Here is a 137,952-nt window from a genome sequence, read left to right on the forward strand (position 1 = left end):
CTGCTGAACAGGAGAACTTGTTATTAAGGTAACTCCAAAAACAAGAGAGGGGAGGGAGGGCTTTAATCCCCAATTTTTATATCCCAGACGCATTCACCTCCTTTTGTCCTTCAGTGACGCATGTGTGGCCCAAGCTCTTATAATACTCAGTTTGTGGCTGCTAATACTTTTCTAGGTTATTTTGTAAGTGGGTAAGTTATTCTTTGCTTGCCTGTCAGCTCTTCCTTTAGCCCCTTTCAACACGATAGCATCAATTCAATTCATTTTTATTTTATTTAGATAGGGCCAAATCACAACAACAGTCCACTAAATGTGCTTTATACTGTAAGGTAAAGACCCTACAATAACAAAGTAGTACAATAACAATGAACAAGTACTTGGTGACAGTGGGAAGGAAAAACTCCCTTCAAACAGGAAGAAACATCTGGCAAATCCAGGCTCAGGGAGGGGCAGCCATCTGCTGCGACCAGTTGGGCGTGAAGGGTTGGAGATTGATTATCAATATTAGTTCTTGTGATCATTGCTCGCTGCTGTTTACTGTCAGTTCATCAATAAATTAGTTTAATGCAGCACTGATGTCACACTGCACAACTTTTGACCAGGCCTACAGGGCAGGCTGGGTAGAACGCTAACAATGCATTCATTAATAAAAAGCAGTTGACACAGGTAGTTTACTGTAACAATGGCCGTCTATCAAGACCAGCGAAAATTTGCAGGTCTAAAACAAATGTAGCGAATGCAGTTGGCAAGGGAGTAAAATATTTTGCTTTGAAATACCTTTGTACAATTTCCTATTAGGATTAGAATTTGAAATGAGAGTACAACTCTCATGCAAAAGATGTACTGTGCAGCTTTCTGTTGGTCAGCACCATCAACCCACAAGTTAATGAAAACTTCCACACTTTGCACTGAATTACTTTTCCCTATGCAGCAGTTTTAATACCGTATAGATTATTGCAGTATGTTAAGCCAGTACTGACTGTAAAAAAAAAAAAAGCACTAATAAATGAACTCTTTTTTAAGCCTGCAGACTACCTGTGTCCTTCTGCTCTGGCATTTTTTTGTCTGGCTGACTCGTCTGATGAGGAATGTCAGACATGACTGCCTCCTGAACCCACTCATCTGTGGCCCTGACCCTATCAACCATGACACAGCCAGCTCAAACAAATTCCCTCCTTTATATCAGGTTTATTTGGCTGTTACAATGAGCAATGGGGGAGGTGGGGGGTTTGTTGGTTGCTTTTTTGTTTGCCAACTGTTTCCACCGTCCTACGAATTGTTCCGCTGGCTGCTTTCGCAGAGCTGGATGAGCTTTCAAAGATTTGCCAGCAAGAGGTTGCATGGAGGGTTCACATTTCCACATTTCTGCCTTGCTGGATTAAGCCAATTGGGTCTGATAATGTACGTCCAGCGAACACTGACCTGTTTCTCAACTCTGTCCTAAACAACACAATCTGCCAGGAAACAGGAACATATAAGGGGGGGATCCTGCATAGCATCACCAAACACAAATATATGTATTTGTATTCCTTTGAATCCCTTTTAAATATGACTTTGTTTGAATTTGACTCCTTCAAAGACAATAATCACAAAATCATCAGCCTGGGTTGGATGTACACACACACACACACACACACACACACACACACACACACACACACACACACACACACACACACACACACACACACACACACTTTGTGAACAGTGAAATGTGTGCAGTGTGCACGGGGAAACCAATCACGTCTATCAAGGTAACTTATTATGACTCACAGTCTTACTGTGCCTGAACTTTGTTGTTACAGAAAAGATTCATCGCAGCCCCATTTTTGTTTTCTCTCACATATTTACTCTGAAGGTCTTTCTCCTTAGACTGACAGAGAAAAGGATAAGAGGAGGGGGAAAAGTGTAGAAGAGGAAAGGATGAAAAGAAATAGATTAAGAGAGAAAGGCTATGTAAATTTATATATATATATATATATATTTATATATAAAAAGCATAATATCAGTTATCGCTACAAAGGGCCATGGTCTGGAGTTTCACAGTCTTTCATGTACAACAGGCGCAGTAACAGTACCGACTCTTGGTCTCTCTGCTGTGATGACACCTGCCGCTCGGCACTGTGGGAACACAAGGAAAGCAGAGTCCACCCTGTAATGTGTTCGCGACATGCGTGCGCACGTGTGTGTGTGTGTGCGTGTGTTAAGTGTGTAGGTGACACATTTTAATGCTCTGATGACTTATTAAATCCTGTTCCATGCCTTCAATCTGGCCTCGGGTTACAGTCACGTGATCGTGAAGGCAGCACGGGGCTCCACAGCATGAGGGGAAAAATATTCCCTCAGAGCCCCTTATCTATGCGCTCAGCTGGCCTAGGTGTTTCTTCTCGTGTCCGACTTAGAACCTGCAGTATTACTGCAGTATTAGGTTCTCCTTTTACACCTCCATCCATAACGTGCCCAAACTACTTGCAGTGCAGCTGATGCCGGCAAAAAACTGTCTCAGGTATACGCTGATATTCATATCCTTTACTCTCACAAGATTGTCACGTGGCCCTCTCCCTCTCAGGTTTTCCTACTTTAAACACCCCCCGGCTTTTTTCTTCCTTGTTCTCTATCCAAAAATGCCCTCACAATCTGTCTTTGTTAGTGGGATGCTGTCTGCTGTCAACTGTGTTTACGCTTCTGCCAAATGCTTCTCATTTTTAGTGCAGTCTGATCACTTAAAAAGCATCTTAATTCGTTGAATTAATAGAGGTGGATGAAGCACTTTAGAAGACAAGATTTACATGATAACAGTGGCTGCTGCTGCTAATATATCTTACATGAAAAAAAAACAAGCAAATAGGCTTTGAGAATCCCTTAGAAGATTTGGCCTATTTGCCAGATTTAAGGGGATTTATTTTTATGTTTGAGTCATGTAACCCAGATAGATTCTTACAGCTGGTTGTGCCGGGTTTCTTTTTTTCAGCTGGAGCTTGAGTACAGTTAGTGATCTGATCGAGACTAGCTTCTCGTGGCAGTGCCTCGCGGGCGACAGCAAGGTGTTTGTTCTTTGCGCTCTTTTTGTGGCAGTTTTAGGACTTTTTAAATCCCAGAGCTCTGTAAACTCTAACACGATGAGAGGTCTAAACTCTTACATTTGGTCCACTTTGTAAAAATGTCTGGGCATGTCTCATCTTTGCACACTCAGAAAAAAGGAACACACACACAAAGTCTAAATTAAATTAGTCATTTTGTCTGCTTCCAGCGTGATCATCCTCACCACGGCTACATTAGAACACGGTTGGGTTTTTTTTTTGGTTTTTTTTGCACTATTTATTAATTCTTTTAGAGGAATAGTTCAACAGTTTGTTGCCTGGCAACCTAATGTGAAGTCTGACATATACCCCCCCACTTAAAACCACAGGATGTCCTTTTTACTCTTAGGTTTCTTTTTTTCCAGAATAAATAAAGTAGATGTAACATCTTAATTAGTGATGTTTTGAGGTCCCTGAAGGCAATTTCATTATTGTTCGATTGCACAGAACTGGGCTAATGGTTCCCCCTCCTGTTTCTAACATTCATTCCATATATTTATTTATTTTTTAGGCTAGGTTAATTATCTGCTGCCTCTAGCATTAAATTTAACACAGAGACATGTAGAGGTGGCATCAGTCTTCTCATATACCACATAGCATGTTGTCTAAAATGTTTTTTAAATGTGCAATTTAATGTTTTTTGAAAACTTAAAGATGTTTCCTGTGTGTGCATGGATTACATTGGTCTTTTTGATGTAGCTGCCATTACTAAAAGTCAAAAGTGTCACGTAAAAGAGCATTTTCAAACCTATTTAATTTTGATGCCAGTTAAATTCACTGGCATCAATAATTAAAAACCCAACTGTGTGGTAACTCTGCGTGTCCGTGTATTTCTGAATGTGTGCATTTTCATCATGCAGATGCTTCGTCCCGGCCTCCCTGTCCCTCCCCTGGGTCAGCTGTCATCACGCAGACGAGATCAGAACAAAATAAAACCAGTGCCACAGCATCCGCTCTCTGTTCTGGAGTTTCTTGTGGAAAAGGGAGACCTTCAGCCGCACAGCTCAAGGAGGTGCGTGTGAAAAGCCACAGTACAAAGCCTTCATGTCTGCAGTCCAAAGCCCAGGGCCCTCATCGTGTGTGTCTGCTGGAAAGCCCTCGGGAGATTTGGGTGTGAATCACGAGGAAGTGTTTTTTCTTCCAAACCCTTCAGTACTTTGCTGGACAGGTGAGCACACCTCTTGTCACGAGGTTTATGGGTAATTGCTGTATTTCTCATTACCCGTGATGCTTCAGTGCCTACAGCTGATCCCTTATATTGCTTCTCAGGTTTGGTTTGTTAAACCAATCCATTTTTTTAAATCAGCAGTTTCCCATCTGAGAGCAGTCGCACTGTAATTCTCCAATATCGGTATCATTATGGAGTAGATATTAGCTGTGAGACAACATTCTAATATCACCACAAGTGTAAAGACATCCCTGCTCTGTAGGCTCTTTGTTAGTATGGTTACAGATGCCACCTACTCGGGGGCCGTCCTTTTGACAGCAAAGGTCTTTTAGAGAGATTTCGTCGTGAACTTTGTTTGTGAAACAAGGACCACTCGGACATAGTAAACCAACGACCCTCGACTTCTACACACAAACACACGTGAAGATCTGCACGTTTGAACATCTCAAGAGCTGGTACTGTATCTCCACTCAGAGATTACTCGTGTCACCACTCCACATGCATCCTGTTCCTCTCTTTTTATTTCTTCTTGTCTTTCTCTCTCACACTGTCACCTCTGTCTTGCTGTTGGTCACAAAGTAGGGCTGTGTGGGGAGGAAGTGTTGGCTGTGGCTGTGGCCTCTAGTGCTGTGGAGCTGGTTCGGTTCCAGGATGGTACACTGAGGCCTCTTGTGCCCGTAGGTCTTCCTCCGGCCCACCGTCTCAGTCCCGTCCCAGCCCTTCAGCCCCAGCCCCATCGCATGTGAGGACGCAATTGTATTGGAACTGTACGCCAGTGGGCGGCCCATTGTAGCTGAGCCGTGGCCAATGACAGTCTCAGCAGCCCTGGAGATGCCCAGGGATGTGCCACCTGGCATGGTCCCCGCCATGTGTGCCAGGGAGGTAGCCCCTAGTCCTGGTGGCTTGCTACTGTGGCTGTGAAGATGAGTGTGAGAGCTGTGAGAGCTGTGGGCAGTGTGACCATGGCTGACTTTGGGTTTCTGGCCGTTTGGCTTGTGTCCCCCTCCTCCTCCAGCGGCTATGTGCCGTTCTGTCGGCAGGGTTGAGACAGAGGAGATGCTGGGCATCTCGGTGACATAAGTGGCCACTGGCTCTGGAGTCAGTGGACCCAAAGAAGTCATAGGAGTCATGGAGGTCATTGGGGTGAGCGAGGTCATGGGTGTCATTGAAGTCATTGGGGTCATGACGTGGTTAATAGGGTTGGCGCTCATAGGGTTTGAAGCCATGGGGTTGGTGGTCATCTGAGGAGTCACTGATGACATGTTGCCCATGGACGCCATGGATGGTCGGGAGTTGCCCATGGGCTGCAGAGGAAGTCCTTTTGCTGGCATCTCTACCATCAGGCGACGCTTGTTGTACAGTTCGCCGTTGTACTTGGCAGCTAAAGGAGAAGAAGAGAAAGAGTAAGAGAAGCAATGAAACACTAAGTGGGCACAAAAAACTGCTACAGAGCAGAGCTTAAATCTTGAATTAAACGATATATACTTTCTTAAATTTGGCCATTTGCCACCATGGAAGATTTTTTTTATTGAATGAATCAAAAAATAACACTTTCAGCAGTTTGCTGATCAGCCATAAGATAACACATCACTATGAGCACACACAGACAGAAAGCAGAAATATAGATATTGCATCAGTTTTAACACCCACAGTATAAGAAGGTCATATAACAAACCCCTATACTTTGTTAGTCAGCCTCACCTAACTGACCAAGCAGAGTGTCAGGACCACTGCTAACGCCTGCAAGTTAGAAGCCCGTGCTGCTACTGGAGGAGTGAAATCAAAAGAAAAGCCTAGAATCTCTCCTCCAGCTCGCCTCTTCCTCCCTTTTAAAGCCAAGAAAACATCCAATTTTTGCATGGTGGGAAGGAGTTCAACATGAGAAAGAAGGAAGAAATTTTGGGAGAAAGTTGTGAGGCTAATAACTAGGCATGACATGGGTGATTTTTTTCTAACTCGGTGCAAGTTTATTACAGTTATGTCATAAGATTAAGGAAAGATTTCAATCAGACCTCAGTGCACGCTCAACTAGTGGATTTTTGAGAATGCCTAAGTTGTAGACATTTATTTTTGCATTCAGTATTTTTAAACAAGTCAAAAATGTTTTGAAAAGTATTTGGTTATCTGCCTTTACACGTGTGTACACACATATGAACTTGAGAGACATCCATTCTTAATCCATCCATAGTTTTCAGTCATGTGACCGACTAACTAACCAGGCCAGCAAAACATTACAGCATCATGATGGACAATAGTAGACAGTCCCTGGTACTGCAAGACAAAAGTGTACTACAAGACTAGTTGGATCATCTATCCATGGAGGAAAAGCAAAGATATGAAGAGAAACTATGAATGTTGGTGACTTGTGATCCGTATTTTGCTCCGACAGCTTAATTTAAATCCCTAAAAATGGCGATGTCTCGCCAAAGCTCCAGTTCAGTGACATCTATGTATCTTGTAGAAAATTGCTCACCTTCCACTGCTGCCAGGATGAAGACGTTTAAAGTATGGACAGCTACATGTATTTTTGATCTTGATGGGTAAACAATCTTATTGTGTGGGAGGTAACGAACATGAAATTATTCATCATTAAAGCAAAGGTAAGTGCTACAAAGCTAGCTTAAACGAACTACCAGATGCAAATTTTATATTTTAAAGTATACATTTTTCACATTAATGTCGTAACATAACATAACAGTAAAGTTGACAGAGTGTTTTCCAAATTCAGGCAAATCATCATCACAGTGCAGTCAGAGAGGTGCAGTTCTCCTGGCAACCAATCGGTTTGCCAGACGCAGAAGTATTATTTCTCCCTCCAGAGAACATGTCTTCTATACTTTGTATAGAAGAATTGTTGAATTGTTTGTCAAAAGTATGAACAAAAAGTCAACCAAAACATAGAATGTGTCTGTTTCCTGACTTACAGACTCCTCTATCTGTTGCATCTTCTATATCTGTGTGTGTGTATCCGTGTGTGTTTCTTCAGCCTTGGAGCAGTCAGCGTTAATGGCTCACATTTATTCCTCTCTCTGTCAGTCAGTGTCACCAAGCTACAGTCTCTCTTATCACTGCGAAATGTGACCCTTTTTTTTTGTCAGATTCACTTTCACAGTTGAGTCATTACTCTTCAGTCCCTTGTTGCCGCTACGTCCTTGAAGATAAAGTTAACACACTCAGTGAGTTTGCTTTACCGCTGTAACTATAAATCTAGTTTATCGCTGTGCAAACGCTGAAGAGAAATAACTAACGCGGGCCTGCGAGCGGATAGCAAGCGCAGGCGTGGGGGTTTGTAGGTAAGGGTGGGAGTGGTGGGAGACCACAGCCTCACTAGCTGAGTCGCTGTGAGACTGCCGCTGGGGATCAAACTTGCTCAGGCGACAGGTGAATCAATCCGGCAGTAGTCAGCTCGATGGTACATGCATCCAGCCGTGTACGTACATGCTGAGCCTACGCAGCGTGGGCTCAGCATGCCTCTGCATGAGAAAAGCAGTGTCCTGCAGAGACTCGCACACATTATACATCAGGGGGAAAAACCGAGAACTGCTTCGTGAAGTCCCACAGTGCCAGCAACATAAAAACCTTATTAGGTTTAGACCAGTATATCAATCTGCTTTTTGTTAGGCAATTAGGTCGTCTACTGCCAATTTACTGGGGGGATTATTAGTTCTTGAAGTCTCTAAAACGTTTTCAAATTTCCAATGGTTTACCCAAATTTGAAGACCTTTTTTTAGTATTCACTATAAGTGGGTGGATCCTGCTGTCACAGTGCTGCCATCCTAAACAAAAAACATCCATTAGTCTGGGTTTAAATGGAGTTTTCTGTCTGTGAGGTTTATTTTTTTCCCACTCCAGAAACTCTTTGTAACTGTGCAATGGTGTTAGACTGCTTTCTCCTTCAAAATAACACCGTGTTCCATGCATCACTGAGACGCAATCAACACCTGTGCTTTCTATTAGCTACTATCTCTGCCGCGGAAAAACAGTACTATCTCCCAAAGTGACTAAGGGTTGGTAATTGTAGTGCATGACTAAAGCTGGCGATGCAAATTACGTGTGCCTCATTATAAAATCCGAGAGATTATGGAATCTGAAATACCTCAGCAGCTAATGGATGGATTTCAATCAAATTTTGATCATGATTTATTCATGGTATCCAAAAGAAGCCAAATGACTTTTTCCTTAGTGATGCTAGGCGGTTGACATTTTAATATCTTGAGTACTCGAGTAAGACTGAATATCTACTGTGGTCATTTCATTTGTTATATGAAAACATAATTGTATGATTATTATTAGGTTCTTATTAAATGTATTCTACATCACAGTATATTAAAGCCGGCATCTTAGCATATAACTGGCACTTGCAACATGGATGTGTCTCAAGTGTCCTCATTAAAATGAATGTGCATGTGGAGTGCGGCTGCAACAATCAGCTAAAAAAATACAAGAAAAAACAAAGGAGGGTATAATCTGCTTCAAAATCAGCGCTTAACGTAGCTGCGCGTTTGCATGGACAAAAAGGCAAAAGAAAGAAAGACACACAAGACAAATAACTAAATGTTAATGCTTTTAGATGTTCTGTTGATTTCTGTCCACTTATGTGCAAGTCTAAAAAAAATGATAATAATAAAACAAGCCCTAATTACCTAGGATTTACTGTGCTTACTGCATTTGGAAAATTGACTTATTAGCCAGCATGTAAGAACAAGAGAATCTTCTTGGATGTAGGACAGTCATTAACTACAGCAGAGCATTTGTACAATAGAAGTGGGCCATAATTGGTCATTTGTACTCAGGCTGAGTTGCAGGCCTGCATCCAGGGATCGTTCTTGGTTGCTTTTTGCCTTGTTTGCTGTTAGAACTCAATAAAGTGACCTTATAGAGATGCACAGAGGGACAGTGGAGATGGCTATTGATTGACAGGTGAGGGCCTTCTCAACTGGATCATCGGCCATTAAAATGGCAGAAGCAATTAAAGAACAAGAGGAAAGGCTGTTATGGGGGATGCTGGGAAAGTAGTGCTTAAGACCTAGTTCCATTTCCAGTTAGTGAGCACACCAGAACATGTATCAGAGGAGAATAATTTAGCTATTCAGATTTCTTTTGCTGACATTTATTTCCTATCTCTAGCTTGGATGCAACTAGGATAGCTCAGTAGGTAGCGTGGTGGCCCCATGATCGGAATGATCGGAAGGTCGGGGATTCGACTCCACTGAACGGCTACCCTGAGGTACCCCTGAGCAAGGTACCGTCCCTGCACACTGCTCCCCGGGCGCTGCACTGGTGGCTGCCCACTGCTTCACTGGGTGAATGGGTTAAATGCAGAGGAACTATTTCCCTATGGGGACTAACAAGCTCACTTTACACTTTACTAGTTTGTGGACCACTCACCATCTTGGTGTTTGAAGGGGTCAGATTTAGATTAGATTGATTAACCTCCGTGTATTTTAATATCAAGGTTATGCTGACTGATTTACTTTTAGGGCCAGCTGTGTGTCCACTTTAGCAAAAACAGTGTTTGTCATTTCTGCCGTTTTGTGTTTCAGCCTTCGAGATTGCCACTTGCACATTTTCTTTTTGTCTCTGTTATTCCCCCTCACATGCATTTTTCATAGCTTGTGTGTCAATTTCCCATCACTGAACTCAAGGTAATGGCATTTTGCCTCCTGGAATCCTGGGTGCCTGTGTGTACAGGTTTCCAATCATTTCATAGGTGAATCTTTGAATACCACTTGGAAAATGGAAAACTGTCAGTCAACCATGAGCCTGAAGGGAAGAGACCTCCGTTCAATTATAGAAATGGAATCAAATATGAGCCCCTGTAAAGGAGGATCAAGATTAACAGCCCAATGGTTCTTTAAGGAGCGATATGGAGCTTGATGAATTGAGGGTGGGGTGGAGTCAGGGTGAAGAAGAGATAATGGGAAAGAAAGACAAAAGAAGCAAAAAGCAAAGATGAGATAAAAATGCAGAGGGCAGGAGATGGCTGATAAAGGGACTGATATAAAGAAGAAAACGGAGTTCATGGGAAAATGGGAGCGGTGGGAGGGACGAGTACGACGGCTACAGAAAGGTACTGGAGGAGGGTGTGAGTGAAGAAAAGTAAAGAGGCTTGTAAAAACCCAAATAAAATAAAAGTGCTTATTGTTAATGAACCTCATGAGTAGTTTTGTACATTTTATCACATTAACTTAAATGATGAAACTTTATGTTACCTCCAGACAATTTGAGAGCCATGCTGCACAGCTTTTCATATTGATTTTATGGCCCACAGGCTGTCACTGCTTTCAGACCGTGTCAGTACATTAAAAAAGTCAACTTGCTGAGAGTTAATACTTCCTTAGAAAAACAATTCACCATAGAGATCATAAAATCAATGAAGTTATAGTTGGAAACCTAAACAGGAAAAGTGTGAAGTTTTCTTGTACATGCCAACAATAAAAAAGGATTACATACCCCAACTTTCAAATCAAAAAAAGTTACAGTATAGTAAAGCAGTGTATCATCTCTCAATCACAGGAAAACAACTGCTTCTGTTCCAAGAAAAAAAGAAAAAAAATGATCCCCAACTGCTGGCGGATGTCATTACGACTAACTGTGGGCAGAGTTATTTCCTTTGGCTGAACAGAGCTGGCTGGAAGTTTTGTAAAGCGTGCCAGTGTGTGCTGGTTGGCCAGTCTTGTTTATTAGTGCTGGAGTCGTATTAGCCTTTGGGTGATGACATTTCATTTTGCAAAGCTAATTCTGTCAAATCCAAAATGCACCCAGATCCGTGCTTTCATTAAAGATAAAAAGCCAGAGAATCCTGCTGAGTTCTGCATTGTGTTTCTTATAAAACACCGCGTAACTGCCTCCTATCTTCTACAACAAGTTTGACACTGAACGCTGATGTTTGTGTCAACCTTTTCTGTTTGTAGTTAAAGTTCTCTGCCGTGATATACTGGAATGGGATATAGTGAATGGGCTAATGTGGACTGGTTCTTATATAATGCATACAACATTCACACAAATTCATGCAGTGGTTTCTGTCTAGCATTCACATCCCAACTTGGGGTTCAGTATTTTGCGCAAGTATACTTCACCATGCGGACTGGAGCAGATTGAAGCACCGCTCTTCCGATTAGTGGACGACCTGCTCTACCTCCTCAACTACAGCCACCCATCTCCACCCTGGACAGGTTTCCAAGTCCTTAATAGGACTAAAAAGGCAACCATTCATGGTCATAGTCACCCCGCACTCAGTTCAGAGTAACCAGTCAACCTAATATGTATGTCTTTGGAATTTGGAAGGAAGCATGAGGATTTGGACCCCTGCACAAATAGGGTAAACATGCAACTTCCACACAGAAAACCTGGCTGATGAGAGGTTTAAACCCAGAACCTTTACTGAACATGTAGCACATATAGTTTTAATACTTTTTAAAAAAGACTTTTAAAAAACGTCATCAGGACCTTTCAGTTTGTAAAATGATTTATTTATTAATTTTGACATCTGTAATAGTTTATATGTGACAAGATTTCTGTGTTACCACAAAAAGCTGCAGAAGACAGGAATATTAAGACACTCCGGCCGAAACGAGCAGGAATAACAACAAGTATCGCATTGATTACATCAGGAACAGCATGAATATGGGGGCTAGGATGAAGGTGGGTTACAAAGCAGCTTGCAGATGTGAAATGGCTGTAGATTTGTAGTTACAGCGGCAAAGCGGCAGAGGATAGACAAAGTAACTTATATTGTGTATCCTCTGTTTAATTCAATTCAGTTTTATTTATATTTTGGCGTTATTTATTTTTAATGTCAAATCAAAACAGCAGTTGCCTGAAGGCGCTTTATATTTTAAGGTAGAGACCATGCAAGACCTTTATTAGATTTGCCAACTGGATGTGTATTAAATGAATCATAAATTGATTTGGACTTGCAATAGATTCATAAAATGCTACATTTTTGTAGAAACTCCCCCCATCAGAACCACTTTTGTCTACCAGTTCTGGCAGCTGGGGATTAAACGGGCAAGGCCTCTGCCCCTGATCGATGCCTGATCCACATAGTACTAGACCTCTATAGCCCACCCTGCGGCTAGTGGGGATAGAACTGGGCAGATCCATATGACTCATTTAAGGTGAGCCCAGCACTATAGCGCCATGGACTAATGGCCCCTTTTAAAAAGTAAGCATATATGCTGCACTGACAGCTAGGGTTCGCAAATGGACCACAATTTGTGCACCTGCTCTTGGGCTTTACATATACTATATGCGCTGGTTGAACGTGGTGAGGCTATATTGGTCACACGGTAAATGACTACAGCGAAAGCTTGCTTTGTTCAGCAAACCATTCTTGCACAGTTGGAAACAATGGGTATCAAAGCACAGTGACACCAACAGACACTTGCTATCAGCTCAAAGCAGTCTGGCCTTTCTCCTCTGACTTCTAGCATCAACAAGCCCAGAGAACTGCTGCTCACTGGATATTTTCTCTTTTGCAGACCATTCCCTAAAGATTCAAGTAGATCAGCAGGCTCTGAACGAGTCAGACCAGCCTCTCTGGTAGGAATAATTCTTAATGGAGAAAACAAAATAAAATTTACTATTCACAATACAAATGCTTGGGTATTGGTCATCTCTTAATGTTGGACTTACAGGATATAGATGCAGGCTGAATGTCTTTAGGCCGCTTTTTTTTTTTTTTTACATTTATTTTTAACATTTCCAAGGAAACAGTTTTAAAACCAGTTTTTTTAGTTTGTATTCTTATAGCATAAATTTCCATAACACTGCTAGAATTCTCTTGTACCTGCCTCATCTGTTTTCCCAACAGATAGAGATTTCGTTCATTTCCCACAATGCCGCGCACAATCCCCAGAGCATGTGTTGCATCCATCTGTTGGGTTTGTGTGCAGTAAGACGAAGGAAAAAACTTTTTGAGAAACAGTGGGTTTGTATGCTGCACTCAAACTGCAGCACAGTTTGCGGTTGCAGTGCACGGATGTGTTCAGGGGAAATTGGCTTGTCTGATGAATTTTTATTCCTCGTTGAATATTGGCACGAAATTTTGAGTTAAGAAAGAATGGTTGGATTCTCGCAGACTGACACCAAGATGTTTTCTGCTGGCGTTTTAGATAACTGAACAATTTCCTGCAATCAAACACAACTGTGGCTGTGCTGAAAATATCTAGGCATTCTCTGATGTCTATATTCGGCCACTTCTCTGGGAATTATAAAAATAGACCATCAAACAAAAAAGTTGCCAAGTTCAGGACTCAGGCATGACAGTATTAACCACTATTTTCACTCCTGTGCTTTTATTGGTGTAATCCTTTAAGCTTAAAAATGATGCGTTCATTTACCGCTTGGTATTCATTGCTCATTCAAGTCTTTCTCAGTTGTCAATTTCGCTGGCAGTTACATATACTGCTACCATAATAATGACACGTCTTCTTCTTGCTTCAGGGGCACAAAGTATTACTCAGCACAAACAAGCAGGATAATCTATTACTGTAACATGTCTGGAGATGAGTCAGGGCCACAGTAGTGTAGGGAATACCACTGACAATACAGGATGCATTTGTCATCACAATCAGTTTTACTTTGTGCTGCTGGACATGCTGGACAGATAGGCTTTTCAAAAAAAAGAACAAAACACGATCTATCCGGTCATTTTTCAAATAAAAGGGAGCGAATGCAGACAAATAGCATCCCGTAGCTGTTTATACAGACATTTGTAGATTGTATCTGTCGTGAGTGGGCTGAATTCTGAATCTAGTGAAGGCAGAGTACCTGTCTAGCATAAACAAGCTGACAAACGCTCGCTGGAAGCACTTGCGTGTCGGCCTCGAATGAATTCAGATTATGAAATAGCAATGTGACTGCCAAAGAACGTATGGTGATGAGGCAACTTTAGATCAGCTGCTACAGCCGCTGACTCACTGGATTTGGTTGCATGCGTGAAAGTGTATCCACTGTCATTTAAAATATAAAATGCTGATATTAAACACGGCCAGCATCAGGAGAAGGTCATCTTAAAGTGAGGGGGAGGGAAACTGATTTTAGACAATGGGGAGGCTGCCCGAAGCCCTCTAAAAGGTAAATAAGGATTATTTTGAACTGGGAACTTAAACTGTGAGGATGTTCCCATCTTGTAGAGTCCAACAAGGAACACGTGGAATAGAAGATGACTATATTTATTCCCCTTTAAGTTCTAAACTTTTGCAGAGCCTATGACATTACTGTACCTGTGTGAGTGGCTCACATCATTGGTGGTGTTGTGCTAAACATGGATTTTTTTGCACAACACCACTAAGGATGTGAGCCACTGTTTTTATGTGATATTTTTGTATAATACGTTTGCTTAAACTGGTAAATCTATAGGCTACATTTCCTCTTGTCCATTGTAATAGCTTTGGAATTCTAAATCCAGGAATTTGCTGAGATTTTTCAGTCCCTACATTGATGCTATGATTATTATTCCTTATACTAAGGTGCCGATTGTTATTCTGTCACTGATAAATTCAAAAACAGTGGCGAAAAAGTTGCTGGATATGCACAGAAGGCATTAACAACACTGAACTGATCAGTCACAGTAGTTGCGGACTGACCTGAAGTGTAGTTACATTTCTAGGGAGGTGCACGGCATACGATTTCAAAAGAAATTTGAGGTTGCGGCGTAGCTATGGTGTAAATTTCCCATTAAATAAATCCCCAGTAAGCAGGAGAAAAATATTTATGTATAAGCCGTTTATGTCTTACACCACATCCAGGTTAGCGATGCAGTGAAAAAACCACTGTCAATTATGTGTGCAGTGTGCTTGCTGTTGTTTAGAGCCTTCCCAGAGTAAAAAAAACCACCTGGTGCTATTTGAGTTTGTGTTTCAGGGGCTCAAAAAGCATTCAGTAAACTATACTACAAAAAAAGTCACTTATAGGAGCCTAGGTTTTCCTTTTTCTTGAAATTCACTGCCAACTTGGGATGAATCACGATGACTCCACTAACAAGGCAGGCCCAGCCTTAGGTTTCACTGCTAATCTACACACTGCTATAGTCGTAAGAGTTACCAACAGAACAACATCAGGCTTACTGCCTACCACAAACTGTAAAAATATTCTCCTTCATCTAAACTCCCCTCCACTAAAAAAAAAAAGAAACTTGGCAGTCACTCACCTACAGCCTTCAGAGAGGCGTACTTGTTGAGATCCTTGTTCTGCTGTTGCTGCTGCTGCTGTTGGTGGAGCTGTTGCTGTTGCTGGTGCTGTTCATAGACGTGAGACAGCTGGCCGAGGGCAGGGTAAGGGTGCTGCTGGCCCATGTTTGAAGCCGGTCCCACGTTGTTGTTAATCTGGCCACCCTCTGTGAACAGGGACATGAGACAGCGCAAGGTTACAATAACATTTAAAGCTCCAGTCCAGCACCAGAGGAGCCCTCGCTGGTCAAATGATTGGTGAAACTCTCATTCACATTTTCCAGAATCTACTTACATAACCTAATTTCTTTTTTTAAATTATTATTTTTTAATACATGATTTCTTGGCTGAGATATTTTGTGCCTTGCTCTCAACTAATATACACTCATTTCTATCTTTTGGGATTTTACCAGTAGATTTCCATGACACGCTCTTACATTTATGTCACCATTACAACTGAAATATTCCTCCTGGAATAAAAAATGTCTTTATTAGTCCAGAGATTTTCTTTGCACATCTGATGAATTAGTCTAAATCTGCCAGTTGGACTGTGCTACTTCTCTCAGAGGTCCTTTATGTAGCCTCACTCATCATGATTCAGAACTGTCTGTCTCAGAACTGCTTTAATGTTCTTAAACACCCTTGTTCAATGTCTTGAACAAGGGTGTCAAATATGAGGCTCGGGGCCCAGAATGGGCCCAGCACAGGTTCAAGTCTGGCCCCCTGGAGAGATTTGGAAAATGTGAATGAGGGTCTAAGTTTGGGCTTTAAAATGCATTTTAATACATTTCGCAGCTTTGCCTGATAAAGACCTCCCCCATCGCCATTCATGCTAGCTCAAAGAAGTCTGCAATAGATAAACAATGGATGACAGAAAAGTTGCTGTTTTTCCCTATCTGCTACATAAATGTCTCCTTTTTACAACGGGTCCACAAGATTAAAAAGGAACAAAAAAAAGGAGAGTGTTTGTGAATTTATCAAAATGTTCTGTTTTATAACAACAAGACAGTCTGGCCAATGAGCTACCAGAACTTTCTCTGTAAGTTTACACATATATTTCTTACAGCTTAAGCCCAAAAAGTTGTGAAGTCACATTTCTTTCATTTACTACAGCACCATTTCCTGATTTTGACTATAGGCTTGAAAGACTGTTGGACTATAGGATTGAAAGTTTTTCAGTGAGTGCAAAGTTACTTAAAGGAAATATATCAAGCATTTATTGGTACCTTTAGACTTTTTTTTATCATAAAAAGAGCTTTTTCTGTTTTCATATCATTTGACTGTATTTCAAATGCCAACCCTCCAGAATCATTTGATCACATGTACTCCAGCATATTCTCTAAATCAGCAGAGATTTACCAACTGGTGCTCACCAGGTGGTTGCTAACCAGTCTCTACACCTTCGTGACTGCAGCCTGAGTCACATCAATAACACATTCTTTTCTTTTTAGATTTCTGAGTGATTTTATTACATGTAAATGAGCTGAAATCACAGCACAACTGTTGTCCTTCGAAAGCAACAGGCATCAGTTCTAATGGGATGCTTTTGCAGCCAACAGAACAGCATTTTTTGTTCTTTGTTTATAACACAGACATTTTAGAGTTATAGTTAGCAGAAGTGGGTCTAGCTAAGGAATATCGACTGTGGAGCCGCATCTGGATTTGCTCAGTGTTAGTTAGAGTGTGCTAAACTAAGCATTAGGCGGGTTTTATATCAGTTTGCTAGACTGCGTCATAGATGGACTGGACAAGTGACAAACTTTGACATGGGGCTATTAGACTCAGCTCACTTTGCTATTTCATTACGAAAGAAAACAAAGGAAAACAAAGGTGGGCAGATTAATGCTACCATGTTTATAGTGGTAAACATGGTAGCAAACTTGGAAAACCCTTTAAAACTACATAATGAACCCACAGTAAGTGCATAGTATATTTGTTCTTCTCAAGTTTTAAGTGAGCCTCATGAGCTAATGATGACCTACTTTACTTCCTAAGAGACATATTTTATATAAAGGCCAGACGACATCCCAAGGTCTGACATGCACATGCTCCAAAATCAGTGCCCTCCTCAGTCAAGCTAGTACAATTATTACCAGAATATTTAACATGGGCACGGCTGTTCCTATTTTCAATACAAAATTAATTAGACTTAATTTTACTTATAGTTATCAAATGACTTCAGTTGTATCCAGCTGAGGTAGCTCAGTCACTTTTATGGACCAGCCTGGACCCCTGGGGCCCGTCCATAATGCAGAGGGTGAATACAGATAAGTAATGGAAGAAAAATTCAGTAAATTTCCTAAAACATGGGAAGAAACTTTTAAAGTACAATAAGAGGATTTCAAAGAGGTTCATGAAAGAACAAATTCTCAGTTAAAGTCAGTTTAAAAAACAAATATAAAGAGATTATTTTAACAAATACAGGGATTAAGAGGAGGGTTAATCACACGGTTTATAGCTTGATGTAAAAATGTAGTTTTGTTGTTTTGGTTTATTTATATTGTTTTTTTGTGTGTATTATATGTGTGTCTATAGTTATACATGTATATTATCTGATTGTATATCAACGAACATTGATTGTAAATTACTGAATAGTCTTAAGGGGCATAGAATCAAATAAGCAAACTTCATCCTACTCTTTTCCAGCATGTAAACTGTGTTGAATACAGAGAAAGTCATTGTATGTCGATGTTTTTAAGGCTTTTTTATGTTTAGTCATTCGCTCAATTGCATATTATTATTTTAAGTGTTTCAAATTTCAACCATTTATCCATTATTTTCAGCCAACTACATATCCCTTATATTTAGTCGGCCAAATTAAACATTTATCCATTACCTTTAATTAGCTTCAATTTAACAATTTGTCTGGTTACTTTCAGTTAAGTATGACTCACTAATCTCTTCAGAAATCCTGGGGCAACTTTTAGCACTTCATCTCGCTATTGCTATATTGCACAGAAGCATGTGACTGCATTTCCCTTATTTATTTATTTATTGCTTAATGCTTATGGTGTAGGAAGTAGCAGATGTCTTATATTAATTACAGGCTAACTGTAATGTCTTCCTCTAATTAAATAAGTGATAATTAGATTTCAGAAGATGTGCAGTGGGTTGAGAAATGGGCAACTGCTCTACCAGAGCTGCACAGTCTGACTTTAAACTGCAGCCGAATGTTAAAACACAATGTGGGAATTGTTCTCTCGCTGCACTGAGCCTGACAGATAATTGCAAATTCCTGTTACTGAAGTCAAAGGTATACTTACTAAGTGAATACATTCTCTTAAAAGCCCCAATGCTGTCACTTGATAATTTGAGAAGGAAAGTAAACGTTACGAGACAAGAGAGCAAGAGTGAGGAATTAGAGTGGAAAAAGTGAAATGCGGAAAATGGAGAGGATACGTGAGGAGAAAAGAGAGAAAACGTCTCAAACGATGCTGACAGAGATATGAGGATGGTTTGTAAATATCGAAAGAAGCTAGACAAAAAAAGGAAATCATTAAGGTAAAAAATACAGGGCAAACAGACAAGGAAAACATGGATATTGTCATGGTCCTGGGCCATATTGGCCCAGTATTCTTAGTTTTCGTGTGTTTTGTATTTATGCCTTGGTTCCTAGGTTGTTCTGTTAAGATGTTCCTTATTTGATTACCCCCTGTGTGCCCCTCTATGTATCTGTGAGCCCTCGTTTCCCCTCCTTGTGTTTTATTCCATGTTTTCCCCAGGCGGTTATGTCCGTGCTCTCCTTGTGCTCTCTCTCCTCCTGTCTGAACCTCTGTGTACTTCCTGTTTTACTTTGACAGTCTCTCGTCAGTAAGCGTCATGTTGTGTTCACTCCTGCCGTGTCTCGTTACGATTATCTGTGTCAGCTGTGTTCCCCGTGTGTTCCCACTTCCCTCGTTAACCCTCTGTGTCCGCGTCTCCCGCAGTTCAGTGTCGTGTTCTCCCTCATGACTGTGCGCCCCTCCGTGTGTTTCCTCGTGAGTCAGTTCCTTTGGAACTTCCCAGTTTAGTTTCATATTATTTTGTATCGCCTTTATCTTCTGTCAGCAATAAAGCTATATTTTGTGTTCAGTCCTGTTTTCCCGTGAGTTTGCGTTTCGGTCCTCATCCTGCCTGCACACAGCCTAATCATGACAGATATTCCCAAGTCCCCCTCTCGCTTTTCTTTTAGCACCTCTTAAAGGTGTTCATACAGATGGCAAACTGAGGTGGGGAAACTGTGAAGCCTCAGCCCGACAACATCGATTTCCTCGAGTCATTTTCTCCCTGTTTCATCTCGTCGCCGAGGTTTCGAGTCACAGGGTGAGCTCAAAGTCCTTAAAATCTGCACAGCTCAATTGTCAAAGCGAAGCAAGTTCTCTTCTTACTAATTAAACACTTAAGCCCTGGCGCAGGCTCAAACCGCACGCACTCTTAACAGACACTGTGACTGACAAGGTACGGCGAGAGTGGAGACAATTAAAAAGAGCATCAAAGTGAGAGCCAGTGTGAGGCGTTGTAGAAAAGACTGAGACACGAGATTCCTTGATGTGATGAAATGTCCCACGGTGTTGTGTGAAATGAAACATGGACCCACATCCTAGTTTGGATAGATAACAGCGGCCTGGAAAATGCAAGGTTGAGTCATTTTCTGAGAAATTTATTGGACTTGCCAAATACACAGATGACGATGATGCGCTTGTCGGTTAAATACTTTGGGATTTACTGTAACGGTTTGGCAATGCGGGTTCACTTAAGGCGAGATGACTTTCACTGCAAAAAGTGAGGCTGTGTTGGGCGGGAGGGGTAAACTGTGAGGAAGAGAAGGAGAGAGACAACCATGACTAAGGAAGAAACAGCAGCGAAGAACTGAGTTATGATCCCGAAGCGCTCGCTCTCTCTCTCTCAAGATAAAAGCTGGTAGGCTGTTTTATTTTTCATGTGAGGCCAAAATGGCTGGGGTCAACAATTTTCTCATTTCATAATGGATTTTGTCTAGCTGAGGAGCACATTTGTAAAATTCAATACCCCATCAAAGCACAGGTGCACCTACCCTCTGCCATGAGCTCATTCAGCTCCATGAAACAGTCATGCCCTTCTAAAATTGTGATTGTATGTAAACGCTTTGGTTTACTCAAATTTAATTTTTATTTATATATGCTGCCATTTAACAACATCTGCCTCAAGTGGCTTTATATTGTAAGATAAAGACCTTAAAATATTACAAAGAGAACCCGAACCCTCAGACAATCCCCTATAAGCAAGCACTTGGCAACAGTGTGGAAGAAGAACTCCCTTTTAACAGGAACCAGAACAGGGAGGTGCAGCCATCTGCCACAAACGGCTGGAGGATGAGGGGAAAGGATGAAAATTCAGAGCACGCAGGACAAAACACAAAGTAAGGGAGAGAGCAGACATTCAGTAGTGTCTCTCTCTGAAGTGCTTAGTGCATCATGGAAAATGCCGTGGCATAACTTATGGCCCCAGTATATCTGCAGCATTGGTTGCTTCACGTGCTGCCAGTAACGCCATCACACATGCACATCAGAGCAGGCCGATATGACCAAAAATATCTATCACGATATACATTTGAAAATGTGCGATAACGATATAACTGATGATATAATTGACACTAGACAACATATTTTACAACTCCACAACTTTATTAGTGCAAAAAAAAAAACCCCATCAATGTATTTTCCCTTAAACAAGCAGCTGTTTTTCATGTGCATTAAAGTTATATAAAAATGTAACAGTGCAAATGCAAATTCCTTGCTGACAGTTTAACCAAAAGGCATTTCCAGTGGAAAATGGCCGACACATCCTCAGCATAACCATGTATAATATCCACAAAACTTAAAAAGACGTTATACACACACAATACGGTAATATTATGTTGAAGCACCGTACGTATCACTCCGCGAGGCTCCCGCCTACGATAGCCGTAATGCTCCGACAATCCATCAAGCAGTGCGAGTTCGTAGCTTAGCAAAGTTGTACTGAAACATTTGACAGATTTTCAAGCGCCGTGTACCACATAAAATCGTTTCGAGGTCAGTAAACACAACCAGAATTCATACATAAGGCACACGGGATTATGAGGGGCACTGTTGATTTTCAGAAAAATCAAAGGACGGTAATAACGACGGCCCGCTAGCATGCTCTACCAAAAATAGTGCTTTGTTGTGTATCTGATGGACGAAAGCCAAACCAGTTCCACACCACTGAAGTTGCAGCACTTTTACAAACCAATTCTGGTTCATCCGTTTCATTCAACGACCCGCTTTCACCCTTCTCATTCTGCGTTGCCGCCATGCTTTTTCCGCCATGTGTGTATGAAAACAAAGGCACTGCGCATGCGCGTTTTACCCATATTCTATCGCGATATTTCATTTTCTTATCGTTGCCCAACATTATACCGGTATTACCGTGAACGGTATGATATGGCCCAGCCCTAATGCACATCCATTCATGCTCGCTGTTATGGCTCAGGTAGCTGCTGAAGTAACAATAGGTGTTGCACTGTTATAGTAAGTGAAGAAGTCAAAGCTGGAAATAAAGCTTTGACATCTTTTCAAAGTGTTGAAAAATCTTCCTCTGTATAATCTGTGTCTCTCTGCTTCTTTACTGATATATCCTTAAAGTGGTGGTAAACTATTATTAGTGACTTCATCTCAGCTCAAGCCAGGTGACAAAAATTGAGAGGCGCACAGCTGAGAAACACCGGCAGGCACGGTGAAGTCACTTTAATGTCAAGGTACCATTCGCAAAGCATCATGTGGTGGGTATAAAAAGCTTTAAGGGATGATTCACAATCACGTGATCCAGCCTTAACTACAAGCTTCATCAAAATGTAAATTTTAAGCTTGAGCTTAAAAGTAAGAGTGGGTGTCTCTCTCTTCATACCTAACTGGGAGTTGGTTCCACAGCCTCCCATTTTACTTTTGGAAATTCTTGCAACCGCAAGTAACCTGGGAGTCTGAGAGGAAATTGGGATAATAGTAGCATTAATTAATCTCCCTATCGCCGTTTGTGGGGTTAATCCAAGGAAGGAACAGGTCTTATCGTGAGTTTGCATGACTGCACATATGATTAATTGTTGTTACTTTCAGTTGAACTGTGGCAGCAACAACAGCATCATTCACCATATTTTTTTATTAATTTGGGAACTGACGCTTGCAGAAGTAATTATTAATAGTTCCTATTTGCTGTGTACAAACTAAAGGAGTGACAGCAGGATTAACTTGACAGAGCTCTTTAAAACAGGATGATTCTCTAGCATTTCCACTGCCATCCCATAAAGTCTTTTAAGAGAAATTAAACCTGTCTCCAAACCAGGCTCAGGGATGGAAACTTGCATCAGGATTTCATCATTATGACTGTTTACTTACAAGAAAATGTCTGCCTTTATAGGGAGCAACCTTGCCTCATTCAAGAAAATGAATAAATAAACATTATCTATTAGTGCTGCTGTGATAGATCCCATTATTATTCTCCCCTAGTTTACTGTGAACCAGCATGCATCACAATCAAACCCTCTCATCTTTATGATCTTAGTGAAAAAGAACACACACATGAACTTCAGAAACAAACGAGGCACCCAGGTGACACCACACCGTGAGCCCATTCACCAGGATGACTGACAGCTGTCACCGGGATGTCTGTCAGGATGATAAAAGGGGATGCAGTGGGAGTCTGGTGGTGTGGTCACAGTGCTTCACCAAGCTGATCCAAAGCAAACTGATTCTCAGAGGTCACGACAGACTTTTACTACCAGTGACAGCCAGTTTTCTTTCCTCTCCCCTGCTGCTCAGAGATTTACCAAATGCTACAGCAACCAAAACATACAAAGAAATGAGAATAAATCAGATGCAGTTGGGAATCAATAGTGTAAATTAGGAAAAAATCTTGCAGTATTTTTACTGAATCGACTCACAACTATTTGGAAAATTCAGTGAGTCTTGAAAAAGATAGATATATGAAAAATTGATGTTAAAGTTCCCTCAAGCACAAATAGAGGATATTAGAGATTACGAAAAAGGCCAGGAGAAAAAGTATGTTTATCTAAGAGCAGAAAGATTAGAATGATGGTGGTGCCAGTGGAAGAAAACTATTTTATACCCATTTTACCAAGGGGGTAAACTGGTAAATTGCATGTGCATGTAGCAGACGTGGTCACAGTTGATTGCAAAATCTGCAGTTTGAGTGCAATTAGTAGGAAATCCAGAGGACATGCTGAATAAACTGCAACCACAATCAATGACCTTTTAATGAGTTAACAGCCCGTTATTTGACCAATTTATACAGTGAAAATGGAAGATTCGAGAGGGCTTTTATGCTTTAAATGGTTACATTTTAACTACATTTTACTTTTAAAAGAAAAAGTAGGTCTTTTTATTTGGACTAAAATAGCAGACTGCGATTTAGTCTCGAACCTACCTTTTACTTTTACACTGGGAAATGAATTATTGTACAATTGGCAAGTCTTCCCACTGTCATGATGCAAATAAATAAATAACTAAAAACCCTCTGTGGTGTCTGAAGTAGCCAATTTGGATGCTAATGAAAGTATTTATTGTTGACTTTGGACATAATCCTGTATGGGGATGTAATCCTCTCCCGGAGCTTTTACTCTAGTAACAATAACAGAAAACATATGCTTCCCTATTCATTTCACTGGTGTTCTGTTGTAGGTGGCTCGCTATTGACCAAAAGAACACAGAAATGCCTTGCTGCTGCCATGTGCTACTACCCTGTGTGTGTGAGGAAAAGAAAAGGTTAGTGAAATATATCTTTCTGTAAAACGCTGTCTAAAAAATCATATGTGGAATGAAAGCATACACTGGAGCCATGAATCACGTAAGGTATTTGCTGCTGTGCTTTTGACCTTTTTTAAATTAAATTTTTGAATATTTTACACTTGTGTTTTCCTTCAAACGCCCCTTTTTATAACCATAGATAAAGGCCTGCTTTCTGCCAGCGTACATGAAGATGAATTTAGCTACACTTTGGGGGTGTCAGTAGAAGAGATATCTAGCACTGTTTTGTTATTTAGCAATAATTAATCACATTTATTGAAAACAATGCTAAGACCAAGAGCTTTTCTTAGCCCTAAGCAAGTATTTTTTGAAACCTATATTCAAGCAGCAACCTTCAGCACCAAAGTGTCGCCAAAAAGCTAGCTTCAAGTGGCCTTGAGGTTAGCTTAATCTAAGGTAGCTGTTACCAAAATGGCCTCTATAGCAAATTTCTCCTTTTGTAACAACTTTACCATTTGGATTTTTACTAATGCATAAGTTACGTCTGTGTAAGTCACTAAACTGAAACTCTCTACCATGTTTGTGGTGTTGGTGCTTGTTGAAGCATATTTAATAATAATAATAAGAATAATACAATCTGTCATTATGTTTGATTTGTGCTTCACATTTGTAGAATAAATACAACTTAATAGATATTAGTTAGTATTTAATTTGGCCAACACTTATTAGGATATATCTGTGTTATGCAGTGTATTATTATTTTACGTTTCCAACTTGCTAACTAAGCTTACTAGTGTTTACAAATGACCTAGCACCCTACCCTGTAGTTAAAAAACAAAACCAAAAGAACCACAACAAACATGGCCCCACCCAGAAGGCTGGATGATGTCACTGTTTCTACATCCATCTTTCATATACAGTCTTAATCTCACCTAAAAGCAAGTGAGAAATAAGTAAGCAGCATGTTAGATGGAAAACTTTAAAATAAATAAATAAAAATAACTGTTCCCGGGAGATAGGTCAACACAAGCTTCCAGGATTAAAGTAAGGTAAGTCAATGCCTTCTCCACTCCACCTATCTGCTTTCCCCCCTTTTGAACTGAAAATACATGAATGTAAGAAACACAGGTAAGAAACAAAAAAAATCCAATACCATCCTGCTGGAGGACTTGCTGGGATTAGCGCAGGGGGCTGAAAAAGTTTGCTGCAAGCTGTGTTCAGTCGATGTTGTGCCAGTTTTGAGGGAAAGTGCAGAAATTCTTTTGAAAGAGCTGTTGATGCAGGCAGCCCACAGCGCCGACTTATAATTGAATCCAACAGGTAGCCTGCATTGTTTCCAACGGCAGGTGTTCCATATCACAGCCAGTTGTTGTATAGGTCAGTTTTCACGACTCTCCTCAGACCTCTGCGAGTTTGACGAGATTGATGTCTGACTGTGCAAGATTACAGACCAATATAAAATATTTATTGCTTCTGCTGTTTTTCTCTCCCCACAAACACTATGGCTTCTTGCAAATCTACTGTAACAAGGTCTGTCTGTAAATTAGCTTAAGGTTGAATCATTCTTACGTCACATCAATCACTGACAGTCAGAAAGGGATTTTATTTACACGAAGGTGTCACAGAGGGCCCGCTTAAGCGCTTGCGCGGGAGGGGGGTGCGATTGCGTTTGGTTTGAAATGTATGCCACCATTTGAGCCTTTCATTTTGGCATTAAAGAAGTTGACATTTACATGAATTTACACTGCAGGGCGAAGGCGCAGGAGCTGTCAGGATTACAGTGAGTGTGACTGCGCTGATGAGACAGCATGTGGATGATGATGATGAGCTTATGACCACCAGGTAACAGACAGTGCAGTCAGCAGTGCACGACAGCGAGCGCGCACGGCGATTTCAAAGCTGCCTTCTCTCTCTCTCTTTCTCTCTCTCCCTCGCAGGAAGCCAGACATCCAGCATGGAGCTGTGAGGCAATCCTCCCGGGGCGCAAACGGTATCTGAGCTTTCCCAGACGAGAATGTATTCTTTTCTTCTACACATTGAAGGAGGGGAAATAAGAGCACACACATCGGGTTGCGTCCCTTGATGTGTGCTGTACAGCTGTGCGTGCGCAAGGGAAAGGAAGGGTTTAAAAAAATGATAAAGACAGACACGGATATCAATAAAGAGCCATAGCACATGTATGTAGGAGTGTTTCTATCTATCTCATGCTTGGCCTGGCTCGGCTCCATCGCTACTGGTTGTACAGTGTAATTTCACCGCCTGTTTGATTCGGCACTAAAAAAAAGTGTAAGCAGCTGACTCATCTATTATTCCGTCTTTCTCCTCGCTCTGCAAGTGGATAAACCCTCTTCTTTGCTTCGGCTCGAGCCTCTGCTTCTCTGTTGTTACTCATCTTTCTCCATCTCTGGCTTGCCCCTCTTTCTCTCTCTCTATCTCTTGTCATGGCAACAACATTCTCTCGCGTAGTATTTGCTCTCCAGCACACGCCGAGTTCGCATTGTCCCGCAGTCACCCGCGCCCACATATCAACAGGCAGGCCGGCTGTACAGTACTGAAAAAAAAGGAAAAAAGTCATTGTTATGCAACCTATGTTGTGCTGCCTGCTGCTCTGTTGGTCTGTCTGTTCATCTCTCTCTCTGCTGATTCTTCACGTGTCTTGTTTGCCTCCTATGAGTTTGTTCTAGGTCACATGCTAGTAGCTTTGTAAGGCACAGTCACAATAAATAAATAAATTTTTTAAAAAGCACAGGTTTTATTGAAAGACATGCTCCGGTTTGGCAAACAGTCAATTTTATGATTCATGGCAGGATAAAGCACTTTCAATGTTGACAGAAAAAGTCTACACTGACAATGGAAAAACCTGTGTAAATAGAGCCTGAAAATGAAAGATGAGACATGTGCAGTTATCCAAAGCTGCTGCTGCCTGTGTTGCTTTGTGAAACTGAGACCTAGTGCTGTGCAATGCTGCAAATTTTATTTACCACAAAATCACTGTGATTTGTTACTTTCCACAATAATATAAATTATAAATAACTCCTTTTAGCTTTTCATGTATTTTGAAACTATGTGTTTTGGAGACCTGAATGTAAATGTGCCTGTCTAAAGCACTTTGGGTCCACTTTTGTTTAAACATGCATTAGGTTATAAATAAAATAGACGTGACAGTCAACACTATTTTTGCAAATGCATGTTTGAAAAAAAAAGATTCAACACAATTAATTGGGTGACACACTGAACTTATCGCTCCAATCAGAACAGCACTGATCCGATGCCAATACTGGTATTGGTATCGATACTATGGATATTTGGATTGATCTAACATGTGACATAAGGATGATGTGAAAATTGTGCCATACGCTTCCCTATAAACTGGGAAAAAAAGAAAAGTCTCCTTTATCATTTGTTAGGAGTTCTTGCCTTGTCAGAGATCATCCACGCGGAGCGTGCACACACATCCTCGCATTTAAGTGAGAGAGTGTGTGTGGGGTCCTCAGTGTTTCTCTGCATATGCATATTTAGTCACACTGAAAATGGTAAGCAGGTTATGTGTGAGACTGCGAGAGCTTCCGCTTTATTCGCCCTGCTGTCTGTTTACAGCGCATGAGAAGCTGCATCTGTCTTGACCTCATCCCTCCGGGCCCATATCTCTCGCCTGCAGCATGGAGGACAGCGAGGATCACAGAGCAAGCAGGGGCCTCTCTATACGACTGCTGAGCTCATGGGAATTTCACTGGAAGCCGGCTGTAAAATCCCCCCTTTTGAATGGCGGGCGGTAAGGTGAGGGCTCGAGCGAGGGAAGTTTTTACGCCCTGAGGTGAATGGGTCAGGCCCTCGTGATTGGTGGCCACGGGGGGAGGAAAACCATCAGATGCTCGCGATAATACCGCATAAACATTAAAGTTCACTAGAAGAGTCAGACAGCTAGAGAAGAACAGATGTCCGAGCCTCCATGGGTCTTGCTACCTGCTGGTGCTGTCAGCAGTGGGGAGGCGAGTTTGATGTGTAAGGGCCAGAAAGCTCACAGAAAGAAACTATTTTGACACTGATGCTTAGACTTTGTGCTGCTGCCAGAGCCAAGCAAACAGCACACAGTTTTTAGAGGTGTTTCAAAAGTCAAGGAGTGAGTAGTAAAAGCTACAGGTATTTCAGGGGTAATTATAGAGTAGGAAAGGTATACATAGAAAGACTGCAAACAGTTAGCTAAAAGTAATGCATAAGTGTATGAAAATAGATAGGTGAGTAAAATCTTATTTATTAGTTACTTAGCACTAAAGGCAGGTATTTATGTCTGTGAGATTGTTTCTCATGTAAATATACTTGGACAAAAGTACTGGGCCACCTACACGTTACACCCTACAGGAGCTGGTCCGTCACAAAAACCCATGCCATGAAGCTCACGGCGCACGGTTTTTGTGCTGATGTTAATGCTAGACGAGGTCTGGAACTGTGCAGTTGTTGAGCCAGCAGAGCGTAGGACACTTTTACACACTTATGCACATCAGTGCTTGCAATCCAATGCTACTTCCTGGCTGGTGGATGAGTGGTACAATGAGTGGTTGTAGTTGACTGTGCAATAAACTACTATTGGTTCATAAACATTAATTAATAGTAGTTTTTTTTCAATGTTAAATTGCTAAATATTTTAAAGATTCAATTCAGCTTAAACTCTTTTCAAATAAACATATCTGGAACTTGTCTGGTTGCACTGACCAAGGGTTACTTGAGATTTCAGAACCTCCACTTTTCAGACTTCAGGACTGTGAAAACTCCTGTTGCAACACGATAAAAGAATGTTACAGTAGAAGCATGTCACTGCATCAGCAGTCATTCATTTGCCCAGAAACAATGCCTTTAGGACTTGGGCGTGCATTGTCATGAATAATATATATCATGTAGCTTTGCCTGAAGGCTGCTGTACAAAATTCAGTGCACAACACTCTGTCGAGCAACATGTCAGACCCCTCAGCCTTATATATGGCCTTGTTTTCCAAACATTGTTCATCTCATTATCATCACCATATGCTGCTAGCTTTGTCTTTGCTCATTAGAGAACTGCTATTTAGGAAGAGATGATGAGGGAGAACTCAGGAAGGGAGCACGACGGAGAGAGGTGCCGTCATGAAATCCTTATGAGATCCAGAGAAATATGCAAGCCGACTCCAATTCCGAAGCTGAGCACATACCTCAGAGTAAATCCCGTGAGAACTGACCATTAAACAGATAAGAGTGTGATGCAGAGAAACACTATTATTAAAAAGTCTGTCATGGGAAATGGTGGAGGGAAATGATAGCAGAGGGAATAGCTTATCTACCCTAATTGTTCCTCCCTGAGCCTTTGAAAGCACAATGACTTCCCCTGCACCCTTTTATGATTAGAGCTTTCCGTCATACCTCCCTTATTTTGAAGAGCTATCGATTTCTATTGTTCCTTTTCTCTCTGCCTCTTTTCTGTTGGTGGAACATTTGCAGTAAGATTCAACCACTGTCTGCCTATTGTCTTGTCTTGTCTTGTCAAAGCACAATGCATTGACTGCAGTCTCACAGGACATTGTTACAGAAAGTCACTGAATCTATAGTAAGATGTCACTCTGATAGCTGCTTATCTCAGTCCACTTGAGTTGTGTTTTAAAGGTTATCTGTGCGGGAGCTAATCCCACACAGATTATCCAGCAATTCAAATAATGGCCATCGCTGTCCCGTGAGACATTTTCACTACGCATTCAGGCTGATGCGGCCAGTCGTTTGTACCGGCATGTTACCGCCACAGACTTCACTGCATACTTAAAGAAATCGGAATCGTGACGTCTACTTTGGACAGAAGTGAGCAAATGAAATGCAAAATAACACATCCAGATTAAAAAGATCATCTTATCAGATGCTTAAAACCACAAGGCCTCTGCAACCGCTGGGTGCTGACAGATGTCTGGGAGAACACCGGGTCGAAAACAAAAGGGAAAAAAAATTGTTTGGAATATAAAGAAGCTGCAGAGTACTGCCTAATAACTGCAATTTCATATCAGCAAGAACTCAAACAGTACATTAGCTTTGTGTAGACAGTTACAGTTTAATAAGCTTTAATTAGTATGACAGGCAACCCCAGTAGGATCTTCCGGTGTAGTATTTCTCCTGAAACAACTGTTGGTCCTAATGTCGTGTTGCAGTCATTCAGTCATGCTCATGCATGCTTAAGTTTTAGTGGCACAACAATTTCTGGCCCCTGTTGCAGCCCCCTTCAATGACCGATTGGGGGTGAGGGGAGGGAGACGGGGCAAAAGGCAAACTGTGGAAGAGACCAAGAGATCCAAAGTGGTGTATAGTGTATGATGGTGTGAAGAAACACTCACTGCATCATGAGAAGTGATGCAGGCTTACTTGTGGTTCCTGAGGTATTTAATAGTAGATTGGGAGGCAGAGCCTTCAGCTTTCTGTCCCTTTATTTGTGGAACCAGCTCCCAGTTTGGATTCATGATGCAGACATCCTCTCTACTTTAAAGATTAGGCTTAAAACTTTCTTTTTCTATAAAGCTTATTATCAGGGCAGGATCAAGTGACTCTGAACCCTCCCTTACTAACACTGCAACAGGCCTAGTCTGCTGGGTACTTCTCATGATGCAGTGAGTGTTTCTTCACACCATCATACACTATACACCACTTTGGATCTCTTGGTCTCTTCCACAGTTTGCCTTTTGCCCCGTCTCCCTCCCCTCACCCCCAATCGGTCATTGCAGAGGGCTGCCACTCCCTGAGCCTGGTCGTGCAGGAGGTTTCTTCCTGTTAAAAGGGAGTTTTTCCTGCCTACTGTCACTATGTGCTTGCTCACACGGGATTGTCTGCGTTTTGGCATTTTCTCTGTATTATTATAGCATCTTTACCTTACAGTATAATATTGAATTGAACAGAATGTCAATAAATTCTGTATGGTGAGGCATACAGACCTTGAGCTGTGAAATCAGAGGGGAAAAATATTGGTGTGGTGGATTCAAACAATCAATTTAGTGCTAACAGGTAAAACAAATTTAACCCGAAAACAGTCTGTCATTTTTTTCTGTCTTATTTTTTCCCACATGGTTCCTCACCTCCTGAAAGGCTATCAAAGAAAAAACATTTTTTACTTGTTTTTTGTTAGAGTTCAGGTTTTTGTCACACGAGCCTCGGGCAGTCATCTTCTGTGGCTCCAGGCTGGGTGTTCCTCCCTGTGACAGGGCTCATCAGTCACCAGGCCACAGACGGAGAGAGGGAGACAGGCTCTTGTTGTAAACAAAGGAATAAATACCTGCTCCACTAAAGCACATGATTGACAAAAGGCAGCCCTTATTCATCATGATGACGGAGCACCACTCAAGGAAATGGAGCATCCACAATGACATCTTTTGTTTTCTCGATGATTTTCTGTCTTTCACTGAAAAGTGTTCCATTTCTAAATCTTCCCTGATTCTTTCTGATGTTTTTGCCAAATAGAGGTCAGCCTTTAAAAACTTCTTGTGTCCTTTGTGTTTGACTTCTTCTAACTTCTTTCTATTCTTCCCCCGTGATTCTCCTTTTTCAAGCACTCTGAGTCTTTCTTGCCTTCCTGATTGGCAGTGCCACCTTGACTTACTGGGGTCATACCGTTCACCCCCCTCATGCGGTGTTATGAGTCAGCAGTGGGGCTGCCGCTCTATCAACTGAGGGCAACACGCTGTTAGAGACAAAGCAAGACAGAGTCAGACAGATCGGGAGGGAGGCAATGGAAGATGGTGATGATAATGATGTGCGTCTCCATGGGGGGCTGACACTCCGACAACATGTCAGCAGTGCCGACCCAGAACCTACCGAGAGAGAGACAGACATGACACTGCTTTCCAACAGTTGCTCGGAAGGATCTGTCAAGCAGCTGTGGTATTTATGTTGACAAAAGTAAATTAAAAGATATGCGATTAAACTGAAGGAATGTGATATTTAGCTGGGATTAGTTTTATAATTGTAGCAAAAGCCCAGTGTGCAGTATTGTACTGCGGAGCCTTTGGTTACAGCAGAATTAAAGGGCAGTTCATTGATTTTTACACATGAAGTTCAGTTCGCTTGTCATAAGGAGTAAGATTCAGGCTTTGACTTTCCAAAGTTTGGAAAAAATAACCCTGATGCTGATCCTGAGGCTTCTCTTGAGACTAAAGAGCCAGATTTACTAAGTAAGGCTAATAAGCATGAGGCGGCCACAATCCATACAGAGAAAGGCAATCGGGAATCAGTAGGGAAATCAATGGTGCTATAAGAAGAACAGATAATGAAATTGGTATCAATAGATTCTTACAAGTACCTTTGCATGCACAGCTTGTTATTTGCAGTCTGACAATAACAATACAGTATGAGCATAGATTTTCAGGATATGTTTCTGAGGCAGCTGAAGGAGAATCCATTTTTTCTTATGCTGGAGCAAAATCTCTAATGTGACACTGAAGGACCGAGGTGGTTGCATGGGGTCCAGGAGGTGGGGGCAACCTTCAATGAAGGAATCCAGGTAGCTGGGATTACAGGATTCATCTAAAGAAGAGGTGCTTTACTGCAAACACATCGATCACGTGACCCTGGAATGTATTTGTAACGGTTGTGCGTCGAAGAATAGAAAACTTTATTTATTTACCAATAGATTCTGACTATTCAGTTGTTTACAAATTTACTGTTGCTGTGCAACCACACCATTTCAATTTAAAAGAGCGCCTGATGTTTTTTCTGCATGCCGTGTGATGCTTGTATATTTGTTAAAGTCAAAGGAAAGACTGACTCCTGAATGACATTGTTGGTATATATGATATTTTTCAATATGTTAGCTAACATGTACAATTAAAGAAAAGGAAAAATATACATGAAAGTTGATTACTGTAGGGTGCAATAATCTGCCAGCCAAACTGAGACTTTTTAATAAGCCCCATGCTGATCTCCTGCCTTTTGCCCCCGTATCAGGGGGTGTTGGGGCTTAAGAGGTTAAGTTCTCTGGATTTTATATTTGTTTGTTTTTGGATGAATTCAGATTCAGGTTAGTTTATTTGTACCTGTAGGTAGATTTGAGCTTCAGTAACTGAGTCATCCATCCAAGTTCAAACTGCAAAACCACTCACTGTAACTGATGACACGGAAATACTTGCTCAGTAATAAGAAAATAATGACATCTTGTGGCTTATTTACACCTTCAACACTTCCCATGTTCACCGTGCACATGTAATAAAGTTGTGTCTGCGGTATTTCAGCATCTAGCTAGCCAGAAGAGAAGTGAGCATAAACAAAGTGAGCAGGGTTTTTTGCTTTTTTAAGTAGCAGGTAATTTCAAATCCAACTTTTTAAATAGCTCAACAAATATGATCAGCCGAACAAACTCATTGTCATAGAATGTGTCTGCTAGCTAATGTAAAGCTGCTGTATTTCCCAGGAGTAGAAAAAAAGATTAATGTCCGACACTCAGAGATGGACAAAAATGTAAGAAAGACAGGACATGATAGGAAGAGGAGAGATTATTTTCAAAGGTAAGGACCGCTGTGTTTAAAACGAACATTAGATCTATGTTGTGAGCTATTTCTCAAACGTTTGACAAGAACTTGATTCTGTGTGATTAATATAGTTTCACTGTCAACTTGTTGTCCTCAAAAAAGGCAAGGTTTTAGTAAAGTGGCTACCAGAAACATTTCAACCCACAGCCTAGAAGGAAAACTCCTGCAAATACATATGCAGCTATAAAACAAATCTACGCCTTTCCACCACTAATACTTCACTACACATCTTGATCCCCACGCATAGGAAACCTGACCTTAAATTCTCTCTGAAACCTAAAAAGTACAATCTGTGAAACTTTGAGAAAAGCTGACATTATGGAGGCAAGGAAGGTCTGACAAAAAACACATCCATCTGTGCTGTGGTGAGGTCTTTGGTTTTCACTAAGGTTTAATTTCTCTCATTGTCAAATTAGACAGGAAAACACATCACTAGAATATATTCAAAACAGAAAGAAAAGCCTCTAAAACACCCTGAATAACGGCAGTAAGATCTATGTTAAAGCTTTTGCAATCATGAAGGCCTTAATCTAGACATATTAATTGTTGTTAGGCTGGTAGCTGATTCGTGATACTTTCCTCACCTTAACACTTAATCCTGCAAACAGAAAGGAACCGAGGTTTTGCAAGCTGACAATGTTTAATTAAGTGTAACCTCTGAAATTTCAGCCCCCCTCCTCCTGCGGTCTCTGACCCAAAGTCTGTTCCACTGGCTCTGCTAAAGAGAAGCTTTATGTTTAAAAGCTTTAGTCTGCTGCACCTGGCCCTTGGGCTGAATCCCTGGCAGATTTAAGCATCAGAGCACAGCTGTGTGGGACTTTTCTTGGCCTGCGAAGACAAGGCAGAGGAGAGGGCAGCTTTCCTCTCACAGAGCAGATTTCCTGCAGCGAGCAGCAGTGGGATGAGAAAAGCATGACAGTAATTGTTTGACTCAAACAAAAAAAAGGACTGCACACAGTCTAATCCATCCCAGAGTGATATTAGCAAGTGTTTCTTTGATTTTTTTGCTCAACAAATAAAGTAAAGACATCAAGGACAAAAAATAACGCTTGAAAATCATAATCTACAGATATAATGTGTCTTGTGATCGCAGACTCAGAACTTTATGGCCTTCGGAAGTTTCCAAAAAGCTTTTTCATGTTTTGCATGTGTTCTGCAAAAAAAAAAAAGCCACAAGACAACGTATGAATAATGGAGCGAATCAAGGCGAGGGTGCATAATAGCCTTTCATCTCATGGCCCTTTCCCGCACTAGCTAAAAACACAAATTTTTGCCGTCTGTTCTGCTCTCCGGGGGCAATGTGACAGGGGGCTCTTCCACTTCGCCGTGGCTGCGATATGTTGTGGTTTGTGCGTGCACTTGGCTGCGTAGTCGAAGCGTAATTTCCTTAAAGTCACTGTGAATGGATGCTGCAGTGTTCATGTAGCATTAGTTTAGCAAAAGAATTAAAAAAGGGCTGCTGCAGGGCCAGATTGAGAGCCTCGGTGTTTACAGTGATCTCTTCTCTATCGCTGCCTCTGTGTTGTGGCCATATGCCTGTCTGATATCAGCACATGGTAGGCAACACACTCTTACCCATGCGCCTGTTTATTTGTGTACCTGTTTATCTGTCTTCTCTTTCACTGCGAAGAGAGCCTCCTCCTCCTCCTCCTCTCACAGTCCTCTGCTCTCTCGGTCCATCTGTTGTCAGAAGCATCCTGAGTATTTATCTGCCCGTCTCTGCTTCTTTTTTGTGTCTTAGCAGCTCAAACAGAGAGGGAACGAGTCAGCATGCTTTCCTCTACACTTGTGTACTTACCAGGGCATCTGATACCTTTCTCCTCACAGTTATTAAAGATGTCACATTTACGAAGTGAGGAATATTGTTTCAGGAAGCTTGGAGTGGTCCTGAGGGATCTCCCTGCTCCGAGGGAGGATATTAGCCCACAAGTGAGTCCCACATTTCACCGCAGGACCCGTCTCCTCATCCACAAAGATGCCACGGTGACATTCTGCTATTGGCAACACAAACTAAAAGCAGAGCTTATCGATGGCCTGCGCCGAAGAAGTCAAACCAAGCACGACATCCACACTTCCTCAGAGAGCCAAGCGAAAACGGAGAGGCGAGAGAAAAAGTAGGTTACTGAAGGAAGACCGGCTGCCTCGCTCCATTTGTAAGCAAGGGAACACAAGCATTGGCAGGGTGCAAAGTGTACTCTGTGTGTGTGTGTGCGTCATTGTGTTTTGTCAGCGTATAAATGTGCCTGTGTGTCACTGTGTCTTTGTGTAAGAACTGTACAAAGAAAAGCAGAAATAGCAGCGTATATTGATGGGTGCAGCTAGACGTAGTGTAAGCGTGCACATGCTATTGCACATCTGCTCCAGCGAATGAGCGCTCTTTTGTCACACGGGTGTTTGCACTCGCGAGTGTCCATTTATGCAACAGTTTAAAGCGGATTTTTCCGCGTGAATGCCTTCGCGCTTCTATGTGCCTTTATTTCATGCACAAGGATCCGCTGAATGCCATGTGATGCCATTCATGCAAGGGTATGTGCAAGGCAATGATCCTGCAGAGTGGCAGTGTAACTGTCGGCTCTTCTCCACCGCTCTGTGCCTTGGCAACAGGGAGCGTGAGGGAACCGGTGCGAGCAGACAAAGACACTTCCATCTGCCTGACGAATGCTGCAGAGCAGGAAGGCAGGCAGGCAAGAGATGGATTCTGTGTAACAGCATGGGGGTTATAATTGGGTCATAAGGAAATCCCCATATGGGTGACCCACCCCTCCTCAAATGCAGCCCCCTATCCTGCTAGGCAATGCCTGAACTGCCAGAGGGCCTTCAAAACTAGCCCTGAGGCATGTAAGGGACAATCACTTTCATGGGGAGATTGCACATTCCAACAAGTAACACACACGTACAGCTAGATTTATATTTCCATGAAGCACAGGCAGGCACAAGTAGCTTTCTTGCTGCTGGTTTATTTGAAGGCGTCTCTAAAAATCCACAAAAACTAAAGGCACAGCATTGACAAAATGTAGACTATGCTAACATGAAACAGCATGCACAGCAAGCAAAAAACAACATTCTATGGTAGTAAATTCATTGTTGGCTGCAAGCTACAAAATAATATTATAGAATAGTCTTTGAGTTTGCAGAGGTTTTCATTAACAATTCAAATCTACTTAAAGTCTTTTGCAATCAGCTTAAATGTCTCAACTAATAGCACATTAAAAGCACGTAAGACGCCTGTGCATAGGGTGGCAGTTGTTGCTTAGCAGTCTTAATCAAATAAAATGCAGTCCAGCAAGCTTTGCAAGTAAATTCTGACTTCCAATATAAATAATGCATGAATAACAAATACAGCTTAAAGTGGTAATAGGCAAGTTTTTTGCTTTATCTCATCATTAGGAAGCACTATAACTATAACTGTAGAATAAGGGCGCCATCTATGTTGAGATCGGGACCTTTTTGCCTCACACTCTGCTTGGTGCTGGGTCCACTTTCCAGTGAAACAAATGGTCAGGACTGAGATACCAAACCCTCACTGGACAGTGTTTTTATTTCTCTCGGTGGCTATTTGGATCTCCTGCAGGTGTGATATATCACGGAGGATAAGCTCATAACAGGTGTAACACTAAAATCAACAAATATAACCAGCTAGAGGAGGCAGAAAGCCTCTTCCACTGATGCAGAGAAGGTTCACAAAATGATATTTAGTTGCCATTATTTCTTTCAGATCAATAAGTAACAAACACTGTCTACTTACAGCTGAGTCACGGTAAAGTAAAGTCGCACTAAAGGTTTTCTGGTAAGAGACAACCGGTCCTCAAACCACTACCATCTTACTTGGATTGACTGCAATAACTCTTAAAGAGAATTGAAAATTGATATACACTCAGACTTCCAACACCCTGCAATCAATCTGAGTTCGTATTCGCTGATGAGTGCAACTGCAACGCTTCTTTTTGCAATTCAGAACTCAACTGGTTGTATTCTGATTGTATTCGTATGTAAAAGGATGCTTGTATAACACCTATTGCAGGTAAAGTGCCGTCCTGCAGCAACTAAATCACCATTTGTGGAGGAATTTCTGAATTTTCTGGCTTTTTCTGGCTGAATTGTAAGTATTACATGTGAATGTAGATGACAATAGGTTTGTAGCAGTCGGCAACAGGTTTGTGATTTTTGCCCGTTTGTCACAGTTAATCGTCATGTTATCATAAACAGATTCCACATAATTGCCAAACTGACCTGCAAACTGAAACTCCAATTCTTTGCTATTTTATTGCTGTCTTGATGCATCAAAGTCACTTTAAAGGCTGCAACTAACAGCAAGTGGTCACATACCTGGTCCCTGTCTTTGAAACACACATTTCAAATCAACAAGAATGCAAGCTTGTTATGCATAGTCGCAGTAATTTGTCTCCAAACTGACTTCCAGTAGTTACATCATGTTGCTGGACATTTAAGTTCTCGATCAGTTATTTGCTGTAAGAATTCAGTCTAGTGAACGTTGGAAATGGCAAAGTGCAACAGGCTTGTTGATTCTTCCATCTTTGAAATAGTTTGACTTTTTAAGTGCAACTGATTTGTTGATATACTGACATAAGAATGGTGTGAACAAGAATACTGCAGCTTGTGGTTCAGAGGATCAAATGAGAACAGCAATATGAATCCTGCAAAGCAACAGAAAACTTCAACCAGACACTCACCATTCACTCGCATGCAGATTTAAAGTACCTCTATCCTGTATATGTCTGGCTGGCATAATCTTTCACTTTGTCTCTCACTTCTGTTATTTCCTATGCATTCAGACACACTACAGCACGCGCACACACACACACACACATTCTCGTCTCCACCCACAGCCTCGTTCTCATGTCTTTCCAAATGAACTAAATCTAAACTGGTTAATTATGAGATTCATCGCTGTTAGCACCTGTTAGGTAATTAATGCCAATCACTGCCTTCTGGGGAGGAAAATTATCCTCCATAAAAACATGGTTTAGCTAGCTTCACTCTGTCTTTCTCTCTCTCCCCCCTCTCTCTGGCTTCCATCTTCCTTTCTCTCTCCCCTGCTTATTACCTCCATCAACTTGTGTGCCCTGTGCCTGCTGTTACTAAATCATCCCAGAAAAATAAATAAGCGCCGCTATAAACAAATGTTGCCGCAGTGGCCACGCTCGTGGATAAAGCAGTCGAGGAATTCCATCAAACACAGATGGGTAGACAGTGTGGGAGTGTGGACGTGGTGATGGAGAAACCTGAGATGTTCATTGGCAAATGCAATCAGAAAAGATAAATAATTCATGACAGAGCTGATGCTGAGATGGTAATGGTGGTAGCCAGACTAGTGGTTGGAAAAGCAGGCCTGTAGTCTCCGGACTGTATATTGATATTCAAACCAATAGTATTCTATAAAACTTTAAAACATGCTGCAAATTTAATCATAAGGCAACCACTTGGTATGAAAACCTCCACTCTTGGGTTGCTCCGGCTGTACAGCCAGAGCCAATGAAGGAGGCTTCAGTATGTCTTTGAGCTTCTTTTTAGAACTATTGCATATGTGGCAGGCTGCAGATGTGTACTGCGCAGCATGTTTTTTAAGATAATTACGACTGTCATTGCAAACAGCTATTAATTTGAGTCCAGTTTTATTTATATAGCAGCAAGTCATAATGTACACGGGCAGCTCTGATAGGCCGTCCCCTGCATTTTGCTTTGTTTCTTTTTCTTATTTTTGTGGACTGCCTCACAACCTATTTGTTTGTAAGGTTTATAACAACACTAAAATGTATACAGTGAAAGAAAAATTGTAAATTATAGCTGCAGCCAACTAGCTAATTGAGCTAATATTAGCTGAGCTGTTTGCCTGCTCTGGCTGATTTGCTTATAAATGACAGTCATAATTGATCTTTAATGGAATTTGTGGTACAAGACTGCAGTTTAAGCTAACAGGTGCCACGGCATGGTTCTTAGAGCTTATCACATACATGTAATGACAAAGATGATATTTTTAATTTTTATGTTACAAAAGATGAAGCTAGGATGAGTTATGGTTAGCTAGTTATGGTTACATATGGCTGGGTTTAATTTCCCCAATCTTATGAAATAAACATAAAAACAATTTGACGGTTTTCCATTTGGTTATTTTTGATTACATTTTGAAGAGCTTTTTTAGACTAAAGTTATGTGGATGAAAGATTGAAGTGCTAAGTTATTAGCTAAACCCATCATGCTAGGTTAGCAAGCTACAGTAAAAAACTGTAGGGGCAAACATATATGCTAATTGGTGCAAATAATGGACTGATAATATACTAAAATCTACTGATATTGACACCCTTTTGGAAACAGCCAAGAGTGCCACCTAGAGAAACTGTACTCTTTAAGACTATGACATTGGCTTCATTTTTCAGCTCCGAAGATTGCTCCTTAGCCTAACCGAGACTGGCTTCCAAACAGTGGGGACAGAATCAACTATAAATGAGGTTGTAGCATTTTTATTACTTTTGCATGTTTTCTTTTGCTTGTCAGTAGAGACAGATGATTCAGTCTTAAGTAATTAGCTCACAAGCTATGGCTTTATTTATTTATTTTATTTATTCGAGCACATACAACAAGCTCATTGCTCTGTTTCAGCAAGTCCTCCAACTAAACAATCATATTGTTTGTTGGGCCATTGGGACTACAGTTTAGAGCACCAAACCTAATTAGTTAGGGAGAGGAAAAACATCGTGTTTTGGATTAAATTGAGATATTTTTATGACATTACACCCATATTACAGACTCAATTTTCTTACTGGGGGACAGTTTAAACCTAAATCTAAAGCTGAGAACCACAAGATCACGTTTTATATGCACTTGTTCTCACAGTTGCTTAGTTTGTTGATGTTAAAAACTAGCTAAAGGTCATAATAATTCTTGTAGAAATGGCCAAAGAGATAAATAAATAAATGTAAAAAGCAATGTAATTTAGCAAAGTACCAGGAAATAGATACTCTGGGTCAAGGGAGGCCCTCATACATAAATCTAATTTGTTGTGAGGGCACTGTTGCATGGAATGACTTATACATCATTTATGGCTTTCTTCTTGATCTTATAGCATGGTAGGGCCCTGTGAAACAATCTACACAATCAGAGAGGGGGAGAGGATGAGAAAGGAAGAAGTATGATATGAGGAAAGAGGAAGTAGCTGGTGGCGGGAATGTATTGAGGGAGCAGATTAAAATCGATACAAACATACAGCTGGAGTCCGTGACTCAGGTACAGCTAGATGAAATTCAATACGATGCTGAAACAACATGACGCACAGACAGGCAGAAGAGTCTAGGTCCACCCAAACTACAAAGAGCGTAAAGCCGCACTAACACACCCAGCATTCACGTGTGCCCTTTGACAACAAAAAGAGAAAATGGGAAAAATCAGAGACCTTCCGACAAGGATGTAAGTTGGACTTGAGGGACAAAATGACAACTTAAGACTGCATAAAGAGTCGAATTGGGTTTTATAAGAAGCTAAGAATGGCCTTTCTTTCAGTACTTTTTAGTGTTTCCATCTTGTGACGATTGGCTAATTTCTACATTTGTCTTCAGGTAACACCACTTTCCGTGATAACAACTTAATTTGACTTGCAATCGCAGATAATAAAGCTTGTTTTCTTGAATCAATAACAAATTATTCAGTTATCACATGAAAACAAAAGGTTGTTACTTTTTGTTTTTCTGTTTCTCCATCATCGTGTATCGTGCGTGAAATCTAAGTTATTAGTGGTGATTCACACATGAGGTTGAATCATTACTAATTCACTTTAACAGAGATGCCAGTATGCATGTCTCCTCGCCAAGATTGCTTTTTCTTCTCACCTTAGTAACATTTCACTAATGCATGAAAACAAAGCTGTACCAACTTTTACTGTGAGAGTAGATTAATTGAACGATATTCTACTACTTTTATTAATTAAATCAAATGCCACTCTGTCACTGCTTCCGATACTTCCGTGATTTGCAAAGAAACCTCTGGGTGCTTTTATCCATTTTTCTTATTGCCTTATTTTTGTATTATTTTAACTACTGTCAGATAATAATAAAAGGTGCTTTTTAAAGGTTGCATGTGTCCTTTCTGATCACAGAAAAAGTATTCATGTGTGGCACCGATGGCAATGATTTAAAGGTAGGAATTTTGGAAGGATTTGGGACAAACATTCTTGGTTAAACTTTCTTCTAGTCTTAACACATTTGCCTTAATTGCGCTTGCACAACTTTTCCGTACAATGGTAAATTATTACCAACATTTCAGGTGTAACCACTTTAAGTTTTCCTTCTAAATAATGCGGTTAGATAATCTAGGCTCGCGCCATATCCACAAATGTTATCACAGTATCTCCATTGAAAGTTAATGCAAGAATATTAGCTTTCTAAATTGAGTTTCTCTATATTTCTTACGTAAAGTCCTTTTGGTATGCAGGTTTCATAGTTAATATTTCGCATCTCTAGCCATGCAAAAGCTGCTGGGCAATTTTATGAATTCTTTTATTAATCTGGGATTTCGGTTGAAGTCAAGAATGGCTGCACTTGCAGTTTTTTTAATGCCTTTACCTTGAGATAAGTAAGCATGTTTTCTAATGAAATTGGGTTAATTTATTTAGACTTGTTTTCTTGAGGTAACAATCCCACAGGCTTATCGCATTGAATTCCCCTGCAACCAAGTTGCAACCACTGATGATGCAAGTAACAGGGGCTATTGCTGAATGATATTACATTAAAATGTATATTACTGGGTAATAAGATACAGAAACTGGGGGCAATAATGTAGAAATAAAGCTCAGGCACATGTGATACAATAGTATAGCAATATATTAATAACAAAATGATAACTTGCTAGCAGTAAAATCATATATCTGTGCATTAGTATGTTTAGAGACTGATTTGTGGTATTAACATGATGTTAAGTTGATATTGGTTGATGCTTTAACATGTTGTGACATTGTTACTATATGATAATGATGGAATTAATTCAATCCCTTGCGTTGTCAGGTTTGCAAAATGAAAAACTACCTGCTTCTATCCATCCAGCCGTTCGCTTCCGCTTATCCTTTTCAGGGACGCGGGGGGCACTGGAGCCTATCCCAGCGGTCACAGGGTGAGAGGTGGGGTACACCCTGGACAGGTCGCCAGTCTGTCACAGGGCTAACACACAGAGACAAACAACCATTCACACTCACATTCACACCTATGGGCAATTTAGATTAATTAATTAACCTATCCCCACTAACTGCATGTCTTTGGAATGTGGGAGGAAGCCGGAGTACCCGGGAAGAACCCACACAAACACGAACATGCAAACTCCACACAGAAAGACCCTGGCCTGATGGTGGAATTGAACTCACCATCAGAACTCACTGTGCGGCAACAGTGCTAACCACCATGCCACCGTGCTAAATAAGGTAAGGACTCGGCAGGAAGTTTGTTCTGTCCATCTGTTTGTAGCGTTTTAAGTGGGAGAAATGTTTTGTCACTTGCATGAGAGATGAAAAGTTAAGGAATCAGGTTTGCAAGATGGATGTTCAATGAAAGCGCTATGTTCAGATGGACAGAATCAACTTTTGGGGAACCAGCAATCAGGATTGCAACATGCAAAACTACCAATAAAGCAAATTTCATAAATGGGACCAACGGCCTCCCAAAAATTTCCGAAATGATATAAGTTTCTGTAACTGTCCCTCAGAGTTAAGAGTTTTTATTTGATACAAAATTGTTACATTTTAAGACCCTCCTTCCTGTCCCTGTATCACTAATAGGAAAGTCTTTGCTGTTTTCTCCTAATGTTATAGAGGCTGTAAAAGTCAAAGCTGGATTGACTTGATATTAGGGCTGCCACGATTAGTCGACTAGTCACGATTACGTCGACTATCAAAATTGTCGACGATTAATTTAATAGTTGACACATCATTTGAAGCTCTTTAAGATCCCGAAAGACACAAGAATAAGTAGTAGGATTTAAGAGTGTAATAACGGACTGAAACAGAAGATGGCAGCACTGCATGTACAAGGATGCCAGCTGCTGTTAAACCCTGAAGAAGAAGAAGCAGTGTCCGGTATCGTAACTGTGTCCAAATTTATGAACTGCATCCTCCTGTGCACTTATTTGTAGGCCGATTACATTACAGCAACACCACAAAGACTGTCCAAATTCGAAGACTCTGACAAATGCGGCCGATAAATGCGCCCTTTTCCCCCCAGATTTGAAGGGTGGGTCGCTTCGAGGCCCAACCTATCCCAGAATTCATAGCGCGGCCCTGCTTAGTTTCCAACAATGGCGGCAGCTAGTTAGTTTTAATGTTACTCTTATTATTCTTTCTGGGTCACAAAATAAACGTTTAACATATTTTCAGGCGAGAATGTAGCTGTGTAAACCTCAAATATCTGCTCAGTTTATGAAGACACCACATATTTTCAAAAGCGCTCCGACGTTTTCAGAGACGTCAAGTAGACAACTGATTATCAGAAGTGTGAGATGCTGGAGAATATACTCCGGTGTCCTGTTATATTTTAGATAGCAAGGAGCAGACGGCTGCGTTTATTAAACTCCACCGAAACAATCTGCAAATTTCATTAAAATTTTATAAACTATCATCTTGTCTTTATTTTTAGTAAGCATATACCTTAAACACTTAAAGCTGTAAGCTAATGATAGTTATATAAGAGCAAAAATAATCGGTGACTAGTCGACTATCAAAATAATCGTTTGTGGCAGCCCTATTTGATATGTATGCATGCAAAGAAAGATATTGTCCTTTTGCAAAATGCAAACTGTGACAACTCACAATTACAACTTGTATTTATTCAATAAAGGATAGTCCTGCTCTGTTTACCCTTTTTCTTTCCACACCTCTCAAAGTAGATTATTTCTCCTTATTTCAAAAGTATTTATAAAGTGGTATAGTTATTTTTCCAAGTAAACAAGATTTCCTTGGGTTGCTAACTTCACTCTTCTTTTCAAGGAGACCTTTTCAAAATTTGATGATCTCAAATAATTCACTCAAAGCTCTCAAAGTCATCCCCCCAGGCAAAAGGTGTACCCTGGTAACATTGTATGTAGTCAGCAATAGTGTAAATTTCCTTCATCAGAAGGTCATGTTATATTATGATAGCAGCAGCACAGAATAAGAAACTTTGTTTTTTACTTTTAGCCATCCTAATTTACTAAACCTTCCTGACTGTGACAATTATAACAGATGTCAGAATGTAACAGTAAAAAAGCACCAAATTAATCACATTAGAAATAATGTTTGCATTTTTATGTGATGGCTACTTTAGCACTTGGTGATTATAACTTCGAAAGCCCCTGAACAAAGTTCATTTTGTATAGTTTTAAAGAGTTCATATGCAGGAAAACACTGTATTTTCTAGTTTGCCAGTTTGCTGGGATAGGCTCCAGCTCCCCCGCGACCCTGAAAGGGTACGCAGAAGAGGATGGATGGATGGATGGATAGTATGCCTATTTCAAAAGGTTGCTAAGTAACCAATGGATGCCCCCCCTCCACCCAACACTTCAGCTATTACTTCTGACAGAAAATTAACCCCTATGTGTTACCAATATGATTGTTATTATCACAGTTTTCTCACTGACCACCAGTGAGGGAGCCCTCAACATCTACCTGCAAGCTATAAAAGTCTGATAAACCCTTTGCAGTGACATCAATACTGTTTGTTCACACTTGACATGAAACCAAATGGCCAATGCGAAAGCAAATGGGGACTTCGACCAATTCAGGAGTAAATGAATGTCAAAACGCCGAAGCCACATTGCCACAACAGAGAAATGTTACCATTGTGTTCTTGGACGTGAAGTGCAGTAGGGAGCTTTGTCTGAATCCTATCTGCTCTGTGTCTTTCCACTTTCATACCAGGCAAGGCTTAAAAAGATCGATGGTCTCAGATATAGATTTCCTCACACGTCAGCTGTCAACTACAGTCTTGCTGTCTTTTTTTACCACATTCATTCTTTTCTCATCTTTGCTTCTGCTCTTGCATTCTTCTCCTCTCGTTTTTGTTCTGTTACTTTATTTGTCTCTTTCTGCTCAGTCTTTCGCACTTGTGCAGGCTCTGCATATCAGAAAAAGAGGAAAGAAAGCACTTTCAGATCCCCTCTGCTTCCATTTCCCAAGATTCCTTGGGAGGACTGATTCAATCGCTGCCTGTTGGTGAGGTTGACAGTGACATCTAAGGTGCGTCTCCCTCTAGATTCCTCTCCTTTATGCTTCTGTCACATCCCTCCACTCACTGCAGAACTTTGTGCAATTTCCATTTCTGTATAGTAAAAAAAGTACCTTTCTTGTGAAATTGGAGATAATTATCCTATGTGGAAAGACATAGGTTGTCAGGCAGACACTCAAGGAAAGTATTGCATTTGCATGCAGTTCATTTCTACTCATTCAGGTGTGTTGACCCAGGGTGGTATCTAAAACCTGCACTCGAGGCCTGGAGTTGACTACCCCTGAGCTAGTTCATCCAGTCAAGCCAGACCACATCAGCTGACATCTCTACACATTCAAGTCACTAATCTCATACAAGGCTACATCATTACAGCTGTTCATCCAGTCCATCGTTGCTGCTACATCTGCAAGCTGCTGTGCAACCCACCTCATCCCAGCTCCTCATCATCATACTGTTTTTAAGTCAATTCCCCTTCCACACCTAAACAATAATGAGTTATTTAGCTGTATTTAACTATACTGTGGTTGAAATAAGAGTGTTTTTTTAAGATGCATGCAGACCAACACAGGATAGGTACATCATACTGCAAGCATTTTCTTGGGAAGCTTGAATATCCAATTTTATAGCACTCTAAAATATTCTTTTAATGCCGAAGTGCTGCAATCCAGCATAACAGTTAATGCTTTTTCCTCTTCGAGGATAAACTTTTAGTTGATTGAAAGCCTTAGTAGTAGTATAATGCATTCAATCAGTGTGCTCTCCTTGACTCTTTTCTGTGACACTGAGGTAATTCTGACTGTGTTTCTCCAACAGCGCCAGTCTGGGCAAAATAAATAAAGACAACATCTGACCTTTTTCTGAAAGAAAAAGCTTCTAAAAACAGTTTCATCTCCAGGTTTAAGTCCTTCAAGGAAGGAGAGCTGTTGTTCAGCTGTGGACTCCAATATTTCACAAGACAAAAAAACACTGATGTGGTGTAACAATCGGAACATATTTATCAGGGGTTGCCAACGCTGATGGATATACCGTAAAGTGGTTCAGACATCGACAAACCTCTGCCGCTCTCTGGTAGAATTTTTTGTAGAAAATACACACAGAAGCAACACCAGGAGTAGAAAAGAAACTTGTTTCTACAACCAGCTACTGCCATAAGAGACAAGTAATGCCAAAAGAAAAGGCAACAGTGGCCAGAAGCCGAGCGAGGCTGAGAGCAGGGCGATTGCGGCGATCAGAAGGGTAGAAAACAAAACTCCTTCTCTGTTTTTGTGAGGCGTTCCAGGCTGGTAATTTGCAAGCAGGCAGACAGGCACAGGATCTGTCGGACTGAGAGCCCAGCATCGTGACGCATTTTGCCCAGCCACATGTCCCCTATCCATGGGCCAGTGCCCAGCAGGATGGGTGGGGGGTGGTGGGGGCTGTAAGCTTGTCCATGAGTTTGTGTGTGTTACTGTTTTTTGTGTGTCCATATGTGTGTATGAGGATGGGAGGGTTTACAGCGTGAAGTTTGCCAATGTGGCCTAACCTCCTTGGGCTAGGTTGGTGAGCGAGCCAGACCATACTGATGCCTGCGGGCGAAAGAGAGAGACAGAGGTAGAGCTAGCTTCCCTGAGACCGCAACCCTGAGTTTGAATGGTGTTTTTGGATGGTGGGGGCCACAAATGTGCTATCAGCAAGAGCCTTCCCTGCCTGTGACGCTGGTGGCATCAGTCAGCCAGCCAAGCAAATGTGCTGCCTGCCCCTGGGCCATGTGAAAACTCAGGCATGTGAAACTGAGGCCTGGAACAGAATTATTGTGTGTGTGTGTGGAGGCTCTACGTGTGTGGGCGCCTTTTGGTTTCCATATGCATGTGTGTATATAAGAAAGAAAAAAGAGCCTCCGGTACTTTGGGGACATGTAAAGTGATCTGCTGCTTTGGCCGGTTCATGGAAACAGACTGTTCTCTTTCAAAGCCAAGACTTTCATGGTACGTACACAGAAAGAAGTGAATGGCCAGTTCCTACAATACTGTAAATATTCTCTGACATACTTCAGTGGTACCAACCTTTTTTTTTAATTTGTATTTTTTCAGATGAACCACACTAAACTTCCTTTTAAGAGTACTCTGACTGCACTAATTATAATCATAACCAAGCCATAATCAAGATTTTAAATTCAGTGATCTTTTAATTACTTCAAGTTTAACATGTCCTTTTGCCTAACTGAATAACTCTGCATAAGTTAGCGATCAGAAGGTTCTACAAATCTGTTGATAAATGTAAAATCCATTCCTGAATCACAGTTTGGCCAAGATTTATAAAATACAACCCAAAATAAGCGAATGAGCCAATAAACTCAGTGTTTACAAACTGAAACCCATATTCCCAAGGACCTCAACAGGACTGCACATCTATGGTGGTGGATTTCAGATGGAATGCAGGTTCTTCTTAACTTCTGCATTGTTTTCATTTTTCCAGCCCTGAAGCTACATCTATGTTTTATGTCTGTGGTCAGAACAGGAGTCTGCAATGTTGGTGAGAGTTTAGGTAGATCTAAAACTATCAACAGCGCTCAAAGTGGTCCAGAGGTGCAGAATGAAGACTCGTGTTTTCTGTTTTAGGCCATGTCCACACTAATACATTTTCGTTTAAAAAAAAATCTTTTTCTCTCAGTTTTGGCCTTACGTCCACACCCAGATGACGTTTTTGGTCAAGGAAAACGTAGCTTTTTGGAAAATGCTCTCCAAAGCGGATACATTTGAAAACGGCGTTTTTGCGCCGCAGTGTGGACAGCGTAACCGCAGGCTTTTGGAAACAGTGACGCATTTTTTTAACAGCCCTATTAAAGATTAATATCAGCTTGTACACGCTCCACATACAGGGGCATCATTTCCAGGGGGGTTAGGGGGGCTATGACCCCCCCAATAATCAGACCCAGCCAATGTAACCCCCTCAATAAAATTATGAATTATCTTGCATAAACAGGCTGTTGATTTTCTTTACTTGTTTCAGGTATTACCAGCAAAATAGTTGCATGTTTAATCATTATTTAGACTGAGATCTTGGACACCCCCCCCCCCCCCCCCCAATGGTCAGCACAAAGTCACACCCATGTCCACATAGCTTTTCTTTAAAGTCTTTAATTCTCACTCGCTTTTGCAACTTTGTACTTTTCTGTTACTAGAAGCAACAACTCCACCTCATTGTCAGTCCATTTAAAAAACTCGCTGCTTTTTCTCGACATTTTGCCCCGTTTCAAAGAGCCGGAAAGTAAATAATCGGCAGACAGAAATGACGCAGGTTGAATAGTCTTACGTTTCAGGCATGCGCAATACAGGAACTTAAGCGTTTTCAGTCGTTTCAGTGTGGATGAACAACTGTTCGGAAATGACTGAAAACGATAGTGTGGACACGGAGCGTTTTTAGACAAGAACGCTGTTTTCAAATTTATCCGGGCTAGTGTGTTTGTCGCACTAGCCCGGATTTGTCTGAAATGTGTTTGTCGCATTTTTCTAAAACCACAACATGAAATAAAGAAAACGAGCATGACTCGCTGCCGAGCCGTGAAAACACACGAACTTAAGTAAAGCTGCAGTACTTATACTTTAGTAAAGAATGTCTATACTTTTGCCACCTCTGATCACACCTCGTATGAGCGAAATGACGTATGTTTCAATGGTGGCACGTCTAACGAGACAGCGTAGAGACAAAACAGGCATCAATCAATCCTGAGACTTTGAACAAGGAGATCTGAATTTAAATTTGTGTAAGGATGCTGATTTGAAAACACAGTTCTCTCTTATTTATTTGGATTATTTCTTGTGGGGTTTAGGTTAGGTTAGCTTTTTTCTTTTATTAAATATATTTTCTTTCATTGTTTTGTTTTTTTTGCAATAAAGAAGATTAGAGCTCTATTGTTTTTACTACAACAGTAGCAACAGTGGTAGAAACTGTAGACTAAGAAAAACGATGAAAATGGCAGCAGATTACAGAGGATTTTACTCAGCGTAACACAGTTAACATGTTGGAGGGGGGGAGCTAAACAGACTTGTAATTCCACCATGTGGTACAGCTTGCTTCACAGTAAATCTGACAGACCTTAAGCTTGTTATTTTTACAAAGAACAGAGCGATCTTCTCAGTAGCTTCACTGCTTGCAGTCGAGATACACGCACTGATTAAAGCATCCCTTCCAAGTTAAAAAAAAAAGCAGTTTGGAAACTGTTTACACCTATCCTATCCTGATGAATAATTAACTCAAATCAATCCAACTGAAAATAATCCTAATATTTGCAAAAGGTTTGTCTGATTCATTCGAAGAGTTGATTGGGAAGAGTCAGTGTAGCAGTTAATTAGAAACCAGCGAAAACCACCTGTTCAAACAGGCAGCCTGGAAGCCTGTCTGAATATCCCACGGCCGCCCGCGAGTGCTGTATCATCACAGACAGTCTTGTGTAAATGAGAGAGAAATAGATGGATGGACGCAATATCCCTCATCGCACTCGCTGCTGGGCCGAAGCTGACCACAGGTTATGACATACAGCGCCACATGCAAATACAGGACGTGTGACGAACACGCGAGTGAGCGCAGACATGAACATGCGCGCACCCGCAAACCCACAGGCGCAGACATAATTACCTGTCAAATGCAAGATGTGACTTCCTGAGAGTAAATGAACTGATTAATATTCGCAAAGAGGGATGGGTTTTGGAGGGTGGTGGGTGTTAGGCTGATTAGACGTTAAGATATTCTCCATCCCTCGCTCCATTTTTAAATTTGCTTTTTATTATATCACACCACAATGAACAGGGATGGGTGGCATGAATTAAAACACTCTCACTGCCTATCAAAACGTTGCTTTTGCTTTCTTCTCTCTGCAGAACGAGCGCTCGCTCCAATTACCGTCTCCAAAAGAAGCTTGTGCTCGGTAAAGAGAAGTGTGATACAGCTTAGGGTTAACCGGCTACTTCTTTAGGATTTCATAAAAGAAGTTAAAAATACACTTTCTTCTCTGCATTGCATATCTTCTCAGTTTCTAAAACCTTTTCTGCCTTTATTCTCCTTCCAGCCCCAGTCTCCCTCCTCAGTCAGTGTTGACACCTTTTTGTCTGGCCTCCCTCTGAGTCAGTGTCTACTGTTTGGTCGATGCTTGCCGCCTTTGAGACACCCCACCACCCCCAAGTCCTAATAAGCAGAAGTCTAATGGTGTCCCAGGGCTGCTGAGGGGCCTCACATTAAGATAATTAGGCAGCGAGAGGGTGCAGGAATGAGGCCCTGGAGAGGAAGAGGAGGAGACACTTGTGCACTTTCTGAGAATCTGAGCTCTCTCTGCTTCTGGTTTGTTGGTCTCTGTAACCTTATTAAACCCCATAGCAAGGCTGCAAATGAGGTTTTCAAACCACCTAAATCACACTTAATGCAAGGTATCATGAAGAGGCTTGTCTTATGTGACAGCCAGCAAAAGAGGAGCTGTGCCAAAGATTGCAGACATTTGTGCCTTATCATTTCTCTATGAGTCATCCATAAACCCGAGTGGCAAACGGCACACATGAGTGATGAATCCAAATGGGCCTGAAGATGCAGCTCTGCTGATTACCATGTGACACAGCATTAGGGTTTGACTAGCTAATTTGATTTCTTCAAACGTGTTGAAATTTATAGCGCTAAAGAGGACAAAAATAGCTAAATGCAAAAAATCACACAGGGCATGTTTGTCCTCACAGGTAGGTGACTCAGATGTAAACAGATGTTGCCAAGCTTTAATTTCCTGGGTAGAAACAACTGTCAGCACAGTGACAGCTGCTTACGCTAAAGAGACAGGATGATATCGGGAATCTCAGATCTATGTACTAAATATAAAACTAAAGCTAGGAGACAGTTAGCAGCTTGGCCCAGAGAGTAAAGAATCCACTACAACCAAAGCTTGTTAAACAATACTTTTATATATATAAAATATACTTAATTTTAGCAACACAAAAATGAAATAGCTTATTTGTGCACTATAATTTGTGGTTGACTGCAGAAGGATAGAGCACGCACATAGCTACCTAGCGATACCTAGCTAATTAGCAATAGCATATTTTGTAAAAATGTAGCTTGCTCCTTTTTTAAAAGTTGTTTGGTTTGTTTGTGTGTTTGTTTTTTGTTGCTTTTGAGATTTTTTTATGAATTTAATTAAGTTATAAATTCATAAAAGGTTAGTTTAATGTTCACAGAAAGAGTTATCCATCCATCCTTTTTCTGCTGCTCACACAGGTCTGGATCCCTCTCCTCAGCCAGCTGAGAGATATAATCTCTCTCCAGCGTGTTCTGATTCTGTCCCAAGGCTTCCTCTGGGTGGGACATGCTCATAACAGCTCACCCAGGAGGTGCCCCTGACGGCCAGAACGTAGGTCGACCGCTCTTCACCTCAACAGACAGGTACAGCATCCTTATACTTAAACTCCTCCACTTTGGACCTTGTTCTTAGAGTGGCCATTCCACTCTTTTCTGACTGAGAACCATGGCCTCAGACTTGGAGGTGCTAATTCTCATTCCAAGCAACACACTTGGTCAAAAACTACCTCAGTGCGAGTTAGAAGTCCTCACTCGGTGAAGCTGACTAGACCACTTCATCCATGAAGGATTCACCAAATCTGACACCCTCCACAGCTCAGTTCCTACCATAAAAATAGAATCAGTGACAAAGTTCAGCCCCTGTGATGTCCAACACCTCCAACACATTGCAGACTCCTTTTTTGGAAACAGAAAAACAAGTCCATCTTCAAACTGAAATAAGTTAAAAAGCATATTGCCAAAAAAAAATAGGTAACTTCTTATTTAATTGTACGTATAAAAATATCCTCTAAACTTGCTTCTGCGAGTATGACAGAGCAAAGTCAAGTTAAAAATGGGACAATTTTTTACTCAGTGGTTTGGATCAAAGAGAACTAACTGCAGATGTAGTGGAAGCTTTCCTGTCACTCCAGCCGGCTATGAGCCTAAAAGACAAACTCGGGGATGGAACCTCGACTGCGCTTTTCCCGCCTGTTTGAACACAAGGACAGAAGCTGAGCTTCAAACGGAGCCCAAGCTGGAGTGACGCCTCACAGATAACTACCTACAGCTCTGTCATTTTCTCTTTCACAGCCTCTCTTTGCTTGTTTCTACGGCCCGCACGTAGGTTCACTAGCTGAGGCTCTGCTTTCGGATCTGGCACTCTGCAATCAGATGTGACATGCTGAAGGCTCGGATGACAGCTGCGAAGACAAGGTCACACAGTCACCTACTTTTAACGAAGGATACGTACGACTCCTCTTGACAGACTTGTGCAGCACTTGAAAAACACATTTACGTGCTGCCTGCATACACACTGTACGCCTGCGCGCACCTTCATTCACTCACACACAAACTCGTACACACACTCACAGTCACAACGCGGAGCCGGAGCATTTTGCAGATGGGGGTCTTTTCTCGTGCCTGTGCAATCTCAGAAGCAATTACCTATTAAAATTTCATCCTTCATCCTTCCAGAATGTTTAGGAAAAGATTATAACTACTGGGAAGGTAATTAAGCCAGCAAATGGGGAGCTGCATTGTGAATACTGAGAGATATGTATGTTGTGTTTGTGTGTGAGTGTGTGCTTTATCTTAATAATACCAACAGTGATGCCCACCTAAAGCTCTTGAGTGTGTTATCCCAAATGACAAGAGAAAGAAGTCACAAGGATCGCTGCTGTTTTACGGTAAAACTTCACAACTAACGTCTTCATTAAGTGGAACAGCAAAGGTCGCAACTATGTCAAATGTAGACAACATGGCCAGTAGAAAGCTCTGTCATTCATCAGTGATCTTTGCCTTTGTACGTCTGGATGTTGCCACTGAGATCATTTGACTCGTCGCACGCTCAATCATCCAGGTAAGGAAATCTGTTCATGTAGACAGCAGGATTTCATGTTCAGTAGGAGGAAACACAACATAAAGATGAATAGGTCCCTTTTTATGGTTTTCTCCTCTTTCTTGTCCTTACTTTCCCCTCTTTTTTCCTCATCCCTCCCCTCTTTGTCTCTTTGATGCTACAAGAGGAGCCTTTTAAGGATTCAAACAAAGTCTCCATTTTTTTTTTTTTTTTTTTTGCGGGGGGATGAAAAAAAAGTCAACAAACCTGCCCATCTGGGTAATTTATAGGTTGGTGGGTTCTGGTTCAAGAAGCAACCTCAATCTCCATTTTTAATATGCAGGATTGGGGGTGGACATAATAAACAGAAACCCCGGACTTGTGTGTTGCTGATTGATTCTGGGTGTTTCACACTTGTGTGGGATATTCCTCAAATAGACTGAACCTTATAAATGATACAGCAGTGGCGGTCATCAATGATTCCTTCACAGACAACTGGCATTCTGGCTGTCACACAGGAAAAAGGAATTTCTCTTCTGTTAAATAAACAAAGGAGACCTGCCAGACCAGGTTCAATCATGCCATTAATAGGGCAATCTGGCCATAAGCTATAATCAATAAGTGCTTTTGCACTAAAATAGATTTTCCAGCACAATCTTTCGCTATATTTGAGCAGACTCGCTTCATGTGCACAGAGTGCATGACAGTCCCTTTAACCCGAGTACTTATCTTTACATTGCAATTACCACTGTCTTCAGTCTTCCTCTTCTTCTTCTCCTTCTTCCCTCCATCTGTCCTTCACATTCACAGTGACACTTGTAATGATAAATCGCCTTGCCCTTTTTCAATCTATTTATCTTCTGTTAATCATTTAAATAAGAATAACACGTTGAGTAAATCCATACCTAATTCACCTCCATTCCTGCAACCCTAATAAATCGACTGCAATGCTTATGGAAGTTTGAGGGAGGGGTCCGTAAACCAATCAGGTGGTTGTCGTGTGTAGGGGGGGGGGGGGGGGGTCCTGGCAGATCGTGGAGGTTAATAACATTCCACATGATTACCCACAAGCCAGAGGATTAGAAGGTTAAGGGGAGCGGGTTCCACATTGCAAATAATAATCGCTATTTCACAGCCGTGTCCTCCTGGCCACTTAGGTGATAGGCCACCCAGCTATCTCTTCTCTCCCACAGTGTGGACAGGGAGAAAAAAAAGGACTCCAGTGGACCCTGACACCTACTGAAAGTGTTATTCATCTCTTTTCATGGAAGCCCTTTTAGGACTCCCACCTCCCTCCCCCGAAAAACGACCCTTTTCTTTTTAAATAAAGAAATCAATGCAACCTTCTTTTTTTTTTAATTCTTTCTCCACACATTTTTCTATGAGATGTGTTCTCATCACGATGTTGATGGCATCTGTGGGTGTAGCGCTTCACGCTGAGTGGGGTTATGTCACCCTGTCGTTGCAGGATTGCGCATTTATCTCATTCTCCCAAACAGATGCAGGCATTCGCACCCCCTGACCGCTGCCTTTGATGCGGACGTCCTGATTCATTAGCAGTCATTTGTAACTGTGACGTGTCACGCGTTTAAAGATGTAAAGAGAAAGGAGTGAATTAGGAATGTATGGATACTGCTGTCTCTGTGTTCAATAATAATCAAGCACCCTTTTATCTTAAACAACTCATAGTACCGCATCACCCCAATAGATCTCCTCTCTCTCAGTGTGCTGGTTTACTTAGAGTATTAGAAAGTAGAACGGGAGGCAGGCCTCTCTTATGTGGGACCAGCTTCCAGAACCCAAACTGGGAGTTGTGGAACCAGCTCCCAGCTTGGGTTCGGGAACTAGACACCCTCTCCACTTTTAAGATTGGACTTGAAACTACTGTCTTTTTTGATAAAGCTTCTAGTTACGGCTGACTCGATTGACTCTGCACCCTCTCTTAGTCCTGCTGCAACAGGTTTAGGCTGCTAGAGGAGGCTCTTTTTTTACTTTTGTAAAAACTTTAGAAATCAAGTGTAAATGTCAAATTTGATGGAATAAATTGTCTTTCTGGACTCACAAAAGTATGGAGATGCACGCAAATGCACAAAAAGGCAAGGCTTCTGGATGTGTGAGGATTTCAGCTTCCAGTCAGTTATAATGCTACAAGGTGCCATTCGCGTATAACTAGATAATAAGAATGAGGCAGAGGGAACTCTGTGTCACTCTGTGTCTCTGTGCTGAATACCAGACTAGATTTGTTACTTTGTTTTGGCATAAAAAGGTGACGCAATTTTTAAGTGAGCCCAAATGCTGTGTGCTGTCCCTGTATGTGTTATATGTCATCTACTGTACTCTCTGCCCTGCATGCATTTATGTACGAATGTGCGGGTTTTGTGCACATTCATCTCTTTGGTCTTCGATGTTCTAAAAGCAAATAAGCTTGATACTGTAGCAGCCCACGGGACACAGAAGAAATAGATGGCATTCATACGCTTTGTATTATACCCTCCCTACACACACACACACACACACACATATGTAAACAGACAACCACCACCACTACTTCCTCTTACACACACACTCCCACTTGCCTCTTTCTCTCATTATATCATGTGGGCATGAACCAAAATAAAACGGTGAATAACGGCTGAAAAGACAGGGAGGTATTCTCTTTCTAGGCTGTTATGAAATGGATGGATATCTGGCCAGTGTGAGATAAAACAAAAGCCAGTGCTGTCATTTGAAACAAAAACAAAAAAAACACAGAACAAGCCCTGCAGGGATGTGCGTTTTCTCTCAACGTTTATGGTCGTGTCTTTTTCTTTTTTCTTTTTTTTAAAAATGGATTTTCCGACTCTGCACCATCGGCCAGATACGAGGCTGCTTTCAAGGCTGCGACGACTCACTTGATCCCAAACTCTCACATCCTTCCATCACTCCGAATGACTTCGCAGAGGCTCTCTGACACCAACCGGCATCCACTCAATCTCGCTTTAAATAAGCAGCTTTTTAAAAAAAAAAAAAAAAAAATGCATTTGCTGACACGCATACGCACTCCACCCACGCCTCCATATGCTGCTTTAACTTATACACACAGTTCACAACAACCAATAATGAGCTGTCCAGAACTGCCAGAAGAAAAAAAGAAAAAAAACTCACGGATGTTTGTGGCCCTGGCGACATAGTGCTGCGAATGCATCCCTAGGGCCTCTTCCCCGCGATACTGCTCACCTGGACACCCGCCCTGCAGCACATTGGCGACGACCCTGTCAGACAGAGAGATGGATGAGGCGTGCAGACATGAGGAACTGTGCATGACATGGCTAATTTAATTATTCAGTTCGACTGTACCGGTGCACACTGTCGTTTCAGCTGCACCTCACATTATGAGGTGCAGCTGACCAGAAAAATTAGTTTCCACGATGAGTGGAAAAGATTTCCTTTCAGTTGTTCCCTTTTATTTATTTATTTTTACTGTAATTATTGCACATTCACTCACACCTACTGAATTGCAACACTATGAAGGTGTAAAAACAAGCAAATGATCTCCAGTCAAGAGTGATACACAATGGAGTGCAATGCCACCTTACTCTACTGAAAGACACCCCTCCGCCCCTCACATGAGAGGAGAGCAGCTCATAATGTTACGCTGTGCCACAACAGATGGATAGACTGGAGTGGAAGGAATATGCGGTATCAGTTCCTGTTCATAAAGACTCTTAATAACAGAAGATGCGATACATTGCTCTTGTTGCCCGGAAACCACGTGTGTGAAGTGTAACATGCACAAGTTCATCTATGATGTTTTATGGCACGGATAGGTGTCAAATTAAAGGAAAATTTAGACTGAATGTGATGCCAAGGCCACCACGTGAAGCCAAAATAGCTTCGATGTTCTTTTTGCATGTTGGCCTTGGCTTGCTCTTCGCTCTCCAAGTCTTTGCTCTAGACCAAAATGAGCTAACCTCTAATTTGTGGACAACATTGGTCTGGCTTCTCGACACTTAGTTAGACTTTTCTATGACTAGATCACAACCTAAGACACATCATTTTGATACTCAGTGACCCAAACCTGTAGAAGAGCACTCTTATCGGGAAGAAAGGGGTTTGTCATAAGACAAAGGTGGTCAACTTTGCAGTAAGTCTTTCCACTAAAGGGAGACAAGGAGACCCCCACCCTAATGAAGAGGTCAAGGGTTTGAGTTTTTTCTTTAATTTAATTTCATAAATTTATGTGTGTTGTGTGTGTGTGTGGTGGTGGTGGTGGTGTGCTCTGTTAAGACGACAAGCACACGTCCACACGTTGCGCGCTCCAGATCATTGCGCGCGTAGGCTACTACTGCAAGTCTCTTTGTAAACAAGCGCACCGAGAGAATCGGGCAGAGAGGGAGGGAGGGAGGAAGCGGGAGATAGACACACACAGGTAGAAGAGAGAGAGAGAGAGAGAAACCAAGAAAGAAAGAGACCCACCTATACATATTCTCTCTCTGGGGTCGGTGCGCCTTTTCCAGCCCCAGCTTGGTGAAAATCCCCACAAGAGCCATAATCGCCACTACTCCACAAATGACGTAAACTATTAAGTTCGTCTTGTCTTTGGTGCTGTCGTGAGGCTTGTTCGTTTTCTTGTAGGGTGTCTGCCCGCTCTTCATCCACATCGGGGTGTCATAATTTGTACAGGTTTCCTGGTCGAGCCGCGACTCCTTGATGGAGCAGCAGAAGCGGAAGCCACAGGTACCGCAGCAGTACAAATACACGCCCGTTTTGCAGATGAACGGCGGGTCATACTGGCCCATCACGTCGTAGTAACCCCGACACCTTTCCTCCGTGTGCGGGGTCTGCTCGGACACGCTCTCCTCCGGCGTGGAGCCGTTCGAGGTGGCGATCATTACGAATCCCCCGAGCGCTCCTGGAATCCCGCCAGCCTTGCACACGAGAGCCATAAGTTTGAGCAACAAGAAGCAGGGGAGAAAGTGTTTCCCTCTCATTGTGCTCTCTCCTCCGTTCAACTTCGCGCGGAAACGAAAAGACCTGAAGAGAGGGGACAGGGCGCACGGTCATGATATGCCGAAAAGTCCAGAAATATCCGCGCTGATGAACATCTTTGCTCGCGTATCTTTATCCACAAACAAACGCGCGGAATAAAAAGCACAAACAAAACAAAAAACCCTATGTGGATTAAACTTGACTTAACTGAACTCCTCTCCAGCGAGTGCGCATTTAGACGCCTTTCCCAAAAGGTTTTTGTCTTTTTTATCAGGCTCAGATTTTGCGTTTTCGGGAGTGCATCACTTCACTCCTCTGTCTGTGCGCACTTACGCACGGGAGTAGGCAGAGACACAAGCTGCACCGAGGATGAGAGCGCAGTGAGCGAATAGAAGAGCCGAGGGTGGGAGAGCCTGGTGCGCACACACACACACACACACACACACACACACACACACACACACACACACACACACACACAAACGGAGAGGAGGAGGAAAACAGGGGGAGGGAGGGAGATTGCAAGGGCTGACTCCGAGGGAGAGAGAGAGAGAGCCTTTATTGTGAAATATTATGATAAAAGCGTCTATGCACATCACTATTACGCTCTGCGAGGAAAGTCGTGGGAGCCCCATTTTTTTTAATACTTCCAGTCGTAGGTTGCCATTGTTGGAGAAATCCTGAAATCACAAGTAGCTTAATGTGTTACAATAGGCAGCGGCTGGCAGAGCTTCTAAGAACAGGTGATACATTTTGAAACAACAAAAACAAAAAACCACACAACACCTATAGATCCCAGGGGACATCTATAGGAGACAGCAATCTGGCCCATCAAGACCATAACCAAGAGACACAACCCCGTAACGAGTGATATTCCACCACAGGCAAATGTCTCACTCTTGTGGTTTTTGCCAAAGGTGCTCGGAACAGAAAAATATAAAATGAAATTTTTTTAAAAAGAAAAATGTACGTATCTGTCTGCCTCGGAGCACAATCCTCACAATTTGTATCAATAAACCAGGCGAAACAAGAGAAATCTGAGAATTTGTTTCGGGAAAAGGGAAAATTCAATAATTTACCAAAAAATAGAGACACCCCCCCCCCCCCCCTCCAAAAAAAAAAAAACAACCAACCAACCAAACAAACAAAAAACAACACAAAACAAAAATAAAGTTATGAATGTTTTGGCTTGTACGGATATTAATCCACCCGGACTCTTGTAGAGTGAGTTTCCCAGTCTTTTCTTTGTGGCGCTCAAAGCGCAACACAAAGTAATTTTCTTCTATCTATCTATCTATCTATCTATCTATCTATCTATCTATCTATCTATCTATCTATCTATCTATCTATCTATCTATCTTTTATATATTATTTTAAACATATGTTCTCATTTAGATGTGTATGGACCCGACCGGACAGGGCAGGGCAGGAGGAGAACATGGCATCAGTGGATGCAAATGTAGTGTTTGCTTTGCTTGGATTCGTGGATCATGTGTGTGGGGCTGTGGGATCATTTTGGGAAGTTTTTTGTTTATGTCTATGTGCAGAAGATACTGCTGTTAGATGAAGGTTTGGGGGTTTAAGTTTGATTGGGGAAGGTGGCTGAATAATGAGTTAGATACTCCAATATATTTGAATGAATGAATGAATGAATGAATGAATATGACTAATTAATGGATGAACGAATTATTAACTTTACCAATTACTGACACAGGAGATGGATAAAGCCGATACCCAGACATGAAAATAAAAAATATCCATCCATTACTTGTTTCCTACTAGATTATGTAAATTCTTCAAATGCAATTCTTTTTCATCTCAAACAGATGCTGTTTCAAGTGAAAACTGCCTTCATTAAAGGTTAGGTGCAATGAAAAATCATAAAAATCGAATATATTTCCACATGCAAGCCCCTCTGTCACCTCTGATGATTCATTCTCTGGTTAAAAAACCGATTTCTAAAGGACCTTCGATGTATTCAAACTGTCTGGCAAGCAAGAAAAAAAACCTTTGATTTGCCCTTATTCAGCTAGTGTTAAAGTATGCAGACAATCAGCGCGGTGAGGAGGACGGGTGGACGTGGCTCTCTCCGTGGTTCTGAAAGACTCTATCCTCTGTCCAAGGTTCTTCTTTCGTGTGGTTTCTTATTTTGCCATTCTCACACACAGCTAAAACACGTAATGGTGTGGACGATGCAGATGTTTGCTTTGTAAAGGTTTATCGGAAGAAGATGCGAATGTTTGATGACTTGATCGATTTTTCCCCCTTTTGTTTTCTGATTTATAAACGATGAGTTGTGGCTAAAACGATAGCATAATTCTCTTTCTTGTCGTTGAAACTAGTTAAACAGTAAGCATGAAGGTTGTATCTGGTTTAAAAGTTTGCGGGAAAACCTGTTAAACTGACTTTTTTTTCGCTTGTACTTGCCTTAACTGGTAGTCACACTGGGGGCCGCTGCAGTGACGATCACATACACACTCACAAAAAGGCTGTTTAGTCGATCGCCGAGAGTCTCGGGTTTAGCTAGCCGCAGGAACAGCTGAGGAGAAGCATAACAGCTACATAACCATCCCACTCGGACCTGCCGGTTTGCTCTGGAGACGGTTTAACCAAGCGGGTGTTATGGCTGAGAGTGAGAATATCTTTCTCAAGGCAAAACACCGGACATTCAGCGGACTCACTGAAGGTAACTGACTGCCTTTAGCTTCTTTAGCTCTGCCGGCTAGCCAACTTCTGTGAGCTAACTTGGCAGCACCGGTGACACAGGTTGTTGGTGGCGACAGGTTAATATTCTGACAGAGGGAAAGCTGTCACTTAGGTTTGCGTAGCTTTCTTTTAACCAACAAGCTGACACTGTCAACCACAGGAAGACAGAGTGGCTAGCTAGCTAGCTAGCTCGTGTTTACAAAATTAAAAGTAGGGAGCGTGGCAATCTTGTTCTTGCAAAGAATCAAATCGGGGCAATCCATAAACACAGGGGTTGCGGCTATTTCGATTTGCATTTGTTTCTAACTCTGGTGCAGAAGAGCTACAGAGCTGAGTATTCATTCATGCACAACTTACAAATAAAACCCATGCTTGACTTCGGCTGCAGTCTCTAATTAGTCATTCATTTATAGCTAAATCAAGCCCTGTCCTGGAAGGTTTAGGCAGACTTCTTTCAGTCGAAAGTGTTTTCTGTGCCTCGGAAGAAACTGAGGGGTGTATTAGATTTAGATGGTTTACTCTTAAGTGGCAAAGTAGTCCTGCCGTTAAGATATTCAAATATTGAAAACATGATCACAGCGCCCACAGCTATGTGTTTATGAGCTGCTGCCCCTCCTGTTTGTTTTACTTTATTTAGCACCCCCTGCTGGAAGCAGGCTAGTATGAGGAAACTGGGGGACAAAAATTGAGATCTTCAGTATTTTATTATTTGCAGCCCATTCACTTTAATCTGAAATGGTCATAAGTTTTGTTATGTGGAGTCCACGCAGTGGCCGAAATCAGCGCGATTGGTGTTTGACTTTGCAAGAAGGCTGCTGCTTATCTCTGGGTGTGAGAGCACTGCCAGTTTCTTTTCTTTTAAAATATGCCATTCAAATAGACACATACCTGGCTTCACAGAGTAAAAACATTTTCACTATGAAGTGTCCTGAATCTAATAAAAAGGTTTATTTATTTATTTTAATGAGGTCAGTTAAATCTTTTGTATCTGTTAGTTATTCAGTACTCAGGGGCAGGACCAGCATTTTAAGGGACATATGTTTGCATATTGAACTTGCCTTTTTCCTTTGCCAAGAATATCCCATCCAAAGTTGATATTTTCAGGAAGCAAAATTCACATCAAAGCATATTTAAAGCTGGTGCAAAATTAAAAACTTTTCTGTCAAACAATGAGTTCAAAGATGTGAAAGTTTTTGGTTTTAGGAGGTTAGTTCACAGCTATAAAAGTGTACCTGAAGCATTTCAGTGGGTGGCTCCACGGTGTACTGGTTAACACATTCACCTTGCATGCAGAAGATCCCCAGTCTGACACCAGGAGGAATTGCAAACACAGTCTGAGAGGGTGGTGCAGGATAAATGGGAGGGTTTTGTCAGGAAGGGCATCCTGTGTAAAACAAATCTGTGCCAAGTCATGCAGATCTATTCACTGTGGTGACCCCTTGGGAAATGAGGTAGCGGGTAGAAGTACCAACAACTGAAACATTTCAGTGCCGGTGTCAATATTGACATTTCTGTCAAACTTATTTAAACATGGTAACCTAGCAATGCACTCTAATCCGGATTGGCTGGCACACCTTCTCCATACACTGGTCTTAAGTGGAATTTAGTGAAAGTACTTTCATTTTGCATATGCAAATATAAAATCATCATCAATAGGGGGCTTCCACATTTTACTAACCTTCTACTTAGTGGTTTTATTTATTTAGAGATGTTAGATCACTCTATTGATACCTGAGAGGAAGAGAGAGCCAGAGTGAGTGAGCTCTGACTTTGGGCATTACAGGGGCTGGATCTAATGGCACAATTTAATTCCACACCGTGGTCCTTCACCACACTAAATATCCCCTTTAGATTTAGTATGGGGGAGATTCAGGAGAGGAAAAATCATTAGAAAGTATGTGCTGTTTTATGTCACTCTCCATTTTTCTGTGGCCCCTGAGTACCCCCGGCCTCACACATCCACAGCTCCTCTCCCTGCTCTTGCAAACTTTTGAGGATTTTTCAAAACTGTGCAATGGGTGGTGTTTGGCTCAGAGCTGGGGGTCAAGTTACACTTTAAAATGCAGCTTTAGTCTTTATCCTCTCAAGAAGTAAAAATGCTGACAGACTGTCACAGCCCGCTAAGATAAAATTAGGCTTTTTCCACCAAACTTAAGGAGGACTTTTATGCTCATTTCCATATTTTTATTTGTGAACTGTTTGCATGAGTCACAGTTCGAAATGATGCTTATTTATCAAACAGTGGCAGCCCCTCACTGCTCTCTGTCTGAAACAAGCCTTAGCTCCCTTCCCCCAGCTTTTAAGCAATGGTACTATGCAAAAGTCTTGAGACACACACATTTCTTTATCTTTATGCAAGGAACATCTGCAAACATCCATGGGAAAATGGTATATAAGGAAAACAGTTTGTACAATTCTAACAAGCTTAAAAGTCCATATTTGGCAGTGTGTTTGAGATCATCCTCATGCTCAAAAATGAAGCTGTTGGAAGTCTGACACTTTCCAGATGGTATTGCATGGTGGATTGAAATCTGATGGTGCTTTTCTGCACTCATAATTCATCAGTTTTGACAAGAAACAAACACCTCTGGCTGAAATGCATTCCCAAACCATGATGCTCACTGCTTTATGTCTCTCCCTACCAACTCTGTACATGTTGATGGTGATTTGAACCAAACTTGGATTCATCACTCCACGAGACCTGTTGTAAGAGACTTTCAGTCTAGTTCTTGTATAATTTGGCATACCTCACCCTTCCTTAGGAATGGCTTCTTGACAAACATCATTGAATAGAGACTATTTCTGATGAGGCTTCAGTGAAGTAGATGGATGAACTGAAGGGCTAGGTCCCATGTCAGATCTTTGTTGGATTTTTGCTCTTTTGGATTCTTGGATTTGTTTCTTTTGGATACTGTTCATGCTGTAGATCAGGCACCATGTTCATTCACTCATGAGCTGCTGTAACATGAATCAAATGGCTGAATTGCCACCTCAGCATGCAGTCAGGTGCTATGGAGTCTTGCTAATGACTTGCTAATTTTATTCAGGTGTGTTGCAGCAGGGACACATGGAAAAGTTTCAGGACACCGGCCTTCGAGGACTGGAGTTTGAAACCCCTGCTGTAGATAGTCTTTTTTTTTAATGTCTGCTACTTTTGGCCTTTTTCCAGTTTCCTCAAAGTTTTGTATGGGCACACTGCACACCATGCCAACATATACCAAGTTTTTGGCTAATAGGTTTTTGGTTTTTGCAACAAACTGCTGGTGCCTCTCTCGAGCCATTCTCTTCAAGTTATTCCACTTAGCCTACAGCCTATTCCAGCTAACAGCCTATGGTAGTATTGTAGTTGTCCAAAGCACAACTTTGAATGCTGAAAGTCTCAAACGGTTGCTCAAGACCACTTTTTAAAAAAACCCAGAAAAGTCTGGCTCATTGGGAGCAAAATATGAAGACGTTAGGGATTGCTTAAGACTTTCACATTGCGTTCTATATATTGCTGAAAGTCTGGAAAAGATATATTAGGTGCTTCTAAATTTTGTTACATTAATATGGCCAGCCTCAGGTTGAATTCAAAATTCATCAACAGCACTCGCTGTGTAGTATAAGCTGAGATCAAGGCTGGGCTTGTTTGGATCGAGGCATTCTAAAATAATCGAGTTGATGATGATGATAATCATAAAAGCAAAATGTGTCATAAATGTCAATTACACCGAGTTCGTCATTGTTGAGATTTTACGAGTTTTCCTCCCAGGAGCAAGGCAGTTTTTGTTTTTCTTTTTTGTTGCTCTTTCTTTTCTTATCTTCGCTCGAGTTTCTCTGGAGGACAGAATTATCGCCGACTCATTTGGGAGAGTGATACATGGAGAGCATGTTAAACACAGGATGCTGAACAGTTACAAGCCCCCGCTGAGTGAGAGTGAGGGGATTTGTGCAGAATGCAGATGCGGGCTCTCCACGATGACAGAGCAGTGCATAACTACAGTGGTACTGCTTCCACGTCCTCCGGAAACTCGGCGAGTGGAGTAGAAAGCTGTTGTTTACACCTGCTCTTAGTATCTGTCTGTTTCGGGGGAAATGGCGAGCCTCCGTTTCCATATTACTTTGGCGGGCGTCCTTCATGTCACGCCTTGTCATTACCATCAGCCAAGCCTCACTGAGTGTCTGCTTGTCTCTTTTCATGGAAAGGTGGGCACTGTTTGCCTTGTAAATGAATATTTGAGAGTGACTAGATTGTAGGGCCCTTCTGTTGCGTAATATCAGGATTATGTAAAACACTTGTTCTTTGCCATTCATCCTCTAACGTGTATCTCGCTGTTAATTATTTAGCATTGGTTACTCACAGGGAGAGAGCACGTACGTCTCTTCCCCGCCGACGAGGTTTAATTCCCAGTCCTACATCCTGATCCACGTCGGTTTTAACTAATCAAGTGTTGTGCCAATTCCAAGAATGAATATGATGAGGTTTTCACAGCAGGCCTTCCACTGATAAATGAGTAATGCTGTGGTCACACCTAATTCATGAAGCTTTAATGTTTCTGCTCATTACATTTTTTTATTTTTTATTTTTTTTAAAGCATCATGTAGTTTATTGGTATAGAAACACCAATGTTTACTGTAGATGTAACCAGTAGTTGATACCCAGGAGATAGCAAAACGATTTGAGTGCATATTAGAGCTGGGCGATAGAACGATAACGATATGTATCGCGATATAACTTTTTCTCGATAGAAAAATTAAACTATCGCGATAGACCTCGCCGCTCTTGTCCTCTTAAAAAAAAAAAGAAAAAAAAAAAGAACAGCCAATCCAAATTAAGTAGCGCAGAGCCGAACCAATCACAGCCGCAGCGTCACGTCACGTGACTTGTTACGTACAGCACAAGTGCCAAGCCGCACATGTGTATTTGTTTGGGAAGCAGCCAGCCACCGTACCGCCCGGGTAATGGAGGAAATGAGTGTGCCGACTAGAGAAATCAACCGAGCGTGACCGAAGGTTACCGAAGAGAAAACAGATGATGGTTCCAATGCCGGAGAGATTGTCGAACGGAAGAGCAACAGAAGTTCCGTAGTGTGAAGGTATTTTGGCTATTTCAAGTCTGACAAAAAACAGAGTAGCGTGCACTGTAAATTGTGCCGAAAGCAAGTCTGGAAATACAATAAACTGGTGCATGCGCTACGTCCACACGTACCCGGGTATTTTTGAAAACGCAGATTTTTCTATGCGTTTGCACCTTTCGTCCACACGTAAACGGCGTTTTTGGTCACTGAAAACGAAGATTTTTAAAAACTCCGGCCAGGGTGGATATTTTTGAAAACTCCGTTTTTGCATTTACGTGTGGACGAGAAAAACGGAGAAAACGCAGCGTCAAAGGTGTGCGCATTTTTTGACGTCACACTGTGCGCCACGTTATTGTTTCGGTGAAATGAATTTCTACAATACTGTTACTGTTAATTCTACTCTCTGCAGTGTTTAAATGCTTACATATACACACAGTTACTGTCCCTCCACACATACGACTCTGTTCTGCTTCTATGCCCCAGCTTTGTTTACTTTTTCCCACCGAGGCTTCTAGACTTCTGATTGGCCAACATTTCTGCACGGTTAGGAATCTAGCGCCACCTGCTGCTTTGGCATGTTCATAGCAGCGTTTTCACTTCATTTCTCCCTTTATGTGTGGACGGGATTATTTTTTAAAACGAAAACGGAAAATCTTCGTTTTCAAAAATACCCGTGTACATGTGGACGTAGCCTCAGTCTCTGACTGGAAGCGCTAATTCATCATTCGGCTTTTGTCAGACTAAAGTAACTGTTAAAACTGTTTGAAAAGCTAAGCTATACAACAAGGAGAGATTGAGAATTTCCTTTCAGTTCTCAGTTTATTTGATATTGACAAAAGTTAGTCAGTTTTGTCTGTTCTTCTGTAAAACAAACTAAGATTTATTTTTAGAATTAATATTTTGTTTCTAAGTGGAATTGACAATTTAGTCTGTTTCATTTGTTCTATTTTGAAACTTAAACGCTTTAGCGGCTGCCTTTTGTGTAGTTTGCAATATTTGCCTTTATTTATCTGAAAAAGTCTCATGTTCCTTAAGTACATCTACCCTGTTGAACTTATTATGGGAAATAAATATTTAAAAACAAGCTGCTGATTATTTCACATTTTACTTGTGAGCAACGGCACATTTAAATCTTACAAATATAGTTATTTGGCTTATATCGTGATAGATATCGTTATCGCCTGAAATGAAAAAAACATCGTGATATGAAAAAAATCTTATATCGCCCAGCTCTAGTGCATGCATATATATATATATATATATATATATATATATAAAAATTAGTGGGGGGGGGGGGGATTCAATTAAAAATGTAAACTTTTGTTTTGTTTTTTATTTATCAGCTTGTCTTCTCATTTTGCAACAGCTGAAGCTTCCAGGTAAACCAGTGTAGGCTGTTCAGATAGATGGATATTTAGTTCAAGACAGTGCAGGTCATTGTTTGCAGATACAGACTACTCAAAAAGAAAAATTAGATTCAGTTAAGCTTCAGGGGTATTGCAGACTGACTCAGTTTTGTTGTCATTTTATTGTGGTTTTTCACAAACCCATGTGGCTTTGAAGATGGCGACTGACAGCAAGTGGGCAAAACCTTGAGGACCATCTTTGAAGCAACCGCTTAAATGCAACAGTATCACATGTTCATATGCAAACAATGCTTTTGATTGTACTGCAGTATTCAACCACTGTTTACTTGGTGTGCTTGTCACTACCAATGCATGCCATCTCAGAGGTCCTCAGTTGGTTTCAGGTCCTGTTGTCAAGCAGATAAAATGGATTCACAAAAGTTTGTGCTTACTAACAGGACAGATTGATATCCATGAAGTTAAGCTGAATTCGTGTTATGCTGTCATGATACAGCGTTCCCTTAATTTGTTTTTTGAGTGTTGCAATTAGAAGAGGTAATTTGTTCACTAGCTGGTGGTTTCAAGATGGCTTTTTGAAACCACCTCGTGCACACACTGTTTACTGCCTCAAATGTATTTGGTTAATGGAACTCAAGCAACAAAGTGGAGGATACACAGAAATCTAAAGGACTGCACTTGATTTTTGTAGTGATTTGCACTCACTAGTGCTCTAACTGTGTGTTACAAACTGAATAACAGAGCTCTGGGCACACAGTGAGTCCCAGGAGAGAGAACACAAGGGGTTCACAGTTTTTAACATCTGAACTATAACCTCGTTCATATGCCGCAATGAATAATCCGACCTTGTAAACTGTAGTTAACGGACAAAATAGATGGATTTTAGCTGATCAGTTGCAGCTGTTCAGTCATTAAAATTTTCTGATTCTTTAGTTAGTTCTATTTCTTATTATATTTCTATGTGAAACAGTAGTCTTACAATACACAATAGCTAACCTGACAGTGTAGGTTTTGTATCTTAAAAAATCCCTAGTGCTGTGGCCCCAGCGGGAGAGTGATTTAGGCCTGGTGTGCTGCTGGGCTTCAGTACTATAGTGAAAACACTGTTATTTTTTGAGATTAGTCATTTGCTTTGCTGCACTAATTGATTCTTTTTTTTCTTTTTTGGAGGGGGATTCACCAGAGAGCTCAGCTTATCAACAATTTTTATATATATATATATATATATATATATATATATATATATATATATATATATATATATATATATATATATATATATATGTACAGTGCTGTGCAAGCATCTCAAACCACCCCTCACTTATTTACTTCCAAGGAGCCAGACTTACCTGTATTTCTTTTTTAAGTTGTCATTGAGCAGTAGTTCTTCAGACTTTATGAAGGTCTTTCAAAGTTTTTCTTTGGATGTTGGCAGCTTTTTCACTCATTTTCAGTCCAGTTCTTGGTCTCGACCAATTTCACAGGAATGTTTTTCTGTTTATTTGTTCTGTGAATCCTCAGTTATTTAAAAAAAAGCATCTATTCTCAAAGGATGAATCAGACAACTTCGCAAAGATCTGTTAGTAGATTTTTTTTTTTTTTTTTAAAACAGACATAACACAAAAGCACATAATTTGCTCTGTATTTCTTAGTTGAGTCAGCAAATAATACATGAGGTAACAGTTTAAGAGGCATGAAATAGTATTTTTGCAGTTGATTCCCATGAGTTGTTAGCATCAAACTTACATGTTTTGGCATGCTGTGCAGTGTGTCCTGAGTGGAAGACAAAAGAGTGGCACTCCTAAAAGCTGTCTAACCTGCATTGTCTTTTAGCTAAAAGAAGCTTTATTCTGTTTTCGTTTTAGACGCAGAGCACAAATGGACTGGACCATTTTTCTTCATCCAAGCTGCAGACCCCCAGCTTGGGCTTATGAAGGCCTGGAGGGACGGCGACTGTGACGGCGGGGGGGAAGAATGGGCTGAGGAAGTGGAGCTCACTAAGCAGGCCGTGGAGGCCATTAACCAACTCAGACCCAGGCCGAGATTCATGGTGCTGTGCGGCGACTTGGTCCACGCCATGCCAGGTAGGGGTTAGAGCACAACAAAGAAACATTTACAGTTCTTTAAAAATGTTGCAAGGTTACTAAATGATTGTGTTAGTGGTGTAATATTTTATAAAAATGAAGAGGTAGGCTTGACAGTTTTTCACACGGTAAAGTTTTACCGGGCAGTCTTTGTCATTTTTCAAGGATTCAGAGATTTTTCAACAGGTGTTTAGGGAAAGCACAGAGCGTCCTTCCTGCTGTTCCTTCGTAATGAAACTCTGAAGTGCATCGCCTTTCGCTAAACACTAAATTACTTTTAACTTAACTGAGCGAAAGCACAACAGCCAAAAGAGGGAAAAAAAGGAAGCCACAGCAGCGATGAGAGGTTCCCAGTGGATGTACAGCCATATGGACAGGAAAAACAAGATAGCAGCATCAACCAGTCTGACTGCCAATTATCTGCGAATGTTTGGGGACATAATGTGAACTCACAGATGCCGAACTGCATGAGATTTAGCTCCGCTTAGCCTCTTATGGTCTGACCAGATTATACAGTATCGGTCCTGGGAGTGCTATCCCATCGCATCTGGGATGTCACTCCAGCCTGTTCAAAGGCTGCACGTATTTCAAAGTGTTCAAAATGTCTTTCCCAGGTTACAGATAACAGCATGTTATTGAGAACCACACGCTGTGATTTCATGCACTGAACAGCATTTCAACAATACAGCTTGCTTCATACTTCATTTGGTAATTTTCTCTGTACGTATTTGTTGAGGAAAGAATACAAACTAAATGACTTCGTTAAGATGTAAGTGATCCGTCTAGACTGTTTTGGTCTAAGTTGATGTGAGACGTCTGCCATTTTGGCATCTTTGAAGCAGATGTGAAGAACAAGGGGTGGATCCGACTAGGCAACTGAGGGACACTGAATACTAATACCCTGCTTTATTGTCCTTTTTGACTATTGGGAACCATAAGCCACAAAATGAACCTCATTTTGTATTTAGTAGGGTTTGAAAGTAGTGTTTGAGACGATCGACTCTGCAATAAAGTGCTTATTGAGGTAATAAAAAAAGGGCTCTTGAAAGTCTTCCCATAGACTTTCTTATTGTACCCACAAGAGTCGCCCCCTGCTGGCTAATTCTATTTCATGGTGCACTGTGCTTTTCTGTTTTGACAAGATTCTCAACACCACTGTCTGAAACGTAACCCCAAACCATGACAGAGCCTCCACTGTGTTTTACAGATGGTTGTAGACACCCACTGTTGTATCACTTTTTCCTTTTCTTTTTCACTTTTTCAGTTTTCTGAGTTTTTTAGGGACGTGCACAACATGCTGAGAGGCTCCATATTCAATGTTTTCAGCTACTTTGGGATTCTTTGGGAGACAAAGAAATATGTTTTGTGAAAGGCTGTCAGAAATAAGGATTCTGCACAGTTATGTGAGGACACAGCATTGTAGGGCTGCTCGATTATGGCAAAAATGATAATCATGATTATTTTCACTGAAATTGAGATCTCGATTATTTGACGATATTTATTTAACAATAACAATGTATTGAATAATGGCTTTAAAGATTGTCAAAAAATAGTATAAAATAGTGTGCAAATACTGATAACAGTGCAAATGTTTGCAATATAAAAAATAAATGAAAAATGTAAATATCTATGTTTAGTGAACTTTGCAGTGTTGCTCTGTGGTGCAGCTACGACACCGTAGCAAAGTTTACACACTATGTCTACTTGATCCACGTCTGACTCCACGAACCCATAATGTTTCCACACCACTGAAGGGTTTTTTTTACCTCTCTTTTCAACCAACGGCAGTCACTCTCCTCTCCAAATAACTTCTGCTTAGCTTTCCGAGCTTCCCTCTGTTAGCTCCTCTTAATTGTTGTGATGCCTGTTCGAAACGCAGAGAGGTGCGCTCGATTTGCCACACGGAGCAGCGCGAGAGTAAAGCACGAGGGAGGTGCTAATAATCGGCTCAGTCCTTTTTAATGATCGTTGAAAGCCCAGATCGTAATTTCGATTAAAATTCGATTAATTGAGCAGCCCTACAGCACTGGTTCACCAATCATTTCATTGGAATGAAAATGAGTGAAAAAGCAGCAAATGTCCAAAGGAAAAGGTCTGAAAGACCTTCAGAAAGCCTGGAGAACAATTGCTCAGGACCACTTTAAAAAAAATTGCAACTCAGGCTCTCAGAAGAAAGTGTGAAGAAATGAGGGATAGTTCAAGGTTTTTTTTCACAGTTCTGTATAATGTAAACTGTGTGCTTATATTTGCCTTTATAAGCTGAAATGTTACTCAGTTTAAAACAGCTGCTGCATTGTGATCTAAACTGTGAACATATCGTTTCGGTCTGATGTTTGACTGGTGTTACTGTACGAAACAGGCAGATCTGACTCTACTTACACTTCTCCCACTGTGGGTTTTAACTTATGATATGAGGGAAGCCTCGACATCCCCGATAAGTCCCTTTAACCCAGTATGAAATACATCAGTCACAATGGTAAAACAGTTATGCTTTTTCTGTTAATCATGGTCACAAAGAGTGCAGGGCTCACCTGACCTGAAAAATCAGCACATGTATGCGTCTCTGCTAATATTAAAGTGGCAACTGCCAAGCATATAACAGACATGTTTTTTTCAAATTCAGACTCATTTCCCATGTGTGGTTATTAGTTATGTGTGAGTGAACATGTATATCATAGTTTGTCTTGAGTTTTAAACCCACCCCATGCAGCACCTTACATCTGTGTCCACTGCTCTAGATGTTTTCAAGAGAAACAGAGTTTTGTGATATTTATGCAAATGTTGAATGTAAACGCATATATATTGAGATAACCCTGCTCTAATTCATTTATTCCACGAAGAACATCAGCTTTGGGACTGTTCAGCCTCAGAATAGTTTTCACTGAGGTAGGTTTGAGCATTAGCTTTCTTCTGTTTCCCAGCCAGAGTCTGTAAACAACGTATTCCCATTTGACAGTAGCTGATATTTATCTATGAAAAGCAGAAGGTTTCTGTCTGTTCTCACGATGCTGATGCTGATTAGGATTTCGGCTATCGATCAGACCAGACAGGCTTTAAATTCTCGCCCAATTTAAAGGAATCCGTGCGAGAAAGATGCCGCTGTGTTGCGGTGCTACGACTCTTGCAGCTTGAAGGCAAAAGAAAAGAAAGAAAGTTAGTTCTGCCCATGAAGTCTAGTTTGAACACATCAGACCCCCCTGTGACAGCATGCAGTATTTATCTATAAAAAACACCTGGGTGCCTTCAAGCTATTTGCAGGAAGAGAAGATTTTTCTTTCACTTTTTTTTTATTTTTATTTTTTTAGTTGAATTATTCAGTAGAAGTCTGCTAGCTGCAAATGAAGGTTTGTTAGGCTATAAACAGTATATGTGAATGGGCTGCACTTGATTCTGTCTCTGTCCTATTCTCTGAGGTAAAGATTGTAGCTATCTTGTAAGCAGCACAGCAAACCTGTGAGTGTGTGTGTGTGTGTGTGTGTTTGCCACAGTGGCAGCTGGTTCCCCCCAATCCTGTCACCTGATGCTTTCTGAATCGCAACTGAATTTGAAAAAAGCTGGTTACATTAGAAATGCCTGAATGTGGAAACGCCACAATCACTGTGTTGCCCACCTTGTCTGATACCGAGACACCAGGTTTGACTTGTCCTGCGTCCAGTCCTCCCCTCTGCTTGTCTGTTTCAGTAGAACGTAGGATGATTTACACCACATAACCTTTAAATAGAAAACAAATTATTATACTCTTAAGGTAAAGACATCAAATTTACACTTTAGCTGAAGACGATGGCTCTGTGTTCTTGATTTTCTGAGTGTGCAGTCTGACTTTACAACAGGTTATGAGGAACGGGCTGACAGAGCCCACTGCAGGTTTAATGCTTGATGCAAAAAAGCGCCGCAAGCCGTTAAGCAATGCAGACTACCTTTGCATGAAAATTAGGGGTCTAAAGTGTGGCGCCTACCTGCCTGGCTGGCCTCCAGGAAGGGAAATCAGCAAGCAAACCTGTCTCCCTCCATCTCTGCATGTTCTTGCTCTTTCTCTCTCTGGGCTCTGGTGACATGTTTGATTGGATCGTGATGAAAGTTTTATTCTGCCTAATCCTGGAGACCATGTAAGATATTAAAGCCAATAAAAATATTTATATGTGGAGCAGTATGCCATTAGTAAAATGTCCTTCTGCTCCCCATTTTCTAAAATTTGACTCGAAGCAAACTATTCATATTCAGCAGAGATGTGGTTTGGCTTAGTCACAGAGGTACTCTTCCCCCCCCCCCCGTCTTTTTTTTTTTTTTTTCTTCTTTTTCTGGGTCGTAATGACCACCAATTTTAGCTGCACAGCCACAGTCATGAACCCTCCCGGAGCTGTCTCCCACTATCATCTAGCTGAGTCTGGCTGTAGGCATCCAAGTCTCCTTATTATCCCCATGACTGCACCATTTAAACCAAAAACATGTCCACATCAGTTTACCCCCCCCCCCCCCCCCCCCCCGACACACACACACACACACACACACTCGTCTCCATGTTCCTGCCATCTCCCCTTATGATCAGTCGCATTTGGAGGTCAAAGCGCGATCTACTTCGCATGTCGTCGTACAGTAAATAGTGTAAGCATCAGGTTTAAACCTAAAGACTTCAGGGACCTTTAAACACCGCGGCGTCAGCTGCTGTTACTGTCAGCACCAGCAGAGCAGGTTGTGCGTGCCATCCTCATTACTCGCCACGTCTGTCACTCGGCTGGCAACTGGGCCGCTGCATTGGTAGGAAGGAGGGAAATAGGTATTATAACCGAAGCTGCTCCTTCCGTCTCTCGGCTGACATTTCCCCTTAAACTGTTTATTTACAATACAGAATGAATGTGTGGCGGCCAGGGGAAGCTGGCTGTCAACCGGCATTGTCAACACCGCTGCCTGTCGGCGACAGGAAATTGGCAACTGTATTTCTGCTCCTACAGATTTCATCTCTCTTCGCCGTTGCTCCTCACAGTGTCTTTTTCTTTTCGGTCTCTTTCCTCTATTATCTGTCTGCTCTCTTTAGTAAACCGCTGCGGTAACATGCCTCATACCCTATTTTGACAACCTTCATTTGCAAGTCTGACACTTACGCAAACATGCTGATTAATTCTTGCCTCTGATGAATCTGTGTGAAGCACCTATGTGAATTAACTGTGTGTTGAGGGTGTAAAGGTCCTGTCTTGTAATTGTTAGGGAAGAAATGTATGTGTGTGGGTGTAAGTGTCAGTTTCAGGTTTAAATTTATACTGTAGGAAAACTGCGGGCTAAGTGGTGATGTCTTGGTATAACAAATGATCTTCCTTATCAAAGACTTGGGCAGACTGATGGATTTGTTTGCGTCTCATCGCAGTGGTCCACAAGGAGCGACCCATTCCCCAAAACGAAAAGTTGTAGAAAGTGTCTCATCTAACTTCATCATGTCATCCAGACCTTTACTGATAGCACGTTCCTTGATTCTAATTCCCTGTCTCCTCTCCTCCACAATCCCAACTAAACCCCCAAGAGATGCTTTCTCTTCTCAAGGACTTCCTTCAATCTCACCTAATTTTCTGTCTGCCATTGCCGCCTCTCCCTCGCTTAATTTCACTTTCCCGTGTCTTTCTCTCACTTACTTTCAAAGCTGACAAATGAAGAGGATAAAGAGTAGGAGGGGGTGGGGGCAGCAAAGGGAGGTGGTGGGGGTGGGGGAGCCAGATATAGAGCTGATTAGATTAGAGAAACATGCTGGACTTGACACTCTCCTAATGAGCACTACAAAGGATTCAAGCTGTGTCTCTGGGGGTTCTTGAAGGATGTTACGCATAATACAGCAGGGAGAAATGTTTAAGTACGCATGTACACGCCTGTGTGCAAAACTCTGAAAGGTGAAGGAGAGGTTGCCTTGGGACTTCCCTGTCCCCTCTCTGTATTTGTGGAAACTAAAGGTGTACTAACTGTAGGGCTGCTCAATTAATCGAATTTTAATCACGATTACGATCTGGGCTTTCAACGATCATTAAAAATGACTGAGCCGATTATTAGCCCCTCCCTCATTTATCCGCGACACCTTAAAGGCCGGTCCGTGAAAATATTGTCGGGCATAAACCATCCGTGGCGCAAAAAAGGTTGGAGACCGCTGATTAAGAGGACCCGAGGGAAGCTCGGAAAGCTAAGCAGAAGTTATTTGGAGAGGAGAGTGACTGCTGTTGGTTGAAAAGAGAGGTAAAAAAAAAAAAAAAACTTCAGTGGTGTTGCACACTATTTTATATTATTTTTTAAAGTCATTGTTAACCCTTTAAATCCGGTGAGAGCTGCATGCTCCGTTTTGTGTAACTATTTTTAAATCCCTGTAGAACCTGAACCACGTAAGCTAGCGCAATAATTTGTTTTGCATATGAAACCGGAGGAGTTGTACTTACATCTGATGCCATCAGCTTGTCCTCGGTCACGGTTTCCTTCCACATAAAGCTTTGCAAAAATTGCATAAAAAGCGCTTGCAGGAACAAAAACATAATATTCCAGAAACACGCTTTGCCGATCCGATCAGCTGTTCGTAACACTTCCCACAGTGAAACAAACGTCAGCGCGAACTGTCGCATGTCCGCCATTTCCTGGCCGAAACCGGAAGTGACGTCATTTTCGCGGAAATGTAGTTTTTTACTTGTAGGCCTTAAAAACCTCTACTGGTCATGTTTGACTTTTCTGAATAGTTTCTGGGATGCTTGCACTGCTGGAAATAGTTTATTTTGATGCACATGCTGTTTTCTTTGCAAATTTGCATCATAGGATTGTTTTTTTTTGTTTTTCCTGCAGTATATAAAAATTGGTGTATCTCCAAAATAAAACTATGAAGACACTCAAAATAAATTTCCTGTTGTTGTAAACTATTTTTTGCAACTTTTTTGTATTTAAAGTTTTGAGGGATAAACCTCTTAAATTTCTCCAAGTAGAAATATATGTAAAAACAAAACAAAAACGATTTTCAATTTTTTTTGTAATTTATTGCACTTTTTTGCAATTAATGTAGTTACTATGGACTTAATGCATACATATTATTAAAATATGGGCTATAACAGTTATTTAGCAACTTGAAATGCTCCCACAAATGGCACTACAACATGTAAAAAAATAATATAAGCTCTGGCGGACTTGGTTCTATAGTAGGTCTTAAAGGGTTAAATAAATACCGTCAAATAATCGCGATCTCAATTTCAGTGAAAATAATCGTGATTATCATTTTTGCCATAATCGAGCAGCCCTAACTAACTGCAGTTTTCTTGGGTGACTTAATTGTTAGTTTATTCTGTTTTGTGGTAAAAGTCTGACCTCACAGTGGATCAAGTGGAATCTGGCTGATTTCAATCACCAGTTGATTGACTCCAAAGAATAAAAAAAAACAGGGTTTTGGTGCCTTATCCGAGTCCAAATTATGGTAGCAGTGTGATTAAATATAGTAGTCTAGACATTCTTTCCGTGAGCCAATCCTCTGGGCCTGAAGGTCGGAACAGCAATAAACACTTTTGTGTTTTTGCATTGGCTGCTGCGTTTCAGGCATAACGTTGTCTTAATCAGATCTGGGACTGCTTTTTGGGTGACAGAGAGCTCCACTCAGTCCCTAATACTATCTTATAACTTTTCGGCCTGCTGCCCTTTCAAAGAAATTCATTTCAGACACGTCCATCAGTGATCCCACCTGTTGAGTTCAGTTGCAAGCTTTACACATCTTCATCTTTTTTGGTAAGGCAGCATTAGGTAAGGTCACTAGTACTGATGAGTCTGCGCTTTTGGAAGAACAAACTAATCACACTAATTGTAATGCACAGAGAAAACGTGAAGAGACAATGTTACCTTTAACCAGTGCAGGCTTAAAAATGATTGAAACTGTAGAAAATTAATTCTTGAGGTTATCTTTAGCAAAGAAATCGCAGCATGTTTCAGATGATAGTTCACAAGTTTTGGAGTTTAAAGTGTTTTTCTGTGAATTTTTTCTCAGCCATAATTAATGGTAAAAATACTCACTGTGGCTGCTTCTCAAAAAACCTTTACTTGTGTTCATGGAGTCCGGCTTCATGGTTCTGGACTGCAGCTATTTGTCCTGCTTATGAAGCTGTTCTCCACCCGAGTCGTGTTGCAGCTTGAAGCAGATCTATTATCACAAGCAGCAGTCCATGCCTGCTTAGAGTCCCATCCATGATGCTTTCAATGGTGTAACGAGAGATGCTCTGGAGAGGCAGCTGAATGTTAGCTTGGTTACCAGCAGCTAAACTTTCAAAATACCCTCACAACCACTTTATTGGGAACACCTGTAAATGCAAATATCTAATTAGCTAATGACATGGAAACAACTCGATGCATTTAGGCATGTAGACACAATAAGGTCATGATTTACTTTATGACCACAGTGTACCCATCTTCTGATGGTTGTTTCCAGCAGGGTAATATTCCATGTCACAAAGCTTAGTTTTTCTTAAACTAGTCACTTTAACATGGCATTGTAAACGGATGGCCTTCACAGTCACCAAATCTCAGTCCAATAAAGGACCTTTGGGATGTAATTTGTGGCTGCGCAACCAACAAATCTGCAGCAACCTTGTTGAATCTATGCCACGAAGCATTAAGGCTTTCCTTACTGGTCCAATCCAGTACTAACAAAGTGTACCTAATAAATCAGCCTGTGAGTGTAAATTTAAGGGGGCTGTCGACTAGTATTAGTACAGTATAGTTTGTACAGGGCAGATGTATCAGTTGCCAATATGTACTTGGGCAACTGTAGAAAACACTATTTACCTCATTTTGCGTTTGTGAGATTGTCTGAAGTATTTAATATAACATCTTCACTAAGATCTTGCCAAACACCAGTGCCACATCAGCACAAGCACAACATGTCGATGCATGCTTGAGTTAGTCACAAATATAGAGGCCACAAAATACAGTTGTTCAAGTGTAGAAAATGTATACAACAGCAAGACCCCAGGCACTGAGGACTCAGTGCAGCTTCGACAGCCAGTCTTTAAAGGAAATTGAGAGAAGTGCTTACAGTGTTGGACAGGCTCAATGAGAACCTGCCAAAGTCTCCTGTCAGGTTTTAAGAATCAGTGTTGCAATCTCATTAAGTGAACAAGGCCTTTCAGTTAGAGCCCCACGGGGAGTGGAGAGCAGCATTGTGTTTTTATTTGCGTATACCCTACATGTGCTGCATATTGCAGGGAGGAAAGTAGGGCAAGACAGTGCTGGCGTTAAAAATGTTTGTATGAAATGGAATTTCTCGCTATTTCTTATATATGAAAAATCCTTATCATTTATTTCATTTAGTGATGCACAACACATCTGCTTTAACCACTTGCTTTAACAAGCAAGATATCTTAAATGCAGATGGGGCTTGGATGAGGATTGGTTCGAGCTGTGTCACAGAGATTGTTGATTCATGCTTGTACTATGTCAACAGATGGCTGTAATTGAGGGCAGGCAGGTGGTGGTGTGAGGAAGCAGAAGGCAGCACAGCGTCCCTGCCACTGTGTGTCGCAACCAGTGCTATTTATTCACATTTATTTATCAGGAGAAACGTAAGTGTGGCTAGATGCTGTTGTTGAGCCCAAAATCCAGTACATTTGATAAGTGTGAACGTTGCATAGGGTAGTCGAGCACAGCGTGACAGTCAATCTCAAAGGGCAGAGGACGTCAACATTTTTCGACTATTGTTGTCGTTCTCTCCGGTCTCACAGAGACACTGGATGTTTTACAACATATTTGGAAAAAGCCTCCATTTCTGCACCACCTCATAAATCTGTGCGTTTTTCCGATTTCGACTCTCGCATCTGCTACCGTGCATGACAGATGAGGTTTCCAGACAGACGCGAGTGTCGAATAAATCCAAAACAGCGGTGGAAACTTGAAGTAGTACTCAATTATAAAGTTAGCTGTACAAACTTTATCAGTTGTTTTACATTTTCAAGCCTGTTCAAGTGCTCGATAGAACCTCAGTCCCAGAAATGTTGGGACACTGCGCAAGATGTAAATAACAACAGAATGGAATGATTTGCAAATCTCACAAACACAGATTTTATTCACAGTGGAACATAGAAAACATGTCAAATGGTTAAACTGAGTCATTTTACTGCTTCATGAAAAATATCAATAATAGCAAGTCGTCTGAAAAACATTGGGACAGGAGCAATAAAAGACTGGAAAAGTAAGTGCTGCTAAAAAGGAACAGCTGGAGGAACATTTTACAGTTAATTGGTTTAACTGTTAACATGTCAGCATATGATCGAGTATAAAAAAAGAGCATCTCAGAGATTTTCTGAAGTAAACATGGGCAGAGGTTCACCACTTTGGAAAAAAACTGAATCTACAAATGAAGGAAATCTCTCATCATCAACAGAGCATAATGTCCTCAAATGATTCTGAAAATCTGGAGAAATCTCTGTGCATAATTGACAGGGTCGAAAATCAGAAGTGTATTCCCGTGATCTTGTGCGCAGGCTCAGTCAGTGAGCAGTTTCCTGCAACATCAACAAATGCAGGTTAAGGCTGTATCATACAAAGAAGAAGCTTTATGTGAAAATGATCCAGAAACACTGCTGTCTTGACTAGATCCAAACTCATTTAAAATGGACCGAGGCAAAGCGGATAACTGGAAAGCATGGACACCGCGTCTTCTGGTCTAAGAGGAGAGAGACTAGCTGACTTGCTATTAGCATTCAGATAAAAAGCTTGCATCTCTGACGGTAAAACCTGTTCTGTAAATTTACACCTTTTATCTTCTACAATTTAATCCCAAAAAGACATGCTGACAGATTTCTTTCATTTATTACAGCAGCATTTCTTTGTCACGTAGCAAAACTGAGACTTGCTGTTGAAATTGCACTTTTTCTTATATTAGGATATGTCAGGGATTAAATATGTAGTTGCATTGGATGTGTTGTGAATAATCTATTGTGAATGACATTGTTTTTATTTACATTTTGTAAAGCGTCCTAACTGTTTTTTGGCATTTGTAATCGAAGATAAGAGTATGCAACATCAACACACACACAGAGGAAAGATCAATTGTATCTAATGTGGAATCTCCCTTGATTACCTATTATGTATTCATATTTAGGCGATGTCAAGCATAAACATGTTTTGCTATTCCACTGAGCAAATCCACTGGAGCAGCTGACAAGGTCAGGTACCTTCCTAAGGGGCATATTCATGGTGCTAAAATATACAGTAGACTGATTCTCATTCGCCAATCCTAAAGAAAATGACCTCATGCAAATTAAAACTTGTAAATAAACGAAGAAAATCAGGTACTGTAATCTGTCTGTAGCAGCAAAGTTGCAGAGAGTGCTATCAGCTGGAACAGTTGCCTAACAATCTTTGCGCCCCCGGTTTTTCATCTAAACTTCATTAGTGAGACGGCCTTTGTTTGTATGTAATTGTGGCAGCGGTCAAATATTGTGAAATAATTAATCCGCTTTGTTGTGGCTTCAGCTGTCATTTCCTTTCATCAGGATTATACTTGAAAATATCAGGTCAACAGGGAACGAAAAAAGCAAGTTTGAGTTTGTGCTGGCATCAGAGAAAAACCACTTATCTACTTATTGATAATTTGTAAGGCAGTTTTATTCATGCAGAACTAAATTATTTTGATGTCATTTGTGTTTCGCACAAATTAAATTTTTTGCTTGTTTTCGTGATAGTTGTGGAATATCTTATAGGATGGCAATTAAATTCTATCTTGGAGCAAAACTAACAACTCATTTGTTTTGGTGAGTAACATTGAATAAAAATCTAGCATACTTACAAGGAAGCTCAGTGGGCTACAGTTGAATTTGGACTCATTTTAGCATTAAATTCCAAATAAATGTCAAACTCTCCACCTGCACTCATCCACAGCGACATGGTGTTGCTGTTCAATAGTTCAGAAGTAATTTGACTACACGGTCAATAGTACCATGTCCGCAAAAAGAAAAGAAAACTGAAAGTATTACTAGTGGTACTATAATGATGTTATGAAAGTGGGCCCAACCAAAAGGACTATTCACTCCATGATCATGAACAACAAGTATATTAGATATTTTACGTTTGGAAGCTTTACCTGCAGAGGAGTACCAAGTGACAGCTCCAGGATGCATGGTGGTCCAGTGGCAGTACTGTTGCCTCACAGCGTATGGTCCAAACTCTGGCTGGCACCTTTCTGAATACCTCCTCAAACAGTCTGAAAATATTAATGTTTGGTTAATTAGCTCTAAATTAGCCGTAGTTGAGGGTAGATAACGTGCTTTTGTTGCGTAGATTAAGTCGATATGTGACTTGCAGTCTACAAAGCACCTTAAGTGGTCAGTAAGATTGGAAGAGCGTTGTATAAACGTCAGTCCATGTTTTCCCTTTTAATGTTTCTTAAACTCTACACTTTCTCCCACTGTCACGAATAAGATGTTCTTTGGGGAAAGGCTCTTATGTAATGAGCCCTATCTAAATATCCGAGGAAAGATTTGCTCCAAAACTAGGCCAGTAAAATAATTACTCAGATGAATAAAAATGAAAAGAAATATGAGAGGGAAGAGAGAGAGAGGACCGGGGATAACACAAGAGCAGGGGCTGATGGGTTTGTTTGATATAAATTCAAAGTTATAAATAGATTTGAGAGTCACCCATTCTCTGCCCTTTATACACTCTGGGATTGAATTAATTTGGCTCAGAACATTACCCATTTTTGGATGTTTACCCTTTTTGTGAACTCCAGGCTTATAGCACTTTTAAAATTTTTTGGGGGGGGAGGTGTATTTAAAGCAAATAGCCTCGTATGTCTTCACAAACCTGAATCTGGAAAGCGGTCTACACAGCTGTTGCCTGCAACATGTGGACCGAGAGGATACCGCCAGAGCACCACTAATCATGTCAGTAACCATGGTGATATGAAGTCGAGCTGTACTGAGCATTCATCATCCTTTGAGCGCTCTCATCATCATCCATATAATCTCTCTCTCACTCTCACGTTGTCCTCATTCACACTTTTAGGCTGTCTTTGGCTCATTTCCACCCGCATACAGTAGAATGCTTTTCTTAATCAAACATCTGTTTTTTTAGGTCCAGGTCGTAAATTGTTTGGTTTTATGTTACCTTTAATCATATGTGTGACAGTAACACATGCCATGTTGACAATAGGTTTTCTGTTATTCTTCCTTTAGGTACACCCTTTAGAGAAGGTCAGGAGAAAGATCTGAAGGCAGCCTTGAAGGGGACCGATCCCTCCATTCCTCTGGTGTTTGTCAGTGGAAACCATGACCTGGGTAACACCCCCACTCCCAGCACAGTGGAGCAGTATTGCAGGGAGTGGGGGGATGACTATTTCAGCTTCTGGGTAAGCAGACACAGCCTGTAGCAGTGGTTGTTGGATGAATGGAATATTATAATGACGGGTACCTGCGAACACCATCTCTGCTCTCACAGGATTAAGAATAGCAAAGGACCAAAAACCCTGCACCTGTTTTGGTGTGTGACATTAAATATGTTTTGGTTCTATTTTCCTCAGCATGTATAGCTAATGTCATTTAGACTACTTTTGTGCATTAGACTTCCCTGTACTTTGATATTGCAGTTAAAAAATATATGTATATCACGGTGTGGTCCAGTTTTTATGGTGGCCATTTAGACCTCTTTTACCAGAAGTTGCACAAGGGAGCTTTGTGATGATGCATATTTCAGTTATAGCAACTGTTTCTTGGTAACATAACAAACTTTGATGTGGTGCCATGGGCACACAGTTGGTAAACTTAAAAGCATTACTAATTAGGATTGCAAAGTTTTTTTAGAGTCTTATTAACATAAGACCAGAATGCATAGTATATGGACAGTATATGGTTCCTTAAAGGCCTTGCAATTTGGGACATGGCTAATGAGTTTTATACATGTAGTTTAAAATGCATGCCAGAGGTATTTTGCTAAAATTCTGCATGGTTGGAGTGTTTTTGCCACACCGCATTCACCAACATTTTTATTTTCAGCAGTTAGGTTTTGGATAATCTATAGGAATATAATATTAAATTGGGTGTAGGGACGGCAGATGAAATGGGAAATAATTCAAGTTGTTGTTTTCCTCTCTTGTTTTCTTTTTCTCACACTTTTGCCGTCTCAGGTGGGCGGAGTTCTCTGCCTGGTTCTGAACTCCCAGCTGTTCTTCGACGCCTCGGCCTGCCCTGAGCTGAGGGAGGCTCAGGAGGCCTGGCTGGAGGCGCAGCTGAGCAGAGCATCCTCCTCCTCTTCTACGGTAGGATGGCATGACCCCAGCGTGATTGAGCCTTTTTAAGCCATGTGGGCACATCATTTGAATTTCTGTCTTTAGAGATCTTGTGATGTAATCAACGCTCACATCTGTCTCCATTTAGGAACCTAAACCCAAACACATCCTGATATTTCAGCACATTCCCCTGTACCTAAAGAGTCCTGATGAAGAGGATGACTACTTCAACCTGCAGAGGACAGTCAGGCAAAACCTGCTGGACAGGTTCAAGAAAGCAGGTAGGAGACCAGAATACAGAAAATTATGGGGGTTTTCTGATTTCCTCTGGTTAAAAATTGGCAGCCTAGTTCAGGTTTGTGCATTTGGTTAGAATTAGAAGTCGCAGAATAGATAAATCAATTTTACTATCTTAAATGTCAAGCATCTCTGGCTTCCACAGCTCTGAAATAAGAGCATTATTATTTGTTCTTTTCTTTTCTTTTAGAATAATGGATTTAGGCCAATGTGAGTGGTCTTAAGTTTCTTGTCTTAATACGCCTTAGCTGCTATTCCTATTAAACCTGTTCATTTTAAGCATATCTCACTGAAGCACAGTTAAGATCCCAGCCCAGAGGATTAATATGTCATTATCCAGCAGCCTCAGGAAGAGCTGTTGGCACACACACACACACACACACACACACACACACACACACACACACACACACACACACACACACACACAATGCAGACATAATTGAATGAATTATTCCATTCACTTCCTATAAGGAGAATAAATCCTTAATCAATCCATTGTTGTAAGCTTATAAGAGAACGATACAAAAGTAGTGGGCAAAAAAGAAAAAAATAACCCTCCCTCAAGGACAACACGTCTTTAGGCAGAATCTCAGCGAAGGTGCGTCAGCCAGCTTTGCGCTGCTGACTGACAGCAGCCACCACTCAGTGCCGAGCTTTTCAATCATGCATCAAGGTGACAGACGGTGGATGGTTTTAATTTCATTATCCATCCATTATTTCTGCACATATTTAACCATGTTGGCCCGTCTTGGTCTGATGACCCTTCTCTCTCATAATTGATCTCTCCTCCAGGGCAACACTGCTTAAAATTTTAAAGGGCAGTCTCTACAAGCTTTTTCTTATCATGAGCAGGAGGGTATTGCTGTAGAATGAGCTGGTGCCCTTTTTCTTACCCGCACTCTTGTGCCCTGCTAGCAATTATAAACACGGGCCACGTACAGAGCAAGCGCTCCATGAACTACGAGCACGTAGATTCATACTGACAACAGACGTGCAGACGTGCTGATTTTTAAATATATGGTATGATTTTCTCAGGCGCTTAAGTGCGATGTGTGATACTCCTTTATTACAGCAAGGCAAAGAATACTCAGTATCCATGTTTCCTCTGACTCTTATCTATACTCTTATCATGAGTATAAGCCTTTTTCCCTTCTTCAGATGAATGCGCTGTCTGAGAATTTTTCAGGTCAGGGGTGTCAAGGGGTATTTTCAGTAATCAGTCTGAAGTCAGATTGTTGTATAAGAAAGATGAACTATAGATATGTGTCTGATCTTAAAAAAAAAACGAAAAAATCTGGTTTTCCAGATTGGAGAACAAGATGGCTGCTAGGGTGCAGACACACAGCTTGGCAGGTCCTGTGCGTTTGCCAAAAAACCATCTAAAAACCCCTGGATCTTGACATCAACTTGTCTTTTTGTTTTTATACATTTTTATCTTCTGTGGAGTTCGACATGTCCAAGAAAGCTGGATAATTATACCACTTTCCCAGCCAAATGGAGTCAACATCTTTTGTTCACAAGATTCTTGGATTGTGGTCATGCTAGACCACCCCCAGGTAAACATGAACAATCAAATATACCACGTCTGTCGCTGGAGATTCTGAAACTTGTTCTGATGCTACTTTTGGCTGGTGATATAGAACTAAATCCTGGACCTAATTCAAACATCAGTGATTTGGACTGGCTACAACTAATTAGCCTAGTTAGCCTAGGCCTGCCTGGGCCTCCATTTCAGCTTCCTGGGCCTCCACCTCGGCTGCCTGGGCCTCCACCTCGGCTGCCTGGGCCTCCACCTCGGCTGCCTGGGCCTCCACTTCGGCTGCCTGGGCCTACATTTCGGCTGCCTGGGCCTACATTTCGGCTGCCTGGGCCTACATTTCAGCTGCCTGGGCCTACATTTCAGCTGCCTGGGCCTACATTTCAGCTAGCTGGGTTTTCACCTCAGCTGCTCGGGCCTCCACCTCGGCTGCCTGGGTTTCAATCTGGGCTGCCTGGGCCTCCAACTCAGCTGCCTGGGCCTCCACCTCAGCTGCCTGGGCCTACATTTCAGCTAGCTGGGTCTCCACCTCGGCTGCCTGGGTCTCCACCTCGGCTGCCTGGGTCTCCACCTCGGCTGCCTGGGTCTCCAACTCGGCTGCCTGGGTTTCAATCTCGGCTGCCTGAGCTTACACCTCAGCTGCCTGGGCCTCCACCTCAGCTGCCTGGGCCTCCACCTCAGCTGCCTGGGCCTCCACCTCAGCTGCCTGGGCCTCCACCTCAGCTGCCTGGGTTTCAATCTTGGCTGCCTGGGCCTACACCTCAGCTGCTCGGACCTCCACCTAGGCTTCCTGGGCCTCCACCTCGGCTGCCTTGGCCCCCAACGCGGCTGCCTGGGCCCCCATCTCGGCTGCCTGGGCCCCCACCTGCTGTACCCAAACTACAGTCTCCAGTAAAGGGTTTCTCATCATTAAATGCTCATAGCATTGTCAACAAAAGGACAAGAAATCCTGCTATTAAAATTTACAGAGGAACAAAGATCTGCAAGACATTTAATCAGGCTAAACTAATCTGGGACACTAAAAATAAACCAAAGGGGCTTCTATGTGGACACATTAACATTCGCAGTATGTTACCAAAGCATGAGCAACTGGAACATATTCTAAGCAATTCCAATATTTCTATTTTGGGTATCTCTGAATCTTGGCTCACAAGTTCTTCTTCTGAGTCTGCGGTTGTCTTTCCAGAATACACAGTATTCAGAAGGGATAGAATTGGAACAAGAGGAGGAGGAATACTTGTGTATGTAAAAAAACACCTGGATTGCTCTTTACTTAGTTCACCAATAGATGTCGAAATAGAACATATTTCTGTTAAAATCACTCTTTCCCCAGAAATGTCATTTACGTTGATCTGTTTATATCGCCCTCCTTCCGCAAAGAATATTTTTTATGAACAACTACAGATATTACTTAAATATCATGCTATAAATAATAAGTCTAATGAAATAATTGTAATGGGAGATTTTAATGTCAACTGGGACTGTGAAAAGGACAGAAAAACACTCAAGGACATAATGGAGACTTTGAACTTTACTCAACACATTGAACAACCCACAAGAATAACAAGACACTCTAAAACTAAAATAGATCTGGTTTTCAGTAATAAGCCCGAGCGAATTATTAAATCTTATAATTTTATCACTGGTATTTCAGACCACAATTTTATATTATTTTCTTGAAAACTTATAAAATCACGGGTTAAGAATGACTTTCAAAGTTCATCTAATAGGAGATCCTTTTATGAATTCATACCAAGAAGTCAGCGACAAAATGTAGCAGAAGCATTAGCATCAGTTAACTGGGAGCCTTTATTGTGTAGTGATGATCCACAATTCTGCATATGTTATATCAACATACTCCATTAGAGGTCGACAAAAAATAAAGACAACATCTAATTTGCCCTGGTTAAACAAAGAGTGCAAGAATTTAATGAAAACAAGAGATCAATTACTAAAGCAGTTCCTGAAAACAGGTCTAACTCTGGATAGACAGAGATTTACTTCAATGCGGAATAAAGTAACAAGAAGTTTGAGACAGGCCAAAGCAAAAATTTTTATAAATATAATTGAAAGAGCCAAAGGTAATGGTAAAGTTATCTGGCAACACTTAAATAAATTACTTGGCCGTCATTCAAACAAAAGCAAAAATACAATTGAACTTTATGTAAATAACTCTATTGTTAGAGAGCCTCTATCTATTGTCAGTAACTTAAACACTTTCTTTATTTCATCTGTTAAGGAGATCAGTCAGAGCTTTGACTCAGTCGTATGCTCTGATAATGTGAATGATGTTGGTCAAAATTTGTTCACCGTCACTCATATTTCAGACACTGAAGTTGCTAAACTAATTACAGGTTTAAAACAATCAAAAGCACTTGATGTATATGGTATTAACACAAACTTCCTAAAGGAACATATGGATTTGCTTGTACGTCCAATAACTCATGTTTTGAATATGTCTTTCAAACACTCCATTGTTCCAACAGATTGGAAAATTGCTGCAGTTACACCAATTCTCAAAGCAGGTGTGAAGACTGACATTGCTAATTATCGCCCCATAAGCATACTCCCGGTCGTATCTAAAATGGCTGAGAAGTGGGTGGTTAAACTCCTCACTGCTCACCTAGAAAACACCCAACCCTCATTACATCCGTTGCAGTTTTGCTTTCGGGCACATCACTCCACAGATACTGCCCTGTGTATGTTAGTGGAGAACTTGAAGAGCTTGCTGGACAAGCGTCCCTGTGTTGGAGCTGTATTTTTAGATCTGAAGAAGGCTTTCGACTCTGTAAACCATCAGATATTGTTGTCCAGATTGACTCAGTTTAATATCTCCAGTCAGGCTCTTCAGTGGTTTGCCTCATATCTCTCACACAGGAAACAGTGTGTGGTGTTAGATGGGGTTAAATCTCCATATTTAGACTGTGATACAGGGGTTCCTCAAGGATCTGTTCTTGGGCCCTTATTGTTCTCTCTTTTTATCAATAACTTACCTGAAGTCTGTCCAAATATATTTACTCAAATGTATGCGGATGATGCAGTTATATATACGCAAGCAAATAGTGTCCAGCAGGTGGCAAAAGATCTTACAGCTGCTTTAGCATTAATGCATAGCTGGCTGGAGGACTCATGCCTAATGTTGAACACCTCAAAAACTGTCTGTATGTAGTTTTCAAAACGCCCCTTAAACTTGAAGCACTCAAACATATTCCTGGATGGAGTAGCGCTTGAATTAGCTCCAGAATTTAAATATCTTGGGGTCATTCTAGACCCAACATTATCCTTCAAGAGTCACATAAATAGTGTCCCAGGTACTTAAATTTAACAATTGAAATTTTAATCATATACGTAATAATTTAAATATGAATGTTGCAAAAACTTATTTTTACTCAATGATCATCTCTCATATGGACTATTGTTTGACGTCCTGGTCACTTGCTTGTCCAACAACACTTAAAACTATTGAAAACATTTATAAAAGAAGTTTAAAACTACTTGACAAAAAACCGACTTCCCACCACCACTGTCATGTGTTAAAAAAAACATAAATTACTGAACTTCAATAACTTAGTGAAACTTAAAAGAGTGTGTTTAATATACAGTGGGGCAAAAAAGTATTTAGTCAGCCACCAATTGTGCAAGTTCCCCCACCTAAAATGATGACAGAGGTCAGTAATTTGCACCAGAGGTACACTTCAACTGTGAGAGACAGAATGTGAAAAGAAAATCCATGAATTCACATGGTAGGATTTGTAAAGCATTTATTCGTAAATTAGGGTGGAAAATAAGTATTTGGTCACCTCAAACATGGAAAATCTCTGGCTCTCACAGACCTGTAACGTCTTCTGTAAGACGCTTTTCTGTCCCCCACTCGTTACCTGTATGAATGGCACCTGTTTGAACCCATCATCTGTATAAAAGACACCTGTCCACAGCCTCAAACAGTCAGACTCCAAACTCCGCCATGGCCAAGACCAAAGAGCTTTCGAAGGACACCAGGAAAAGTATTGTAGACCTGCACCAGACTGGGAAGAGTGAATCTACAATAGGCAAGCAGCTTGGTGTGAAAAAATCAACTGTGGGAGCAATCATCAGAAAATGGAAGACATACAAGACCACTGATAATCTCCCACGATCTGGGGCTCCACGCAAGATCTCATCCCGTGGGGTCAAAATGATCATGAGAACGGTGAGCAAAGATCCCAGAACCACACGGGGGGACCTGGTGAATGACCTGCAGAGAGCTGGGACCAAAGTAACAAAGGTCACCATCAGTAACACACTACAATGGCAGGGAATCAAATCCCGCAGTGCCAGACGTGTTCCCCTGCTGAAGCCAGTGCATGTCCAGGCCCGTCTGAAGTTTGCCAGAGAGCACATGGATGATACAGCAGAGGATTGGGAGAATGTCATGTGGTCAGATGAAACCAAAGTAGAACTTTTTGGTATAAACTCAACTCGTCGTGTTTGGAGGACGAAGAATACTGAGTTGCATCCCAAGAACACCATACCTACTGTGAAGCATGGGGGTGGAAACATCATGCTATGGGGCTGTTTTTCTGCCAAGGGGACAGGACGACTGATCCGTGTTAAGGACAGAATAAATGGGGCCATGTATCGTGAGATTTTGAGCCAAAACCTCCTTCCATCAGTGAGAACTTTGAAAATGAAACGAGGCTGGGTCTTCCAACATGACAATGATCCAAAACACACCGCCCGGGCAACAAAGGAGTGGCTCCGTAAGAAGCATTTGAAAGTCCTGGAGTGGCCTAGCCAGTCTCCAGACCTCAACCCCATAGAAAATCTGTGGCGGGAGTTGAAAGTCCGTGTTGCTCAGCGACAGCCCCAAAACATCACTGCTCTCCAGAAGATCTGCATGGAGGAATGGGCCAAAATACCAGCTACTGTGTGTGCAAACCTGGTAAAGACCTATAGTAAACGTTTGACCTCTGTTATTGCCAACAAAGGTTATGTTACAAAGTATTGAGTTGTATTTTTGTTATTGACCAAATACTTATTTTCCACCCTGATTTACGAATAAATTCTTTACAAATCCTACCATGTGAATTCATGGATTTTTTTTTCACATTCTGTCTCTCACAGTTGAAGTGTACCTCTGGTGCAAATTACTGACCTCTGTCATCATTTTAGGTGGGGGAACTTGCACAATCGGTGGCTGACTAAATACTTTTTTGCCCCACTGTATAAAGTCTTACACTCCCTTGCTCCACCACCACTAAAGCAGTTCATTAGGCATAAAGAAAGCTCAGACAGGACCACTCGAGCTTCAATCCGAGGAGACTTGTTTATACCCCACAGACGGACAGCATTTGGGCAGAACGTCCTCTCTGTCAAGGGAGGCCATCTGTGGAACGGTCTTCCTCAACCCATTAGAGAATGCTCTACACTCAATTTGTTTAAGGCAAAGGTTAAAAACTGGTTATAGACAAATCAAGTGTGTGATCATGTATGAGTTGTATAGTTTTAATGTTTTATTTGGGAACAGAATGGTGCGTATGTGTACGTTTGGTGATGGAGTTTTTATTATGAATGAATGATGAATTTTTATGAATTATTATGTCTTTTTTTTATGCTTGAGGACAACAGATGGAAATTAGCCCTTGACTATAATCTGGTATGTTTACATTCATGTAATTTTTTTTTTTTTACATTTATGTTCATTAACATGCACTGTCCTAAATAAATAAATAAATAAATGTATGCATAACAATTAAGTCGATCTCTGCTCTGAACATATCTGTGAATGTGTTCTTTCTCCTGCTCACATGGAGAGATTTGATTTGATGTACTTTAGAAATATCCTTCATTTTGACATATTTATGAAGATTCTAAGTCATTCTGACTATAAGATAAGAAAACACATAGCCATGTTATTATTTCTATTAGTTCTTGATAGATGTGCTAAAAATATAAGTCCCAACATTGGAATCAGAGGATTTAGCAAAAAGCAACTCTTTCATAATAGAAATTAGACAGTTATTGATGAAGAACACACTTTTTTCCATTTTGCTCTCCTCTAATCTCTCTCACTTTAACGGTCTCCTTCCTCCAAGAAGTGACTGATGCTGTAATGTCTGTACTTAGAGTCTGCTGGAGTCTGTCCTGCAGGCATGCTTGTAAAAGAGACTGACTGTGATCACTGAGGCTCCATGTCAGTTTGTGATAGAGCTGCTACTGTGCATTTGTGTCATGGATACTGTAGTCATTAGGGTCACTACCAGGGCAGAAAATAACAGGCACTGGAAAGAGGACAGTGTCTAAGTGAGCTCCAATTGTTCAGATGGCAGAATTTTCAACATTATCCCAGCTAAACATCAACATTACTGTTGTGAGCATGTTAGAAAGCTAATGTTAGCATTTACTGCGCATAGCTGTGCCTATAATAGTCTTGTTTTATATTTGATTGATGACTGGCGACCTGTCCAGGGTGCATCCCGCCTCTCGCCCTATGACAGCTGGGATAGGCTCCAGCCCCACATGACCCCGATAAGGATAAGGGGAAGAGGATGGATGGATAGATTTATTATTTATTTTAACAAACTTTTAAATTGTTTGCTTAGTCTGGGTTCGGGTTGTGGAAGCAGCAGTCTAAGAGAGAAGCCAACACATCTCTCCTGGGCCACCTTCTCCAGCTCTTCTGGTGGGGACAGTGAGTTGTTCCCAAGCCACAGATGGATGGACGGAAAAGCAAAACAATGTAGTATTACAGTGGTCCCTCGTTTTTAAAATTATTATGTTTTAAGGCTGTAAAACCCCTCACAACACTTTATACACTTTTCTCAGACAGGCATGAAAATTTTCATTCTTGTTTAAACACTCAAACTTCAAACCTTTGTAGAAAAATAAGCCCAGTATTATAGAATGAAACCAAAGATCAAACCCTGTTTTAGGTCCAAAACATGCGACTAGAGCAGCTGCTAGAGAATTCAACATTAATGAATCACTGGTACGGAGGTGGAAGAAGCAAGAAGAATGAGTTGAGTAAAGTTTGACTTACCTGACTGTTTTGTTTCGCTTAATGCACCTTATGGTCCGAAAAATACAATAACTTCTACTTTCCTTTAGCATGTCCAGAATCCCAACTTTTTGTGTGCAATGGTTAGCATCTTCCTCCACCGTTTTGGGTGCTACCACGGGTCCTTTGACTGTGCAAAACATTTCGCCGACATTGTTGTGTTTGTTGGGGAGAAAACTTACAAGCATACAGTGCAGCACTTCAAAGTCACACTGCTAGCGATTGAAGATTTATGTAAATTTCACAAGCTGAACACATTCTGTACTGTACAGGAGACACAGCACGAGATTGGCTGTAGACCATTGTCTGTCAATCAATCAATCGGGATGCAGAACACAATGCACTGTAAAAAAACAAAACAAAAGGCATGCAAAATTGCACACAAACAAAAAAAAATCTACGAAAGGTGAACCACGTTATAGCAAGCGACTAAAATATTATTAATAAAATATTTAGTAGCATAATAGTATTTAGTAGCATTTTGCGAACTTGATATTTCTGCCTCAAAATGAGTGAACTGTTGGAAATTTCCTGCAGGGCCAACAAATAATTAAACACCCCAGTGGAGCGAGTTCAAAATGGATATAAACGACTGTCAGATCATCACACTATATGATTAACACATACAAAAGAAAAAAAGAGAGCTTGGGAAACTGTGTTACTACTCTTCCTGTCTGTTAGTTGACGGGCCATGTTTCCTCTCTTGTGTGATAAATTATGTCTCTTTTTGACGTAGATCTGCTATGATCAGTTTTTTCCCCCCTCTTTGTAGTGCGTTATTAACACATCTTACCCCTCCCCTTATGGTTTTTCCTTACTGCTACACTGTGTGATCTGAGGCTTCCAGATGTGCTTTGCACTCTGGTGATCATTACTGTCATAACAGTAAAGGGCAGCATCATTAACCTCAGGCACACACACACACAAAAAACACACTTCTCTCCCATGCCTCTCTCTCGCTCTCTCTGAGGAATTTATACTGAGGTACAGCTCAGCTTTGACACAGAAAGCAAGGACGCCATTTTTCTTCTGAAATTTTCATTAAGTGAGCAGTTGGAAATGATGAGTTTCTTGCTAGAGCCAGCACTCGCTAGCTCTAGCAAGAAACTAGCTCTGACTAGCTAGCTTTGCCTTGGAAGACAGGAAAGCAGCTGAAGTATTGCATGTTTTATTTAGAGCTGGAAAACTTTTAATGAGTGATGTTTGATTGTATTAGTAACACATAAACTTTGCTGGAAAACTTGGATATTCTTAGTTAAGGTTATTCTTCTTGGGTGCTTGTTTCCAAGTTCATCCATCCATCCATCCATTCGCTACCGCTTATCCTTTTCAGGGTCGCGGGGGGCGCCGCAGCCTATCCCAGCTGTCATAGGGCGAGAGGCGGGGTACACCCTGGACAGGTCGCCAGTCTGTCGCAGGGCTAACACATAGGGACAGACAACCATTCACACTCAGATTCACTCGCACATTCACACCTAGTGGCAATTTGAATTATCCAATTAACCTATCCCCACAAGCTGCATGTCTTTGGACGGTGGGAGTTCCAAGTTCATATTTGAGCCAAATAGCAGTTTGGCAAGAATGAAGATGTTGACTTGGACAGCTTTTTCTCTCTCTCTTTCTCCCTTCTTGTAATTCTGAACTACAGGCCTTGTAATAGGATCACTGGATGTTAGACAAAGGTCTCTTTGGCATCAGCTCACTCCTTAAAAGCACACATTGCTGTGTGTAACAGATTTCTCCGACCACTCCAAAGGCGTCTTTTTGTGGCGTCTGCTGGGTTCAGCACTTGTGATGTTGTTATTGCTGCCGCTGTGTTTTCTGCAGCCCCCAAACCACTCAGTAGCATATGATGGAAAGAGCGATTATAGTCCCCTGCAGACAAAGAATCTCATTTAATAGATTTTAGAGCTTTTTGTCGTCTTTCTCCCCGCTTCGTCATCTCACAGAACATGTGTGCTTGTGGTTGTTGAGCAACTATTTTTTATTTTCGGCACAGTTTGTGTGTCTGTGTATGTGTGTGATTTATGCATATAAATTAGTGTGCAGTGGTTTGTTTTTCTATGCGTGACATATTGTACATTAAGTATCTATACGTTATCTCAGCAGCACAGATGCACATGGGAAAGGTGCAGCACCAATTAGTCTTCTTCTGGCTCATCAGAGCGAGGAGTTCCACACTGGGAACTGTTAAGTGCGTTCCAGCTCGTATTAATGATACCCTGTCTCAGTGATGACGCCCTCTGGACTAGTATTGAGAAATTCCTGTTTTTAATTGCATAAGCAATTACTATGGTTTGTGATTTTTACAGTGATTTGGTTAATATTAAATCATGCATTTAAATGTGAGCTCACTCTCTCTATTTAATATGTTTGGAGTTTTGCAACATAGTCATTTCAAAAGTACAGATAAATTAAGTCTGGAGGTTTTTGTGGCTTTGGAGACTTTTCATTAAAATTATGAAACAAAACAAGTTGGACACACTGCTCTTATGTTTTTATCTTCTATTATGGCATACCTGGTTGAACACCTTTTCACTACGATTTAGTTTCAGTTCATTGGTAGTAATTGGGCAAAACCTTAAAACTATGAGGCAACTCCTTTAGACTTAAGCCATAAAGGTTTCTGGACTGATCATTGACCATCTGACAACCACCGGTCACTAGGGACAAATGTTAACCAGCGATTGGTTGCAAACTGGTTGCTGGAAATTGCTGCCAGCCACTGTAAATTCGATTGCTAAACCCCTATCAATGTAGGCCTAGAGACTAGTCAGTGGACCTCTTGGTAATCACTGGTCAAAGAAGTTTGTATTCCAGCTGGGGAGTGGTTGCTGATCGCAAAAAGGTAAACGGTACTGTACATTTGCTTCGGTTGCTAGTAGGTTGCCACAGTTACGAGTAGTTTTCATCAAATATGCCAAGTTGACTGCAAACACTTGGCAGCTACTTGCCAAGCTATGGTAAAACTGTGAAAAATGCACAACAAATCGGAACTGGAGAACACTAACCTTCTGAGTTTAAATGTTTAGACCTAACACTCTCCATTTGCATGAGATGTTCATATTAGGGATATCTGCTCACACAGCCAAGATACCAAAAACAGTGAAATATCTTAGAGTAGTCTGGAGCCTCAGCTTTTGGCTAATAAGCATTACTTTGTGATCATTAGTATAAGTTTTATATGCACATCATGTTTAGGACAAGCAGGGGCCTAAATACTTAATACCTTAATTTAACCTTACTGTTCATTTTGGACTAGTATCAGTATGTTCATTGATGTCTGCATATCTGTATATCTTTAAGTGTGGTCTGTGTATCTGTACACTATGTCAAAGTACCTCACTTTTGCTTCTTTTTCTTTCTTTTTTCCTTTTTTCCACAGTACATAAATCCAGCGCAGACAGAATTAGATACTGCAAGTAGAGAAAGAAAGACATGCAAAAACTGTAGGCTTTTACACTCATCGAGGATGTTGAATTTAGAGAAAACAGGTTTTACGCACACCCAGAAACTCCTCAGAGAAGATTGAATTCCCATCGCCGGGGTCTGTTGTCTACTTTTCAGCGGCAAGTGGAGTATCAAAATCCCAGCAGTGCTCTCAGCCTCGCCTCTCCTTATAGATGGAGTACTGTAATTAGATTTCTTTGCTCTCCTTCTTCTCTCTCCTCCTGCAAGGTTTATATTCTACATTAAGGATGAGCTCACTTACACACTGGGATGGATGAATGTACAGACACACTTCTCTGCTGCCTTTGTTCACCTCCAAACCTGTTTACGTGTAGAGGGGGAAAAAATAACCCAACAAAATTAAAATACAGAATTTCATTGGAATTCCCAGCATTACTAGCGGCTGAAGAGTTGTACAATAGGTAATTAGAAGCAAAGATAAGCAGTGTATTGCTCTGCATAGCCTCTCTGTCTTTCACAGTCTCTCTCTCTTGCCGTTGGTTGTCTTTATCAGCAAGGGTTTTACTCTGTTCAAAAGTGAAGACACATTTATCACCCACTGGGAATTTGATAAGAGGGCATGGTTAAGCCTTTAACCCCATTGTTTTAATCATGAGCCTGAGTAATGCTCTGCCTTTTCTGTTTCTTGCTCTCTTAGTCTGTCTTTGTCTCTTTTTCTAACGCATCCAAAGGTGGAAGTTGTTAAGGATGTAGCACTGGGATTTCAGAATGAATACCAGGGCTGCATAGGTCAAGATGTATCATTTCAGGTACTACTGCACTGAAACAGAATCCAGGAAAGGTAGTGCTAATAGCATAGTGAATGGTAGAACTACTAATAAAGGGCAGACTCTTTTGACTTGTCAGTGGACGCTTCAGCTAAAAATTGTGTTTAGCACTGATTATTTGTGCTGAGCTACCATAGGCTTTCATGTCACCCCAGTGCTGCTGCTCTGTGAAGCTGTGGGAAGTGAGTTCCCACTATTAAATTCCATTCTTTTGAATTCTTTTGGTGACAGAGAAAGACTGGACTCAGAGTGGTCAAGCTCATAAAATAATCTTTATTTTACATTTCCAGAAATGGAGGCCTGAACACACGAACACACACGCTCAGGTCTGAATTCTTGCCAGCTAAATCCGTATATATATTTCTGCACTGCGTCACACCGACACACAGATTACTTAGTTCCGCTTTTCTATACTTCCTGTTTCTGCACAAGACGTGCAGTCTACTCTGTGACTTTTGGCCTACATTCTAACTCACAAGGGCGTTTTCCTACACTGGGCTCTATAAAACAATATAAACAGAAAATAAGCATTAAGAATATATGTTTATTTCCCCCTTTTAGCTAATAAAATTAGTTAACCTAATTAACTGACTTCCTCAATAACTACTGTGAACTAAAAACAGATATAATTAGCTTTTTCTGGTAAAAGGTCCTAGATTATTTTTGTCAATCTTTGGAAACGGCCTCTATAGAGTTAACCCATTTCCTCTTTAAAACTTACTCCTGGTTTCTTCTCCCCCTTTAACGGGTAGAGCATATCCGGCCTGAACACTGTGTTTGGGCAATTTACATAACATAGAAATCCTGCAAACTATTACTAAAGTCCCTCTCATTACTCTTCATTACTTTTATACTCACATTATAACCTCTGTCTAACGAGCTTTTAATCTTCTATACAACCTAAACAACAAATTTTCTGAGAGGTTTCTCTGTGCTTCTTTTGAGTTCCCCTTTCTGGTGGTTGGTTCCTGGATTCTCGCCAACCCCTCCGTGGTTTTGCTGTGGTTCTGGAATCAGGAGGACAGGAGAAAAAACACCTCTCTCTGCTACGCCTCAATAATCAAATATGTTCATCAATTGTTCTGTTAACTTTTCAAAGTGAGTTCAAAATATCATGTTCTGGGCTCTATCATTCATATATATATATATATATATATATATATATATATATATATATATATATATACACACACACAGATGCAAAAGTTACAGTTAATGACAATGGACGGTTGAACAAATAACGGCTGGCTGCGTCCACTGTTGGTAGCTGATTTTTTTTTTCAAGTTTGGGTTTTATTTTATTAAGTTATTGCTCTCCCTCCTTGAGAATTGGCAGCATCAAAGTCTTTCAAGTGACTTTCATCAACCATTTAGCAATTCCTGCACCTAATCTGAAGCTGTCTGTGTTCACCCTGTGATAGACTAGCTACCTATTAAGGGTGTGCCCTACCTTCCTTTTGCCCTAAGAGAGGTGGGATAGACTCCATCCCCACTGAATTGGGGCAAGCAGTTAATAGGGAATATAGATGGATGGGTGAATGCATGCACTTGGGTCATAGAAACTGCACTTATAGACTCGGTCAAATCTCTTACAGGTTAAATTTGCCCCAAAAGCCATTTAAAACCCTTTTTGCCCAGCAGGTTATAATTTTATGTGCACAGTTTCAGTTCAGTTTAATTCAGTTTTATTTCTGTACCACAAACTCCCAAACACCGTCACCTTTAAGGGCTTTATTTGTCCGGTAATAACTCTACAACAATACATTGAAACCCCAACAATCACACTTGGTGATAATGGGAGGAAAAACTGCACCAGCGCAGCAATGCAAAACAAGACGTTCCCTTGTTTTTTGGCTGTCGATTGGCTCTTGAGTGACGGGGGTAGGATAGAGTCACAGAGGTTTGCCATCAGTTTCTAACCAGGAACCAGGATCGATTGTCACACACATTGCATGTATAACAGCAATCGCTGATTAATGGTGACTGCGTGCCTCCAGTGTCACCAGGTCTACACTCTCCTCTGTGGTTGTGTCAGGGAGGACACCTGGGAGCTTTAGCTGATGGTGTCCAATTGAAAATGTAGATACATCAGCAAACCCAAATGTCTTGTCTCTAATCATGCTGTTCACCAAACCTTTGTTTATTGCATTCTCTTTCATTCACCACAAGTTTTCTTCTTCCTTGCATGCGTTTGCGTGTTCTTTTTCTTGTTTTGTTTTAATCCCGTGCCAGTGTGTAGCTGGAGGACACAGGGAAGGGGATGCTTCGTGGTGACTAATGGCTCAGAGTGATTTATGGGGAACCAGAGCTGTAAGATGCTTCTCCATGCTACATCATTTTGTATCCCTCTGTCATGCAAATTATCAACAGCTTCTGTTTCATGATGAATTATTTCCCAGACCTGCACTTTAATGACAACCGCCCTTCAATACAAGCGCGCATGTTGGATGTTCACTCCTACGCATTGCCATTCTCACAGATGTGCAGATGACAGCTTTGTTCAGAACTACATTCGGAGTTTGTGTCAAAAGAGAACGAAGGAGAAATGGGAGAAAGGTTGGAAGAAAAATGATTCTCTTGGAGGTTTTAATCAATGGGAGGCGATTGAGTGGCAAATGGGAACTTGGCTCGCAATTAGCGAATCCAATCTTGTAACCTGCAAATAACCAGTGATCAAGAGATGAAAGGGAGATGATGGAAAGCAAGAAGGGGATGAAGAGGAGGAGCGATTGATAGAAAGATCATAAACATCAAACCTAATTAGTGTGCACTGATGTTTCTTTACCTCTTTTATTCCATTATTACACGGTCAGCATCTTATTAACATTTTAAAAGCACAAGGCTCTTCAGAATATTCAGATGGATCTAACCAAATAAGTAGCTCAGGTGATTACAGCATAGACGAGTCATAGCACAAAATACAGTGCATATTGGAATTCCAGTCTCCTTCCTGTGCATTTTTCTGCAACCCCTTCAAATTTGCATTCAATATGTTTTCATCACTCCGGCTGCTTACTCTGAGCATTTCCTGCATAGTCCATCCCCCACCTCTCTGTCTCCCCCCATCCTCCCCACACTCCCCACCTCCGTCTGTCAAACCAGAGTCCAGTCTCCACACGGGAGTCTTTATCACAAAGAAAAGCACAAAAGACGTGGTGCTGTTTGAAGACTGACAGGTAAATGGGATTTCCACAGAGACCGAGACAAGACTTGAAATTATCAGCACAAAGAGCCTGTGTTTTCATGAGGGCACCCACTTAGCAAGAGAAGGAAAGAATGCAGCAAAGCATGGCAAACAGACAAAAAAAAGTGGTGAAATTGGACCTAATGTTCCTATAGTAAATGCAATACTGCTATTTAACATCCTTTGAATGCTTACTGCTCTTCCTGTCACCATATAGCTTCACGGGAAACTCAAGACAATTCGACTGAGCACAGTTTTATGTTCTATTTGTGGCTGAATGGGTTTAGTGTGGTATTGTCAGTGGAAGAAGGAGGATTTTTGTTCCCAATATATCTCAATGCCTAGAGCCATGGCACCAGCTAAGGGTTTACATCCTACCAGGCCACCCACGCCAATTTAACTTCGAGGCACTTCGGATAACAATCAACAGAAGGTGATACGCAACTTTGATTGGAGTGAAAGGAAGTGGAATCAGTAGCGCATTGTATTTTGTCATTGTCAAATCAAGACCATTTGCTCAGAAGAGTGCCAGCTGTCATTATCCTGGAGACAGCAGTAGCCAAATGCAGTGTCTGGAAGTTCAAAAGCTCTCCAGTTTTTATTACAGCAGAGGATTGCGGCTCTTGTTTGCTATGGCGTCCCCATTCTGGTTGAAGGTGGACAATTCATGAAATCAACTGCTGTGTTATTTTTTAAGACTGCCTATAAATTCATTGCTGGAGATTTGAAACACTGTAGCTTCCATTTCTGGAGTATGTTTTCAGGCATTATGTGGAGCTCCTATTTGGCCGTTGTAGAGACTATTCAATCTATCATTTTTATCTTTTTATCTGTGTAGGTTTGCAGTCATATAGGTCATGGTTGTCTCAAAAAATAAAAGAGAGATGGTTTCAGAAAGGATGAAAGGCTTTCTATGTCCACCTGGATAGGGCGTTTTTAAACCTATAATAGTGGTGGCCTATGACACCATTATCAATTATAATGCAATCGCAGCAGGTAGCACGTCTTCAAGAAAGTTCTAAAGAAGTTAATTTATCTTCAACTTAAAAGCACTTGAAATCAACATGTAGGGTTGGTCAGACATGAATTGAAAACGGCTTGTCTTGTTGGCTTTGATCACTAAGAAAAAGGCATGTGAGGCAAGTTGTACAAGGGTAGTTCATGAACACTATTGCCTACCAAATCCACAAGTACACTAAGGTCTGAGGAGTGTAAATTTCATCATGGGACAGCAAGCATGAGCGTTCCTGCACATATCCATGTTCCTGCCTGACCGTGCACTCTCATCCACGGAGACTTTATTTTACAATTCAACAGCTACACATGCACCCCAGGCAATGAACTTCAAAGTTTAATAGGAATGACTAGTCGGTCATGGTTTCCCAGCTCTCCGTGGATGTGTCAGCGACAGAGTATAATTAAGGTTTAAATCAGGACTGGTAGTTGAGACATAACACACTCATAGTGGTAGAAGAAACTGTTGCCACATGTACACCATAGCCCTAAACCTTTCTCTCAGTCAGATTGGACATTTGCCAGCTTTAACTTGTCAGTTTCCTAGTATATCAAACCTCAGTTTGAGGGCTGGTTGTACAGCTAATAGTTCAGTGCATTTACCCACTAATGGATGGGCATCGTGTGTGGTGCTTCCCAAAGCTTTATCCAAGTAGTCTCCTAAACTACACATATTATTTACAGTAGTGTGAATATGTCTGAAGCAGACTATTTCCTGCTTCCAAAATTGTCTGAAGTTCAAATGTGAAAACTGCTTGATAGTCAGTGACTGAAGGAGGAATTCAGACAGGTTGTGTCAGGACAGAACTACTACTCACTACTATGACTTATTGGTGATGTTTAGTTTATTGGTTAACATGTTTTATACCAGTGGGATGAATGATTGGGTAACGAAGCAGAATGAATGGTTTATATGAAAGGAATCTTGTGAACTATTTTTAAAGAATTTGAAATAAAAAAGCTTAACTTTTCATCTAGCGCCATTACCATTTCATAACCCAGCCTGCAAGTACAAAAATACAGAAAAAAAACAAACAAAACCTTTATTGGCAAATGTTAACTAGCATTTAGCTTGAAGTATGATATTTAGTGCCATTAATTGTTAATCATACCACAGAGAGCATTTCAACCAAGTTTTTAGTTGTATTTCTGAAAAAACAGATAATAGTACCATAGCTGTGTATGTCTAAATCGGCTTAAATGGTTGATATGACTGCAACTTCAGTACATTCTTGAAAAGCTGCTAACTTAGCTGTGAATTTGTGTCTCCACTGCTAATTTCACTGCTGTTGCTGGTGCTAAATGGGAACGTCATGCCCTTCAACTCAATCCTGAAGTGGTTAAATTGTTTTTGTTTTTTTTCCCACCTTCCAGACATTCACTTTTTGACAGACAATTTCAAAGGTCAGCTTCATCCTCTGACTGCATTACAGAGACATTTTCTCAATGCCTTTATTCTATTTTTTTCCCCAGTTATTTATCTTTTATTCATACAGATAGTCTTTTAGAGATTGAAGATGCTTTTCTGTCTCAGACAGGCCATCTTTTTCTCTGAGTGTTTTTTAGCAAACAAGGGCCCGAATGGAGTCTTTGACTTCTAAAACCACATAATGATAGTTCTGTGAAAGGGGTACACTCAAACGAATTCGGGTCAGGGTAGGTGACTGGGGCTTATCTAAATTGTTTCTATGAAATTGGTTTTCCTCTGTGAAAGCCACTGGAACAATCCCACAGGGTAGGCTGATCCATTTCCAAAACATCCATGTTTTCTATTGGACCACTTCACATCAAATCTCAGCTATTAAAAAACAGCTTTTTTTTAGTCTCAGCTTTTAAAAAAGAGCCTGTTGTATGTTGGTGTCCTAAAAGAGGTCTGATAGTCGTGCAAAAAGACTTGTGTGTTTCAGTGTGAGACTTGATCTAAGCGACTCGGACTGGGTGATCCATACCACGGTCAATCTCATTTGACCTCCAGAGCCCACTTTGCTTAATCAGTGTCACCACTTAACCGTACCCTGACCAGTTTAAAGGGATTCTCAGGAGTGCTTTAGTTGGACTAGAACAAGATATGCATCTAGCCTCAGTAGCCTCCATGACGCATTACTGAGAACTGTCTTGATGCATTCTCAATCATCCAGGAAAGTAAATCTCCAAAAGTTGATTCTGTTCATCTGGTCGTAGCGTTTTGTGAGAGAAACATTTCGTCACTCATCCAAGTGACTTCTTCAGTCTCAGCTGACTGCAGGTTTCCCCAAATCTTATAATTTGCATAATGACTGAAACCAGCCCACTGAAGGAACAATGGGCTGGGAGGTCAGTTCCTTAATCTTAATTATGCAAATTCTCATGACCATTGACCATTGATCAATGGCCATGAGTACCATTCACAGAGAGTTGGGGAATGGCTGCAATCACAGCATTGTAAGATGGCGAAAGATGTACCCTTAGCCCCCCTCCTCAATTCAGAGATGGTCTTTCCCTTTTCACGTAAATGGCCTCCTTGACTCCGCGCTCAAACCAGCGTTCCTCCCTGTCCAAGATGTGTACATCCTCATCATTGAAAGAGTGTCCACTGGCCTGTAGGTGTAAATAGACTGCAGAGTCCTGGCCTGACGAGGTAGCTCTTCTGTGTTGTGCCATCCGCTTCGCCAAAGGTTGTTTGGTTTCCCCGATGTATAAATCCTGGCAATCCTCCTGGCACTTAACAGCGTACACTATGTTACTCTGTTTGTGTCGGGGGACCCGATGCTTGGGGTGGACCAATTTTTGGCGCAGCGTGTTTTGGGGTTTAAAAGCCACAGGGACCCAGTGATTAGAAAAAATGTGTCTCAACTGCTCCGATACTCCTGACACATATGGGATCACTACAGGTTTTCACTTGGGCAGCGGTTGTTCTTCTCTCATGGATCGGCTGGAGCTTTCTTTAGGTGCCTTTCCAGCTTTGACAAAAGTCCAGCTGGGATAACCACATTTACTCAGGGCCTTCTTGATGTGCTGTTCTTCTGCCTCACTGGCCGCTGTGTCAGTGGGGATGGTGTTCGCTCTGTGTTGTAGCGTCCTGATGACACCCAGTTTGTGCTCCAGTGGATGATGAGAGTCAAACCTTAGATACTGATCCGTATGTGTAGGTTTACGGTACACGTCAGCTTTTAGATGTCCCCCATTACTGATGGAAATCTCACAGCCTAAGAAGGCTAACCTGCCACTTTTCATATCCTCCCTGGTGAATTTGATGTGTCGGTCCACTGAGTTAATGTGATCCGTGAAATGTGGTACGTCCTGAGATTTGATTTTCACCCAGGTGTCATCCACATATCTGAACCAATAGCTTGGTGGTGTTCCAGGGTAGGATAGCAAAGCCCTCTTTTCCACTTCTTCCATGTACAGATTGGCCACGATGGGTGAAACTGGGGAGCCCATGGCACACCCATGTTTCTGCCTGTAGATCTGACCCTTGTATGTGAAGTAGGTGGAATGAAGACACAGTTCCAAAAGCAAACACACTTGGTCGATGCTGAGAGTGGTCCTGTTGCTGAGGTTGGTGTCATCCTGTAATCTCTTACGGACTACCTCCAACGCTTCCGTGACTGGGATGCAAGTGAAGAGAGATGTAACGTCGTACGAGACCATGGTTTCATCTGCCTCCATAATGACATCTCTCACCTTCTCAACAAAATCCAGGATGTTCTGGATGTGGTGTTCAGAGCTGCCCACCAGCGGGTTGAGGATCAAAGCCAGAAACTTGGAGATGTTATAGGTGACAGAGTCGATCATGCAGACAATCGGTCTTAAAGGTGTGACGTATCAATTATTTAACACAGTTTTATTATTCTCATCTAAAACCATTTTCAGTCTCTGTCGGATCCGCTTCTCTTGAGATTTTACCATGTCGATGGTAAAATTTGTTTGCCTCACGCGTTCATTAAGCAACTGATGCTGTGCCCTCTGGAGGATTTTTGTTGCCCGGAAGCCTTAACTGAAGAGCTCATTTGCAGACCCTTAGGAGTACTCCTGTTTTGTCGGCATCTGAGGCTGAATCTCAGGTGGTTCCTGTAGTCCGCCGTCTTACGGCGGACTACAGGACTACAGGCAACGGGCAAGACACTTCACCCGTTGCCTACTGGTGGTGGTCAGAGGGCCCGGTGGCGCCAGTGTCCGGCAGCCTCGCCTCTGTCAGTGCGCCCCAGGGTGGCTGTGGCTACAATGTAGCTTGCCATCACCAGTGTGTGAATGTGTGCGTGAATGGGTGGATGACTGGATATGTAAAGCGCTTTGGGGTCCTTAGGGACTAGTAAAGCGCTATATAAATACAGGCCATTTACCATTTACCATTTACGTGCTGTTTGCTCATACTGACGTACAACCTTTAGGCAGTCCTCGCCAAAGTGGGTTAAAACGTCTTGATGCATTCTCAATCATCCAGGAAAGTAAATCTCCAAAAGTTGATTCTGTTCATCTGGACAGGGAGCAACACTAAAAAAAGCAGAGTGTAATAATAAGGAGCGATAATCTAAAATGAAGCACACTTGGGAAGCTTTAGGGTTAGGAGTAAAATTGGGCTTTGGCACAGAGCAAATGTGAGTAGGACCTTAAAGTCAATCATTTCTGAGATTTTTTAATAGAAAAATAGAAAAGAAAATACTATTCACAAATATACATGGGGTAGTCTGCATTTACATAATCCAGCAAGTTGATGCATTCTTATAAAGTTAAAATGACAAATACAAATACATAGGAGTCGGCACCGGTTTGTGGCAGCTACCATGTTTCCCAACCATATTTGAATAAAGTGGCGGGGAAAGACATCTCCTTTGACTAATTGTGTTATGTCTGTGGCCACATGTAGTAAACCAAAAGGTGGAGGAGAAGAGAAGTTATGAGTGTTTGCATGCTGTTGAGGTACATTTAAATTTGTGTCTGCACCTTCACACTCAAGATATGAAGGATCATACCTATGTTTTATCATCTCAGATGGGATTGATTCCCTTCACCAAAGAAATTGGCATCTTAATAAAAATCTCATTCTCTTCCTTCTACACCTCAAGCCTCATCTCCAAAAATGAAGGCAGGCCTATAATACACAAAAACCTGCAGACATGTGCTCATTTATTCCAGATATTGTTAGAATGACTTATTGTCAGCAGATTAGACACGTGACCCTCCCGTCTCCAGATAGCTGACAACAACAGCTGTTTATAAGCTAATATTGTGCCAGCTAATGTTAGGCTTGAGTTTTCTAAAAATCACAGTTTCCCTCTGATAAACAGTTTGATTACATTCTCACATCTTTTGAGCGTTTATTCATTAAGCATTAGAGCAAACAGTATCCAATAGGGGTGGGCGATATAAACAATATAAATTTGGCCAACGATAGATTTTGACTATATCACTCTACCGCGATAGCGCGTGTTGATGATGTCATCAAGCTGCGACTGTTTTGGTCAAAAGCATCGCAGCAGCTACAACCATTATCATCTGCAAATTATGCCGGACGACAGTCATAGCAAAGAGATGAAGCACTTTTGAAATATGGGGAAAGCCAAAAACTGCGCTTCCTCCACTTCCGTAACATTGATTCATTAATGTTGAATTCTCTCACATCTGTTCTATTCCCATGTTGTTGCAGTATATTAATGACTAACCTCGTATTGTGGATGAATAATCTCAGTTGTTCTCCTGACTGAAGTTTGGCCCGTGTATAGCATCCTGCTATGCGATTGCATTTGTCCCTAACCACCAGAATCCCTCACGTTAACTTTTATCGAGTGGAAAAAATTTGGCGTTCATCCTCCAGCTTCACTGTGCTAATGTTATGCTAACATAGCTGTGTCGCTAGCAGTCACGTAGCACAAAATTATATACCAAGTAGTCAAACTTCAGTAACCCTGCAAACGCCACTGCTGTTTAGTTTTCTGTCTTCATTTATGTTGGAAGTGATAGCAGAGCTGTACGTTTTAATTAGTTTCAAAAATTTCTGTCAGAACATGGTATGTCATGTTTACGTGTAAACTAGCGAGCTAACGTCCTGTTAACTTGTAACTCCGTTAAATTTAATAAATTCTACTTTCATGGATGCCAGGATGTTAAACTTGATTGCTGCACCCGATAAAGCAGCAACGCTGATGATTTAATTAAAGATAAAAGAATTTCGACCGTTTTTAACTCTCAGTGTTCGTTTGACTTTGGGACCTGAAGCGGATGGAGTTTTGGACCCAGATTGCTCCGCGAAGCTCCTCACTACGGCAGCCGTAATGCTCTGACAATCCATCAAGCAGTGCGGCTTACCAAAGTTGTACTAAAACATTTTTAACAGATTTCTGCCAAAATCGGTTCGAGGTCAGTAAGCACAACCAGAATTCATACATAAGGCACACTCTCGATTTTTGAGAAAATTAAAGGATTTTAAGTGTCCCTTATAGTGTGGAAAATGCGTTATACAGAAGAAAAGAATATATCGCGATATATATCGTTACCGCACGTGCTTCAAATTATATCGCGATATGGATTTTAGGCCATATCGCCCAGCCCTAGTGTCCAACAATTTCAGATCCACTTCAAAGATAATCTCACTAATATCAGCTATTAACAGCTAACAGTAGCTAACAGCAGCAATAACAGCTTACCAACAGTTCAGCCTATCCTCAATAACTCACCTCAGTATTGTCATTGGTTAGCTTCTCTGACTCATTGAACCGTGTCTCAGAGTTTTACATCCTCCTCCAGACTAAATAATAGTGCACTCCTATCACTCTGCATTCACAGCTGTCACGGCTGGCGGGGTGAGCCGTGTGGTGTTGGAGGAAAAGGAGGACCCAAAATGCGGCAGTGACTGATGATTCGAGTGATGTTTATTTACAAGTGGTGGAGTGGCAAAAACAGGCAGTGAGGCATGACAAAACAACTGAAGAAACCTAAACTGGGAGAACTAAATGACAAACCTGAGACCATACAAAAGGGGTGCGGGGCAGAGAGACGCAGAGACAGGAACGGAACACCATAGAACGCAGACGAGCCGACAACGAACACAGACCGACACCCACTAAATATACACACACAAGGTAATCAGGTAATCACACACAGGAGGGAAGAACAGCTGAACCTAATACACATGAGGACCGGAGGAGACAAGCTGAACACAATGACAACAGACACAGACTTTCAGAACAAAACAGGAAATCTAGGACCCGAACCGGACACAAGGGGGGAGGACACAGAATAACTAGAACAGAGGGAAATAATCACAAAACACAAAACGCTGGGTCAACGACCCAGGACCATGACAGTACCCCCCCCTCCAAGGGCTGGCTCCCGACAGCCCAAAACAAAAAACGGACGACCAACCCAGGGCGGGCGGCGGGGGACCAGGACGGAGGGACCAACACCGAACAAAAACAAGCTCCAGCGAACCAAGGGAATTGTCCAAAACGAAAACACACATGCTGGAGTACGAGAACAAAACACAGTTCAGGAGGCCGGCCCGGAGGCTGACAACTCAGAAGTCCAGGCCAATTCCTCTTCTGAGGCCGGCCACGTAGGCGACACAGACCCAAAAGCCGACCGCGCGGAAGGCAGTGGTGGTGAAACGGAAACCGTTCAGGGGGCCGACCGTGCACGCGGCGGCGACGGGGAAACCGTTCAGGCGGCCGACCGTGCGGACGGCAACGGCGGCGACGAGGAAACAGTTCAGGCGGACGGCAACGGCGCCACAAGTCTGGAGGCCGGCCGCGCGGCAGGCAGCGGCAGCATCTGGGAGGTCGTCCATATCGACGATGATGCCCGACTAGCGGCCCAGCAGACGACCGCTGATGTCGAGGCGGCAGTCCGGGACCCGATGGTGGCGTGGCCCCCGCAGGACCAGGCGAGGCAGAAGCAGAGGCCGGACCAGGCGAGGCAGAAGCGGATGATGCAGCAGGCGGCTGGACGGGCTCCTCGGGCCCTCCAGCTGATGAGGCAGGAAGCTGGCTAGGTTCCCCTGAACCTCCAGCTGGCGAGGCAGGAAGCTGGCTAGGTTCCCCTGAACCTCCAGCTGGCGAGGCAGGAGGCCGGACGGGCTCCTCGGGCCCTCCAGCTGGCGAGGCAGGAGGCCGGACGGGCTCCTCGGGCCCTCCAGCGAAAACAGTCTCTGGACCAGTGGGCACCGGGGCCCCTGGAACACACAGGGCGGAACCAGCAGGCGCACGGGCCTCTGGCAGGGACAAAACGGACTGCAGCTGCGCGGAGCACCGACCCTGCTCAGGTAGCCACAGCCGGGTGCAGTCCTCAGCTGGGTTCTTAGCCTCCAGGGGTCCAGAGTCAGCTGAGGGCTGTAATTTAACCTCTGGTGAGGCCCTGGAGCAAGTAACAGTCTCTAAACTAGCCAGCTGTTGAGGAACGATTGCATTTTTAACGTGTTTGTCTCTCTGCAAATAATACGTACTAGAAAAAGAGTCCAAAATGGGAGGCACAGACGCAGCCTCCCGTACAGAGGGAGTCTGTGAAGACGGAGACTGCATGGATGACTGGGCTAGCGGGGATACCGGAGGCCGAGTTGAATGCGGCTGTGCAGCTAAACGAGCTTGCGGCTGTGCAGCTAAACAAGCTAAAGACAGCTCAGCAGGAGAATGAACAGGCAACAAACAGTTCTCCTTGTCGTCTGCTGCACCAAACAAAGCCCCTGGATAAACTGTTCCACAGTCCAAAACAGAAAAAGGGTCCTTCTCACTCAACACAGCCGGCAGTTCTGAAGTCCTAATCTCCGGCTGTAGGGTGACGCGCCGACGGCGCGATCGTCGCTTCCTCCTGGGCAAAACCTCCGGCGGGCCGGGCAAAACCTCCGGCGGGAGAAGCTGACGTGACTGTTCCGGGGCGGCCGTAGTCCGCTGCTGCTGGACAAAGTCTGTGGATTCCCGAGCTCGCACCACCCCCCGGGCTTTATGCAGGTTGCAAATTAAGCCTGAAACTCCCTTAAGCTGGCAGAGGTAGGGATTTCCTTCCAGGATTGCCTCGATGGCTTTTAACCCCACCACTTTTGCCCTTGCGTTGGTGGTGTGGGTTACCCAGTCCATCAGGCGTTGGATGCGTGCGAGGTCGCTCTCTCCAGACAAAGCTGCTAGATCCATCTTGTGGTCGGCTCGTACTGTCACGGCTGGCGGGGTGAGCCGTGTGGTGTTGGAGGAAAAGGAGGACCCAAAATGCGGCAGTGACTGATGATTCGAGTGATGTTTATTTACAAGTGGTGGAGTGGCAAAAACAGGCAGTGAGGCATGACAAAACAACTGAAGAAACCTAAACTGGGAGAACTAAATGACAAACCTGAGACCATACAAAAGGGGTGCGGGGCAGAGAGACGCAGAGACAGGAACGGAACACCATAGAACGCAGACGAGCCGACAACGAACACAGACCGACACCCACTAAATATACACACACAAGGTAATCAGGTAATCACACACAGGAGGGAAGAACAGCTGAACCTAATACACATGAGGACCGGAGGAGACAAGCTGAACACAATGACAACAGACACAGACTTTCAGAACAAAACAGGAAATCTAGGACCCGAACCGGACACAAGGGGGGAGGACACAGAATAACTAGAACAGAGGGAAATAATCACAAAACACAAAACGCTGGGTCAACGACCCAGGACCATGACAACAGCTGAGGTAAACAGCTTACATAAATAGGGAAAATTCCAGGGCAGATCTCTGGACTCTGGAGCAAACAGGAGCAGAAACAGACTGAATTCTAAATGTAATGTTTTTGACTGCCGTATTTTTTGGACCATGAGGCCCACTGTCTATGAACAGGTCTGTTTTCATACACAAGGCGCATCAGATTATAGGGCGCATTAACCTCCTACGACCTGGCGTCCACATATGTAGAAATCACATTCTGGGTTGTCTAGACCAAAATATAAGATTTTGCTCTACGAGTACGCTTTACTGCCACTGTTCTATCGAAATTTACAACGAATGTCCTCATCTCATTTTTCTCAAAAACAAAAATTAGGTAAAAAAAAAAAATCTGGTAATTCTTCAGGTCCCAAACAGCCCAAATAGCAAATAGCAAATAGAATTTAAAAATGCATGCCATGAAAGAGTTCGGATTTGAGGTTAATCGAAACAAAAGTCAAATGTTATTCAACTGATTCTTCTTGCTTCCTCCACTTCCGTACCATTGATTCATTAATGTTGAATTCTCTTGAGGCTTCCTCGTATTGTTCATGGATTATCTCAGGTGTTCTCCTGACTGAAGTTTGGTCCGTTTACAGCATCCTGCCATGTGATTGCATTTCTCACTAACCATCGGAAACCCTCGCGTTAACTTTTATCGAGTGGAAGAAAGTTAGCGTTTTGGACCCAGATTACTCCGAGTCCAAGAGGGTCCTGACTACGGTAGCCGTAATGCTCCGACAATCCATCAAGCGGTGCGGCTTCGTAGCTTTCCAAAGTCGTACTAGAACATTTTTTGACAGATTTTTTTAGTTCCGTGTACCACATACAATCAGTTCAAGGTCAGTAAGCACAACCAGAATTCATACATAAGGCGCACCGGATTATAAGGCGCTCTGTCGATTTTAAGCGTGACTTTGTACCGTATTTTCCGCACTATAATGTAACATAAATCAGTCATGAATCAGTCATCTAACTTTTACTAAGGTTTAATGCCTCTACAATGGTCTTACTATAGCTTTTGTAAAAAATGGCTTTTCTAATAGTAATGTGGACTACAGAACATCACTATATTAATACAGTGGGGCAAAAAAGTATTTAGTCAGCCACCGATTGTGCAAGTTCCCCCGCTTAAAATGATGACAGAGGTCAGTAATTTGCACCAGAGGTACACTTCAACTGTGAGAGACAGAATGTGAAAAAAAAATCCATGAATTCACATGGTAGGATTTGTAAAGAATTTATTCCTAAATTAGGGTGGAAAATAAGTATTTGGTCACCTCAAACAAGGAAAATCTCTGGCTCTCACAGACCTGTAACGTCTTCTGTAAGAAGCTTTTCTGTCCCCCACTCGTTACCTGTATGAATGGCACCTGTTTGAACTCATCATCTGTATAAAAGACACCTGTCCACAGCCTCAAACAGTCAGACTCCAAACTCCGCCATGGCCAAGACCAAAGAGCTTTCGAAGGACACCAGGAAAAGTATTGTAGACCTGCACCAGACTGGGAAGAGTGAATCTACAATAGGCAAGCAGCTGGGTGTGAAAAAATCAACTGTGGGAGCAATCATCAGAAAATGGAAGACATACAAGACCACTGATAATCTCCCTCGATCTGGGGCTCCACGCAAGATCTCATCCCGTGGGGTCAAAATGATCATGAGAACGGTGAGCAAAGATCCCAGAACCACACGGGGGGACCTGGTGAATGACCTGCAGAGAGCAGGGACCAAAGTAACAAAGGTCACCATCAGTAACACACTACAACGGCAGGGAATCAAATCCCGCAGTGCCAGACGTGTTCCGCTGCTGAAGCCAGTGCATGTCCAGGCCCGTCTGAAGTTTGCCAGAGAGCACATGGATGATACAGCAGAGGATTGGGAGAATGTCATGTGGTCAGATGAAACCAAAGTAGAACTTTTTGGTATAAACTCAACTCGTCGTGTTTGGAGGAAGAAGAATACTGAGTTGCATCCCAAGAACACCATACCTACTGTGAAGCATGGGGGTGGAAACATCATGCTATGGGGCTGTTTTTCTGCCAAGGGGACAGGACGACTGATCCGTGTTAAGGACAGAATGAATGGGGCCACGTATCGTGAGATTTTGAGCCAAAACCTCCTTCCATCAGTGAGAACTTTGAAGATGAAACGAGGCTGGGTCTTCCAAAATGACAATGATCCAAAACACACCGCCCGGGCAACAAAGGAGTGGCTCCGTAAGAAGCATTTGAAAGTCCTGGAGTGGCCTAGCCAGTCTCCAGACCTCAACCCCATAGAAAATCTGTGGCGGGAGTTGAAAGTCCGTGTTGCTCGGCGACAGCCCCAAAACATCACTGCTCTCGAGAAGATCTGCATGGAGGAATGGGCCAAAATACCAGCTACTGTGTGTGCAAACCTGGTAAAGACCTATAGTAAACGTTTGACCTCTGTTATTGCCAACAAAGGTTATGTTACAAAGTATTGAGTTGTATTTTTGTTATTGACCAAATACTTATTTTCCACCCTGATTTACGAATAAATTCTTTACAAATCCTACCATGTGGATTCATGGATTTTTTTTTCACATTCTGTCTCTCACAGTTGAAGTGTACCTCTGATGCAAATTACTGACCTCTGTCATCATTTTAGGTGGGGGAACTTGCACAATCGGTGGCTGACTAAATACTTTTTTGCCCCACTGTATATCACAAATGTTTCACATACATGTGAAGGAAGCGCACTGCTGCTGCGTGGTGTTTTGCGGCATGTGTGGGATACGGATCATCAGCGATGTGGCGACAGAACTCAGACGCACTGACACATGTACATATGCACACTTACACGCTCCCACACACTTTATTTAGCAGCATTAATCATGGTATCTTTGGAAGTTTCAGAGGAGGTTCAGAGAAACCATTTCAGCTTCAAAAAGTTTTTTTTTTCTTCCCTGCTTTCTCCCGCTGGTTCATTCGTCATTATTATTACAGGATTAATCCTCGTCTCTCACTTCTTCACTATTGTCGTCTTAGCGTCTTCCTCCCACCATCTCATCTTTCTAAAGTCTTTTTTTTCTGAGGTGATGAAGAAGTCGCATCTCTCATGTGGATACTGTAGCAAATCCAGAATTTCCACAGTCGGCCTCGATAACTGAGTCATCAGGTGATGCAATCAAACATTTCCCCTGGTTCACACTTCTGTCACTTCTTCGCTTTGTTGTCATTCATGGGGTCTGAATAAATGTAGATGAACTGTATAATTTCTTGTGGGATAGATATAAAAACACTAGCATGGGAAGCCTTCAGCACAGAGCACACACATACTGATAATCATACAGAATAATGAGTACATGCTTTGCCCTACAGTCAGAGAGGGCATTTATGGCCTTTCAGCTCTTATGTAAAACACATTAAATAAAATAACAAGGACACACACATTTGCAAACACAGGACTAGACAGTTCTGAGCCTGCTCAGTTAGTCGGTCACCTCGAGAAGTGGCAAGGTTACATGAAGGCTGGTATTCCTGGGCACACAGATATACACACATTCAATGAATCTGTGTGGTCCATGACGATGTAGCTGCAGGCCCACCCACAAGTCACTGAAGGGTTGGACACACACGACGCTGCTCCAGGTTTTTATTGGAAATGAATTTAGCCCAGGCATACACCCATACAAGCCTTAAATCATCCATTCTCATCTACGGCAGATTAATTATTTAATGGTCCATCATGTGCAACCGCTGTCCTCTCACAGCTCCGAATATTAATACATATTTAGGTCACATTTGTATTCTGCTGCTGTTTGATTATGCAGAATGGCGGACTTGATGATTCAGGGCAATTTCACGGTGCCGACATCGAAGTAGTATCAGCGGTGGATACATGAGAGCTTTCTGGGAGGGATCTTCCTTGTCTTTGTTGTGCAGATTTCTGAGACAGACCGATGTCTTTCTCATGAACAGGCTGAAATTTATCCTCTTTTGTTGCCAGTTTTCATTATTTTTTTTGGCCGGGTGTCTCTCCAGAGATGAGGCAGCGAGCAGCCAGACTTCCCTCCATGGAAACACTTGCCATTGGAAAATAGAGCAGCTCGCGTTTTCTGCCAAAAGGCGGCTGTAAACTAATTTCAACCCTCCCTCTCACCTACACGTACGTGTGCAACTTGCAAACACAAGTACATTTAGCTCCAGAAAATTAATTCAGGGGTTTGAAGTATTGAGTGAAACATTCAGGATTTACAACCATGGTTTTTTTCACAGTCCCCCATTTTAAAGTTTAATTTCACCTATTAACTTGACCACAAATTAGTTTTGAGTACTTTGAGGCTTCTTCACAGGCAACTAGTTTTGTGTCACTTAGCAAAATGTGATGAAGTGATTGATTTGACCCTGACAGAATGTTTCCTGCAACTCCTGTGTTGCTTTCGCTTTAGATCACTGTGCACTGTTACTATGGAGCATCTCCAATCACCTTAGCTGCGTTTGCTTAATCTGAGCAGACTGTATAACTCTAAAGCTGCTTGTGTCCTTGGAAACAGTTTTTATAGTTTGTACCACATCATCGATTATAAACTTTTGACAGATTCCCTTTGGAAACCACAAATACCAAAGTCGTCACACTTGCTTCTCAGTGTTTTACAGATGACGATTTATGGTTGCCATTGTAAGCCACTCCATGGAGTCTTCATACTTTCCTTGATCCTTGATCTTAGGCTGGTGTCACATACATCTAGAGACTGATTGGTGACTGGTTGGCGACTGGTTGGCATGGGCAGCATCTAATATGTCCTTTCTGAGCTCCATGTTGTGATCATTTTTGATCATACGCCACTGTGTTTGTCCACGGCCATCCAGCATTTTGTTTTCTTAGAATGTACTGTATTGTTAATGTGACCACTCCTAATCTTCTCTGTTTTCTCTGGTGGATTTCTGTTGTTTTTTTTAAGCCTAAGGATAGACTTTTTCACTTGTACTGAGAGCAGATTTCAAATGTAAATACTACATTTGGGATCCACTTACAACCTTTTAAGAGTTTTTGAATCAATAATCCAATTACCGCTGGTCCCCTGACCAAAAATAATTACTTTTTGCTCACGTTAAGCCAGTATTCATTCTGAGTCTTTATTCGTTATAGAACTGTAGCTTAAATATTTTTGGAAATGTCTAAAAATTTGGGTACCTACTGTATTGGACCTTATTATATCCTAATATTAAAGCATTAATCCAGTGACAAGTGTCACCTTATCTTTTCTTATCTAAAATTCTCCCCCTCAAATTCACATTCTGACCTTGTGTTTACCCCTCGCTCAAGTGAAAATTGGCCAGAAATGAGAGGAGCTTGCTTAAAAGTCCAATTGTTTCTCCCCACAAACGAGAAACAAATTTGTAGACAAATACAACCTTCACACAGAAAAACAACTTATCTTGCACCCCTCATTCAAACTGAGGCTTGTTTGGCATGCCATTTTAAGTGTGCATTCATTTCAACTGAAGTGACACAGCATGACTGCCGCAGGGCCAAGCCAAACCCTCACCATTCTATATAATGATGCTGTTTGTAATTGAAATCAAATTGAAAATCGTAACCACCCTAATGAAAGTTTCCTATGTGACAAGTGGAAGCTTCCACAGTTTGCTTTTCCGTCTGTTCCTTTCTCTCATTTCCTTCCTCCCTTTGTAAATTTCCAGTTTTGAGTCTTTACATCATATCATATTTTTCCTTTTTTGCCCCTTTTTTCCTGCTGTCCATCACTGATTCTTTACCCGATTCATCTCACCTTTTAGATTATTCTGCTTTTATTCCCTTGCTTTTTTGTTTGTTTGTTTGATCATGCAACTACAGTGGATGATCGCAGAATTTTGTCGTTGGTTAAGAAAAATCTATTCACAATAACTAGCCAAGAGACACTGTCAGAAATGCAAATACAAAGGGTTTATATCTAGGTGCAAACCACTGGTTACACTCAAGAACAAGAAGACTAGATCAAATGTTTCCAGAAAACACATGAGAGCCTCCACAGTCCTGAAAAAACCCAGCTAGCACTGCACTATGAACGCATACTGCAAAAGCAACCCAAAGAGTTTATGAAGGCCAAGTCATTCGCATGATTTCAACGCAATAGAGCATCTTTTTCATTTATTAAAAACAAAACTGAATGTAGAAAGACCCAGAAACAAGCAGCAACTGAAGGCATCTGCAGCACACAGGCCAGAGAGGAAGCTAAAAAAAGTAGCAAGCAATCAGTCAAGAGATGTTGCTAAGTGGTATATAAAATACAATGCTGGGAAGCTATTAAACAGTGACTTTAAAATATATATATATATATATATATCATAGACCTAAATGATGCCACCCTATTCCTGCCTTTTCAGTGATCGACGCTCATGACACATTTGGCTGCTTGTGCTTGTTAAGGATTGACCATGCTAAATATGCCCTCAAAGACAATCTTCTACCAGCCATCCAGCAGTGATTTGGTGACAATCTGTGCATTTTCCAGCATGATGGAGCACCTTGTCACAACGCAAAGGAGATAACCAAGTGGCTCCATTTTGCATCCATGGCCAGAAAACTTTCCAGATCTTAATCAAATCTGTAGTCAATCCCCAGAAAGCAGGTGAGCAGGCAGAAGCCCACAAACTGATCTACTTCAAGCACTGATAAGGCAGGATTGGTTCATCTAGAATTTGACCCAGAAGCTAACGTTCTGCATCCCACAGAGAATTGTAAAAGTTATGAAGAAGAAGGATCGAGGCTGTAAATAGTGACTCTTTGGATAAATGTGATTTATTTGCCAATAAAACTCTAAAAGCTGTGAAATATTTGTAATTGTTTTTCACCATATCATAGAAAAATGTTTTTAAAAAATCTAAATAGAAATTCATAATTCAGTATCAGCCTGAAAAATCTAATATTGTTCTGCCTCCAATTTATTGTAAATTCAGCGTCCCGTACCATTCACCACTACCTCTCTGTCCCTCCTCGCTGCAGGGGTGAAGGCGGTTTTCTCCGGTCATTATCACCGTAACGCCGGGGGCTGCCACGGTGGCCTGGACATGGTCGTAAGCTCGGCCATCGGCTGCCAGCTGGGAGAGGACACCCACGGAGTCAGGGTGGTGGTAGTGACTGCAGACAACGTCATCCATCGCTACTACAGCCTGGAGCAGCTGAGGGCTCGAGGCTTAGACGAGGACCTCAAGAAACTCCTGCAGGCCTGAGCGAACACTCAAACAACGATGAAGCTGGGTGTTTTGTTAACCGACTAGTATATTTTACATTCAGCACATTGTTGCAACGTGCTACAGTATTATGAGATCACTTGTTCTAATCAGACAGGAGATTTATTCTTATGGTCTACCAGACCCAGATTTGGGTTCTCCAACGACTGAATCATCAAGAACTCTGTTAATTTCATCAAAGTGAAAACAACATAATTTAAATAGTTATGAGAAGAAAAGCAGTGAATTCAAAGCCAGCAAAAATGTCAGTCACAGGTAGTCACGTGTACAGAATCTTCCAGTTTATGTTGTCTCGACTGAATGTTTTCTTGCAAGCATCTCTTGGAGGGTTAGATGTTATCTGTGCTTCCCACTCTCCTAAAAGCGCCACACAGATCTTTGAATGTGTTTTAAGACTCGTGGGTTCTTCTATTGACAAGTGCAGTCCTCCTGTATCTGAAGTAGCATCACATCCTCAGGCACTAGCTCAGTCTGTCTGTGCGGTCCAGTGCATGTGTTATGTGTGTGACTTTGAGCACATCCAGAGTTTTCCATTTTTAAAAGAAGATTCCAACTTAAAACAGTGAAGCGGGCTTGGGCTTTGTTTGCTCAGTTTCCCTTTGGAACATTCCAGAGGCATGATGGGAGATGTAGGAAACAACAAGAGTATGTAAAAAGGATGAGACTGAGGGGGGGGAAAGGTCCACCTCAGCTCTTGTTTCTTTAATGTAATCAGTTCAAAATTGTGAAAAGTTGGAATTTTCCTTTTAATGTTCCTAAATTGTCTTCTTTGCTCTTCCTGCAGTCTGAAGCCTTTTTTGGACATCCTATGCAATCTTTAACATCACCTTATGATGTGTGTATGTGTTTTCTGTTTAATGTTGTACATCTGTCATCTCTTTGTTTGTAGCCCCCCCCCCCCCCCCCCCCCCCTCTTTTTAACAGTTATCAAGAGTCTTTTAATATAAGCTGACCTCACAGATTGTTCTTTATCATTGTCAACTACAACAAAACTGACAATCTTACTTTTAACTAAGACTAGTTTTAAGCTTACTGGTTTTTCATTGGCACAGTAAACAAATACACCACCATGTGACCACCTTAGAATAAAAAAACAGACTTGCCCATGTTTGAACATTTATACAGTTGAGCTGCAGCTCTGGCTCAGGTTTGGAGAGAAAGTAAACAGCGAGGTTGATATCTGTGTGATAAAATGGAAAAACTGCCAAACAAAGAAGATGTCCTGGCCAGGACTTCATGTTTCATGCTGTAGTCGTTGTTTACAAATGCAGAATTTAGATTGAAGCTTGATTTTCATTTTTAATTCCAGCATAAGCTCGCCACAGACATGCTAACTTGCAACCGAAACCTGCTCAGATGGGAGTGGACATTAAAGCTCCACTCTGCATATTCGCATTCATATTCATACGTCTGTACAGATTACACGCTGCGCTACTTCATGTGCTCATGAAGGCAATTTAAAGCCTAGCGTGGTGGAATGGTGGACCTGCCACTAACAAGGGAATCTAAATGAATAGGTGATTACACAATGTAAATAAATTGGATGGCAAAGGAATTGGGACCATAAATAGTTTCTATAATAACTCGTGATTTAATCAGAATCTCTTGAAAAATTTAAGATTGCTTCATATTACCCATGAATGACTCTGTAGTGCGAGTGCTGCAATATCCACCCGTGGCTCCCAGTTACGATTTTATTGAAGCATAGATCAAACTGACTGTGATTTTCTCACGCTGTGATGCGGCTCAGATGAAAATATTTCATCATTAGGCTGGAGCTTGAGTTGAAATTTAGGATGCGGCAGCTCACACTTCAAGCACACCTAGTTCGCTTTAATCCGCACACGTCAGCGTCTGCGCAGCAAACCAGACCCGGAGACGTAAATAAAGAAATGAAGTGCAATTGTCCGATGAAAGCCAAACTTAAGGAGGTGTCAGACCGATGATGTGACGGTGCTGCGGTGTGTCCGCGGGAGGAGGAGGACAGTATTTCCTGACCGTTTAGTCACAGCGTTAACGCTCGACTCCCTGCAGGCTTATTTGGGAGCCAACGGTCCTGGAATTGTCTTTTAAAATGGACGTTTCTGAAACTAAATGACTTTCTTTGTGAGCCCTAAATCACTCTACTCAATTACACTTTCCACACACAGACTCTCACACTCTCCCTGACCGACTGGGAACCTAACAGAGTTGTCATGGCAACCATTTAGCAACACATCTGTGTGTGTCTCGGAGAGAGACTGCAAGTGTCGGAGAGAAAGTCTACTTACTCCTCGTGTGTGTGTGTGTGTGTGTGTGTGTGTGTGTGTGTGTGTGTGTGTGTGTGTGTGTGTGTGTGTGTGTGTGTGTGTGTGTGTGTGTGTTCGTTCGTTCGTGTTCGGCCCTGGTCTGGTGGGTACTGTAGGTGATTTTCCATCGGCGATGTGATCACTGACCTCATTTCACACTGACGGATTCGGTCTCTTTTCCAAAAAGTCGGCGTGCGATAGAGGGAGGAGGCGGCATCTGAGAGGAATGGATAATGAGTGTGATGTGTGAAAGACGACTGAGTCCATCTCCTTCATTTCCTGTCTGAGAAGGAACCTTATGTCCTTATCTATTTTTATATCCTCCCCGGTAGACGAGCTCAGCCACTTTGTTCTTTTATCTGTTTTGAGGATGTGTGTCTAAATTTTGTTTTTGTGCATGTTTCTTCCATAAATGTGTGCGTGTGTGTGTGTATATATATATATATATATATATATATATATATATATGTATGTATGTATGTGTTGGGGGATGGCATTACACAACTTTGACTTGTTCCTGTGTTGAATTCTAACGAATGACCATACTGAACAATATTACTGTGACAGCCAATTATATTTTTATAATAAATGTTGATTTTTCTCTAACAGTGACTAACTCTGTGATTTATTTTTTTTGTGTGTTCATTCATTTGTAGCCGTTACCACTTTACAAGCTCAGCTCACACAAACAATTTCTCATGCATGTGTCTAAACGGCAGTGAGATGTAGTGTTAATTTGTATTATACAAGAACTTTGGACACTTCTGAAATCCGCTCCCAGGAAACAACGTTGAGCCATCTCTGAACTCCTCCTCTTATATTTTAGACTTTTATAACCAAGATAGGCCAGTTTCTTTTCGTAAACAAGGCGTATTTTTCTTTTTAGGAAGTAGAAATAGTACACGTAGAAAACGTTTTAAAGGTGCACAGTCGATGGCTACTTTGTTACACGTGTTCAAGTCCTAATATCAGCCAATCACATGGCGACAACTCAGTGCATTTAGCCACGTCAACATGGTCAACACGACCTGCAAACTTAAATTCCATTTATTCAGAAAGAGGAAGAAAGATAATTAAGTAGTTTTGAATGTGGCATGGTAGTTGACCCAGATGGTACCAGATGTTGATCTACTGGGATTGGAATGGACACAACCATCTCTAGGGTTTCTAGAGAATGGTCTGAAAAAGAGAAAATGTAGTGAGCAGCCATACTGTTTCAACCTGATAGGAATGCAAATAAGCACTCATTACAAACAAAGTATGCACAAGAGCATCTCTGAATGCGGAACATATGGGCTGCAACAGCAGAAGACCACATCGGATGTCACTCTTAGCTCAGAATCAGAATACTTTATTAACCCCTTAGGAAATTATGTCCTCACAGTTGCTACAAGACAGAACAGTAAGTAACTAAATTAAATGATACAAAATATTACAAAGTTACAAAAAGAACAAAATAGCTCCAATTATAAATATCCCAGTATCTTATGCAAAATTAAAAATATATGTAGTTGGCGCTGAGGGCTCCCTCTTATTAGATTGACTTTGTAATATGCGTTTTGCGCAAGTTTACAAATATCGAACAACAGCAGACTGGAAAACATTAACTGGTCTGATGAGTCTGGATTTCTTGTGCAACATTTGGATGGTAGGGTCAGAGTTTTGTGTAAACAATATAAAAGCATGGCTCCAACCTGCCTTACATCAACATTCAGGCTGGTGCTAGTGGTGAAAGGGTGTGGGGGATATTTTCTTTACACACTTTGAGCTCCTTCATACCAAGTGAGCGTGGATTAAAACCCACAGCCTACCCAAGTACTATTATTGACAATATCCATCCCTTTATGACTGCAGTTTCCTCATTTTGTCCTGGCTGCTACGAGCAGGATAATGTACCATGTGACAAAGCTCCAATCACTGGACTCTGATGGCCTCCACAGTTATCAGACCTCAATCCACCTTTGGAATACAGTGGAACATAATATTCACATCTGGATGTGCAGCTGACAAATCTGCATCAACTGTGCAACGCTATTGTGTCATCATGGACCAAAACCTCTGAAGAATGTTTACAGCACCTTGTTGCATGGATGAAACAAAGAATAAAGGCAGTTCAGAGGGCAAGAAGGGGTCCAACTTGGACTAACAATGTGTCCCTAATAAAGTGGGCGCTGAATGTATACTCCTATAAAACTGTAACGTTTAAGCAATGGTTCACTAAAGCAGATCTAGGTTCAGTCTAGAAGCAATGTTGGTTAAATTTGCCCCATGATGGAGTTGGACAGCAGGAAGCAGGTGCTATCTGCGCACTAATCCAAAAGGGAACGTCTCAGCTAGTGTTTTGATTTTCTGAGAACATCTCAGCTGGACGCCACCTGGTGACGTTCTCAGCATGCACATCTTTGAGGGACAGAGGATGTTACTTGGCAACTCTTCAGAGCAAATTGAGGATATTCTGAGAACCTCCAGAGGAAGTCATAAAGCAGAAAATTTATATCATAATCAAAATAACACTTTTGATAAGAACTTCTCCAATAATCAGTGAAGACACAGGATGTCCATCACCTTTAGAAAACACCAGCTTCTTTATAGCGACTGAGATTGGTGCGGCTATATCGTATTTTTATCGCCATCACTGCCTGAAACACATTCTAAGAAACACTTTTCTTACCTTTTAATCCACAAAAACCTTGGAGTTGTACAGCTATGAACAAACTTTGATTACAGCACTGACCAATTCAATCCAGCATTCAAGATATTCCTCAGACTGTGCAGGCCTAACTGAGACTGAATACATGAACCACCTCAGAAAATATTGATGACTATTCTTCTTCCTCTCCAGCAAAACTTCATCCAATATGACCTGCAAACAGTTGCACATTTTTAATCAATCAATAAAAAAGAAAGCGGAACAAAGGGATGAAAAGTTAAACTTTAGCGAGGGAAAGGTCAGCACAATAACATCAGCAAAGTCTTGTTTATTTTCCTTGTACTCCTTTTCATTAAAGTTTGCTTCTCTGCTGGTCGTCCATGCAACCCCCTGCGGCGGCTCTATGCGCCACCAGGTGTGCCTTCCCCGCAGGTTGAGAGCCACGGCTCTGCAGGGTCTCTGCATGAGCACAATCGTGCCGTTCAGGTCGGAGCAAATGAATGTCCATTTCGGGCGGTCTGATTGATGTGAGATTGAACCTGCCTCGAGGACTGGTTATTTATGACATGGAAGAAAATAGAGACCCAGGGCGACATGATCGAGCAACGCCTCGATTCACATGAAAATGTATCAGACATATCGACTGTTCAAATTCTTTCTGAGTAAATATTAGAATCTGTTACTGCTGAAAAACAGACGTCATGATTGTGTGACAAGGTGGAAAACCACGCATATGAGCTTGAGCGACAACATTTTTTACATCCAGTGTTCTGTCGGGTTGAAGTCAGGACTCTGCGCAGGCCAGTCAAGTCCTTCCACACCGAACTTGCTCATCTACGTCTTTATGGGCCTTTGTTTGTGAACTGGTCATGTTGGGAAGGTGGGAAAGCGCCATCCCCAAAGTGTTCCCACCAAGTGTGGAGTATGAAATTGTCCAAAATGTCTTGCTATGCTGAAGCATTAAGAGTTCCTTTCACTGTAGCTAAGCGGCTGAGCCCAACTCCTGAAAACAACCCCACACCATAATCCTCCTCCACCAAACTTTACACATGGCCCTATGCAGTCTGAGAAGTATTGTTCCCCTAGCAATCGCCAAACCCAGACTCGTCCATTGGTTTGCCAGACAAAGAAGCCACTCCAGAGGACATGTCAGCGTGCTTCACACCAATGCATTCTACGGCTCAGATCCAGCTGCTCAGCGATACACACTGTTCTTGTGCTAATCTGACGGCCACATGAAGTTTGGAGGTCTGTAGCAATTGACTTTGCAGAAAGTCGGTGATCTCTGCGCACTACACGCCTCAGCATCTGCTGTTTCCGCTCTGTAATTTTACATGACCTACAACTTCATGGCTGAGTTGCTGTCGTTCCCAATTGCTTCCACTTTGTTATCAAACCACTAACAGTGAACTGTGGAATATTTAATAGTGGATGCTCTAAATAAACCCCTAAATTCGATGTAAAGTCAAGTAAAAACTTTTGGCCATATAATGTATAAACAAGATTAAGGGATGTTATAAACCCCTATGCCATGTTACTTTAAAATACCCCTCATGGCAAAATGTAATCCATGTTTTTGTGATGTACACTGATCCAGTATTTAAGAGTACCATTTTCACATAAATACCCATTTTTAACCTTTCCACAAAGCAGAACCATGCCTGGCTCAAAGGGAAAGGTGAATAATGATGATTGTAATCCATCATTTTGTAGTTTAATCTCAAATCCGGGGGATCATAGACATACCACGTCAGCAGGGATTGTGCTAAAATGTGGTATTTTCACATGAAAGTACAGACACCTCAAACGTAAGTGGAATTCTAGTCAAATATTCCAAACATTCCTCACACAAAGCTTTTAGTCCAATACTTTTATTGCTTTTTTGTTGCTCAGTATCATTTCTTTGAAATAATATAAAGACTTTTACACAGACACACAAAGTTCCCATAGGATGGCAGCTTTGTGTACAAATGTGCTTCCTGCTCAGTTCCTACACATTTGTTTTACTGTGACAGAGTGACAGATGAAAGCTAGTTCCTGTTTCTTGATGTAAAGTGCTGTCACAGTGTCTTGGAACGCTTACAGGTGTAGAAAAGAAACACACACGTACCTATAAAACAGACTACACGCTCATTGAAGCCTTTTCCACAACACTGTTTTTCTCACACGAAAGCATATCAGAAGTGGGCGTAGAGGACGCGGGTCATGGGTCACTTGCTTTCCAACACCCGTGAGAATCTTACATGCAGGGTGACAGCGTGAAATGGAGGGGTGGGGCTGACATTTCAAAAGTGAGAACAATAAATCATCAGGGGCACACTAAAGAGGTTATTTTATATTTTGGGTCCTAATGGAATCCAAGAAGTGATCATTACATGGTGGCAAGAATAATTTGGCCGTCCTCCGTGCTGTTGGATGCGCGAGGAAAATTACAAAGCAGACAGAGCATTAGGTGAAGCAACCAGTCGGCAAAGCAAAGAAACGACATTCAGCTCGGCACCCTTCATCACAGTTCTTACGCTCAAAGCGGTGACAGCCGAGGCAGTTAAATTACATGCTCCCATAGATAGGGCTCTCATTCCTATTGTTGTAATGAAAAAAACTAATTTCACAACACAAATCTTCTGAATTATAATACTCGAGGACTTAAATCCACGTTGTTTCGCTCTCTAAAATTACTTCATGCGCAAGTCTGAAGGGACTTGCAGTAAATGGGAGATTTGTGCTGTAAACAATGAGAGCACTGAGAGTTTTATCAAAAATTAGACCCAGACTGAGAATTGCTCTCTAAAAGGATTTGTCTGGTTGTGGCATACGTCCTGATAATTGTGTGATATGATTATTAGCTTAAAAGAAAGCGGTTTGTTTGAATTAAACATCTGGTCACGTCTGCTCTGCTCCCAGGAAGGAACCTTTTCATTAGAAACAGCTACGTATTACCCAGAAGCTCCAGTTTAACCACATAACTCAGCAGCTTTAAAGAGACAGCTACTAACGTTTTGGGTTTGAGAGTAAATATACATTGATTAGGGTGTAATTACATTTTTAACAAACTCATGTCTTCCATAAACTTAAAATTAATTAATTAAAAATAGATATGAGCCGGTTTCAGGTTGTGGATCCACTTAATGGTATTTCATGTATTTGGATAAAGATGGCCACATATATATTATTGCCAAAGGCAGAAGAGAAGAGAAGTCATAAGCATTCACGTGGTGCTTTATCACCTGATAAGGGTGCTCTTCACCACCAAAGCAAAAGCGTGAAGGAAAGAGACAATGTGACCGGCATCTGGATAAAACGTCATCCCCTCCTTCCTCACCTTGAGCCTCATCTCCTGAACTGAAGGCAGGGCTCTAACACACACAAACATACATAAAAAGGCTTTTTCTCTACGTCCAGCGAGAACCTCATAAATCTGGGAAAAAATTATGTTTTATTTTTATTGTAGAAACAGGTTTATTCCCAACATTCATTCTCCTTTCTGTGAATCAACACTTACCAGTGAGCTGATGGGAAATGTAGAGTTGATGTAAGATTTCAGGCCACATAGAATAATTTGTTTCACTGTTGCTGTGCAAATTGTGTCCACAGCAGCCCATGAATGTAGATGTGAACATCTACAACTGAATGACAATAACGTGCTCAGAAGATGGTGCAATATCATTAAACCTTGTGTATTTAATGTAAATTATCAGCCTACTTGCATCCTCCTGCTGCAAGTATGAGACTTGGCTCGGAAAAGGAGACGAGTACGAGAACAGAGATGCACACACTTGGCCGGGCTCCAGTATCGCCACCACTTCATTTCTCCACGCTGTCCACAGGTGTTGGGGGGAAGGGGCAGGAGCAAATGAAACTTGGCGTATTGAATCATGGCCTGACGTCAGGGTGCCACCCATTATGGCGGTGGGCCCGCTGACAGCGCGAGCCATCTGGGCAGCAGAGAAGCGGCGACAGGCCCATCCATTCCTGTGTCCTGCCCTCTGGGCCTGCAGCCAGTGAGACAGACTGGGAGAGCTGGCCGGGATCAGCGCTCCTCGCTCGCTCACCAAGCCGAGGCGTGTTTTGATGGTTCTACAAATCACTGGGGTCAAAAATGAGCACGATTCGCTTTATTTAATGCGACTGTTTGGTTTCACCCACTCAGTTTGACCGGTCACAGATGTATCCCAACTGTTGCATTAATGCCATAAATAATGTTACTCATATTCCTTGTTTTCTTATTTCTCTGATATCAGATGAGACACAGTAGTACAGAATGGCCTGCGCACTGCTTGATTGACCGCAGCTCCTCAAATTCAACATGAAAATGCTTTGATACACCTTAAAAGATATGTCACATTTGGCCTTATTACACGTCTACCCCGCAGTCACGGCAATGAAAGTCTGCGAGAGACCCCGATGGTGGAGCAGTGAAGCAGCAACGATAGCAAAGACAGTAAAGAAGTGTGCCAGCTTGGCTAATCATGGTCGACAGTGGTGTACGTGCACGTAACTTAGTGAGTTCTGTGGGTAATATTTGAGAGGTGGAGACCGGGTGTGATGAGAAAATTAAAATGATAATTGTCTTCCTTCCTGAACTAAAAGCTGCCGTTTTCTCATTCAAGTTCCAGAGAAACGTTTTTGAACCCAAATGACTCACTTGAAGCAGTCCATAGAGTATACTAAAAAGAATTATTTTTAAACCTTTGTGACATGTGCCCTGCTGGTAAGTCAGGGAGCGAGACGTCGAGATTTTTCCAAAGTCTCAAAGGTGCTGTGCTGTTGCCAGACAGCTGACAAAACCGGTATTAAACTAGAGTGTGCTCTAATTCAACTGTCAAACTTCGCAGCCGTGCCGACAGTGTGGTTCTAGGTATGGAGGTGTTGCCTCGTCACCGGCTTGTTTTTGGTTTCTCTGTCCAAAGCATAATTGTGGGGTAGTTAAGTCAAAAGTTGTTGTTTTTTTTTAAAAACTCTCTGCCTCATCGTCTAGCCGTAAGTTGGACTTAGAGATGTGGCTCAGTATACAAGTACATAAGTATAGTATCAGTATAAGTATGAAGTATCAGTATGAAGTTTCTAATGAAAGAGTATCAGTGGGGTGCAGTGGGGGGGGACATTCAGTTCAATTAAATGTAGTTTTGTTTATATAGTCCCAAATCACAGCAAGAGTCATCTCAAAGTAAAAATCCTACAATAATACAGAGAAGACCCCTGTATGCCATCACTTGGCGACAGCTGAAAAGAAAAACTCCCTTTTAACAAGTAGAAACCTTCAGCAGAACCAGGCTCAGGGAGGGGCAGGAATCCTCCATGACTAATGAGTAAATTCAGAGTGGTGTACAAACACACTGAGAGTGAACAGGAAATACTCAGTGCACGATGGGAAGCCCCCAGCAGCCTTGGCCTAAGTGAGAATTCGGGGTCACCGGATCCAGCCCTAGCTGTAAGTTCTATCTAAAAGGGAAGTTTTCAGTCTAATAACAGTAGAGAGGATGGGCCAAAATTAGCATTCAGCTGGCAGCTACACTGCGTCTGTACTGTCATGTTTTTTTGCACCCACTCATGGTCTTCATGTGTGCAACATGCACCTCAAGTGCTCCCCTGACTTCTGCTGCGTCTGTGCTTCATGCACTGATTTTGTAATTTTGTAAAATTCTGGGTTTCAAAGTGCAGATGTCTGGTTTCCAGGCAAGCTTTGCACTTCTACAGAAACCAAAAGTACTTCTTTAGACTAAGATTAATGCATGGATTTGTGCATGGGTACACCGTTAAAATCAGATCAGACAAGATCTGATCGTGTTTTGTGTCAGCTAATTGCTGAGTGATGTCGTGGCTGAAAGTCAGAGATGGAACAGGGGGCAACAGGGAGATGGTAACTGGCAGGGGTTAGCTGGATGAAGAACAGACTGGCTGAGGGAGCAGATTGGCAAGTCGGGGATGAGAGCACACAGGGGCATGCCGAGTGTGGAGCAGACGGGCTGGGGTCAGATGAAGCTGGGCTGACAGAGGATCAGGCTGGGTCACTACTGATCTTGAACATGAGCAACAGAGTTAAACTAATGCTGGGTTCAGAATATGTAGTATCATCCAACTTATAGACTGACACAGACAATGTGGGATTTTAGTTTAGGTCGGAAAAGACTACGTTTTGTTTATTTTGACCGGTGTGTCATAATGGGATGAAAACCGATGCTGAATCTGGGACACTTCCCAACAGAAAGACTAGCAAGTTCGAGTCTTTTGGGGTCATGTGACAGATCTGTCACTTCTGTGAAGCTGACCAATGTGAAAAGAGAGGCTCCGCTAACAGTCGACTGCCGCTCAGCTTTGTACAGCTGTAAATGTGGCAAAGCTAAAGAGGAATACTCTTTTGATTCCTTTCCTTTGAATCTCCATCCATATCTCAAGAGTCATGAAAGGGAGCAACGTGTGGTCAATCAGTCCCACAAAATGCAATATTTTTGAACGTTCGGTTAGTAGCCTAATCTGATGCACTGACCATATCTCTAATCTGACCTTGCTCTGAGACTCAGAATAATAATGGATTGGATTTATACAGCGCTTTTCAAGGCACCCAAAGCGCTTTACAATGCCACTATTCATTCACTCTCACATTCATACACTGGTGGAGGCAAGCTACGGTTGTAGCCACAGCTGCCCTGGGGCAGACTGACAGAAGCGAGGCTGCCATATCGTGCCATCGGCCCCTCTGGCCAACACCAGTAGGCAAGTAGGGTAAAGTGTCTTGCCCAAGGACACAACGACCAGGACAGAAAGCCCAGGGATCGAACCGGCGACCTTCCAGTTACAGATACGCTTCCCAACCCCCTTCCCAACTATACACAGTTATAAAGGCTGAGGGCTAAAAAGAAGAAATAAATAAGTGATGAGTGTTTGAGAAGCTGGCGTTAGATATCATGAGCGAGAGAAGACAAGCAGAATGAAAGACAGAAAGGGCACGACCATAAACATAATGATGGAGTGGACCAAGGCTATTTTTCATAAAGCACCCATTCTCTAGATGAATTCTTAACATTTCTTATATTAAGATAAGTCAACACAACGTACAAATTTTTATTTCAGTCTTTTAATTGTATTACAGGCACCGCAGTTGCAGTAGTGAACATTTTAGCAGCGCTGATAAACCTGTTTTTTTCCTCTTGCTGGTCATTTTTAAAAGGTCAAATCACCTCGCTGTTTCAAGTCCATACTTCAAGTTATTAAACCCGCTGTTGCTGTTTTAAAGTCAACCTCTGACAGGAAAAAGCATAGAGATGAGCATAGTCGTGGAGCAGTGTAACTACAGAGCGATAACAAAGTGCCAGCTGACCTGGGATCAGCACACTGCCAACTTCTGCGCATAATTCTAACATAACAGCGCTTGCAAGTTGTGAACATGAGAAACTTTCCATGTCTGCCCTCCATCCCACATGACATGAGTGCAGCACTAGACACAAAAACAGGAAGTGAGCCATATGTCTGCAACAGTCACTGGTTGGATGAGTCCTCAGTGTGCCTTCTGCATGTGCTCACAGCACAGAGGGGACATACTGTACAGTATGGAATGATGCTTAAGGCAAGAGGCAGGAGTCTATTTTCCCTAAAAAGATGTTTCCCACTAAACAATCAGCAGTTGCAGGTATGTGTTTGTTAAGTCAGCTTGTTGTCCTACTCATCAGCAGCTCTTTCTATCTGCCTGTTTTGTCATAGCCAACACAAAGTGTTTTTTTTCTCCTTCGTTCACTTAGTCAGATATGGAACAGAAGGCTCTCTGTGACATTTACCCACAATACTGTTCTTCGCACCACCACCAACTGGACTCCCACTCTCTTTCAAAGTGAAGAAGGAAGATTGTTTCAACTAGCCACCTGCTGACTAAAAATGTCTGAGTGCTGTTATTTACCAGCACACAGGATGTGAACGTAGTGGCTGCGAGGCGCACGGAGACAGCAGTGTTTCATCAGGACAATAAGGAGCACCTGCGCCCGCCTGGCTGCAGATCTCCGTACGTGTCGGAGTTGCACCGAGAGCGATGTTTGTGAGTCCGAGACAATGAATCGAAGCAGCTGCACGAAACTGAGAAACATCCACTTTAATTGCAGCGTAACGAGGGCAAATATTTCAAATGAAAACCAGAATTCATTAAAGCTTGGAAGGCATCCCAGACGAGGGGTATGCTGGATCATTGAAACTACCGCTGCACCTAAATACCACAGTCGTGCAGAATTTGTGCCCATCTGATGTGCAAATCTGGCCCCGGCCTCCTGCGATTCCTGTGATCACAAAACCAAAGCTATATGTTAAAGTTAGCTCAGTCGCAAAGACCGGCCACCTGTTGAATAGCCATTGGAGCTAAGCAGCATTTTCACACATTAATGGACACATAAACTTCCAGAACTAGAAGAAAGCTTTTCAAAGTGTTGCTATACTGACGCCTGTGCATCAGTTTCAGAGGTAAAACCCACAGTGTTTCCTGTGAGGCTTGAATTATATGATCACTTTACCATTTAAGGTACTGTCAGACAGCTCGACAAGTCAAACTTTAAGTGTCCACAGCGTGTCTTTTATCCTGTCTCCTTCCCCTCACCCCCAGATGGCTGCCCCTACCTGAGCCTGGTTCTGCTAGAGGTTTCTTCCCACTGTCACCAAGGACTTGCTAGCATGCGGTCTTCTGATTGTGGGGTTTTTCTCTGTATTGTTGTAGGATCTTTACCATACAATATAAAGCGCCTTGAGGTGATGAGGCGCCATATAAATAAAATCTAACTGATTTGAAATGAATTGAATCAAGTACTCAAATTAGTCTACAGTATGTAGTAGCTCCTGTGTTGAAATGTGATCACTAACTGCAGCATGTATCTGCACAAGATCTTTATTACATAAAATATCTCAGTTTCAACTCAACTTGTTCCACTAATTTTCAGTTCTATGATTTTAATTCTTGGACTCAGCTAGAGTTAGTTGCAGGAGTCATGTTTTATTTACTTATTGAGCACCGATGTTGCACTGTCTTCGGGTGGCTGTAGCTCAGGAGGTAGAGCAGGTCACCTACTGATTGGAAGGTTGGTGGCTCGATCCCTGGATCCTCCAGTCTGCATGTCAAGTATTCTTGGGCAAGATACTCTCCGATGCATCGGTCGGAGTATGAATGTAGTTAGAAAGCACTACATATAGAGAAAGTGCTTGTGTGATTGGGTGAATGTGGTATGTTGTAAACAGTGCTTTGAGTACTCCGGGATATAAGAATCAGTCCATTTACCATGATGAAGATATAGATGTGCATGTTAAATACTTGTACATATATATATACTGCTTTTTGTTACAAGCCTCAGTCACCCAGCCTCCTGCATTCATACAAGCACTTTTTTCTATACCTGCACACTCCATGGATACATCAAGGGAAACTGGGGGTTCCTTGTATTGCTCAAGGATAGTAGCTGGGGAATCAATCCACCAACCATATAATTGGGAGACAAACTGCCCAACCTCCTGAGCCACAGCTGGACTATTGTTAGGGAAGAGGGTAGATAGAGTATATGTGTGTTTGTGTAAATACTTATATCTAGATAGATACCCATATGGAAAAGATATATATAAATCTTATAAAGTTTGTATCTGTCTTGTGTGAAACTTGTATGAAAAGCATATAGGAGTGAAAACAGATATAAGATCCCTTGTAAAATTATATAATGAAACTTGTATGTTTTGGATACTTACTAAAACAATGTATGAAAGTAATGAGAAAGTGGCCACTTTCATGAGTAAATCATGTAAGCCTTATGTGATTTACTCATGAAAGTGGCCACTTTCATGAGTAATCACATATAAGTTTTTACTATTTCTTTTCCATATGGGTAGATACCCTTATGATCCTAAGTATCAGTGTCAGCAGTCTCAGAAGTCACATCATTTCTCACAAACAGCATTGTGCCTTGTTTCTCTCTTTTTTTCATCAGCATGCTGCAGTTGCAGAGGCAGATATATTTCACATCAAGTTCAGCGTTCCTTCAGGCCACTGCTAACTAACTTAAAGTTTCTTTTGCCAAGCAAAGCTATTTGTAGCATGGTGGCCATTTCGCACTGTCATCACAGCACTCTGCCTTCACTAGTGTGTCCCCCAAGGAGCGGCAGAGTGTAACAGCTGAATCGAGGTGAGCACGTCTCAAAACTGCCTACCATCCCCCAGGACGCACATATGGTCTCATACACACACACACACACACACACACACACACACACACACACACACACACACACACACACACACACACACAGTGTTAACACGCTTAATTATATTAAGAAGACACACACATGAAGGCTTTATGTGTACAAAAAGGCACACACATATAAAGCCAGGTAGACATTTTGACTTCGTGTCTATCAGTCATTCAACACCTTTAGCTGGTTTTAGCACATGGCAGCCCATCTGCCTACCATTATTGTGGCTTTTGACATTAATGGAGCCATTTCACTAAGCAATAAACTGTAGGGAACATTAACGCCCAAGATGCACACTAACAACACACTAAACTGACGGCTGCTGTCTTGCCGCGCATCGTTGAAAGCGCCTCTAGGGCGAGGCATTGAGAGGCGAGGTTACAGTCATTCTAGATATTAATATACCTCAATTTCTCTGAGAAGGATGAAAAGAAGAAAAGGTCAGACCTAATGTACTTGCTCAGTCAGTCACATTTATCAACAGTAAAAGTAGTAGAGCCTGAGTCAATGGGAACATGTAGAAAGCATGGGGAGCAATGGGAATAATAAGGACATACACCCCAGGGAAACGCTGTACTTAATATCAAGCCTACAAGTTAGCCTGCTTTTCATTTTGTAATCCACAAATCTTCATGCATGGTTTCACTCTTATATTTGCTATTTTGTTGGCAATTTATATTAAATCACCAAGGACAAATGTCTGAAAGACAAATGTGTCTGAAAGACTTCAAAGTAGCTAGTCCATCAATCAAAGTGACCACATTAATGCTATTTGGATAATCTGTTTAAAACACTATATCAGTCATTACTTGTTATTATGTTTTTATGATGATAATTCATCACTTGTAACTTTGCTTGAAATCAACAAGCTTATGAATTTGACATGAATCCACTGTGAGCTGTGTAAAAGTAATTGCTTAAGGACTCTTTATAACACCTTGATGGCCAAAGCAAATGTCCATATGTTTGTATTCAATTCAGTTTAATTCAGTTCTATTTATATAGTGCCAATTCATAACAGCAGTCACATCAAAGCACTTTATGTTGTAAGCCAAAGAGACCACAGTATTATAAAGAAGCCCAACAATCACATGACTCCCTATAAGTGGTCTATCTGATATCCCCATGTAGCTGTTGGTCCTGCATCATCATCATGTTTATCCAGGATCAACATTGCAATTTATCAGTCACATTGTTCTGATGTCATACAGTCCCAATTAAAAGTTTAAGACCAATGAAAACTCAAATAATCCTATTTTGCATTGTTGGCTCAGCTGTAAAACAACCTGTTACAGTTTAAGCGTTGTTTTCAATAAATTGCATGTTTTGTCTCACTCCCAATTCTTCTTGTTGCACGTTGAAGCTCTACTTGGAACCTTGTTAAGATCCAACCATGCAAAACAGGATTTTTTGCCATTTTTCAAGTGGTCTTAAACTTTTGATCGGGACTGTATCTTTGAAATGTGGAGGAACAAGAAAAAAAGGATTAAAATGTTTCTATAAAATGCTCTTCTAGAACAAATTGAAAGCATTTCAGGTTTGTTCTTTATTAATTTATACAATATCATAACTATATTACCAAGTTAAGTTTCCTGTTTGTCAGATTTACATTACTGAGGTTTGATAGTGATAGCTTTTAATAGCATCAGCTAACTTTTTGGCTAATGCTAACTGAATGCTCGGACAACATGATTGGTCAGTTGGAATATTGATCCTGGAACATTGTTATGATGGAACAACACAGGAGAGAAATTTTTACCCTATGAGCAAGGACTTGGTGAAAGTGGGAAGGAAGAGCTCTCTGTTAACAGGAAGAAACCTCTGATTGAACCATGCTGAAAGAGGAGTGGCCACCTGCCAAGACCAGCTGGAGTTGGGGTAAAAGAAGAGAGGAAAGAGAAATACAGAGAGTGAAAAAGATGAGTGAAGGAGAAATGCTCAGTGCATCAGTAGAGCATCCTATTACAATGAAATCTTTGTTGGGAAACTTTGATCCTGAAGTTCATCTGGGTTTTACTTTGATATGTGCCATCCACAACAACAAGCAGTTTCAGTGTTGTAGTTGATCTGTGCACACGTGCATGCAAGCGTGTGTTGTTTTCCATTTTAAACGATGCCTCTAGATCCCTCTGTGTTTACGGTGCTCATGGCGGTGATTGCATGCCTTTAACATGTTGCCATTTAAATTTAATCCATCCTTGTAATTACCGCTACCATAAGCAAAAATAGAGGCAGAGTGATTAAAACAAGAAAATCCAATCAAACATGCTTCTTATGACTGAACGTTCACTGATGAGGTGGCGGCTCCACACATAGGGATATAATATGGTAACAATTATCCTGTCAAATACACAAACACAGGTCTACGCGTATACACTGTTACACAGACACACCCCATACAAACAGCTGAACAATCAAACACACACAGATACATAAGCACTACAATACCAATTAATCCAGATATCTTTTCCCACACAGGATCTCCTTGGCTTTCATCCTCTTCTCAATTAGACTGAACTTCCTACTGTTATGTTAGTGTTTGGATTAAGAGGGATTATGGAGGAATGTTTGAAATCCTCCTTTGCCTTTGACTTACTGCATTGGACACTTGACAGCTATCTAGTTTTAATAAGTGTGTATTTCTGTGTGTTTTTTAAATAATTCACATATACATCTTTCCTAAATCTTCCCTGCATGGTAGCACCTCGACTGACACATTAAATACACTTCATCCACACCTTGCACCATACTGCAGCCCTTCTTTTTAGCTGAGATATATCCAAATGAGAATATATGTTTGGTTTTTTTTTTAGATGTTTCTCATGTGAACTTTGTCCATAGTTTACCTCCTTTGAGACTCTAGAAATAGGTTTCAGTCTTGAAAATCCATATATATCTAAAGACATTTTCCCCATTATTTAGTTAGGCTTGGTGGCCTGAATTCAAATTAGACATACACTGCAGCTCTTTACATTACTGATAATGAGCAAGCCTGGTGGACTTCCAAAGTGATTTTGTGGATATGAATAAAAGATAAAGGTACCAATAAAATTAATAACTTCACTGGATGTTTGCCAGGGCATGCAGTTGACTCCCAATAGCTGTTAGTTTGCTATTCAAAAGGAAAGGAAAGCCACAAAGAAAAGCACAGGTGTTACAATTTACGAATGGCTTAAGTGCTAATAAACCTTGTGAGGCAGCTTGCACAATACTAGAGAAATAGTGTGTGCAAGTTAGATAAATGTATACCTATGCAGAACTTTTAAAGCCTTGAATTGGTATTTTGACTGTTTTGACCCTGTTGGATTCTTTTTTTAGACTAGGTATGACTGATCAAGCTAGAGAGTTATGATCTGAGGTTAGAAGTGACTAGCTAAGTAGTTCTCCAAAAGTTGATTCTGTTCATCTGGACGTAGCGTTTTGTGGGAGAAACGTTTCGTCACTCATCCAAATGACTTCTTCAGTCTCAGCTGACTGCAGTGTTCCCCAATCCTATAAATTTTGCATAATTTGCATAATTAAGATTAAGGAACTGCCCTCCCAGTCCATTGTTCCTTCAGTGGGCTGGTTTCAGTCGTTATGCAAATATACTGTTTATAAGATTTGGGGAAACCTGCAGTCAGCTGAGACTGAAGAAGTCACTTGGATGAGTAACAAAACGTTTCTCCCACAAAACGCTACGTCCAGATGAACAGAATCAACTTTTGGAGATTTACTTTCCTGGATAATTGAGAATGCATCAAGACTAGCTAAGTAGGTTAGCAAGATGTATGCATAATTTATTCTGATTATAAATAGGATGATAATATTGTCTAGCAAAAACAAAGACCTATCAGTTGAACCTGTGAAGGAATGTTAATTGTTCTAGGATGCACAGTACTTGACCACCCAGTAACAGTTGTGATATGTGCCAGGTCCAGGCCACTTTACCAAGCCAAGTGGTAAGAAAATGCCTTTTGTCAGCCCTAGAGGATGCTGCATACTCCACCCCTAACTCTCATGCCTCTTCACTGGGGCAATCAAGGCAAGCAGTGCTTGCCCTCTGAAATCAAAAATGTGAAATCTAAAACATGAAGTAAAACCTACCACAGTCAAAGTTAGTTCATCTAGTCATCTCCTATTGTCTGCTTGCTTCCATTCAGTAATTTACTGCCATCTTGTGGCTGCAGTTACCCATTGTCTCTGGAAGCAGGCTTGACTTTACGTGACTTTGAGACACTGCAATCTATTGTTCACATTGATTTCTTTGGTGTGTCTATATATCTGTTAGCCTGCTTCACAATGGCTTCTAATGTGGAAACATTCCTCTTTGCGATCATAGGACTGCTTACAGAGATTTCACACAGTAGGAATAAATAGTCAGTATGTCTTCATTTGAAAGACTTTTTGACCATAGATCATAAAACACACTGTAAAACAAATTAATTTTGTTAATTTTGATTATACTTTGGTTTAACAAGGTCTAGTGTTGTATCTATACTGGCTCTGATTTATTAATTTACTGTACC

General features: G+C 41.7%; 2 protein-coding genes across 2 annotated transcripts; one reads left to right on the forward strand and one right to left on the reverse strand.

The window, feature by feature from the left end:
- Positions 1 to 1,619: 1,619 nt before the first annotated feature.
- Positions 1,620 to 59,052, reverse strand: shisa9a (shisa family member 9a). The gene is made up of 4 exons (XM_085415885.1): positions 58,183 to 59,052; positions 56,872 to 56,978; positions 15,404 to 15,589; positions 1,620 to 5,629 (listed from the first exon to the last, which is right to left on the reverse strand). Exons 1-4 carry the CDS (start codon positions 58,695 to 58,697, stop codon positions 4,791 to 4,793), a joined length of 1,647 nt encoding a protein of 548 aa, XP_085272011.1. The 5' UTR covers positions 58,698 to 59,052; the 3' UTR covers positions 1,620 to 4,790.
- Positions 59,053 to 61,171: 2,119 nt separating this feature from the next.
- On the forward strand, positions 61,172 to 119,208 carry cpped1 (calcineurin-like phosphoesterase domain containing 1). The gene is made up of 6 exons (XM_085415892.1): positions 61,172 to 61,381; positions 69,688 to 69,906; positions 83,070 to 83,242; positions 84,017 to 84,148; positions 84,267 to 84,399; positions 118,053 to 119,208. The coding sequence occupies exons 1-6, from the start codon at positions 61,318 to 61,320 to the stop codon at positions 118,277 to 118,279; spliced, it is 948 nt and encodes a 315-aa protein (XP_085272018.1). The 5' UTR covers positions 61,172 to 61,317; the 3' UTR covers positions 118,280 to 119,208.
- Positions 119,209 to 137,952: the final 18,744 nt, after the last annotated feature.

The sequence above is a fragment of the Rhamphochromis longiceps genome, linkage group LG8, assembly GCF_057381845.1.
Source record: "Rhamphochromis longiceps isolate RC_006_pf linkage group LG8, R_longiceps_female_GT1.1, whole genome shotgun sequence".
NCBI classification, from domain to species: domain Eukaryota; kingdom Metazoa; phylum Chordata; class Actinopteri; order Cichliformes; family Cichlidae; genus Rhamphochromis; species Rhamphochromis longiceps.

Bases quoted from the DNA above. Each gene is read 5' to 3' on its own strand.
- cpped1 (XM_085415892.1), top strand. From the start codon at position 61,318: ATGGCTGAGAGTGAGAATATCTTTCTCAAGGCAAAACACCGGACATTC. The intron at 69,907-83,069 runs GTAGGGGTTAGA...TTCTTCCTTTAG, and splicing joins CTTGGTCCACGCCATGCCAG to GTACACCCTTTAGAGAAGGT. The intron at 83,243-84,016 runs GTAAGCAGACAC...TTGCCGTCTCAG, and splicing joins ATGACTATTTCAGCTTCTGG to GTGGGCGGAGTTCTCTGCCT.
- shisa9a (XM_085415885.1), bottom strand. From the start codon at position 58,697: ATGAGAGGGAAACACTTTCTCCCCTGCTTCTTGTTGCTCAAACTTATG. The intron at 56,979-58,182 runs GTGGGTCTCTTT...TCTGTCTGACAG, and splicing joins CAGAGAGAGAATATGTATAG to GGTCGTCGCCAATGTGCTGC. The intron at 5,630-15,403 runs GTGAGTGACTGC...CTTCTCCTTTAG, and splicing joins CGCCTCTCTGAAGGCTGTAG to CTGCCAAGTACAACGGCGAA.